The sequence below is a fragment of the Ictidomys tridecemlineatus genome, chromosome 5, assembly GCF_052094955.1.
Source record: "Ictidomys tridecemlineatus isolate mIctTri1 chromosome 5, mIctTri1.hap1, whole genome shotgun sequence".
Taxonomy (NCBI): domain Eukaryota; kingdom Metazoa; phylum Chordata; class Mammalia; order Rodentia; family Sciuridae; genus Ictidomys; species Ictidomys tridecemlineatus.
This window is the reverse complement of record NC_135481.1, coordinates 90,467,403-90,608,273: the sequence shown is the minus strand read 5'-3', so window position 1 is coordinate 90,608,273 and position 140,871 is coordinate 90,467,403. Positions and strand designations below refer to the sequence as shown.

At 43.0% G+C, this 140,871-nt stretch overlaps 8 protein-coding genes and 1 non-coding gene across 25 annotated transcripts in view; 3 read left to right on the top strand and 6 right to left on the bottom strand.

Moving 5' to 3' along the window:
- The window catches only part of Rem2 (RRAD and GEM like GTPase 2), a 12,161-nt gene extending 3,516 nt beyond the window's left edge, over positions 1–8,645 (top strand). Inside the window, exons 1-7 of one of the 3 annotated variants that reach the window (XR_013439089.1) lie at positions 1–971; positions 2,220–2,561; positions 2,796–2,869; positions 3,761–3,968; positions 4,447–5,046; positions 5,943–6,114; positions 8,432–8,645. The exon at positions 1–971 is cut by the window's left edge and continues 3,516 nt beyond it. Coding sequence is in view for 1 of the 3 variants with exons in the window: in XM_005338787.5 (XP_005338844.1) it covers positions 869–971; positions 2,220–2,561; positions 2,796–2,869; positions 3,761–3,968; positions 4,447–4,742 (1,023 nt within the window). In the remaining 2 variants the exon portion in view is untranslated. Of the gene's footprint in view, positions 972–2,219; positions 2,562–2,795; positions 2,870–3,760; positions 3,969–4,446; positions 5,506–5,942; positions 6,115–8,431 lie in introns of those variants that run through there. The other 2 variants (XR_013439090.1, XM_005338787.5) reach the window with 2 other exon arrangements.
- Positions 8,646–15,359: 6,714 nt separating this feature from the next.
- Rbm23 (RNA binding motif protein 23) lies at positions 15,360–28,268 on the bottom strand. Of its 4 annotated transcripts, XM_013364518.4 has the most exons (14): positions 28,073–28,267; positions 22,586–22,661; positions 21,911–22,023; positions 21,376–21,423; positions 20,948–21,121; positions 20,475–20,528; positions 20,207–20,324; positions 19,962–20,114; positions 19,743–19,880; positions 18,422–18,487; positions 16,740–16,935; positions 16,541–16,657; positions 16,360–16,444; positions 15,360–16,275 (listed from the first exon to the last, which is right to left on the bottom strand). In XM_013364518.4, exons 2-14 carry the CDS (start codon positions 22,649–22,651, stop codon positions 16,272–16,274), a joined length of 1,332 nt encoding a protein of 443 aa, XP_013219972.1. In that variant the 5' UTR covers positions 22,652–22,661; positions 28,073–28,267; the 3' UTR covers positions 15,360–16,271. The 4 variants fall into 4 exon arrangements, with proteins under 4 accessions (XP_013219972.1, XP_013219976.1, XP_021591269.1 ...); XM_013364522.4 differs by lacking the exon at positions 20,948–21,121 and having other exon boundaries at positions 28,073–28,268; XM_021735594.3 differs by lacking the exons at positions 22,586–22,661; positions 28,073–28,267 and adding an exon at positions 21,584–21,728 and having other exon boundaries at positions 21,911–22,579.
- A 1,493-nt stretch (positions 28,269–29,761) lies between these two features.
- Prmt5 (protein arginine methyltransferase 5) lies at positions 29,762–38,148 on the bottom strand. Of its 3 annotated transcripts, none has more exons than XM_040274180.2 (17): positions 38,044–38,148; positions 37,228–37,346; positions 36,843–36,928; positions 36,527–36,661; positions 35,534–35,646; positions 35,340–35,389; positions 34,976–35,139; positions 34,373–34,534; positions 34,124–34,201; positions 33,973–34,031; positions 33,768–33,890; positions 33,507–33,682; positions 32,372–32,481; positions 32,059–32,152; positions 31,767–31,883; positions 31,505–31,569; positions 29,762–30,317 (listed from the first exon to the last, which is right to left on the bottom strand). In XM_040274180.2, exons 2-17 carry the CDS (start codon positions 37,328–37,330, stop codon positions 30,165–30,167), a joined length of 1,788 nt encoding a protein of 595 aa, XP_040130114.1. In that variant the 5' UTR covers positions 37,331–37,346; positions 38,044–38,148; the 3' UTR covers positions 29,762–30,164. The 3 variants fall into 3 exon arrangements, with proteins under 3 accessions (XP_040130114.1, XP_005338839.2, XP_021591268.1); XM_005338782.5 differs by having other exon boundaries at positions 37,949–38,104; XM_021735593.3 differs by lacking the exon at positions 37,228–37,346 and having other exon boundaries at positions 37,949–38,074.
- Positions 38,149–38,413: 265 nt separating this feature from the next.
- On the top strand, positions 38,414–38,486 carry Trnar-acg (transfer RNA arginine (anticodon ACG)). Its single transcript has one exon. It is a non-coding gene; the product is annotated as a tRNA-Arg (tRNA).
- A 1,133-nt stretch (positions 38,487–39,619) lies between these two features.
- On the bottom strand, positions 39,620–65,853 carry Haus4 (HAUS augmin like complex subunit 4). Of its 5 annotated transcripts, none has more exons than XM_021735592.3 (10): positions 65,461–65,836; positions 63,793–63,869; positions 60,876–61,018; positions 60,656–60,787; positions 59,927–60,061; positions 57,819–57,915; positions 56,974–57,119; positions 56,706–56,836; positions 56,280–56,348; positions 39,620–40,301 (listed from the first exon to the last, which is right to left on the bottom strand). In XM_021735592.3, the coding sequence occupies exons 2-10, from the start codon at positions 63,845–63,847 to the stop codon at positions 40,289–40,291; spliced, it is 921 nt and encodes a 306-aa protein (XP_021591267.2). In that variant the 5' UTR covers positions 63,848–63,869; positions 65,461–65,836; the 3' UTR covers positions 39,620–40,288. The 5 variants fall into 5 exon arrangements, with proteins under 5 accessions (XP_021591267.2, XP_077906472.1, XP_021591266.2 ...); XM_078050346.1 differs by lacking the exon at positions 39,620–40,301 and adding an exon at positions 55,658–56,136 and having other exon boundaries at positions 65,723–65,853; XM_021735591.3 differs by lacking the exon at positions 39,620–40,301 and adding an exon at positions 55,658–56,136 and having other exon boundaries at positions 65,642–65,835.
- Positions 65,854–76,084: 10,231 nt separating this feature from the next.
- Positions 76,085–86,353, bottom strand: Ajuba (ajuba LIM protein). The gene is made up of 8 exons (XM_005338780.5): positions 84,923–86,353; positions 82,069–82,170; positions 80,224–80,291; positions 80,044–80,106; positions 78,866–78,996; positions 78,731–78,782; positions 77,948–78,016; positions 76,085–77,490 (listed from the first exon to the last, which is right to left on the bottom strand). The coding sequence occupies exons 1-8, from the start codon at positions 85,956–85,958 to the stop codon at positions 77,365–77,367; spliced, it is 1,647 nt and encodes a 548-aa protein (XP_005338837.1). The 5' UTR covers positions 85,959–86,353; the 3' UTR covers positions 76,085–77,364.
- A 3,515-nt stretch (positions 86,354–89,868) lies between these two features.
- Positions 89,869–113,648, bottom strand: C5H14orf93 (chromosome 5 C14orf93 homolog). Of its 6 annotated transcripts, none has more exons than XM_078050342.1 (7): positions 113,347–113,648; positions 100,290–101,110; positions 97,654–97,974; positions 92,471–92,532; positions 92,146–92,249; positions 91,195–91,307; positions 89,869–90,919 (listed from the first exon to the last, which is right to left on the bottom strand). In XM_078050342.1, exons 2-7 carry the CDS (start codon positions 100,887–100,889, stop codon positions 90,500–90,502), a joined length of 1,620 nt encoding a protein of 539 aa, XP_077906468.1. In that variant the 5' UTR covers positions 100,890–101,110; positions 113,347–113,648; the 3' UTR covers positions 89,869–90,499. The 6 variants fall into 6 exon arrangements, with proteins under 6 accessions (XP_077906468.1, XP_013219908.1, XP_021591265.1 ...); XM_013364454.4 differs by having other exon boundaries at positions 100,290–101,322; positions 113,432–113,648; XM_021735590.3 differs by having other exon boundaries at positions 113,432–113,648.
- Positions 113,649–124,266: 10,618 nt separating this feature from the next.
- Psmb5 (proteasome 20S subunit beta 5) lies at positions 124,267–132,487 on the bottom strand. Its single transcript, XM_005338777.3, has 3 exons — positions 132,243–132,487; positions 131,298–131,604; positions 124,267–124,772 (listed from the first exon to the last, which is right to left on the bottom strand). The coding sequence occupies exons 1-3, from the start codon at positions 132,438–132,440 to the stop codon at positions 124,486–124,488; spliced, it is 792 nt and encodes a 263-aa protein (XP_005338834.4). The 5' UTR covers positions 132,441–132,487; the 3' UTR covers positions 124,267–124,485.
- Positions 132,488–134,458: 1,971 nt separating this feature from the next.
- On the top strand, positions 134,459–137,905 carry Psmb11 (proteasome subunit beta 11). Its single transcript, XM_005338776.4, has one exon. The coding sequence runs from the start codon at positions 136,831–136,833 to the stop codon at positions 137,710–137,712; it is 882 nt and encodes a 293-aa protein (XP_005338833.2). The 5' UTR covers positions 134,459–136,830; the 3' UTR covers positions 137,713–137,905.
- Positions 137,906–140,871: the final 2,966 nt, after the last annotated feature.

Genomic DNA, 140,871 nt, shown 5'->3' with positions numbered 1-140,871 from the left:
AAGGGACAGTAAGGAGCTGCCTACATAGGTAGACACCATTCATTCTGGTATATTTTTTTACCTGCTCTGATTAACACTGGCTGGGTGGGCCTGAGCCTCTACAATGGTTTGCACCTACCTGAAACTAGTGGCAAAAAAAAAAGAAGAAGAAGAAGCAGCAGAAGCAGCAGCTGCTGCCCAAACAAAGCAGCTTTTCTTACAGATCCCCCATCTGCCTAAGGCCACACTTGGAAATGGGTACTTTTATGGCTCTCAGCCCAGAAGAGACAGGGTGGAAGAGGAGACAGTGGTGGGGTGGATGGTCCACTGCCCCTGCATCTCTTTTGGTATATTTTTCTTTTGTCTTTCAGATCAGCTTATTGTCTTTTTGCCTCTCATCCTTCTTTTCAACCACTGAGCACCCATTCTGGGGCTACATACTGGGATAGGGGGCTGGAAACAGACACAAATAATACACAGTTTTCATTCTGACACCTGGAGAAAAAGACCTTTTCTACCCTGGGAATCTGCCTCCTGCCATTCTCAGCTCTCTTGCCCACGGGACCTGCCCCCACCCCACCTCTCTGAATCTCCATCTCATCCGCGCCTCTGACTTTGTTCTTTCACGCCTTAACCAGGCTCATGGTGAGTGTGCTCCCAGAGGGAAGTGACACAAAGAAAAGGGAGGGGGGCAGAAGGAGGGAATCCCGCTGACATCACTGCTCATTAGCATATGTGACCTCATCAGAGGGCGGGACAATTTCCCCAGGTGTCTAGGGGGAGGACTTGTGTGTGGGGGGTGGTATTTAAAGGGAAAAGCTGACAGTGCTGCTGAGTGAGGGAGCGGGTGCTGCAAGCTGCTGGGCTGCACTTGCACGCACACACGCGCATGTACACGGACCCTGATACCGACATGGACATGGATACAGAAAACACAGCACTTTGTCCCTCCGACAGCTGCCAGGCCTCCCCATCAGGGACACCTACACCAGGTGAGGGCTAACGTAGCAGGTGCCGGCTGCAAACACGGGGGTGGGAGCTGAAGCTTTGGTGGTCAGAACTAGAGGTTTAATCAGCAAGAGGGGAAAGACAAGTCAGGAAGTAATGAAGACCCTTGTTCATAAAGGGCTGGGCTAGGGTGGAGGAGGAGAAAAGCTGCCCAAATGCCCCCTCCCCCATCACTCCCAGGGCTTTGGGGTTTTGCTTGAGAAAGCAATATGTGGTGCTCAGGTCAGCCTCATTCCCTATAGTCTGGGACAGACTGGAGGCAAGGGTGAAAGGGAAGGGGAAGCCCACAAGCCTGGGAATCACGGGCAGGGGGCTACCATGGGGACCTGTTGTAAGGGTTTCTTCTGGCTCCTAAAGGACCTGGCTGTCAGCCAAGTATTGATCCTGGGCTATTTCCAGCCTTTCTCCATCCCCCTTTGTTATGTCTGTTGTTCCTCCTCCAGTTACCCTGACCCATGCATTGTCACCCTCCCTCTCACTCATACTCTCTCTCTCCCCACCTCTACCTCTCCATGAACGCAATATTCTCTCCCACTCACAGGGACAACCAGGGATGCAGGATTCTCGCACACAGCCATGCACTGGGGGATGCTCACCTACAGGGCACGGGAAGAAGCAGCGTGGGCACACACACACACATCCACAGAGACCACACAAGGAAGAAGTCTCACACACACGTCCACAACCCAAACACACATCATCTCACAGAGCCCTTGAAACAGACTCCCTACAAAGTTTTTGACTCTGCTTATATCTACTCCCCAGAATCTTCAGCAGCTTCAGTTTCTCATACCTTCTGCCCTCCTCAGTGTGGGCATTACCAGTGCAAGAAGAAGTAGGATTACCAGTAGGAGGCAGGCCCCTTGATGGAAGGATGGACAGCCTCCTCCAGCCCCCCTGGGCCAGAGGTCAAGTCTGGGAGTATGCCTATGTCAGTTTGAAGTGTGAGTGGGTATGTGACCTGCACACAGGTACCTCTCCTGTATGGGGTAATTCTGAGCAGATGTAGCTAGGACTACAATGGGGAAGTCATCATGTCACATCCTTGAAGGCTTACCAGTCCAAGCTTCTAGGAGACTTTAGTGTAAAAGGTTGAGCCAAAGATTCTGTTGTTTAGGGTCATGGTCATCAACTGGGTGTGGCTGGCCTCCAAAGCTGAAGCAGCTTGGGTTAGCTCTCTGCAGATGTCTGGACATATACCATTCATGGCTTCCTTTTCTTTGCCCATCCAGAAACAGATGCCACACTTCTGAAGAAACCAGAGAAACTGTTGGCAGGGTTGGACCAGAGTGGGCTACCCCCTGTCCCTGGGGTCCCCAGACGAAGAGGCAGTATGCCTGTGCCCTACAAGCACCAGCTATGTAGGGCACAGGCTGTAGATGAACTTGACTGGCCGCCTCAGGCCTCATCTTCTGGTTCCTCTGACTCCTTGGGCTCAGGAGAGGCAGCCCCTGCCCAAAAGGATGGCATCTTCAAGGTCATGCTAGTAGGGGAGAGTGGAGTAGGCAAAAGCACCCTTGCAGGCACTTTCGGTGGTCTCCAGGGAGACAGTGCTCATGAGCCGGAGAATGCAGGTATTTGGGAGAGCACGTGGTGGTGGAGGGGACCCTGGGGCCCTATTGAGGGATGAAGTGCTCATGGCATAAGCAGCCCCTGGAGAATTAAACCTAAGAGAAACTTCTCCGGTGCTTTCTGTGGCAGACTCCCTGGCAGGGGTTCCCTGCTGCTGGGATATGAGGTGTTTATGGTTACCAGTTTTCACAAGTGTTGGGGAACCTCCTAATGGGTTTTATTCTATTTCCCAACAGAGGACACCTATGAGAGACGAATCATGGTGGATAAGGAGGAAGTAACTTTAGTTGTTTATGACATCTGGGAACAGGTGAGGATTAAGATGTGGCTGAACACAGGTGAAGTTGGGAGAAAACTGAGGAAGGGCAGTCTGGCTGAAGGCTGGTGGGACTACAGACCCTGGCGTAAATGTGTACAATTCATTTGTACTATCTCAGACAACAAGATCCACACCAATGTGTAATGTATACCAGGCCCCTGGCCATAAGAGCTACTACTCTTCCAGGATCTTCTGAGGAAAGTTAGGCAATGGCACACCTGTAATTCCAAGGACTCAGGAGGCTGAGACAGGAGGATTGTGTTTAAATCCACCTTCAGCAAAAGCAAGGTGCTAAGCAACTCAGTGAGACCCTGTCTCTAAATAAAATATACAAAAAGGCTGGGCTTGTGGCTCAGTGGTTAAGTGTCCCTAGGTTAAAAAAAAAAAAAAGAACATTAAATTTAGGATCTGAATTTGACAAACTGCAGCTTCAAGCCAGGCTAGACGACCCAGAAGTTGATTCCATCCATAAATTTTCCAGCCTAAAAGAGTCTGATGTGACAGGACAAGTGCTCAGAGTGCTGGAGTATCAAAAAGGAAAAAAAGGCGGGGGGAAGGGGGTACTCAATGTTTGAACATAAGGTTATTACATAGAAATGAGAGGCCAAATTACATACATTTAAATAGCATTTGTTTCTGCATCAAGAGCTTAACATAAGAATGTAGAATGGCTACCCTGGTCTAGGATCCTCCAATTTCCCCTAAATGGGGGTCACATTACTAACCTCAAACACACTCTGGGAAGGATGTCATTAACTAACTCAGCTGTCCTAAGCAGGTGGTTTCTCACACAGTGGGATTCCTCATCTTTGAGATGTAGGTGCTCGACTGGGTCAACTCTGTCTTCAGCCCTAACTTTCTACCAATCTCTGACGTCTCCAGGGAGATGCTGGGGGGTGGCTGCGGGACCACTGCCTTCAGACGGGGGACGCCTTTCTCATCGTCTTCTCAGTCACGGATAGACGAAGCTTCTCCAAAGTTCCAGAGACCTTACTTCGGCTCCGAGCTGGGAGGCCCCATCACGACCTACCTGTCATCCTGGTTGGAAACAAGAGTGACCTGGCCCGCTCCCGGGAGGTATCCCTGGAGGGTGTGTATTCTGAACCAATTCCATACTTGCCATTTTAGGGGACCGCTCTAGCTTCTGTATCACCTCTTCTCCCTGAGGCCTTTTTTTTTTTTTAAGTTGTAGGTGGACACAATATCTTTATTATTTTTATGTGATGCTGAGGATCGAACCCAGTGCCTCATACGTGCGAGCGCAGGCGCAGCCCTCCCGGAGGCCTTTCTAAAACCTTCACAGGCCCACGAATTCACCAGCAGTTAGCTCCAGGTTAAGGACAGAGTCCCAATATTCCTCTTCTAGGGCTCTAAGAATCCCTTCTGCTCTTCAATCGCCTTAGCCTCTCCAAGGCCCCTCGGCCCCTCCCTCGCACCTCCACGGTCCTACCCTAGGATCCCAGCCTAGTTTTCGAGTTGTGTTGCAATTCATAGTCCCAAACCCTTTCCACTGCAAACTGTGGGCCCAGGGCGGCCCAGCGGGTGCCTAAGCCGACTCCTTCCCACAGAGGGGCGCCACCTGGCCGGAACGCTGAGCTGCAAGCACATCGAGACGTCGGCAGCGCTTCACCATAACACGCGGGAGCTCTTCGAGGGCGCCGTACGCCAGATCCGGCTGCGGAGGGGCCGCGGTCGCACTGGAGGCCAGCGGCACGAGTCGGGCAGCCCTGAAGGCCCCGCGCCATCTGCGCGCCGCGAGAGCCTCACCAAGAAGGCCAAGCGCTTCCTGGCCAACCTAGTGCCACGCAACGCTAAGTTCTTCAAGCAGCGGTCCAGGTCATGTCACGACCTTTCTGTGCTCTGAGCCAAGGTCTCCACAGCCGCTGCGGTCGCAACGGCCACGGCGCCCTCCGCTCGCCCCCTCGTCCCGCCCCCGTCCGGCTTCCTAAGTGGAAGCCGTCTAGGAAACCAAAAATTCCCAGGATCCCCTGGTGTGACCACGGGGGAGGGGCCGGTGGGCGTCATCTCCACCCAGCTCCAGGTACCGTGCGTTCGCGGGGCAGTTCGCCTTCTAGCGCCGGACGCAGACCTCGAGCCGAAGGACTCTCCCGCAACGGCCGCGGGCGGGGCTTGTTTGGGAGGGTCAAGAAAGATAACAGTCCTGCAAGGTATTTTGCTTTTATTAAGTCGCGCGTGGCCACCTCTTCTGTAGAGATTCTAGACAAGAGAACTGAAAAAGTGTTTTGTAGACTCCTAGACGGAGTTGACCTCCTTTGTATGCTGAACATGCTTCACCTTTAAGAGTCTTAAAGACTGGAAGAGGCCCTTTTCTAGAGACTTCCGAAAAAATGTTCTGGCTTTTATCTGCCATACTGGTGCACATTGCCCTTAAGAAGTTCTTAAAGGCAAGGGCCTGGAAGTGCTATTCTGGATAGTTGATTGGGTGATTTACCATTGCCACCGAGGCACTTCACCTTTAAGATTCTTAAAGTGTGGACAGATTTTCTTCTGCCTTCAGATCCCAGAATGAAGAGCCGAGCTGTGGCAACCCCTTTGGCCAGCCTGGCCGAGGCGGCACTAGAAAAAGGCCACCCTTTCCCTTTTCAATAAAGGAATTTTGTATTGCATCCGTTTACCTTGCTTTTTGTTCTTGGAGCCTCCAGGGAAGGGATGAATGTGGATGGAAACTGCTGTTACGGACAAAAATCAAGGAATTGCAGCCCGTAATCCCAGCCCCCAGGAGGCTGAGACAGGAGGACCACAATTTCGAGGGGAGCGTCTGAAATTTAGCAAGGCCCTAAGCAACTTGGGAGATCCTGTCTCAAAGAATAAAAAGGGCTGGGAATGTATCTTAGTACTCAAGAGAAGCAAGGGAGACTCTGGAACTAACTTGGACCATTTCAAGAGGCGAAGAGCCCTTGCAGATAATTGGGTCCACTTTATTTGTAGATGAGGCCTAGAGAGAAACAGGTACCTGCTAAAAGTAATCTAGTAACTTAGTGACACAGTGACCAAGTCTCCACACTCTGGGCCCCCATCTCTTTATCCCACCCTTTACTTGTAGGAAGCTGGCTGGAAGCTATGATCAGCTACCAGAGATACTGAGCTTTTGCTTGGACTTGTTCAAGATGGGGTCCACATCCACGAGTAACACTCATCAGCTGGGGCATGGTGGGGTCTTCCAGAATCTCTCCTGGCAGAGCCCCACATTCTCAGCTGTCACCTGCATAGCCTGTGTGAGTACTGAAGCTGTCACTGCCTCCTCTGGGGACACCCACGCCTGCTGCTGCCTGAGCCATGAGTTTGAACAAAAGGAGCAGAGGCAGCAGCTCTCCTCACCCCTAGAATATAATAAATACAGCTACCTGAGTACCTGAGAGCCTGGCCTCCACCCCAAGTGCAGCCTCCTAGAACTTGGTGAAAAGTGTGATGAGATGTATTTTGGGTCCTTGCAAGCTGAGGAGCCAAGGAGGACCAGTGCAGAATGATTGGTTATGAGATGATAATATGAATAATGGCACTGTCCTTAGAGAAATAAGACATATATATAAGTCTACAACCTATTTTTATAGTGGAAGAAACAGAGTGTAAGTAACTTGCCTGAGAGCTCCCAGTAAGTAATAGAGCTGGGATTCCACTGTCTGCTTAATACTTAATGGTGATTTTATCCAGCTTGGCATGAAACTCCTTTTCCAGTAAGGATGCATGGAAGAGGTGGAAGTATCACAGAAGAGATTCAGGAACATAATGGGTAGGACCATGTTCAGTGGCTGTGATAAAAGGGTCAGAGAAATGACATGTCTATGAGTGTAGTAAAGCAAACTCTAAACCCTGGGGACCATGAAAAGACACAGTTCAAATTCTAAAACAGAGGAAAACACATGGGGCCAATAAGCAACCAGATGGTTGTACAGTTGGGTTGAAACCTCAGGGACATGAAGAGGAGGGGTATAAAAGAATATGAAAAAGGTTTTGAGCCTCACAACAAAGGACCTTAAATGTCAGGCAAATGCATTCCTACCCAACTCTAGAGGCAGTGAGATCACTAGAGGTCTTTGTGAATAGAAATGACATGATCAGGATGGTCTCCCAAGCTGGAAGAGTTGTGCATGGATTGGAGCAGCAAGGCCTGTGCAGCTGAGATTCAGGGCCAGTAATACATTGGAGAGTAATAAAGGACCTTCCCAATGGGGATGGCATTAGAAAAGAAAGGAGGCATGGGTTTGATAGAACTTATTAGACTTGGCAACAGTATGGATGAGTATAGGGGCTGGGGATGTGGATGAGCATAAAGAGAGGGACAAGCTGCAGGTGGGAGGGGATATAGAAAAGAACTACGAGTTGAGAGCAGAGAGTTAGGGATAGGTTGAGTGAGTTCCATATTGGAGACACAGAGTTTGAGATGTTAGAACATCCATATGGAGAATTTCAGACACTCCCTGAACAGCAGTCTGAAATTCAGAACAATTTGGGTCAAGTGACAGATATGAGAATAATCATCATAAAAATGGAAGTGGAAGAGCCAGAAGAAAGGATGAAATACAGGGCTCGCTTTGTTGTATGTATGACCTTTGAAGTCACACAGGAGCCCATGCTTGGCTGTTGTCCTAAAATTATTTGAACAAGAAGCCCTGTGTTTCATTTTGCATGAAACAAGTTATACTAAGGAGATACTAAAGGTGAGAGTATGGTATGAGCCTTAGCCCCAGACCAGAGATGATTCTTGTAAAATGGTACAGACAATCTAATATTTTGTGTAGTCATGCATTTGTCTGAGAACAGAGTTCATGAATTTCATCAGATACACAAAAGTGTCTTGAGACCCAACAAATTACAAACTATGGATTATACTGATTGCCCCTCGGAAGGGGGACTGGGTGAGTAGAAAACAGGTGGCAGGTGGGAGTTTACTATTCTTCATAGGAGGGTTGGGGTTGTAACTCAATAGTAGTGTGCTTACCTAGCATTCTTAAGGTCCTGGGTTCAATCCTCAACACCACTACAAAAAAAAAAAGACATATTCATTTCATTCCCTTTTTCTACATTTTCAATTTTCAACTATGGCATTTAATTTATTTATTTATTTATTTATTTATTTATTTTTATGCGGTGCTGAGGATCGAATCCAGTGCCTTACACATGCAAGGCAAGTGCTTTACCACTGAGCTACAGCCCCAGCCCAACTATGGCATTTATTACCTGTTCTAAAACCAAATAAAGTATCTCCTGGGGATAGATAAGGAGAGGAAGCATCTGTGAAAGAGGTAGAGGAGGAACTCAGGCTGAGTATATTGTGGCTACTGTAGAAGTGGGGCAGGCAACAGAGGGGCAGGTTTCTAACAGAGTATCCCCAATGGTTAAATGAGTCAAGGTAGGAGGATGAAGAACAAGAAAGGCCCATTGCTTTTCATGTGGCAGAAGCTTAAAACGTGTATATCATCTGTTGAAGATGACAGCAGGATCTACCCCATGAGGGGAGCCACACACCATAAACTTCTCTCCCTCCAACTCAGCCCATCCCATCAGCCTGACCCATCTGTGTGTTCCCTCCAGACGCCTACAGGGAAGAGCTCAGAACAGACTGAAGCTGAAGCAGGGCTCCTGCTAGACTTGGGAGAAATAGGGTCTCCTTTGAGAGCCAAGTCACTTCTTGCCCTCCCTCTGATCAAGGAAAAGTACAGCCATTGATCTGGGCTGGGATGAGAGTTCAGCAAAAGAGCCCTGGGTCCTGAGCTGCCTGTGCCTGGTAAGGTTCCCTCTGCTCCTCTTAACCACTGTAACTGTCTAAAGGTCTATGTTCCCTTAGCATCCCCTACTATTCCAGCTCCTCTTTGCCCACAAAACCTCCTCATTCCCTAGAGCATAGACTGTTCTCTCCTGAGGGGCCAAAGGAGTGGGCCCTTCTAGTTATTCCTTTAGGTCCTATTACATCTAACCCTCTTTAGAGAGACTGGAGCAGGGGCTCCCCTCTTCCAAAAGGGTGCCAGATCATGGATGGAAGTCCTCACATCTTTTTATTAATTTAACAGGTTGGTGGCTTTTTTTGGGGGGGGGGCGGTTGGCGGGATGGTCCTGGGGATTTAACTCGAGTGCTTTACTACAGAGCAACATCCTCAGCCTTTTTCACTTTTATTTTGAGTCAGGGTCTCACTCAGTTGCTTAGCGCCTAGCAGTTGCTGAAGCTGGCTTCAAACATGCAATCCTCCTGTCTCAGCCTTCTGGATCACTGAGATTACAGGTGTGTGCCTCTATACTCGGCTCCCAATCTTAACAGTTTTTTAAAAATATTTTTTAGTTGTAGATAGACACAATATCTTTATTTTTTTATATGGTGCTGAGGATCAAACCCAGTGCCTCACACGTGCGAGGCAGGTGCTCTACCACTGAGCCATAGCCCCAGCCTCCCATCTTAACAGTTTTGATCTATGCCAATATAAGTAAATTTTCCTGAACACATTATCTTTTATCCACAAATACTTGAAGTTGTTTCCCCCAACTTCTAAACATAAACAACATACCAAACACTCTCCTGGGAACCGGAGGTAGACAAATCCATTTATGACATTATCTTTGCCCCTTAAATAGCTTACAGTTAAGCTGGGGAAATGGACAGGGTGGTGACGATGCTAAAACAGCAATCAATTAGACCCCATTCTAACTAACTGTAGGCTACCATCAGGTGCTCCAGGAATTCTGAATGGAAGGAAAAATACACATGGGAGACTTGTATCTTAGGATCTGGGCCTTGAAGGACATGGAGGCTATAGATAAATGGGGGAAAGTAGGGAAAACATTCCTTGCAGTGAAAATACATGAGTAAATGCATGGAAGAGAAATGGTGGGCAGCCCAATACATACATAATGAGGAAAAGACCCTCCCTGTAATATAAGGTAGTACAATTTGGGTGAATGGTGGAACAAAGTTGTCTAGGGACCCCAAAACCAGACAAAAGCATTCTGCTTTTTCTCATCTTGACTTTGATGGTTTTATGACATCCTCAAGATGCCTTTTCATCTATCTGAATAATGATGAAAAGCTTCCACAGCTTGGCCTTATAAACTCAAGCTATGGATGTGAATTCAGTGGAGACTTGCATTCAGGATATTTCTTAGATGGGGCCAACTTATGGGAATTAAGTCACTTTAAGTCTCTTTCCTTTTCTGAACCTCAGCTATGCTATCCCAACTACAAAATAAAGATAATGAAGTACCTGTCTTGTAGGATATTTGTGAGAATAAAGGGCAAAGATCTTTGTCAAGTGATATAGTGATGAACAGTGGAAGCAATGTCTTTTGCAACCTATGTTCTGGCCCCGTATTTAGACACTCAAGCACTTTAGTAAAGTTATAGTTCAGCACCAGTCTGCAGATACGATTGCTAAGTAGTGGTCCACAAGGTCCAACAGACCTCCCATGAGACTCACAGGTAACCCATTAACAGAGGTGGTCATTTGGAGGACTGGGAGGAAGATTGGCAACTGAAGCCGCAATGAGAATATTGTTCTACATAATTTCCATTGTGTTGTTCAAATTCTAACTTTTCTTTAAGCAGAGGACCTATACTTATTTAAAACATTTATTCAGAAAGGAAATTACCAGGGTAGGGCTAGAGAAGGAAGACCAACAAAGACAGGTGCTAGAATTCTTAAGATGTTAGGCAGGCCCTAAACAATGGGCTGTAACACAGATTGCTCTGGGATTTTTCCTCCCTGCCCAAAGAAAAGGGCAGTAAGTACTTTGAAGTTACCTGGTGAGGCTCACCTTGAATTTTCTAAACCATCTTGTTATAATCTGACTATATGGGTGGATCCTCAAGGATGCAGGGAGATTGGGCTTGTTGGGATTCATTTTCCTGAAAATTAGGCTGGTTGAATTTTGACACAGGAACTTGTGAGCCTGGGAATGTAACTCAGGAAAGATTGATTCATTTACATCATTGCCCCATCCTTGCTTCTCCCCCTGTAAGCCTTGAGAATTCTCTAAAATTGGGGAAGAGAATGAGGTCAGGCAGGAAGTCAAGTGAGTTGGCACCCAGAGAAATGGTAATAATGACGACATCAAAAAGCTAACAGTTCTAAGCTCTTCGTACTTAGCATCTCATTTAATCTCCACAACATTCCTGAGATAGGTACTGTTTTCATTTTCTTTTTATAGATGAAGAATATGAGCTAGATAAGTTCCCAAGCTTATTCAGCTAGTTTGTGACAAGAAAAGGGAGCTGAACCCCATAGGTGGCTTGAGTGACCATTCTGCTACAGAGTGAAAATACCCTAGCTTGCTTTCAGCTAGAGTTAAAAGGAGGCAGCTAATTCTCAGCAACCCTCATTCTAAACAAGTAGGTCTCCTGATACATAAAAACTGACTGAAGCTCTTATCCTTTCTGGAACATTGGCAATAGTATGGCAAGTCTCTAATTTCCAAGGTCATTGTTTTCCCTCTGTACAACCCAGTGCTGACTGGCTCCTTTCCAGTCTTCAGGCACCTCATCCATCTACCCATTGCTCTCAAAAATAACTGCCTAATGGCTCTCCAGTAACTTCAGCCAACTCTTAAGGGCTCTTGAGAACAGATCATCTGGAGCAGCTAACAGAACTCGTCCAACTTTCTAAAGTGGTCTTTGATCAGATCTTTCCTTGCTTTTACCTTCCTACATGATTTAAGTTGGTTGGTCTGCTTCACTTCACATTCAGAGTTCTTTCAACCAGGAGCAAATCTTGATAATGCATACTAGTTTTGGATATAGAGTGCAAAGTTGGGAGGAAAGAGAAATATCTGAGACTAGAAGATTCCGTCTCTCAAACCAAAATTCCTCTCCTTTATCCAGCTCATGACTATTGCCTTCACCTGGTTGCCATGGAAACATCAGTTGCTAGTGGATGGTATGCAGCACTTCAGACAAAAAGTATCACAGGCTACCATGGTAACACCAAAAAGAGTAGATCTGCATCCTCTCTCCTAGAGGAGTAAGAAAGGAATAGATGAAGCTGCTGGGGAAAGCAGGCTAGAAGGGACAAACTTTGGAAAGCCTGGATCTGACTTTGATAGAGAGGGAATTAATTCAACAGACAATTTAATATGTGCAAGGCAAATCAATAATGAAAGACTTGTATGGTGGCTTCATCATGCTATAACTATCTAGTAAAAGAGTTTGCAAGGAACTGTAAATAAAGGCAGAATGAGACCCACAAATAGGACAAGGAATAACGAAAAGGGAGATCAGATCCAACTAAGGAAGTTTCAGGGTCCTACAGGATAGGATTTTGACCAGAAATGGAGAAGAAAGAAACAAGATGAGCAAAGACACAAAGGAAGAAAAATTCAGGGTCAGGCTGGGTTATAGGTCAGTGGTAGAGGGCCTGCCTAACATGCCTGAGGCCCTGAATTTGGACCCCAGGAAAATAAAAAATAAATATTCCAGCATCCCCCCAAGATCATAGGTACAGAAAGAGGAAAAATGATACTTGCCCACTGACTCCAAGACTTGGCTTCTTCCATAGTAACGCTGAACAGTGGGGTAAAGTTAAGGAGGAGGGTCAAGAGACCTAAAGCCACGCCACTTGGATTGGAAACTTGAACTTGCCAAGTGTGAGATTGTGCGGCAAGTTACTTAATCTCTTTGGGTATTAGTTTCCTTGTTTACAAAGTAGACAATAAAACAACTAACCCTAGGTAGTTATTGTGAGGATTAAATGATTTAGTAGATATAACCTATTAGTATCATGCCTGACCCACAACAAATCCTGCATAAATGTTAACAATTATATAACACATTCTACTTTATTTTCAGAGCCACAAGAGACTTTTTCATTGTCCAAGTATTACTCCCTGATTCTCACCAGACCTTCTCCACAGGAAAGAGGGACTGTGGTATAATTTCTTTCAGGTGTTTAACTCACTTCCCTTCATTGTTTAAGTGACAAAAACAAAGGTTCACAAGTCAAGCCCCCTGAAAGCCAGAAATGGTAGCTCACATCTAAGGGCTGTTGGACCCAAGAATCTAGAATGACAAGAACCCAAGTTTAAAGAATACGGAGGAAATGGTATTGCCTTACAGAAGACAGAATCACAGGCTATATAAACTAAAAATCAGGTGAAAATTTCATTTATAATTGGCACTGGTAGAAGCCAGACATGGTGGTGCACTTCTGTAATCCTGACTATGTGGGAGGCTAAGGCAGGAGGATCACAAGTTTGATGCTAGCCTAGCCAACTCAGCAAGGCCCTGGTAAAACTTTTTTTTTTTTTTTTTGTACTGGAGATTGAACCCAGGGGTGTTTAACCACTAAGCCACATCCCCAGCCCTTGTTTGAGACAGGGTCTCACTTTGGGCCTTTGTTGCTTTGGGCCTCGCTAAGTTCAAAGACTGGCTTTAAACTTGCAGTTTTCTTGTCTCAGCCTCTCAAGTCACTGGGATTACAGGCATGCACCACTGTACCTGGCTCAAAATTTAAAAATTTTAAAAGGGCAGAGATGTAGCTTAGTTTTAGAGCACTTGCCTAGTAAAAGTATGAAGCCCTGGGTTCAATCCCTGGTTCTGCAAAAAAAAAAAAAAAAAAAAAAAGTGAGAACTAGGGAGAAATTCTACCTTTGCTGATAAAGGATCTGGGTCATAGTTTTACCTCTCTACCCACTCATGCTCAGGTGGGAGAGTAGGAGGGAGATTTCTTTTACATTAGGCTGGGCACAAGGCTGTTCACTGTCCCCCTCTCTCCCCTCTATAACTACCCCCTATAGAGGGATGAGTTAACAAGATGATACTGAGTCATACATAATGACACCAGCTATCATCCATGAAATGCCATCACCTTACATAGTGTAAAACTAGAGCAGTTGTCTTAGATATTTCCTTGTTTCCACCACTGTCTTCCTCTTAGCAAGAGACTATATGAATAACTAAGAACAGGGAACAAGGAGAAATTGAGGTACAAGGACCAAAGTAGCTAGGATGAGAACATAAGTAAACCAAGCAGAAGTGGAGGCTCATCTGAGAAGACGGGCAGGGAGGCAAGGCTTGTGGGCCTAATATTCTGGAGGAGTCTAAGCAAGCACAAGGAGACCCAGTTCACAGCATCAGGATGAGTAACAATAATGGCCCACATTGCACTTCTCAAGATGCATTAGCAGCTAAATCAATACATATAGGGGGACTGGGCCATAGCCAGCAGTTCCTACCTAAAAATAGTGCATCTTCCTTCCCTTCCTCCAGGTCAATAGAGTAAACCAGGATAGGACCGGGAAGGAGTGAGGCAGTAGCAAAGAACAGGGGCAGGTGAGACTGCTGACCAGCAAGAATCAGGAACTAGTCCACAGTCCCACTGGCCACCTGACAAGCAAGCCTCCAGTGCTTAGTGATTTAGTATAGAAAGCAACCTGAGAGTCTAACATCTCTACAAAACATTATCCCACTTAGAAAGAAGTCTGAGAACTGACAAATTAAAACCTATCTGCAATTATCCATATTTTTAGCATAATAAAGTCTTAACATTCTGTTGCCATAGAGATCAGTAAAGAATGAAGGAACCCCACAGAGCCCTGCCCATGAATTCAGGCCTTCTCCTTTGGTTGGTTCCTAGGTAGTAAGCTAGCTAGGTTCTTTCCCACCCTTTGTTTTACAGAGCAGGCAGGGGAAGGTGTAACTCCCCTTAGGCAGGGCTATTCCTGAAATACTCTGCTCTTTGGAAATTCACCAGTCCCAAGCCTGTTCTCAGGCAAAGCTATATGAAAAGCAAGGATTCAGAGAACTGGCCAAAAAAATAATTGTTGAAGTCAGGTCAGGGAAGCCCTGATATAATATAAGGTCCAGATCCTTTTAGATAGTGGATTGGGATACAGAAGGTGAAAGGTAGGCACAAAACCTACAGGGTAAAACTGTGAGCTTAAGAGACTTTTTTGGTATTTAAGCTCAAGTTCACAAAACACCTCAAAGAAAGGTATAGAATGTGCTACTGTCACACTGCCATCTGGTGGAAAGACAAGCTTTGTCCTTAGGCACAGACAGGAGTCAAAAGTCTATTCAGAGGGCAGACAGGTATGAAGACACTTGAGGTGATAAAGCCCTGCAAGGTGGTGCACGCCTGTAATCCCAGTGACTTGGGAGACTGACGCAGGAGTTTCAGAAGTTCAAGGCCAGCCTCCACAACTTAGTGAGACCCTGTCTCAAAAAAAAGAAAGGGCGGGGGATGTGACTCAGTGGTAAAATAAACCCTTGATTCAATACCTAGTACCTGCCCCCACCACATAAAAAGATGACAATAGATGGAGACCATGGCTAAGAATGGAAGGTAGATACAGATGGGGAATTCCACCAGATGTGAGCCTTCTATTTTTTTCCATAAAGGTCAAATACAATAAAGAAAAGGCACTGGTATTATAAAAGTTTTATATATCTCCCTGGAACCATCATGGTTTTGGCTCCGAAGTTTAACATCAGAACAACACACTAACTGAGACCGCATGGACAGCAGCAGCCACAACAGGGAGATTGGCTTTTATATAAAGTTTATATGTATATATATATAATTTTTTCTTTTATATGTACATAGACACAAGGATATAAAATCAAGTGAGAAGGGCTCACCCATACTCAGGTAGGGGATGGGAGTGGCTTTAACCACCAGGGTTGAAACATCAGTAGAGGCACATAGGAAGTGGTGGAAAATAGCAGCCTCCCCTCCATCCTCACACCCTAGGCCAAAGGGAGGACTTGAGAAGAAGGACAAGTGTACAAAGGAAGATGGAAAGGTATCCTACCTTTTACTTAAACTCCTGAAAGCCCCTGAGGCTTCAATCCCAATTGCCTGGCAGGATAGATCACTACTGTGCCTCCCAATAAGATGCTGAGCCTACAGTAGTAGTTCTGGCTTCAAGCTATAATTAAGCTGAGGCCTGAGCCAGGTGTCATAATGTACATGTCCATATCCATGCTATCTGCCAGGGTCCTTAAAGCAAAAGTCCAGCACCTTCAAAGTGCACCCCGTAACTCCAATGTCCTCTATATTCAGAGATCCTGTGATAGTTCATAGGGTAAAAATATAGGAAGAGAGGTTAGGTCCTATAGTTAATACCCTATGGCCTTCCCAATGGAGGAAGAATCACTAAGAGGTAATGGGAAAGGGAAAGAAGGTGGTCTTGGGAAAAGATACACAAAGACAAAAGTGTTCAATGCAGGTGTAGATTGTTCTCTTCAACTGGGGGCTTTGCTCAGCAGAGTCCATTCCCAGTGGGGCATGGGCAGGAGCTCTTCTTGTTGTCTTAAGAGTGGCCCCAAGTTCCTCCAGAATCAATGTCCATGCCTCAGGATGGCTTGGTCCACAAATGGAAGACAGGGCAGTAGAAGGAGAAGAGAGTGGCAGGACCCAGACGGTACAGAGAGGTAGTGTGCTGTGCCACTGATTTACCTGTGACAAGGAAAAGAGGTAAATGAGAAGCCCAAAGAAAAGAGAATAACCAAACAATAAAATGAGCTAAGCCTTGAGACTCACATGGTTTGGGGGGTAAAGAGGCTGGAAAGCTGGAAGCACTGGGATGCAATTGCCTGGGAGGCAAGGTTCAAAGCCGGACTCAGAGCTAAAACAAAGACATGTAGAGTGATTTGAGTGAGCAAAAAGCATTCCTTTCTTCCAAGCACCACCCCTTCATTCCCTTTTCTAAGCCTATGTCTACCAGTCAGAGCTGCTGGGTTCAGGGCCCCCAAAGGAACTGCTCCATTCAGTTGTAAGGCAGCAGCTTGGGCAGCAGCAGCAGCAGCAGCAGCTGTGGTTGGCAGCTGGATTCCAGAGCCTAAAAGAACAAGAGGTGGGATTAAGTACCAATCCTTGATCTAAAATTCATCCCTGTGTTCTCCACCCAGCAGATATTCTACCTTCTGCCAGTTTGGCCACAAGCTGCAAACGTCCACCTGCTGATCCCAGATCCAGCTCCTGGTCCCCATCAGGAAAAGTGATGTCTGTGCCACCATCCAGCCGCTCAGTCACTTGGCCAACCCTCATAGGTCGACCAGCAAGTTCAAAACCATTCAACTGTTCCAGGGCCCGCCGGGCACACTCAGAGTCAGAGAACTACAAGAAACCCAGGCTGTGTCAGTCACCTCCTGGTCAGACATATTCTCAAAGCCCCACTTAACATTTCCTGGTCCCGCTATCACAGGAAAGTTACATATTCACTATAGTACAAAATTTTCTTTCCCAGGGAATGTAACCTAAGACCCCCACTGCCTCAAAATGATCATCTGAAAAAGACTGAGTGGCAACCACTTTTCAATATTCCAGCTCCATTAAGATATCTACCAATGCAAAAAGTATATCACCTGTAAGGAATCTAGCCTGACAGGCTGTTTTACAAATGGGCATATAAAATGGAAGTAAAATCTTCTCAGTTTTTCATTCATCCCTCAGGCTTAGTAAGTTTTAGTTCTCAATCAAGTACTAGGAATCCGGGACTCCAGAGCCCAGACTCTGGGACTCCAGAGCCCAAGCTTAGGAAGAAACACACTGTGGTATTGAGAGCAGACAGTATCCTCATCCCTACCTAGTGCTGGCAATTAAATGATGGGCAGACAATCTCTGCTCTTTAGTCCTTTTTTATCAGCTGCACCCGCAGTACCCAGTTTGAAGATTCCCGGTTGGCTGTTGGTATGTCAAGGCTGTTGACCAAAAGGCAGCAACAGAAGCCTTTCCATGTGTGAGTCACACAGAATTAGAAATGGTTACTTGCCACTAAGGAATCATCAACACCACAGCTGGCTTTGTTTACTCTGGTAATCCTTGCTGTAGGGCCTGGCATGTGGTACTGACAGTTCCTAGGTGGTAGTGTAGGTGGCTTGCTTTTACTGGATACTTCTAAGGTGAGCAATTCCCACGACAGAACACAACCTACTGCTCTCTGCCCTGTAAGCAACTGTGAGGGCATACACTGTCTGGATTAAGCCCAGAAAATATCAGTTTCTATCCAATTTTGTGGCTGGCAGCCAGTTCTCAAACTGGAGTCACAAGGGGCTAGAAGAACCAGTTATAGGAAGTAGAAACAATTTTGTTGGGAGAGTCAGGAAAAGGCTGCCCATTACTAGGGTAGCCTCACTATTCTTCCTATGGTGTTGTTCCTATAGTGGTGTTGTTCTCAATGGAGAAACTGCTTCAAATGAGGTAGTGCCAGGGGGAAGTATTAACTTCCTATTCCCATCCTTATCATGAGAATGCACTGATTCTATAAATCTTTTAACACCCATGCCTAACCTCCCTCATGCCCCCAACCTTTTAGCTGCAGCCTGGAAACATTACTATTACCCAAAGAGCAAGATGCGGCACCAGGGAAGCTGGCTGAAATTTCTGGACACCCCCATACCAAGGCCACTGACACAGTGTAGGAGCAAAGCCAAGATCTCAAGCAATTCACTCATCTCAAGGGGCAGAAGGCTAGTCCAAGCTTCAGGCACCAGGATTTATGGGTCACTTAGTTCCTAAAGGAGGAGGATGAAGCTAAGCTGCAAAATCAGACAAGTGGAAAAACCCAAAGAAAAATTTAAAAACTAGAAGACAAGAGACTCACCGTAATAAAACCGTAACCTTTAGAACGGCCTGTATCTGAGTCTTTCATCAGGATAATATTGTCAATCTGCAGAGGAACAGGAAGGAATTATTTTTTTTTTTTTTTTTTTTTTTTTTAAAGAGAGAGTGAGAGAGAGAGGGGGACAGAGAGAGAGAGAGAGAGAGAGAGAGAGAGAGAGAGAGAGAGAGAGAATTAACATTTATTTATTTTTTCTTAGTTCTTGGCGGACACAACATCTTTGTTGGTATGTGGTGCTACTGAGGATCGAACCCAGGCCGCACGCATGCTAGGCGAGCGCGCTACCGCTTGAGCCACATCCCCAGCCCGGAATTATTAATTCTATTTTCAGTAGCCCACAATCTTTCATCTCTCTTACCCAATTTATTCTAAATACCTCTCTCTACCTCCAGATAACAAATTATATCTTCCCAAATCACCTCCTTTTTTTTTAGTCGTCAATAAACCTTTATTTTATTTATAAGCAATGCTGAGATCAAACCCAGTGCCTTACATATGCTAGACAAGTGCTCTCCCACTGAGCTACAACCCCAGCCCCCCAAACCTTCTTTTAAAAAGAGACAAAGGCAGGGTGTGATGGTGTGCACCTGTAATCCCAGTGACTTGGGAGGCTGAGGCAGGAGGATTGTGAGTTCAAGGGCAGCCTCAGCAACTTAGTCCCTCAGTCACTTAGCAAGAACCTATCTCAAAAAACTTAAAAAGGGTTGAGGGGCTGAGGCTGTGGCTCAGTGGTAGAGCATTTGCCTAGCATGTGTGAGGCACTGGGTTTGATTCTCAGCACCACATATAAATAAATGAATAAAATAAAGGTCCACCAATACCTAAAAAATAAATAAATAAATAGGGTTGAGAATACAGACCAGCAGTAAAGTGCCCCTGGGTTCAAACCCCAGTATCAAAAAGACAAAGGCCATCTTTTTCAAAAACACTTAACTAATCTTACTTAATCTGGATCCTCTTATTTGATTTTATTGTGCCTGACTTGGTTTTCTACTGATCACCATGATTAGAGATGGAACCTAACTTTCATGCCATGGACCATTTGCCAAGGACATATGCAATGAGTTAATCATAATTAGAAGAACAGTACACACACCTACTCCACATTTTTCTCCTTCTTTCTTTTTTTTTGGTTGTAGATGGACACAATATCTTTATTTCATTTATTTATTTTATTTTTATGTAGTGCCAAGGATCGAACCCAGGGCCTCGCACATGGGAAGCGAGCACTCTACCACTGAGCCAAAACTCCAGCCCCATCCACATTTTTCAATCCCCTTCACAAGTTTTCCTTTCTACTCACCTTGCCAAAAGGCTCAAAGATGCCCCGGAGCATGTCCTCAGTGATATTGAAGTGCAGGGAGCCCACATAGAGGCGCATTGGTCCACCAGTACCCTTCTGCAGATTGTTGGCCATGGCTGCCAATCGGTTTTTCTCAGCCTAAAAAAGCAGAAATACATGATGGGTTATGTTCCACTTTCCTACCCACCTTTTATTATGTCACCTTCTTAACCTGCTCACCTGTGAGGCCTGTACAATGATAGGTACTCCCAGAAGTCGTTGCCCAGTCAGCCCAATGGCCAGTGGCACAGACTGCATTTCACAGAATTCCACATACGCAATGCCTTTAGAACGACGTGAGTTCCGATCTGAGATGATACGCACATCACGAACCTATCCCAGGACACAAAGAAAATCCTGTTGAGAATGAAAGTAGATAGATAGAAGATAAATTACTCAGAGGAACACTGAGTTGGGAAGGTTACCTTGCCAACAGCAGAAAAAAAGTCCTCCAGGTCTCGAGGCCGGATACGGGCAGCTAATTGCATACAGAAAACTGTGCGGGCATCACGCTCCTCAGGGCTCAGATTATCAATTGGCTGCCTAAAACATAAAACATGTTTAGACTGCTCCTCTCAATCCTTGGTTACTATTCTCCAGTTAACCCTCAAGTAAAACACATTCCTATAGTTTGGCTCTACCAACATTTTATTCATATTTCACAATCCCTAAAAGTGCTCATTATTAACCTACCTGACCGGGCTCTTCTCTTTGAAATGAGGGCTCTTACTGTGTCCATACCTACGTCTAGAAACAGAGAAAAACAAAATTAAAACTTTATTCAATGCTGGGTCTTTCATTATGAGAAAACCAGATTCCAGCACCTCATCTCATATATGAACTATTAAGATAGGCTGAGCATACCTAATCTGAAAATTGAAGATTGCAGTCAAAACATAGGCATACTAAAATGCATTAAAGTTACCACCAATCCCATAGTATCTCATTATGTATATGTAAATATTACAAAATTGAAAACAATCCAGGATCCAAAATACTGATGGTATCAAGCATTTCACCTAGGTGTACTCAACCTGTACCATCCCTCCAGTAACTGTGCAACCTGCCTATCATAGTGGGTGATAAGCACCCTCAGGCAGGATCCACAGTGCACTTGTGTAGCCAGAGTAAGACAGAAGGGTGACATTGTTTAGAAATGGTGATACCCAGTGGGAAGTGGAGGACTCCTATAGCGCACACGATCTTCACGTCGCCGGTCTCTACTTCGCGACTCACTATTATGTCGCCGATCCCAGCTACGGCTGCGGCTGCGGTGATGACGCTGCCGATCTCGACTTCGACTACGACTGTTTCTCCGTCTATGCCGGTCTCGGCTACGACTACAGATAAAAATAACCTCTTCTGAACTTTAACCTATAGCCTTCCATGCTATCTTCCCATTTTAACAATTCCCCAAATCTGGGCTGGGGTTGTGGTTCAGTGGCAGAGCACTTGCCTAGCATCTGTGAGGCACTGGGTTTGATTCTCAGCACCACATATAAGTAAATGAATAAGGTCCATCAACATGTTTAAAAAAAAAAAAAAAAAAAAAAACACCAATTCCCCAAACCCAACAGTTCCCAAAATTACAGACCTGCACTTTCTATCCCTGCTTCTACTATGACTCCGACTCCTCTTCTTCCTGTGAAAGAGCAGAAATTCTTACTACTGAGAAAGTTTTATTATCTTTCCCAAGGAAAAAGAATGAGAGTAAGGACAGAGTGAAACAGAAAGCACCAAAAGACCAAAGCCCAGAAAATGATCTGGCAGTAGTTCACAGTAACTGCACAACACCAACTTACACAGAGCCCTGAATGCTGTCAGTCATCTGAAGTGGCCAATTTCCCCCCAAAGCCAAGCAAAAGCTGGTGTTTCCAAATCAGGGGTCCTCTTGCTATTTTATTCAAATGAAATATATCGATGCTAGGACTGATCCACAAATCTACACTGTAAAGTGAAGACTAGAAGATCATTAAACCAACTCACCAATGTTCCCATGACCCAGTGGAGCCATTACTAAATGTCAGCAGTCTTAAGAGCCACCGCCTCCCTATTCTGGCTGTTTCTCCAATGGATGCCGTTGTTTCCCTTCCCCAAGTTGCCAACCCGTTTCTTCACCCCACACTCACTTGCTTGTCTCCCCAGTGGTGGTGCTCACACTGGTACCACTGCCACTGTTGCCGGTGTTGCTGGTGGTATTGCTAGGACTGTCCTTTTTAACCTCTTTCCTTTGCTGCTCATCCTGAGGAGTTCGCCAGGAAAATATCACAAGGTACAAGGTGGCAGACACACAGATTCCATTGGGCAAAAAGAACAAAGGTGGACAAGGAAGAAATCAAAAGCTCTCAATTATCTAGCCAGTTTTGGAGCACCTGGATCTCCTAACAAGGGGAATAATAGAGGAAGCGAGGAAACTACCAAAAAGGAAGAGATCAGAATGACAGGCTTTGATGTCAAATGTCAGCTACCTAACATCTGTTTCACTGACATTATGTCCCAGGAGAGTGAGAAACTGGCGCTGGTCTGAGGTTCACTGACTTTCTACTGTCACTGAGAGTTACCAGCAAAGCACATGATACCACCACCACATTATGTGCCCACCCCTGGCTTTCAGGGTCCTCTCTAAAAGAATGGTCCTTGAGTACAGGTCCCCAGCAAAGATTACGAAAGACTATGCCTTTTAAGAATAGTCACTGAGCATAATAAACAAGCAGGGAAAGAAGATTCACAAAATGTTTCAACTGATGATCCACAACTGCTCTTTCTTATTAACCCAATTCCAGGAGTGAGGTGGGGAATATTACCTCCTCTTTTTTATAGGGAGCTTCCAGCATGGCCTCAATCACTATATCAAAGTCATCAGATGCCATCGTGTCAGATCTGAGGAGAAGATATTAAAACATAAAAATCTGATTTATATTTTTCCTTCCCTTCTAGCACCACATTCCTTTCCCTCCAAGAAACAGACTTCAGGCATACAGTTTTTTTTTTTTTCTTAAAAATTTAAAAGGATCTTACCAGCTATTGTTTATTCTACATTTATTTTTACATCCTACCGATCTATACTAGTTATGCTTTGTGGCTTAGAAACAGTCAAGGGTCTACCACTATGTTAAGGAAAATAAGTCAAATTCAGAAGGCTAAAGGTCATATATTTTCTCTCATACTGGGGAAAAAGGAAAAGAAAGGTAGGGGCAGATCTCTTGAAAATCAAAAGGAGATCTGTAGAGGAAAGGGACCGATGTTTGTATGAACACGTAACAAATCCTACCAGTATGTACCACTAAATATAGGGGAAAAAGAAATGGTCATGGGTCTAGAAGGAAACTGACTACCCAGGTAGAGACAAAATACAATATAACTCTTATTCTGTGAAGAGAAAACACTGTCAAATGTTTGTTTCATTTTGGAGGTACTGGGGACTGAACCCCAGGGTATTCTACTACTGAGCTATATCCCAAGTCCTATTTTATTTTATTTAAGACAGGGTCTCACTAAATTGTCCAATCTAGCACTGAACTTATTATCCTTCTGCCTCAGCATCCCAAGCAGCTGGGATTCCAGGCATGTACCACCGCACCTAGCTGAAAATATTGGTACTCAAACTTACTATTCACTTTACAAGGGACATTAGGCTTCCATTTTACTGTTCAAAATTCCCACCTGGCTAACTGGCTTAAATTTATAATGTAAAAAGACACTAATAGGGGCTGTGGCTGTGGCTCAGTGGCAGAGCACTTGCCTAGCACGTGTGAGGCACTGGGTTCAATCCTTAGCACCACATAAAAATAAAGGCATGCTATCCATCTACAACTATAAAAAGTTTTTTAAAAGATACTAATAAACTTAAATCATAAAAATAGGCACACATTTCCAATAAAAAAGTAAAGGCGTAAGACCAAAAATCAGAAGCAAAACCAGAATGATGCAAATTTGCCTTAAGCTCTTCCGCACATGACCCAAACATCAATAATTAGGGCCTCATCACTAAGCATTTTCAGTGCAACATAAACGAGAGTTTAGGCAATTCAGAAATATATTATGATTAAGTCAAGCACAATAGCCCACATCTATAACGTCAGTGACTAGGGAGGCTGAGGCAGAAGGATCGGCAAGTTCAAGGCAAACCTCAGCAACTCAGGCCCTAAACAATACTTTGGCTCAAAATAAAAAATTAAAAAATAGATGAGGATATAGCTCAGTGGTAAAGCATCATTGGGTCCAATCCTTAGTACCCACCCCAAAATACATATATGTGTAAACGTGTGTGTGTGTATTTTTCTTTTCTTTTTTTTTTTTTTTTTTTTAGTTAAAATCGGCTTAACCAATTCCACTTTGAAGCCTTTCTGTCTGGAAGACATGGAAAAAGTGCTCACATCCCTCAAGCTTTCACATCTAGCATCTGTCTTCACTCTGGTTGTTTATCAGAGGTCTTTCAAATCAGAAAAGCAAAGATACCAAACAACATTAATATTAAAAATTATTGCTTTGGAATTATTGGATGAATCTACATGGATGAATCTCAAAATAATGATACTGAGTAAAAGAAATCAGACCAAAACACTGAATAATTCCATTTATATAAAATTCTAGAAAATTCAGACAAATCTGAAAGCAGATCAGTGGTTGAATAGGTATAGGAGCAGGCGAAGAAGGGCTGGGAGGAAAAGATTTTAAGAGGGCATAAGAAAACGTTTGGGAGTAATGTTTTATGGGTGTTTACACATAATAAGACCCAACCAACTACACATTAATGTCTATACTTTTACTGTATACTAATTGCTTATACATCAATGATAATGTAAAAAGAAAACTAACCTGAGGAATTTCTATCAAAATCACTTTCCATATCCACAAAAGCTTTCTCTTCCTTAAAGCAGGTAATGTACAATCCAACAGTGCTATTTTGATTGCCCTCAAAGCCCATACCCTATATTGATGCTTTAGTATGTGTAATGATTATACCTACCTACTTCATATGAATTGTGATTTCTAGGCACTGTTTTAAGTGTATTATAGAGATAAGAATCTTAGAAGAAGATGAAAGAGGATGAAAATCAAACCAAAATCAAATAGGTGTCTAAAACCCAGTGAATTAAACTCTCATAACAGCATCTAATATTTATTTAGCAATCAAAGGTAATATATGCTGCAGATAATATCTGACCCATTCACAGATTTTTTTTTAAATGAGATTTTTTTTCAACTGTATAAAGTCAAATAGCTCAAATAAAGGGGTTACTTCTTGATTACAGAGGTCTTCTGATTCCAAATCTAACAATTATATCAGGTTACCTCTTTCGTTTGGTTTAAACTTAAAAGAAATAAAAAACAAAACAACATACTAAAATATTTAGTTTTAAATATAGATCACTGAACATAAATGTTCTGATAGGTTTATCAAAACAGTCCATTTGTCACACCTTCACAGCTTCTATATCTGTGGCTATACAGTATATGTTTCAAAATATCACAAACCACACTAATGACAACATGTATTATCTGGCCCATTGTGGAAAAATGGGTCTAAAAATAAATTTTCAACCTTAAAATCATTTTTGAGTTACTTTGCCTGCCAAATCTACAAATTTTTTTAATATTTATTTTTAATTGTAGTTGGATACAATACCTTTATTTTACTTATTTATTTTTATTTGGTGCTGAGGATCAAACCCAGGGCCCCCCATGTGCTACGCGAGCACTATATCACTGAGCCACAACCCTAGCCCCAAATCTACACAAATTTTCTAAGTGTTAAAAACTCTTCTTGGGCTGGGGATCTGGCTCAACTGGTAGCGCGCTTGCCTGGAGTGCGTGCGGCCCAGGTTCGATCCTCAGCACCACATACCAACAAAGATGTTGTGTCTGCCAAGAACTAAAAAATAAATATTAAAAATAAAATTCTCTCCTCTCTCTCTCTCAAAAAAAAAAAAAAAAAACCAAAACTCTTTACAATCGCTTTTTCCTCTCTAAATTAAATGCTTCTAATTTCAAGAACTGCTATCATTGAGTGGAATCAGAGAGCACAGGTAACAAAACATATACAAAAACTTTCAGTTAGGGGGCTGGATGTAATACAATGTGCTTAGAATTTTAGCATGCTGGAGGCCCTGGTTCAATCCCCAGCACCAAAAGAAAAACAAAAACAACAAAAACCCCAGAAACTTTCACCAAAGTTGATAATCCTCTCCAAATGAACTCTATGTATGAAATTTTCACCCTGAAACACATCTAAATACGGACATATTGTCATGTGCCATGTAATGTTGTTTCTGTCAATGGACCATATATAAGACATGGACCATAAGATTATGCTGTTTAATAACAGTAGGGGCTGGGGTTGTGGCTTAGTGGTAGAGTACTTGCCTAGCATGTGTGGGGTACTCGGTTCAATTCTCAGTACCACATAAAATAAAGGTCCCTTGACAACTAAAAATTTTTTTTTTTTTAAAGAGAGAGTGAGAGAGGAGAGAGAGAGAATTTTTTATTTATTTATTTATTTATTTATTTTTATTTTTTAGTTCTCGACAGACACAACATCTTTGTTGGTATGTGGTGCTGAGGATTGAACCCGGGCCGCATGCATGCCAGGCGAGCGCGCTACCGCTTGAGCCACATCCCCAGCCCACTAAAAATATTCTTTTAAAAAATAACATAGTAGGGCTGGGGATGTGGCTCAAGCGGTAGCACGCTCGCCTGGCATGCGTGCGACCCGGGTTCAATCCTCAGCACCACATACCAACAAAGATGTTGTGTCTGCCAAGAACTAAAAAATAAATATTAAAAATTCTCTCTCTCTCTCTCACTCTCTCTTTAAAAAAAAAAAAATAACATAGTAGCCCTCCTAGTTTGTGAAACTACACTCTGATATTTTAAATGGGAGGAAATTGCCTAATAACACATTTCTCAGAACATACTCCATTGTTAGGCAATGTATGACTGTAGAACACGTTAATGTGAAACTGGCAGTCTCTCTGGGTTGTGTCTTTTTAGATGTCCTAAAAGCAACAAGGTGCCAAATATACATTTTTAGATTGGTATTTTTCGAATTCTATATCCCAGTTTATGGGTCAAGGTGCACTCAATCCCATCCATATATACACACCAGTGTATGCTTCCATCTCTGATCAAAAAACTACATCAGAAGCCTACAACCACTGCTGTGCTTGAACTTTGCAAACACCACTGTTGAAGGGGCAGAGAAGAACCACTATTCAGGAAAAATACACCAAATCCTGGAGTCACTGGACTGATGGAAGCACCATTTCCTGGATTAAATCACTGAGGCGGCATAAACAACTCCAAAACGAAAGGCAGATTAATTAATACCAAGAATTAGAAAGACAAAAAGGACTACCCTCCCCATGTTGTGCAACGATCCAAAATTGCTCTTTTAAAAATGGCCCTATAGGGCTGGGGCTGGGTTCAGCGGTAGAGCGCTTGCCTGGCATGTGCGAGGCCCTGGGTTCGAGCCTCAACACCACAAAAAAAAACAAAGGTATTGTGTCCAACTACAACTAAAAAATTTTTAAAAATAAAAAATGGTCCTGTAAGGGCTGGGGTTGTAGCTCAGTGGTAGAGCACTTGCCTAGCATGTGTGAAGCGCTGGGTTCCATCCTCAGCACCACATAAAAATAAATAAAAAATAATAAAGGTATTGTGTCCATCTGCAACAAAAAATAAAATAAAATAAAATGGTCCTATAAGTAACTTGTACCATCGTTGCAAACGCCAGCGTCCCAGTGCTCCAACCTCATGAAGCCTCACCATAAGCCTAGGGAATGTGTGTAGTCGAAAGTTAAAAGCTCACAGAGGCCAACACATTAAACATAAATTTTCAAGGAACTGGGAATTGAGAAAGAAATCTCAATCCCCTTATCTCTCTGAGTGGTGGCACCAGGCACCAACGGTAGAAAGATTATATGGGTCTTCTCAGACTACGGAGGGTCAAAGCTCCCTCCCCAGAATGAGCGACCTTAAGTGCCACGGCAGCGAGGTCCGGAAAAGCGACGTCACTGGCATCCTTCAAGCCGCATCTTTACCGGTATAAGTTATAACCATGAGGTGCCGATATCTAAAGTCACGCCAGTGGGCTACATTTAGATAGTGAACGTTTCCAGAACAAAATAAACAAAAAGTTGAGTTTTCTGTTTTTGTTTTTTTTTAATTTTAAGTTTGCCTGATTTGCTCATGACGCCATTTTCTGCCTGTGACGTCAGGGGGAGGCGCCACACAGCAACGTCACACATAGGTGACGTAGCGGCGCGGGACACAGTTTCGGGGTTTCTCACCAGTTCCGGGTCCCCGCAGGGGGGTCCCGGTTCTCTCCGTTCCTTTAGGTGTGTGTGGGGCGCGAAGCTCAGCTATATCCTACGGTCTCAGCTAAAAAAGCAGCACAGCAGTCAGACCTGCTCCTCTTCCCGCAAAATGGCGGCACCTCAGCTATCTTCCAGAACCTTCCGCAATCTGCGCATGCGCCGGAAAGAGGCGCTGGACCTCTCTCTCTGGTTTCGCGGCAACAGTCCAAAGTGAAGGTTTTCATTGGCTAAAACTCTTAAGTACGGGTGGAGCGAAACGTAAATGTCTCTTAGCAACCATCAAGTTACCACTGATTGGCCAGCTTCTGAGAGACTCAAGGAAAGTGAAATCCCCTTTGGTAGTTGCCTTCACTCTCTCATTGGCTAAGTGACTTGCGGAAGGTGGGGAAACAGGTCCAGAACAAGAGGGAAGGGCCCACCTGTCCCATTCTGGGTACTAGCACAGACTGGGCCAAAGCGGCGGGCGGAGCCAACGAGGAGGGACGGAGGGTGGAAGGATGTCCTTGGCAGTCTCTACTGATTTGCCGGTGTGCGAGTGTCTGTCCTCCCAGAGACTGTTTTGTGGAGAGTAATTGTGCTGTTTTCTCATGGGGGATGTGGGCCTGCACACCCCCTTTTTACCCAACACCTTCTGACTCGGGTACTTGGGACCTGTGAAACGTAGTCGTGCGAGATTTGTCTGCCATGTTCTGCATAGTCCCACACATTCAATTCAAATCATTGCTGCCCCCCCACACACACACACCTCTCACCGCAAGGTAAGTTTGAGACTGTTTCTCAATATATCCTTGGATTCAGTAGTATTTTGCCCTCTGACCAGGAATAACTGAGCCTACTCACACTTTCCAAGGGCTTCGACACACTGGCTGCCTAACAGCTGGTACAATCAGCTGGTTATATTGTGGAGTCAGAGGACCTGATTTCTGATTCAACCCCTTTCAAATCCAGGTACGCTTTACCACTTAGATACATCCTCAGCTCTTTGAGCCAGTCTCTCTTAAATTGCTGAGGCTGGCTCTCAGCTTGGGATTCTCCTGCCTCAACCTCCAGGTCGCTGTGATTACAGGCAGGTGCCAATAAGCTTGGCTAGATTTGATTTGGATATTTAATGTCATTGCATTTATTCTTTCTTCTTCAAAATGGAAAAAAATGGACTAACGATCTCAGGTCTTCAAACTGATTTTATTAAAAAAAAAAAAAGTTATCTTCTTGCTGAAGATTCCTAGAGCTAGGCTTTCAGTGTCTCTTCTCTCAAGAGGTAACAAAAGGAGCTGGCAATGCAGTATCTCAGGAAGGCAGAAGGGCTATATAGCTCCATGTTTTCCCAAGGTGGTGAACTATGCCTCCTCCCCAGAGAAAAACCTAACCCCAGGTCTTAGTGGCAAGAACTCCCTGTATCTAGTCAGAAAGGACTTTATGTAGGAGTCCAAATGTAACCACTTAGCATTTGAGGGTTTTGTTATTTCTTGTGGTGCCAGGGATGGAACTCAGGGCTTCATGTACTCTAGACAAATGCTCCACTGAGCTCCACCCACAGCTCTCACTCAGTTTCTTTAGTGGAGAATAAAGCTAGACCCCTTTGGATCTTAGGATAATGGGACAAATCTGATTATGCCTGCATCTAAGTGAGGTATGGGAAAACAGAGGCTGGGGGCAGGAGGGTAGAGCAGGAAAGGGCCATAACTTCACTTTATTTGTACTTCCTCTTACACAAAACCATCAAAACAGGAATAGAGAAGGCAGGGAAGAGCTGAAAATTTGTCAAATCCACATGTTCTCAGGGCTATTCCACGAAGCTCTTGAAGCTGAATGCTTGTTGATGTAACTTCAGATCCAGCACTACTAATTTCACACACCCTGGTCTGACGTCTTCACAGATTGGTGACTTGGGCTCTGCAATTTTTAATCCCTTGCCCACCTTGATATAAAGTAGGTAAACAAATGGAAATGCTCCTCTGATGGACAAAGAATTCGTAGATGTACTGCACCCACAGATGTACGGCACCTTCTGTGCTATAGGAGAACCCAAAGCTGCTTCCAAGGCTCTAGACTCTTGCACATAGGGCTAGAGGCCAATAGTATATGAGCGACCTGTGGGGTTGTGAATAGCAGAACAGACTGGTGCTGTCACAGCCCACTCATACCACACCTTCTTGGAATTGCTGCATCTCCAGAAACGCACACAGATGGTCTGGCCTTCACGCACCGTAATGGGCTGCTGTAAGAAGAAAGAAAAGAAGGTTCAGGGTAGAGCTAATGAATTTTAAGTGGCAATGTATCAGGGTAGGTGTGGTAAATGACACAGGAAGCCATTCCAATCCTCATAAAACTTATTTGAAATCTATCAGAATACAGAACAATTGAACATTGAATAAACAATTACCGGTGGAGATATTGAATAAATAAATGAGTGGATGAGTGCTGTAAATGTGTACAGGGTGCCAGAAAGCATCTATGAAAGAATGCTACTGGACACAGTGGTATACAATGTACACCTGTAAGGCTCAGAAGGCTGAGACAGGATAGCAAGTTCAAGGCCAGCCTGGGCAATTTAGTGAGACTCTGTCTAAAAATAAAAAGGGAAGGGGACATAGCTCAGCAATAGAGTGCCCCTGGGTTCAATCCCCAGTACTTAAAAAAAAAAAAAAAGGTGGGGGGTGGTGATAACCTAGGAGGCCAGGGAGTTTTATCTGACACTAGAAATATTCAAGTAGATTTGAAAGATGGGTGAAAAGATGAGCAAGGCAAAGAAAAGAGATGTGAAAACCTGAGGCAGGAAAGAAGAAATATTAGAGAAATAAACAAAAAAAGGTACATAGGGCTGAGACAGTGGGAGCCAGGGAACAGTAGCTGAAAAGGTAGCCAAAAACTAAATCATACCAACTCTTACAAGCAGTTTCAGATTCTGACCTTTATCCTATAGGGCATGAAAAGGCATTTAAGTGTTTTAAACAGGAGAACAATAAAATCAGATTTGAGTTTTTAAAACATGACTCTTGCTTTAAGGTAGAGAATAAAAGAGAAGCCAGAGTAGATGCAGGAAGGCCAGGTTGAAGGGTACTGCAGATAACCCTACGAGGACCTACGAGGACCAGAACAGCACAACATAGGTCATAGCAAATATCATCCTGAGAAAAGGAAAGAAGCAAACACCAATGGCAGAAATTACTCCTTAACCTAGTCTCCCCCCTCCCCCAATGCCTCCCAGGACAGGGAATTAAACCCAACGAACTCTACCACTGAGTTAATATCCCCAGCCTCCCAGCCTCTTCTTTTTTTTTTTTTGTTTAAAGATGGTTTCACTAAGATGCTAAGACTGTCTTGAACTTGCAGTCCTCCAGCCTCAACACCCCGAGTTACTAGGATTACAGGTATGCCCTACAAAGTTTTAACAGCAATTCCTACCTTAATGGGGAATAGGATGGGAAACCATGAGAACATCCCAGGAGAGTGAGTCTCTGGACGAATACCTGTACCAACAAAATAAAACAATTGATATGTGCGTGACTATGCCTTTTGCTGAAGTTGAAAAGTGTTTCTTCTATGATCATGGAAACAAGTAATCAAAGATTTCCACTGACTCTGGGGCTTACCATGAATCTAAATGAGACATGTACACAAACTCCCCAGACAGCACACCCTAATACCCTAGTCCCCAGACACTCACTCAGAGTGATGTCCTGATAAAGCACAGTCTCAAAGTAGCCTGCAAACCCATGTAGCACAGTGTTCACTTCCACAGGAAACTCCAAGGTACAGTAACGGTTGTTGTCAATCATAGGATCTGATAGGAAAGATTATGGGGGTGATGAGGAATCAGAAGTCCTGGAAAACTTGGACTAAAGCATAAGACCCAAAAGGGAAACCTAGATAGGGCAGACTTAAGAGAGCAAGTGGAGAAAGCAGGAGGGTGGGTGAGTTACTCCAGCTCTAGTCAGGACAACCATGCAGGAACCTACCTCTGTTGGGATGGCTGAAGGTGAAACAGGGCTGGGGCGCAGAGAGCTGGTGAAAGTTGTGCAGCCGTACCACATAAGGCATCTCAAACTGGGCCTGTCCCAAGTGAGAGAGAGAAAGCAAGAGCTGGAGAAGACAAGAGATACCTACTTCCCTGGGGAAAAAGGCTAAAGACCCAGGGACACAGAAAAAGATAAGTTTTACTTCAACCACTTTCCTCCATCCTCAACTTCTCTTTCATCACTTCATCTTCTCCATTGGAAGAAAACAGTACTAAAGAGTATCACTTCCTTCCAGAAGAGAATAGTTTTTTACCTCGGGGTCACGGTCCTTTTCCCGACAGGCTCGGACTTCATTGTACAGCTTGGAGGAGGAGATGGGAGCCAAAAAAGAGGTGTACTCCCCAGGGATGCTCACACCATCATCTGCACAGCAGGAAGGTCAAAGTAGGTAAATGGTATGTATCTACACTAATCAAAGGTTCAAACTTCCCACATCAAAACTCATAGAAGGGTGCCATCGCCAGGAAGACAGCTTGATATTGTTACATTCACAGACTGGCCTATTCCTAACTTCTCTTTTTTTTTTGAAAATAGATTTTTTTTTTTGAGAGAGAGAGAGAGAGAAGAGAGAATTTTAATATTTATTTTTAGTTTTTGGTGGACACAACATCTTTGTTTGTATGTGGTGCTGAGGATCGAACCCGGGCCGCACACATGCCAGGTGAGCACGATACCGCTTGAGCCACATCCTCAGCCCTCCTAACTTCTCATCATGAAGGATTCTATTTCTAGGTTAATTCATAGAGTCACAGATTAAAATTGAAGAAACCCAAGATAGTCATGCATTAATAACAAGTTCTGAGATGTACTACTGGGTGATTTCTGTGTGAATGTGATAGAGCGTACTTACACAAACTAAGATGGCTATGAAATCACTAGGTGTCATAATCTTATGAGACTACCTCATCTATGCAATTCTTGTTGATGGAAACATTATGTGATACATGACTATATTCTTAGGTTGTGGTTGTGAACTTCTGGGGGGTCACAAAGTTCCACAAAAATTCCTGATGATGGACTGAGGTAGAATGCTTGTCTCACATGCACGAGGACTTGGATTCAATCCCCAGCACCACAAAAACAACAACAACAACAAAAATTCCTGATGAAATCAAGCCCAATGTACATATTATACCATATCTCAAGGGAGTCCATTGATCTCAGGTAAAGAATCTCTACTCTATAGTCTACTACTCTTATTTTACAAATCTCTCAGAAAGATGACTTTATTTGCTAAGAGCACATAGGCAGTGAGTAGTAGCTTACTCATATGGATCAAATCATGATTTGATCCAAGTCCAACCCACCTCCCCCTAAATTCTGCAATGTTCTCCAGGTTGCTGCCCCACCCACCATCAAACACCTCATACAACCCAATTTGGAGGCACCTTTCAGAAAGTGCTGTGCTCCATCCAGGCACTCAGGTGACAGTTCATTGTCAGCAAAGGAACCCAGAAGCTCACTGACAATGATGTCTGCTTTCTCTGGAGCCACCCATTCCCGCATGTCTGATGAGACTACTGTCACTTGGCTTCCCCATTCTTCAAACTGCCAGTTCTCTAGCCTGAAAGAGATGATGCCGGTGATGATAGTTCTTACGGAAACCTGCCAACAGGAACAAACTTCCCAGCAAGCAGGATGCTACTCACGTCACCACAGCATTTGGGTTCTTCTCCACAGCGTACAACTTTATCCGCCGGTCAGCCTGCTTGGCTGCCCGAAGGGAAGCATTCACCAGGGGACCCCGGCCTGCTCCCAGCACCATTAGAACCCTAAGAAAGGAGAAGAGTCAAGCAGATTTGGCATATAGAGAAAAGGCGCGAAAGTACCTGGAACTGCAGGGAGAACACTCACTGGACATTGGTATCCTTCTCCTCTTCCGGTACTCGGTCTAGCAGACATTTATAGATGGCCTGGGAGAAGAAGAGAAGACCTCATGGCTATAATCCCATCCTCACCGAGGTCATCCAGGCCCTGTGCTTTCCAACCTGGGCCCACACTGTACCTGCTGGTACTGGGAGTATTTGATAGGATCCTTTTCAAATACTTCATATGTCTGAGATTCTAGATTATCCATTAGTGGCTGACAAATGAGAGGAAAAAGACATAGTAAGTTAGCCAGTTTCTGGCAAGTTGATGCACCCAAACATCAAAAACTTCCTACTGTCTCATGAGTTTTAGTAGGATTTGGAGGTATCTAGTATTAAGATATTTTCTACCCCACCACCTGCCTGTCAATGCATCCCAAACCCACCTGGAGTGGGGACTGCAGATAGTCTTCATAGCCCTTGGCAAAGAGTTCATAGGCATTGGGTGGAGGGCGGTTCTGGCTTAAGTATTCCAAGTACTGGAGGTAAGAGCAAAACTCCTTCTCTGAGTGGTGGTTGGTGCCTGTGATGATGAACTGCACCTCCAACTATGAGAGAAGTCAGATCATTAGATACAGCCATGAAACCAAGATTCTGGGATATTGTGGTTTATGGCCAAAGAGCCCTATTATGAAATAAGGACAGACCTACAGTTCTCAAATATCTGCCCTACTACCAACAAAAGAAGCAAAATCATCAATAAAATTACAAAGCCATTTTAAAGTATATTAAGTATCATACTGGCTCAAAGGACCACATGGATCCTTGCTGTGTAACTTCCTAAATGAAAATTTCTGCAAAGTTCTCATGAGGTCTTGCTCCTTTTGAAAAGTTTCTGGGGTTCTTACTGACATTTGTCCTTTTTTTTTCTTAACTGAAATTATTCTCCAGAAACCAGAGAAGAAAATAGCCCCATAGGGGTTGGGGGAGAGGGAAAGCAGCTTACATATATAGTCAAGCTAGACCACCTCTAGAACTGTTTCACCCACCTTGAGGAGCCGGAATATCAACCTCTGGTGCACCTTAGAAAGAACAGGAAATCCCTTCTTGTTGGTCAGGAAAATGCTAGTAGGGAGAATGGCTGCTTTTATGGGCTCCCCAAGCCAACGATCAATCACATGATTAGAGGGCAGGTCAGCCCCAATTTCAAGAGCTACACAAGGGAAGAAAGAGACCTATCAACCACTGCCAGTCAAAAGCCTTTCCTTGCTCCTTTGCACAGGATTTGTTTCCTTTTCACAAGTACAAGGCAGATTGAGGCACAGGGAAAGTAATCAAAATGCTCAGTATACATGATAATGTTGACTTTTATTCTCAGGAGGTCATTCCATCCCAGGACCTTTATGGACTTACCTACTGCAATCCTCTTGCTATAGTCACATAAAGTCCGGAAGTTGTGCCACCTGTCCAGAGTCAAATACAGAAAAATACTATCAAATGCATATGGCCTACCGATCACCATAGCTCAAGGAGAACTCTTATTAGTTTCACGCTGTACTTCCCCTCATCCTGTACTTTGCCCTGATACAGCAGCAAAGGAGACATACCACATCCAAGTCTTCTCCTCTCCACTGTACTCTTCTGTGTGTGTAGTTGGTGCATTCTCAATTATATCATCTCTCAGGTCCTCTGGTGCCACTAAGGGTACCCGCATCCAGAACTGCACATGAACAAGTAGCCTTTTAGAACTTTGTTTTGAATTAATCCTGTCCAGAAAGCTTCCCCCAGTTAAAAAGATTCAGATTGCAAATTAATCCCCTTGTAAGCCTTTTCCAATTTATGATTATGTCTGTATCTTGTACATATATTAAAATATTTAGTTGTAGATGGACACAATATCTTTATTTTTGGTTAGTTTTTTTTTTTAATTTGGTGCTGGGGATCAAACCCAATGCCTTTGTGCATGCTAGGCAAGCACTCTACCTCTGTGCCACAACTCCAGCCTGTATCTTGTACATATTCTTTTTTTTTTTTTTAATATTTTTTAGCTGTTGACTTTTATTTATTTATTTTATATGTGGTGCTGAGAATCTAATCCAGTGCCTCACACTTGCTAGGCAAGTGCGCTACCACTGAGCCACAGCCCCCACATCCTTTTTTTTTAAAGAGAGAGAATTTTAATATTTATTTTTTAGTTATTGGCGGACACAACATCTTTGTTTGTATGTGGTGCTGAGGATCGAACCCGGGCTGCACGCATGCCAGGCGAGTGCGCTACAGCTTGAGCCACATCCCCAGCCCGCCCCCACATTCTTATATGTACAAAAATCTGCCTTGTCTTTTATTTATGGAAATGATTAACTATAGGCTTCTATATTATTTTAAGGACTGGAGATCAAATCTAGGGCCTTGCAAATGCTAGGTAAGCAGCTGACCACTAAGCTACACCCCCTGCCCTATATATTCTTTGATAGGGGTTAGGGAGAGCAACTGACATTTCAAATCTGCCCAGTACACCACTGAACAGCTGGGCACTGGAAGGTACTTAGTACAGCCTGACTGGCATGATATGCAGCAGGAAAAGAGCCCCACAGCCATACCATGGAGGAATGGTGGCCAGTGTGGATGTGGTTGGTCAAAACTCTGGCCAGGTTTGTATTATCTTCCTGATTAAGGGGCAGCAGGAAAGCTGGAAGACCCAGATATGCCCCAAAATTCAGCTCCTGTAACATAGCCTAGAATGGAGATCAAGAGTAAAAGGTTAAGAGATAACAACCAAATAGTTTTTATTGTACTGTATCTGTTGATTTACCTTGATATGCCAGGCTATGGGGTGTGGGATTACTCTTCCTTCCCAGCTTCGTGAGAGACCTACTAATCTTTAGAAAGATTCTGTGGAGAGTTCAAAAGTCTTACCGCCTCGGAGTTCCTGCGGATCTTCTCCACTTTGGAGTCTGGATGAATCCATGGGGAAAGCTTTCCCACAATTAGCGTATTCCAGTCTGCACTCCCCCATCCAAGAAAGACAAAGACTGAATAAGGTTCAGCACTTTTTCAATTTCTAGTTCTTAGCAGAAAACAGAGTAGAGATGAGAGACTTTTGCTATCATAGATATGGGATAGCCTGATGCAGAATAGGGAACTAAGGCTTTTAGCAAGCAGACAAGGAGAAAACAAGAGTTCTCTATATCCCAGGACTAACCAATATATCCAAGTCAGAAAAGGAAGAGTCTGAGGGCCCTGATAAAGCATAAATCGTCACTGCCTCTAATAATTAAAGGACACAGGGGATGGTCCCTACCCCTTCCTGACAGCAGTAGGTCTGATCGTGTCTGGGGGCCAGGCCGATTCTTAGCAGGTTCCTGAGTGAACTCCCTCTTGAAACGCGGGTGGAAGACAGGCATGCAGAGGAAATCAAACCTACAACCACGACAGACCCAGAATCATCATGTAATGTGAGCAGAAGTGCCCAGAGATCCAAGTAACTGGGTTTAGACTATCATGCTTTTGCATAGCCTTTGCAGCGGCCATCATTCACCCCTCTGGGTTGCTGAGTTCAGCCCACCTTGGGGCTGCATTGTGCCTCAACTTTTCCAGAAACACAAGGAAAAGATGAATAAGAAGAAAAGATGGAAATCTACGCAAAGCAGCATTCTTTCTTTCCTGATGTCACTGGCCTTCCAGGACTATCACATTCAGATTTGCCCCAGTACTGGCCATGCCTCCCCACTCAAGATTAACCTCTTCTCTCCCTTACCCCCTAACACTTCCTCCCACTCCCAAACAATAATCTCAACCTCCCTAGATTAACTGTGCGCCCTTTTTGAGTTTCCCCAACAACTCCCCCGACTTTTGGATTCAGTGACCCTCCACCCCATAAGTTTCTTTCCTCGCGTTCCTGGGGTAGAGGATTCTCCCCTCATGTAGTAATGGTTTCTCACGCCCTCATCCCCGATAGAGTCTGCCTTCCTCAGTCCCCGAGTTCGGACCCCGCATTCCACTCGCGGAGGTCCGGCCCTCACCCCTGCTTGGCCACAGCCCCCAATGTGTCAGCTATTTCGGGGACGCAATCCAGGTCCCTCCCGCTGGACACGCGGCTCCCACCAGCACCACCGACCGCCATCGCCGCCATCTTTTCCCTCGCGCTGTCCACGCCGGGATTCCTTGATACTAGTAGCCAATCACAAAGCGGAAAAAGGACCCCAGGAGGCGGGACGAGTCGCCTTAACAACCAGAGCGTCGTCCACGGCTCCCGAGCAGGAGGCGGAGGGGTTGGGGGACGGCTCCTCCCGCCAATCCGCGGGCTGCACAGTGACGTGCGGTGTGGCTCCCGTAGATCCACCAATCTCAGCTTCTCGTCGGTGACGAGCTCCAGTCTCCCAGAATGCCTCATCTATCCGTAGAACCCCACTATGAGACTACACGTCCCATGAAACCCTGCAGTGTAAGCTTGAAGTGTCATCACTGAGCCTAGCGCGATTGTCTCGGGGCCAGTGGCGCAATGGATAACGCGTCTGACTACGGATCAGAAGATTCCAGGTTCGACTCCTGGCTGGCTCGTTGGGACTGGTACTCCTTTATTGCAACACTTTGCACCCATTCTTTCTCTTTTACCGTTCCTTCATTATCTTCTTGCACTCTGATTTTCATGTCTCAAATTGGTGAGCTCTTCCTAGCACTTCTTTCAAAGGTGTTTCTTGTATCATTACTTAAGTCCATCTGAACACAGAAAACGCGTTTAGTGGCTGGAACAATTAAATTAGAATTGCCCCTTTAATGTGCTTCTTTTTAAAACAGACTGCGGTAAATTAGCCACTAATTCCTAGTGATTCTCTGTCTCGAACAGAAGATGTAAATAAATACCTAAACACACAACACACGCGCACGCATACACACACACACACTTACACTTCAAGATAAAGAAAGGGAATCCATGGCAAAGGATTACAGTGCACAGGATTTGTGGAACTACTCGGATTTTTTTCCATATGAATAGCTGCTAGAGACACAGAAAAGGAGGAAAAGAATGAAGCTAGGAAAGACCTAGGGAGGATAATGGAGCACCTCAAGGCAGGGAGCCTCACAGGTGTTGAGGGCCCGTAGTGGGGGTTGCAGAGGAGAATACGTGCTAGAGTCCCTACACAGGAATTGCTGATAGAATTCAGGGGATGGCTAGCGGGGAGCCCAGAGAAAGAAGTCAGGGGGATGCCCAGGTTTCTGCACAGTAACACAGGCGAGAAACTAGAGTAATGTTTTAGGGAGAATCAGGGTTTGGGTTTGGATATGCTGAATTGAACGTCCAGGGGGCGCTGTGTAATACAGAGTTGCATGAACAGTGATCCGAATCAGACAAGATTTGGAAGTCTCCAGAGGAAAAGCAGTTTGAAGCCATAAGAGTGGATGATCATCGTGGCCCCGGAGGCGGGGGTGGACAGAGCCCTGTGAAACACAGAAAGGGTGTGGAAAGGATATACTTTGAGGATATTTATGTAAGTGCCCCAAGAGGATGAAAGTTAGAAAACCAAATAACTAAATGTACTACAAAGGGGTTGGAGGTGCTTTTGTCCCATTTTAAAATTATTATTATATTGTTGTTACCATATCTTTTTCTGCTCCGGGATTCCATGAAGGATACTATGTCACATTTAGTTGTCATGTCTCCTTAGGCTTCTATTGGCTTTGACAATTTCTCAGCTGTCCCTTGTTTTTGATGATTGATAGTTCTGATGAGTACTGGTGAGGTATATTGTAAGATGCCCCTCTTTCGTAGTTTATTTTATGTTTTTCTCATGATTAGACTAGGGTTGTCTGTTTTTAGGAAGGAAGATCAGAGAGGTAAAATGCCATTTTCGTTACATCATATCAAGAGTACTTGGATAGTAATCACCATGATTTATGACTGTTGATGTTAACTTTTATCACCTGGCAAAAGTAGAGTTTGTCAGCTTTCTCCACTGCAAAGTGGTTCTCTCCTTCCCACTTGCCTAACCCCAACTTTCCATACTGTAGTCTTTGGAAGGAAGTTACTATGTATGTCCCGTATCTAAGGAAAGGGGAGTTATGGTCCTCTCCTTTAGGGTGGAGTGTCTACAGAATATATTTGGAATTCTTTCCTGAAGGTCTTTCCAGTAGGTAGTTGCCCACAGGAAGTGGATGAGTGCTCTATGGACATGTTAACAAGTCAAAAGGAGTTGATGAGGAGGCTTGATGCTTGTTTGCTGCAGTTTTGCCCAACCCAATTCTACATTCATAGAAGACTTATTACATGTTGTTTCTTCTTCAGATGCTAATTATCTGGGTTATGGACCATCTGTGCCTCTGGCAGCTCACTTCTGATGTCAAACTGGTGGTTCTGTTGGTTGTTAGTACCCATTCCTGTGAGAGGAAAAGAAGGAAATCTATGAAACAGTTATGTCAGTTTTTCTACCAGTTAAAATAATTTTCAAAAGGCTTTGTCTAAAAAAAGAAAGAAAGAAAGAGCCAGGCTGGGGCTGTAGCTCAGTGGCCTAAAGCACATGTGAGGCATTGGGTTCAATCCTCAGCATTACAAAAAAATAAACAAAATAAAGGCATTCTGCCCATGTACAAAAAAAAAGCTTAAAATGTTTAACTGACAAAGTAAGTTTACATGGGCTGAATTTCATTTGTCTGTGTTGACCTTGTTTTTTCATTCAAAATGACCTCAGCCATGTGGCAAGCATCATGCTAAATAGTTCACAGTAATTCCAAACCACATTACTCCCATTCTTTGCTACAGAGCTTTCATAGGCTATTTAAAAAAAAAAAAAAAAAAAAAAAAAAAAAAAAAAGTATGTAAGTGTGGGTTTGCCTATCTGAGCTGTAGAGAAGCAAGAAGGGAAAGACTGAAAAAGAAACAGAATCTCTTTTAGGACTTGGCTGCATGTACTAGGCTTTAAGTCAAAGTTGGTGACATTGATCTTATGCTCTGCTTCCGTCTGCTCTGCCCTCCACACTGAACTCTGAAGCATGTGAATTACTGTTGTAGATAGAATGTAGGCCTTTGCTGGGATGAAGATTCACACAGAGGGCAAATGCTTTGGTTACTTTTTCCAGTAGGAGCCAATGACCAACAGGCCAGAGAGCATTAGAGATTTTTTTGGAAGGGAAGGAGTACTTTCTCAGATAATTCTCCCACCAAGCCCGCCAGTATTCCTTGCCTTCACACCCAGTTCTATCTGATCCCCATTTTTTGGTCTTTGTGTAAACACCCCCAATCCATTGTAAAGCCTCTTTTCATCTTTTGTTGTGCTCACCTTCTCCCTCAGTACTTGCCTCTCCACCAGACCCACCTCTGTTCACCTAGCTCACCTCAGTGCCTGTCCAGCCCGCCACACTCTTCAACAACACAATAACAGCAGGTTTGACCCTCCTACTGCTCCAAATTGCTTCTTCACAATCAAAGCTGTCCTCTAGCTACAAAGTGGCAGAGTTACTGAGGCAAAATAATCTGTGCCAATTTGCATTTTCTTCCTTGTCATCTCTATTATATGGTATTTATCTGTCAAAATGAATAGAAAAAGCAGGCACTGTTCTGAACATAGAAAAAGATGGAAAACTACTCAATTTATTTATGAAACCAGAACATTCCTAATATCAAAACCTATCAGAATAGCACCCCAAAAAAGCTATTGGCCAGTCTCACTTATGGATATAAAGTAAAAATCCTAAAATATTTAGAATTAATACAAAATTTAACAGTGTATTAACATAATAATTATATAACACGACCAATTAGGATTTATCCCAGGACTTAACACAGGTTAGGTGTAAAGAAATTTATATAATGGGTCAAAAATAAACAAGGCAAGTAGTGGTGGTGGTGCACATCTGTAATCCAAGCTACTCAGGAGGCTGAAGAGGTAGGAAGATTATGAGTTTGAGGGCAGCCTTACCAACTTAGTGAGACTCTATTTCAAATAAAAAATAAAAAGAGTTTGGGAATGTAATTCAATGATAGTGTGTCCTTTAATCACCAGTACTACCAAAATAAAAAAATTGATCCTTTTTAATAGCCAAAGAATAAAGCATATTAAGTCAGTTTTATTTTCTAAAAACATTCTTTTAAAAAATATATTCTTTAGTTGCCAATGGACTTTTTACTTTATTTCTTTATTTATATGTGGTGTTAAGGATCAAACCCAGGGCCTCACACATGCCAGGCAATCGCTCTACTACTAAGCCACAACCCCAGTCCTATAAACATTCTCAATCGCTCTACTACTAAGCCACAACCCCAGTCCTATAAACATTCTTAGTAGTCTGAATATTTGAATATTCTTCATATATACATATATATCTATATAAACTCAACAACTCAGGTAAAGATGAAATAAGAATGTCTAGTCTCATAACTAAATAATCTTAGTATTCTGAAAGGTTCAATACAATGAAACTGGAAATAGAAAAAAGAAGTTATAAATTTTGGAATGGGAGAAGTAAATTTATCATTGTTTGCAGATGATATGATTGAATGCATAGAAAATCTGTGAGAATCGATTTTTAAGTGATGAGAATAATACAATGCAGAGAAGTCAGGTGATGCAGACAAATGTGAATCTGTAGCCTTCTTATATACCAAGAAACACTTAGAAGACATAATTAATAAAAACATCCAGACTGGGAATGTAGCTCAGTGGTAAAGCATTTGCCCAGCATGTGTAAGCCCCCGGGTTTGATCCCCAGTAATGTAAAATAAATAAATGAAAAGATCCCAGTAACATCTTAGCTAGGGGTATTGCCTGTGGAGTGGATGAGTTTAAAGCCTTGTTCATCCATGTACTAACCAAGTGAATGTAGCCTCTGGCTTCACTTTCCTCATTCATAAAATAGGAATGTAAATAGTAATTCTTATCTCAAAAAAGTTGTTATAAAGATGAAATTATTAATATAGTGAAGTTTTTAGACTCTACTCTGCACATGGTAAACTTTCAATATACGTTAGCTATTGTTACTAGGATTTTCCCTATCCGCAATGATAAAAGTAACATCAAGATGAAATACTTAGTTGTAACTTTCTGAAAAAAATATTAGGAACCTATATAAGCAAAATTACAAAATTTTGCTGAAAGATATAATAGAAGTCTGAAAAACTGGAGAAATAAACCTTATTCTTAGAAAAAAAATGAATCCTATAAAGTTGTCAGTGCTTACTGAAATAATTTCTCACTTTTACAACATTCAATCATGATTTTAATGGAATCTTTTGTTACTTGATAAAAATAATTTTACTGTTCATCTGCAATAAAATCAGACAAGAAAAGCAAAGAAAACTCAAAAAGAGAGAGGGAAATCTCAAATTTTTAGCTCTTTTACCTCAAACACTGTGAAACAAATAATATACAAACAAATAAACAGTTACTGTAGTTGGTAAAAAATAGAATAAAAGAGCCAAATCAATAGCCCAGAAATAGGCTGGTTATATGTATGATTAAATATATGAATTTAATTTGTGATAATAATAACAGCAAACATTAATTAACCTATTATTTTGTGTCAAATTATGTGAAAAACACTTTATATTCACAAGAACCCTGGCAGATAAAAAGTGCTTTTTTTCTATGGATGCAGGAACTAGAGCCTGGAGAATCTTTGATCTTTTTTTCTTTTCTTTAATATTTTTTAGTTGTCAATGGACCTTTATTTTATGTATTTATATGCGGTGCTAAGAACCAAACCCAGTGCCTTGCTCATGCTAGGCAACTGCTCTACCACTGAGCCACAACCCCAGCCCCAGAACCTTTGATCTTAACATTAAAACATCCTCACGGGGCACAGTGGCACACACCTGTAATCCCAGAGCTCAGGAGGATGAGACAGAAGGTTTGCAAGTTCAAAGCCAGCCTCAGCAACTTAATGAGGCCCTAAGCAACTCAGTGAGACCCTGTTTCTAAATAAATACAAAAAAGGGCTGGGGTGTGGCTCAGTAGTAGAGCACTCCTGAGTTCAATCCCCAGTACCCCCCCCAAAATAAAAAATAACATCTATAAATTCCTTTCTAGGATGCTACCATAGACAACCTTCATAAACTAGGACAAAGATTAAGAGAAATCTTTTTTTTTTCTAAGAGAGAATTTTTAATATTTATTTTTTAGTTCTCGGCGGACACAACATCATTGTTGGTATGTGGTGCTGAGGATCGAACCCCGGGCGGCACGCATGGCAGGTGAGCGCACTATTGCTTGAGCCACATACCCAGCCCTGGACACAACATCTTTATTTTATTTTTATGTGATGTTAAGGATTGAACCCAGCGCCCCACGCATGCGAGGTGAGCACACTTTTATTCTTTTTTAAAGCATTAAAAAAAGAATAAAATCATGGCACTTGCAGGTAAATGGAGTTGGAGAATATTATATTAAGCGAAGTAAGCCAGTCACAAAAAAACCAAAGGCCGAATGTTTTCTCTGATAAGTGGATGCTTACCTCTATAGTGGGAGGCATGGAAGGAATGGAGGAACTCTGGATAGGACAAAGGGGAGAGAGGGCAAGAGAGGGGTCATGAGGGTAGGAAAACTGGTGGAATAAGATGGACATCATTACCCTGGTACATGTATGATGACACAATGGTGTGGCTCTACTTTGTGTATAAAACCAAAGAAATGAAAAATTGTGCTCCATTTGTGTACCATGAATCGAAATGCATTCTGCTGTCAGGTATAACTAATTAGAACAAATAAATAAATAATTTTTTCAGAAATCAATGTTGTCAAAGAAAATTTAATTATATAGAGAAATGCTCACAATATATCATTAAATCGGTGGTTCACACCTGTAATCCCAGTGACTTAGGAAACTGAAGCAGGAAGATTATAAGTTCAAGGCCAACCTCAACAACTTAGTGAGGGCCTGTCTCAAAAAAAAAAAAAAATTAAAAAAGACGGGGGATGTAGCTCAGTGTAAAACGCACCTAGGTTCAATTCCGTAGTGCACACACAAACACACAGAAAGCCATTAAATGGCAAAGATTACAAATTGTACATACAGAATTACCTCAACTATGGAAAAAATCATCTTTTCTCTCAATTTTCAATATTGAGCATGATAAAATATTACAGACAGCATTTTAAAGTATGTATTACACTTATGCTCTCTTTTTTGATAGTACTAGGCATGAAACCCAGAGCCTCATACATGCTATGCAAATGCGCTCTACCACTGAACTACATCCCAAGTCCTTTTTTTTTGTTGTTTTTCTTTTTTAGTCAAGTTCTTTTTAAAATTTGCTTTTGAGTCAAGGTCTCTCTACTCACTAAGTTGCCCAGGCTGACTTCGAACTTGGGATTTTCCTGCATGAGTGGGTGAGTGGCTAGAATTATAGGCATGCACTATTGTGCTGTTTCTTTCTAGTTTACATCCCTTCTTTCAAAGGTCTATCCAATGCCATTCTCTGTAGGCTTCTGTAGCTGTCCAAGCTTCAGCAGTTACTCTCATATCATAGCAATAATGTGGTAGTCCTCCTAGCCTATGGTAGTCCTCCAGATTAATATTTATTAAGCTCTACTCATGCAAGAACTTTATTTATTTATTTTAAAGAGAGAGAATTATATATATATATATATATATATATATATATATATATATATTTTTTTTTTTTTTTTTTTAGTTATTGGCGGACACAACATCTTTGTTTGTATGTGGTGCTGAGGATCGAACCCAGGCCACATGCATGCCAGGCGAGCACGCTACCACTTGAGCCACATCCCCAGTCCCAAGAACTTTAAACATATTATCTCAATCCTCAAGATTAAATTGTGAAGTAGGAATTATAAATATACTCATTTTGTAGACAAGAAAACTGAAGTGTGTCTTGAACAAATTAATGCTTCAATTAAATGGAAGAGCCATAATAAGAAATCTGGTTCTTCTGATTCTCAGAGAATTTATTTTTCTTTTATGATAGCATTTGCCATTGTGGTCCAAGGTTCAAAATGTGCATTAATACCTCCTATGTGAATATATGAGGCAAGATTCTCTTTATTTGCTTCTGCCTAAGCTGCATATCTCCACAAAGAGAAGCAGATATGAGAATCTAGCTTCTTCTATTAAGGCAGATACCAAAGAGATTTCCTAAAATATGAAACAATTCCACTCTCTTCTCTCTGTCTTTTGGAAAATTGTTTTTATTAAAATGTATTATTTATATTAGCATGCAATGGACTCTTTTTAAGAGAGAGGGAGACAGAGAATTTTTTAATATTTATTTTTTAGTTTTTGGTGGACAAAACATCTTTATTTTATTTTTATGTGGTGCTGAGGATCAAACCCAGCACCCTGTGCATGTCAGGCGAGCGCACTACCACTTGAGCAACATCCCCAGCCCCAACATGCAATGGACTTTTAAAAACAAATGAATTTTTTTTTTTGTACCAGGGATTGAACTCACAGGAACTGACCACCAAGCCAAATTACCAGCCCTATTTTGTATTTTATTTAGAGACAGGGTCTCACCAAGTTGCTTAGTATTTCACTGTTGCTGAGATTGACTTTGAACACACAATCCTCCTGTCTCAGCCTCCCGAGCTGCTGGGATTATAGGCATGCGCCACTGCACCCTGCTAATGAATAAATATTTTAAGTATTCTAGCTTTAATTTTTAATGTAGGAAATATCTATAGATAAAACTTATAAAAACAAAAGCTCTTGGGAGGCTGGGGCTCAGAGGTAGCACACATGCCCAGCAGGTATGAGGCATTGGGTTCTATTCTCAGTACCACATATAAATAAAATAAATAAAGGGCTATCAACAACTAAAAAAAAAAAAAAAAGCTCTTTTTTTTTAACTGATAAAATTTTTTATTTCACTTTTGAGTTTTTACACTTTTCCTGATTATTCTGTGTAAGGTGAAACTAGAACTGTTTAAAAGACACACAAATCTAGTACATCAATAACGGGGGATTTTTGTTTTTTGCTATACTATTTTCACAACCACAGGTGTGCTTGCTAGGCAATATAACCATCACAGAAGCAAACATTAGGCAGAATACTGGTAAGGAAAACAAAGCAGAGAGTACCAGATATACAGACAGCTTGGTTCCACATTCACTACTGCATTTTCAAGTGCCAAGTATTAACTGCACATTTTTGTTCAGCTAGAAAGAAAATGATTTTATTTTTAGTTTTTTTTTCTTTGGTTTGTTTTAAATCAGTGCATGAATTTTTCTTTTCTCATTTCAGCAGATGGACAAACAGATGAACTCTACAGCTGTATGGAATGTTAAGGGTAAGGGGTGATACTGTGAGACTGATAGGCTTGGCTATTCTAGATTCTCTCCTTTGCAGTGCCCATGCAACTTCCAGGCATTATAGGGTCTTGTGTAGGCATGTCTGATAACTGAGCTGGATGGAGATCTGGTGATAGGCACTAACGAGCATTATCAGGGTTGGTTGTAATAAAGGGAAAAATCATTAAAAAATACTTTTTTGATTCAGATTGTGATATGACTGAAGAGCAACAATTGTGCTGAGAACTGGAGGAAGACAGGGATATAGTGTGAGAAGCTCTTCTCAACTCTGAAGCAAGCTTTACTCACCAAAATGCTCACCACTGTCTTGTGCCCCCTGCCCACACGGCATATAAAGTAAACAAAAGATACAGATTTCCAAAGGACTCTTTAGAATCCTAAAAAATCATTAGGAGAGTAAAGCAGTCCTGAGACCAAAAACAATTGAGAACATCTGCTTTACAACCACCTGCCTCCAACTTCCAATATTTTAGATAGGTCAAATGTGCTTCTTAACATAGTGATGGCTATTCAAGTTTGCCTGGTAAGTGCCCTAAAGAAGTTGTAACAAAGTGTTTGTGGGGACTTAAACAGTAGTGAGAACTCTTCTAACTGGAATGATAATGGCAAAGCAGAATTTGAGATGGGTCTCAAAGGTGATAGGGTTTTATGAGAAGAGTTCCCTCTAGAAACAAGCACAGGAAAGCATGAAGTGGTAAATGGGCCCATCACAGATTTTAGTGTGCTAGTGGGGTGGGTCCATCAGGGATTTTAGTGTGCAAGCAGGGTGGAAGATTGGAAAACGGGACTACACCTTGAAGGCTTGAATCCATAGCTAAACCGTGTGAACTGTTTGGTATGTAATGGGGAGATCTGAAGTATGGTTTTTAAGGGGTTTTTGTTGTTTTGGATACTGGCAATTGAACCCAGAGGTATTTTATCACTGAGCTACATCCTAGCCCTTTTTAAAATTTGAGACAGGACCTAAATTGCTGAGGTTGGTTTCAAACTTGGGATCCTCCTGCTTCAGCCTCCCAAGTTGCTGGAATTACAAGTGTGCATTATTGTGCCTGACTGACCTGAGTATTTTGATCAGAGAAATGACAAAATGAAGTTAAAATTATAAAATATTTATGAAAAGAAAACCAAAGTCATCATGAAAGTTGAGGTGGCAGTGAGAAGCATATTAGGTGGGAAGAGAGGCAGTCAGGACAATTTGCAGGGACTCAAAATGAGGACCCGAGTAGGTTGGGGCAGTGGAGGGGAAAGATGGCCATTGGCTGTGCTAGCTCATCTCTTAGAGATGTAGGTCTAGGACACTGGCGAAGTCTTCTGCTTCAGGGACTGGCCACACTTTGTCAGCTCAATGCTTCCATTTGTTAGCAGGCTCTATGTAACTTCAAGTCCCCGGTATTTCACTAGAGACCAGTATTTAGGTTGCACTGTCAATGTACATGGAAGGATGGTGCTTTCCAGTGGTATAGGGGTATTCATCTGATTTATGGAGCCATCCTTCCATCCCTCAGGAAACCCGGAAGGCCAAATCCATACATATGATGTTGCTTTGAGGGTGTATGTTTGGATCCAAGCATCAGAGGGTCTTTAGGGCTGCAGATTCTGGAGCCAGACTTCCTGGGTTCATGCCAGAGCTTTTCAATTTATCATCTTTGTGTCTTTCAACACCTTACTTAGTTTTCCCTATTGTAATGGAAGACAGTAATGCTATTTAATTTCAAAAGTTTACTAATATAATTAAATGACCTACTACATGCAGAATGCTTAAGAAATCATATCCGATATCTAATAAAGTTTCAAACCCATCCCTCAGTGCTGGGAATCAAACTCAGGGCTTCACATTTGCTAGGTAAATGCTCTACCATTGAGCTATATTCCCAGCCCTTTTTGTTTTATTTGAAACAGGGTCTTGCTAAGTTGACTAGGCTGACCTTTACCTTCAAGTCCTCTTGCCTCAGCCTCCCAAGTAGCTAGGCTTACAGGCATGTGCCACCACACCAGGCTTCAAAATTCTTGTTTTATGGAGAGGAATTGCAACCATGGATTTTTCCTGTCCCCAGTGTAACCATTCTCTCTGGTGACCTAACTCAGATCCCTCGTTCAGTGTCCATTTCAAACAAGTTAGAGCTAGATAAAAACTGAAATACTGGGGCTAGGGATGTGGCTCAAGTGGTAGCGCACTCGCCTGGCATGCGTGCGGCCCAGGTTCTATCCTCAGCACCACATACAAACAAAGATGTTGTGCCCTCGGAAAACTAAAAAATAAATATTAAAATTCTCTCTCTCTCTCTCTCTCTCAAAAAAAAAAAAAAAACTGAAGTACTGGTTTGATAGTGAACTTAATATGTTGACTTGGCCAGTTTATTACAGTGCCCAGATTGTATAGATTAATCGCTTGACATGATTGCTGCCATCTTGAAGTTTAACTGCCATGATTGTCCCTGAGTGCTTCTAGTCTGTTTTTCCTGTATAGTTTCCCAGAAAACTATAAATAGACAAAGCCATTAGAGTGGTATGTGGAGCTTTATAATCAGACCCTGGCTCCAGGAATGTGCCTGACTGATATTAGCTTAAGATAAACTAGGTACATTCCAGCTGGGATGAAATCGCTTTTGTCCTAACCCATACATACACCCCTTTTTCTCACCCAAATGGCAGGGATCCAATTAGCCTTGTTGCCACCCGGGACCCTGATTTAATTAGGAAGTCCCCCCCCCATAAATTGCACTCTGCTATCCTTGATCTAACTTGATCTATCTGTCCCTCCAGTTTCACAGCACCTTGAAGATAGTCCTCTGACACTACGACTGGATTGTTCTAGAACACAGATATTTCATCAAACATTTATCTATATGTTGCAGTGAAGGTGTACTATAGATGAAGTTAACACCTGCAATCAGTTGACTTTAGTAAAAGAGATTACCCTTGATAATGTGGGTGGGTTTCATCCAATCAGTTAAGGCCTTTTAGGGGGTACAAGGGGTAATAGCAATTGAATCTAGGGGTACTTTACTAGTGAGCTATACCCCCCAATCCTTTTTATTATTTTTTTAGATGGGGCCTCGCTAAGTTGCTGAGAGTAGCCTCGAATTTGTGATCCTTTTGCCTCAGCCTCCAGAGTCACTGGGATTATAGGCATATGCCACTGCACCCAGGCAGTTAAGGCCTTTTAAGAACAAACTGAGTGTTCCTGAAGAAGAAATTCTGCCTCAAGAATGCAGCATCACTTCTGCCTGTCTCTAGCCTGCCAGCCTGTCCTACAGATTTCAGACTTTCCAGCCCTCACAATCATGTGAGCCCAATCCATATCAAGTTCAATTTCTCCTGAGAACCTTGACCTTACTCTCTGGATAACCTTTTTCTAAACCCTAAGTAGTTTATTTGATTTTGGTTACATGTTCTTTCTTCAGCCAGGCTTTGTACATTTAGGTCTTTCTATACTTCAACTGCATTTTCCTGATACCAGACTTTAGCACTTAAGCAGGACCTTAGCCATTCAAATACAAACCATCTTTTAGGGTAAACTATTTCTTTTTTAAAAAATAGTTTTAGTTGTAGATGGACACAATACCTTTATTTTGTTTATTTAGTTTTATGTAGTGCTGGGGATCGAACCCAAGGCCTCACATGCTATGGAAGCACTCTACCACTGAGCTACAACCCCAGCCCGCTTAGGGTAAACTATTTCTACAATTGCTAATCCAGTCCATTATGTGTTGACTCCTTTACCTCCACTATTTCAAAGTATAAGGAAACCTATTGGTTTCTTGAACAAACTTAGTCTAAATCCTTCAAAATGGGTAACAAGAAGAAAGCCTTCCTGTATGAGGAGCAGCACAGCATGGCTGGACCCCAGGAATTCCGCTCTTCTTTGGAGATGTCCAGATTGGCCTCTAGGGGGCGCTGAGTTCCCAATATATCGTGGCAGGGTCATTTCTCAGCGTACCTCCACAATGAGCCTTCCTTGAGTACACAAGCAGATTTTGTTTGTCCAAGAAGCCCAGAGTTTCCTCATCCAGAGCAATCCTACTCCAAGTTCTATAGGTGATTTCCTTCACTCTCATCCAAGGGAAAGATCAAGACTTATCAGATGTGGTAAGAGGAAAGTGAAGGGTATGACTTTGAAAGAGTACAGAGGCAGGACCTGTAATAAGTGTATGTATACACATTTATATATTTTTAAAATATATATATATATCTATATATACTCAACAAAGCATATTTGCAATTGGCAATCTGGAAACAATCTAAATATCTATCATGAAGAGAATGGTTAAATTATGATGCAACCATACTCTGATGATCATATTCACTACTATCTGGCACTATACATACCAAATCACTCTGGTTACTCTGAGGAGGTAGGCTGGGCTGGGGTAATGGGATGTGTGCTGGGGGTAGTGAGTGTGAGCATGTGTGGTCCAATGTTTTTCTATCATATATACTTCTATTTTTTCTTTCTTTCAAGGCATATGTTTTTGTTTTTAAGCTGATAAAGATTTTTTAATAATAGTTGGTGCAGAATTGTTGCAGAAAAATGTTTCATTTTCTTGAAGATATTAAAAATAGGCTGGGCACGTTAGCACATGCCTGTAATCCCAGTGGCTTGGGAGGCTGAGACAGGAGGATTGAAAGTTCAAAACCAGCCTCAGCAATGGCGAGGTGCTAAGCAACACGGTGAGATCCTGTCCCTAAATAAAATAAAAAATAGGACTAGGGATGTGGCTCAGTGGTAGAGTGTCCCTGAGTTCAATCTCCAGTACCAAAACCAAAACAAAATAAAAATATATTAAAAATAGCTCACTGTCCATCTCCATGCTGTTTTAGGGAGACAGAGTGGGAATCACTGCCTTGTAAACCATTTTGTTTTCTCAGCCAGCTAGAAATCTAAACACGCTTAAACCCCAGCTCTCATGTCTCTATTGAAACTATAAAAGATCTTACTTAAATTTCTGTCACATTAACACTTTAAATGAAATTTTTACAGGTGGGGTGGCGCATGCCTGTAATCCCAGCAACTTGGTTCAAGGCCAGCCTCAGCAAGTTCAAGGCCAAACTGGGCAATTTAGCAAGACCTTGTTTCAAAATAAAAAATATAAAGGGCTGGTGATATAACTCAGTGGTAAAGTATCCCTGGGTTCAATCCCCAGTGAAAGGAAGGAAGGAAGGAAGGAAGGAAGGAAGGAAGGAAGGAAGGAAGGAAGGTCTTTCTTTGGTACATAATTTACCAATTCCTAATTCTGTGCCTTTTCACACACCACTCCTTCCTCTTTGTCTTTGTTGCTTTTTCCAAAATTCCATCCCATACTTGCTTCTATAAAGCTTGAACCAAATCTGCTTTCCATACCAAGGTTCTACCTTATAATTCCCAATTCGCTTCTCTTGGTTCACAACACATTTAGCTCTACTTCCTATTACTTTGTATTCTTGGACTGTTTTTGTGTGTCTGCTATTGTCTATAGGTTATAAAATTGAAGACAAGGCCCATTTCTTTATTATTGTTGTTGTTGTTGCTGTTGTTATTGTCATTATTATTATTATTCCAAATGCCAAAACCTAGTTTGCTTCAGGACAAGCACCTAATTAAATGAATGTCATAATAAATATCAGGAAGATCTATTTTGAATTTTAATATTTATTTTTTTAGTTTTCGGTGGACACAACATCTTTGTTTGTATGTGGTGCTGAGGATCGAACCTGGGCCGCACGAATGCCAGGTGAGCACGCTACCGCTTGAGCCACATCCTCAGCCCAGGAAGATCTATTTTGAGATTTTCAAATTTCATTTCTAGATGCTACAACCAAGATAAAACATACCTTTATAAATTAAAGAGATCACATTAGTAGTAATCTGGCAATTACCACCTAACCAAGCAATCAAACTCAGCATAATTAATAGTGACATATTCTGGCCTGATGTGGCTTCAGTGATGTGAAGTATGTAATAGCATCTGTTAAGTACTTTTTGCAAAGATCTTTTATCCAAATCTAATCAAGCCTAAAGACCTAACTCTAATTTTTAGGAAATACAGGCTTATATCTCTGTCCCATACAAAAAAATATTTTTTTCATAGTACTGGGGATTGAACTCAAGGACATTCTACCAATGAATCACATCCCCAAACCTTTCTACTTTTTTCTTTTGGGGAGTGTATTGTGTGTGTGTGTGTGTGTGTGTGTGTGTGTGTGTGTGTGTGTGTGTGTGTCATTGATAGGCCTTTATTTTGTTCATTTATTTATATGCAGTGCTAAGAATCAAACTCAGTATCTCACACATGCTAGCATGCTAGGCAAGCACTCTACCACTGAGCCACTACCCCAGACCCTATTTTGTTTTGTTTTTGAATCAGAGTCTTGTTAAGTTACTTAGGCTGTCCTTGAACTTGTGATCCTCCTGCCTCCTCCTCCTGAGTAACTGGGATTATATATGTGCATCACCATGCCCAGCTGTCTAATAGAACTTTCTGCAATGATGTAAATGTCCTATATCTTCACTGTCAATAAAGTACCAACCAACCTACTAGAAATTTAATTTTATTTCATTTTAATTAAATTATTTTTATTATCATCATCATTATATGTGTGTTACTAGGGAGTCAAACCAAGGACTCATGCATGCCAGGCAAGCACTCTACCACTAAACCACATCCCCAGCCCAACTCCAAGCCATTTTTAAAATTTCTTATATTTTGAAATAGGTTCTCACCATATGACCCAGCTATACCACTCCTCAGTATTTATCCTAAAAAAATTATAAAGTTGGGCTGGGGATATAGCTCAGTCGGTAAAGTGTTTGCCTCGCATGCACAAGACCATGGGTTCAATCCCCAGCACCACATACACACACAAAAAAGAAATCCTACTGCAAGGTTGTATCTCATACCAATAAAATCAGAATGTCTAAAGGCTGGGAATGTGGCTCAGTGGTTGACTGCCCCTGAGTTCAATCCCCAGTACCAAAAAAAAAAAAAAAAAAAGAGGTACACTGTCAGTTGGGTGTAGTATAATCCCAACAACCTGGAAGGCTGAGGTGAAAGGATCACAAGTTCAAGGCCAGCCTGGGCAAGTAATGAGACCCTGTCTCAAAATCAGAAAGGTTGGGATGTAGCTTGGTGATAAAAGTACCACTGGTTTTAATCCTCTTGCAAAAATAAAAGGGGCTGGGGCTGTGGCTCAGAGGTAAAGCACTCACCTAGCATGCATGAGGCACTGGGTTCGATCCTCAGCACCACATAAATATAAAATAAAGATATTCTGTCCACCTATAACTAAAAAATAAACATTAAAAAAAAAGTACACGGGTAGCCAGACACAGTAGTACACACCTGTAATCCCAGTGACACAGGAGGCTGAGGCAGGAGGACTGCAAGTTCAAGGCCAGCCTTAGCAACTTAGTGAGATTTTGTCTCAACATAAAAAGAAATCAAAAAGGCTGGGGAGGTAGCTCAGTGGTAGTGCTTCCCTGAGTTCAATTCTCAGTACCAAAAAGAAAGGGTTCACTGGTACTCATCCTTCTATTCTTTCAATTTTTCTATAGTTTCAAAAACTTCCCCCCAAAAAAGTTGGGGGGGACATTATAAAATTAAGCAATATTGACTCTTAAGTTTTTTTCATTATCTATTTGTTCATTTTTTGTGGGGATCAAAATTTGTGTATAAAAAAAATAGTGGTAAACACCATTTAGAGAAATATATAATTGACTTCAAGACCTTAATTTTTCCCACACTAATGCAGACCATCATTTCACCTCAATAGAAGAATGCCTGAACCAGTCTCCCCCAAAACTGGTGGGGAAGCTGAGTAGGTTCTTTAATTCAGAAGGTTAGAGGCCTTTTGCTTTTGTTCCCATTCCCTAATTTCAATGCCAGTCAAACCCATCTACCTTGCTGTAAGGTAGAACTTGGTTCCTCAGGGTAATCTCTTTCCACCCCTGCTTTTGGAGAGACATATGGCCCTCAAATCACAACCAGAAAGAACCAGGAGCACAAGTGTGTCCTTATATAACTGAGTTGAATGCCTGATTGCTTTATAGCAACTTCCCTACCGTTAGCCACAGTGACAGAATAGTTTCCTATCTACCTCAGCACCTAGCACTCCTCTGAAGATTATTGTTCATCAAGAGCAAGCCCAGATTTAATACACTTCTGCTTACTCAGAATGTAGCCTCTAAGACTCAATGAGGGCAGGCTGGCACTTCTACCTCCTATTTGTATAAGCATTATAGATCTGGCTCTATTTGGATTCCCTCAGTTCTTCCTCCTTATCCACACAGTCTTTTTTTTTTTAAATTGGTTTCTTGATTATTTATGATAATTAAGAATTTATTTTATTTTTTTATTTGTGGTACTGGTGTCTGAACCCTGGGCCTTGTGCATGTTAGGCAAGCACTCTACCAACTGAGCCATATCCCCAGCCCTCCACACAGACTTTGATGTTCTTTTTCCATCTTTACTCAGGGAAAATGACTAAAATCCTAAGATATAACATCATCATTTTATTCATGAAATAATCAAACACAACACAGGACTGACACTGACAAACAGCTATGCATAAAATTATATAAATCTGCTTGCTACATTTTCCAAAAAAGACCCAGTCATTGTAAACAAGGGAAATAAATCAGGAGGGTGCCTAAAGGACTGCAGTGTTTTCAGCAAGTGCCCCCCACCCCCTTATAGTGAAGGAAGCCCCAGGTGGAAGTGGTCCCTTCAGCAGAAACAGGAGGCAGCAGTGGTGTGCGTAAATCATGCTTCCTGGCTCTGCAGACACTCAGTGGTAGGCCTTGTTGAATTCCTGGAGGGCCCAGCGCTTGTTCTCAGTTGCCTGCTTGAGCTGGGTGTACTCCTTTACCAGCATATCAAACTCCTCCCCAAGGACCTCATAGGTATTCAGAACCTGTCGAGATTTCTCCATGTCCTGCTCTTGTAGGCGAATGGCTCCCTCTAAACGGTCCCTAAGAGCCCGGGCAAAGAAGGTTCAATATAAGGATGCTTGTCCTCAGAAAGTAGACAAGAAAAGAAACATGCTAAAATGAACAAGTCAGGAGGGAGTGGGAACAAGCTGTGGATAACTATACAGATTCCTGGGAGTTCTCACCTAATGAGACGATGAACTTCCACTTTCTCAGCAGTGTAAGTGTCAGACAAAATCTTTAGCTCCTCCATCCTGACAGAGGAAAGAAAGAAATGTCATGTGGAAGATCCTTGACAGGATCAGAGTTAAGAATGAACACAGTGCCTACCCACAGTCAAGATGCAGACTAAACAATGATGGGATAAACAAGGTTACTCTGAATCCTTGAGCAACTGATCTTACAGTAAAGCACCTATTTCATAAGTCTGTAAAATAAAAGACTCAAGAATATTAAAAAGCTTTTGGGTACTCCAAAGGCTAATGCTGCTGTGCAGAATTTATTGGATATCCACAAATGTTAAGGCATGATAAAAAAAAGAGATAAGGATGAGAGATGGAGGGGTGAGGTATAAGACAGTATCCCTTAGATCCACAAGACTCACAGCTTACCTCAGCTTAAGGATCATGGCACTGCACTTGATTTCCAGGTACTGGGCATTGATGCGGTCTAGCTCAGACTGAGTCTTCAGTCGGTGCTCTTGAAGAAGCCTCTGCAGCAAAGCAAGGCAGCGGAGAAGTACCTGATCCCCCAAGAGTAAGCAGAAGAGGTGTAAGAACAGAGAGTAGAAAGGAGGGCAAATCAAAACCTTGACTTGCCTAAATGTGCTGTGGGGTCAGAGTAAAGGAAAGTGGAGACTGTCACATTGCCTCCACACACCTGAGAGTAGGTGGCACTCTTTTTCTCCAACAGTACCAGCTGCTCTTTCTGCTGGTTCTTAGCATCCTGGCACTGCTGCTTCTCACCCACTAGGACCTCTGCCAGTTTCCATACCTTTGCTGCCTTCAGGGTTTCACTGTCAGCATCTGGGCAAAGAGATAAAGAGCTGGTGAAATTCTAATTGCTACTGTCTTCTGTAAGGCTTTATTCGATGTCCCTGTACTACATCTAGCTCTGAAGCCTGACTTCCCAGGTTTTCTTCTGATGCCTGGTTCTCACAGTCAGGTTCTCTTCACTCTTACTTTGGATTCCTGGTGTGTGTGTGTGTGTGTGTGTGTGTGTGTGTGTGTGTGTGTGTGTGTTTGTGTGTAACTAGGGACTGATCCCAGGGATGCTCTACCACTGAGCTACATCCCCAGCCCTTTATATTTTTTGAGACAGGGTCTCACTAAGTTGCCTCGGCTGGCTTCAAATTTGCAATCCTTCAGACTCGACCACCCAAATCTCTGGGTTACAGGTGTGTACCACAGTTTTACACTGGCCCTGAATTCTTAAGCCACAGAGCGGGGCGGGGGGGAAGATAAGAGAACACCTATAGGCCTGACCTTTCCTCCCTTTGCCTTTGTGATCCTCCTGAGGAGAGAACTCATCTCTTCCTGCAGCAGGAGAACACTTCCACTTGTCACCTTGCTAAATCAAAGGAGTCCTTACAAAAACATTTATTTTTATTCCACCAGAAACAAACACATAGGTATCTCTGATACTTCAAATACATTATTCTCAAAAAACAGTAGACCATGAACCCTGAAGGCCAGTTGTGAGCAGAACAGAGGACCGGCACTCACCTGAGTTGGGGTCATGGTAGCAGAGTAGAGTGAAACATTTCCTCTTGAGCTGTTCCTCCACTTCCAGCTGGAGACGAGCTTTCATCTGCACAAAATCCTATAACCACCAAAGCAAAAGGTGGTACAAACACACTGTTAGAGCTAGGGAAATATCACCAATGAATATGTGATGATACAACCTTAATATTAACCACAGAAAACATGTCAAGAGCCATCAGAGAAGTGGGGTGTGGCGCAGCACACCTGTAATCCCAGCTACTTAGGATGTAGAACAATCACAAATTTAAGTTCATCCATTGCAAATTAACAAGATCCTGTATCAAAATTTTAAAAAAATTTTTTTTAAAGAGACATCAGGGAGACTCATTTTTAGTTTATCAAATCAGCAAAAGGAGGGACTGGGTTGTAGCTCAGTGGTGGAGAACTTGTCTAACATACACAAGGCCCTAGATTTAATCCCCAGCATCATAAAAAAAAGAAACAAGTAAAAATACCGTCAAGATCCAATGTTGGGGGTCTAGGGATATAGCATGCGCTCGCCTGGCATGCGTGAGGCACTGGGTTCAATCCTCAGCACCTCATAAAAATATAATAAAGATAGTGTGTCCACCTAAAACTAATATATATATATGATCCCATTGTGAAAATATGGGAACTAGGAATACTAGAAACACCTTTCTGAAGAATAGTGTGGGGGCTGGGGATGTGGCTCAAGCGGTAGCGCGCTCGCCTGGCATGCGTGTGGCCCGGGTTCGATCCTCAGCACCGCATACCAACAAAGATGTTGTGTCCGCCGAGAACTAAAAAATAAAGATTAAAAATTCTCTCTCTCTCTCTCTCTCTCTCTCTCCTCTCACTCTCTCTTTAAAAAAAAAAAAAAAGAATAGTGTGGCAGTATGTACCAATGTGTTCTGTGTATGTATGTATGTGCTGATCTAGTGATACCACTTTTAGCACAAATGTTAGAGAAATAAAATATATACAAAGGCAAAGACACATGAACTAGCATGTTCATCTCACCATAGTTTCTAACAGCAAAAATATGGAAATAACCTTAATACCCATCAATAAGGTCAAACAAATTATGGTATATCCATATAATGGAGTCCTAGCAGTGATTTAAACTAATGGTATAAGAACATATGGGGTTGGGGATACAGCTCAGTTAGTATAGTGCTTGCCTTGCATGCACAAGGCCCTGGGTTCAATCCCCAGCACCACAAAAAAAAAGAACATATGGGCTGGGGTTGTGGCTCAGTAGCAGAGCACTTGCCTTGCACATGTGAGGTACTGGGTTTGATCCTCAGCACCATGTAAAAATAAATAAACAAAATAAAAATATTGTGCCTATCTATAACTAAAAAACAAACAAACATAGCACTAGGGTTGGGATTATGGCTCAGTGGTAGAGCACTCGCCTGGCATGTGTAAGGCACTGGGTTCAATCTTCAGCACCACATAAAAATAAATAAATAAAATAAAGGTAAAAGTATTATATTCATCTACAACTAAAAAAAAATCCTTTTTAAAAAAAAGAACATAGCACTATGTGCCTAGACACTATGCTAAGAGTGCTATCGCAGGTATCATCCTATTTATTTATTTATTTATTTGATGATGACAGTTGAATTCAGGGGTGTTCAACCATTGAGCCACATCCCCAACCTTTTATTATTTTTTATTTTGAGGCAGGTTCTCACTAAAGGAGGATCACTAAGTTACTGAGGCTGGCTTTGAACTTGCGATCCTCCTGCCTCAGTCTCCCAAGCCTCTGGGATTACAGGCATGAGCCACCACATCCTGCTCATTCTATTTCTTGATTTGAAAAAAAAATCCACAATGTATTACACCAAAACAGATTACACTATCTATGTATGCATAGAAGGTATAATATTATTTATATCAAGCTTTTATAATAATAGTATGTTTCAGATGTAATATTCCATCTTTTATTTGCTTCTATGTAATGTTTTTCTTATTCTTTGAGTTTGCCCACCATAGATATGTATCATTTTGGCAAAAACAATTAAGCTTAACAAAAAAACCTAAAGATATGGGGAAAAATAAAACACTTTGCTTCTTTGTTCCCAGTATTCTTTACTCCAAACCTCTGACGGTGGCATGAGCTCCAGAAGGTCTGCCTTCTCCAGCCCTAGCAATGGAGGTATCTCCTTCTCCTGGCTAGGACCTAAGAGGTGTGTCAGTTCAGTCACAAGGAGCCGCTGTTCAAGGGTCTCATGAAACTGAGAAAGAGAGAATAGAAAGCAAAAAGAGGTGACTATAAAACATCTCCTACTCCATCTGTTCTATCCTCATGAACCAGTTCTCATACTTTCAGAGTTCTCTTCAGCTGTCATCCCCTTCAGCTGCGAATGCCTTCTGTCAATCCATTTCAAAACCTTGATAACACACTCTTTTCCTCAATAACTACAATCCATTTTTGTTTTTCTTTTCTTTTGTTTAAGGCAGAGACAGAGGTATTTTTAGAAAGTGGATACACATTCAAGGAAGAATGTGAGCTATCTCAAGAGTGACAACCCATTTTGTTTTTATTTTGTTTTTATTTTTTATTTTTTTGAATTTTAATATTTTTTTTTAGTTATCGGCAGACACAACATCTTTGTTTTGTATGTGGTTCTGAGGATCGAACCTGGGCCGCATGCATGCCAGGCGAACGCGCCACCGCTTGAGCCACATCCCCAGCCTCCCATTTTGTTTTTAATAACCCATTCCTCAAAGCTCTTCTTTGCCCTAGATCACATCATCAAAGCAAGCCACATTTGGCCTGGTCATTTCTATAGTTGGTAACACACCTTACCTCATCTCTTTGGCCTCACCTTTTTGTCCTCAGATGTTAAATTTGTGTCTTGTGTCTTCACATAGTAGTCCACAAGCAGCTCTTGAATGACTCTCTGTAAAATCTCAGACCTCAACCATGTTGTCTTATGCAGTCGAATTTCCTTCCATGCCTAGAAAACCAAAAATATCCCAGATAGAAACCTCTCTCTTGAAAGAACTTTCCCTTCCTCCAGTCATCCCTTCTCTCAGGGCCCTTACCTGAGCCTGCTCTTTTGCCAGGAGGAGACTTAAGCCACTCTCATCCATATGCTGTGAGAGACTCAGCAGCAGCTTACTGAAATAGGGGTTCTGTAACAGGTCCTCTTCCCTCAGGTTACAAGGAGGAAACTGCTTGCTACACACTTAAGACACAGGGACAAAAAAAAAGGAAAAAGGTAAGGATGCTTAGTTTATATAACTGAACATAATACTCACTTCCAAAACACCTGGGTTTTTGGTTAGAAAAGTTTCTAAATCTCATGGATTTAAAAGGAAAAACTAACAAATTAGAAACTAGAAATAATACTCAAAGTAATATTTATTTTATATCCAAAGATGTAAAATGAAACTCATTTCTTTCTTTTTCTTTTTTTTTTTTTGTGGTACTAGGGAATGAACCCAGGGGCATTTTACTCCTGAGCTACACCCCTAGCCCTTATTTTTTATTTTGAGACAGGATATCTTATCACTAAGTTGTTGAGGCTGTCCTTGAACTTCACATCCTTTTGCTTCAGGTTCCTGAGTCACTGGGATCACAGGCATAAGCCACTATGCCTGTGGATAAAACTCATTTCAAAGGGAAATGAGTACCCAATAAAGTTAAGGACTTAGATAATGGAAATGTGCGGGCTAGGGATATAGCTCAGTGGTAGAGTACATGCTTAGTATGCATGAGGCCAAGTTTGATCTCCAGATCCCAAACACACAAAAAGAAAGGCAGGAAGAGAGGGAAGAAAATGGAAATGCAGTTGGTAAAGATGGGACAAAAAGAATCAACAAGCTGGCATGGTGGCACAAGCCTGTAATCCCAGCAGCTCAGGAGGATCACAAGTTCTAGGCCAGCCTCAGCAACTTGGTGAAACTCTGTCTCAAAAAATAAAGAAGATTGGGCTGGGGATATAATTCAGTTGGTAGAGTGCTTGCCTTGCATGCACAAGGCCCTGGGTTCAATCCCCATCACCACAAAAATAATAACATATCAACAGTAAAAGACATTTTAGGGGCTGAGCTACAGCTCAGTGGCAGAACATGTGTCTAGAATGTGTGAGGTACTGGGTTCAATCCTTAGCACCACATAAAAATAATAAAATAAAAGCATTCTATCATCTACAACTACAAACAAACAAACAAAAAACCTTAAAAAACACAATACATTTTAATAGGGATCACTCAGTACCCTAAATTCATTCAGAATTACTAGAGTTCTTGAACAAAATAGAAAAACATACATTTTAAAATTCCAACTTGACTGTGATTTCTAGTCATATAAGCAAGCCTAAGAAAAGATATACCTATAGAGTATGTAAAAAAAATTAACAAATTCTAATTATTTTAAGTAGAACTGAGGAATAATGCATGTAGACACAGAAGAGCACAAGCATGAGAAAAAATGAAGGAAATTAGGATTCTCTAGTTATTCCATATAATTAGAGCTTTTTTTCCATCTCTTTTCTGGGTGCTCTCTGCTGGAATCTTCTACATCTACTTACCAAACACTAAAATTTTCATTCTTTGGAACATCATACCTAAGGTTCTTTTAGAGAATAATAAGTTTGAATCTCAATATCTCTTTCCCTTCTTCCTCTTCCCCTCTCTCCCTCTTCCCCATCCCTTCACCCTCTAAAATATTGAAGGATTCAATATGGAAATCGTAAAAATATAGGAAATTCAAGTTCTTGGAGAATTTAAGAAATACAAGGATTCAAGATATGGAAAGAACTCAAGATACAGAAGGAGCTGAGACTTTCTGTGTGTGATGGGGACACTAGGGATTGAACCCAGGGGTGCTTTATGTAAAAAAAAAAAAAAAAGCTACATCCCCATCCCTTTTTATTTTTTTATTTAAGGCAGTATCTCATCAATTTTCTCAGGGCCTCACTGAATTGCTGAGGCTGGCTTTGAACTTGCAATCCTCCTGCTTCAGCCTCCTGAGTCACTGGGATTACAAGCATGTGTCATTGCACCCAGCAGGAGCTGAGACTTTGAAGAATAAGATGTGAGAAAATTCGCTGGGAGTGGGGCTGGGGTTGTGACTCTGTGGTAGAGTGTTCACCTAGGATGATTGAGGCACTGGGTTCAATCCTCAGTACCACATAAATATAAAATAAAGACATTGTACCAACCTAAAAAAATATATATTAAGAAAAAAATTTGTTGGGAGTGGTGGCACACGCCTGTAATCCCAGTGGCTCGGGAAGCTGAGGCAGGAGGATCATGAGTTCAAAAGTCAGCCTCAGCAATTTAGCTAGGCCCTAAGCAACTCAATGAGACCCTGTCTCTAAATAAAATATAAAAAAGGGCTAAGGATGTGGCTCAGTGGTTAAGTGTCCCTGGGTTTAATCTCCAGTACTAAAAAAAAAAAAAAAAAAAAAAAAAAGATATAAGAAAATTCAAGATACAGATAAGAAGGAAGCCTTCAAAGAATTAGCTAGCCACCCTTATCTTTAAAATATGCTTGCTACTGCACAAGCAGATAGTACACCAACACTTAACAGGAGTTAGGGTAATCTGTTTCCATTAAGAGACTGTTCAAGATTTCTCATGTATCCTAGTTTTCCCAGAAGCTTAGACTTTTGTAATAGAAAACAAACTGATAAGACATTACAAATCCTTTTTATTAGCCGGCAAAGTAGTGCTCGCCTGTAATCCCAGCAACTCAGGAGGCTGAGGCAGGAGGATCTCCAGTTCAAAGCCAGCCTCAGCAGATTAGCAAGGTATTTAGCAACTCAGCAAGACCTCATCTCTAAATAAAATATTAAAAAGGGCTGGGGATGTGGCTCAGTGGTTAAGCTCCCCTGGGTTCAATCCCTGATACCAAAAAAAAAAAAAAAAAAATTCTCTTTATTAAAGAAGGCAAGAACCTGAATAAGACCTCTCTGGGTAAGTCAGCAAACCTTTTGCAAATATCTCCCCTTACCTTGTTGAAGTATTTCCATCCCTTGTCCAGGGGAACAGAAATCTCCAGATGCCATTTAATTTTCTTGGGATTCTTATCTGTGTGGAACCAAATGAAAGAAAACAAAAGATGAATAAATAGCTGGCTGCTCCAGATTAAACTACCTTGGCATTGAGTTTCTTTTATCCACAAGCTGGGAAGGAACCTCAGGGATGCTACTTACAGAGAGGGGCTATATCACAAATCCAGGATTCCAAGCTCTTACACAGTTTCATGGACAAACTTACAAATGCCAAAATGTTTGGCATTCCAAGCACATAAATGTCTCCACTTGTTCCAAGCTTTCTAAAAAGGAGGAGCTTGTTTCTAAAAAAGAAACTTTCCAATTCACCAAGGTCTAATCAGGAGGATCCCCCACCAGCACCATTATTATGTTGAAGTTAAAACTGAGCTACTGCTTTCCAGTTATGAGTGAACTGGGGAAAGAGGAGAAAACAATCAAAAGTCTTTTTTTTTCCCCACAAATAACTCAGCTACCAAATTTCACAATAATTGGATGTTTGTGTGTGTGTGTGTGTGTGTGTGTCCATTCATTGAAGAATAGTTGGTAGTTTTTGATCATTAAATTCTAGAATCATCCTTCAAGAATGACAGATCATTCCACAGTTGCACAACAACTGGTTTTCACATAACAGCATTAGTAAAGAGCACCTGGAGGAAAGAGCATGACAGGAAGACTGACAGGTCAGTGCAGACAGAGTGAGGCAAAGGTGTAGTTAATGCAGCGAGACTGGGTCCTGAGCTCCAGCTGTTTTGCCAGAATAATGGAACACACTGAAATGAATGACCTTAGAGGGGCAGTAAAGATGAGCACTGTTTGGACTCAGAAGACAAAATTCTTCCCTTGACATTATTTTCCATGTTATATTTTTGCTCCACCCTCTACTCTTGGTGAGGTATCAAACTCCAAAGGGCAGCTGAGTCTCCCAAAGCAAAACAGACATTGAAGGTCATTATGATTTAACACTTCATGTTCACAGAACATTTGGTTTACTCGCACCTTTTATGAGTAACATCAAAGTAACTACTCATTTGTTTTGTAACATGGTCTACTGGGGGCAGCAGCTAAGAAGGCTTCTAGAATGCTAGTACTTAAATCTACAGCTCCACTGTTGCTTCTGTGTGAATTTAAGGGAAATGCTTTTTTTTAATGCCAAACTTTTTTTCCACCTGCAAAACTGTGATAACGACTCCTGCCTTGGATGAGACATTAAGAATTAATAACACCATCGACTTGTCAACAAAACCCACTATTTAGTTAAGCTCAGTATTTTTAACAATTCGGTTTATTGTTGATCTAAGCCAGCAAATAAAAAGTTTTGCAGGCAAATTTCCCACATGGAAATGAGGACCAATCCAAATTTCAATAAGTCAGCTGTTCCCTCCCTAGAGGTTTTTTTAATGGGTATTTTTCTTTACCCTTTTAAAATGTTACAGGGCGTGAACGGTGGCGGCAATCAGGCTCGATTCTCCACCCTCTGCACTTAGACGTGTTAAAACGCTGCTACAGGGACCCAAGCATTTAAATGTTCTGACTCAGGCGTCTTTTAAATTCTTAGAGCTGTCTTTACACGCTGCACTGAACGTTAAATTGATTTTACAGGTATTTTCACAAGATGTGACCCTTACAAGGCCCAAGATGAATCAAAATGCAGTACGGGCTCTCCGGCGCCGACTCTCCTTCTGTCTGGGCGGCCAAGGGTTCCCAAGGGCGAGGGCGGCCTCCGCGGCCGGAGACCGAGGGCTGGCCGGATTGACCCTCCAAGCGCTCCTCTCCCGCAGCGCAGCCCGCCACCCCTCGAAAGCAAACCTGCACACTCTGGGGAAGCTGTAGCTCCCGAGGCAGTGCCGAGGGGGGTTGGGCGGGCTGGCGGACCGCGTCGACACCCACCCAGCGGGGCTCCGGAACTTCTCACTCGGGCCCCGCGCAGAACCGGGGGGAAGCCAGGTCCGGGAGGACCGCGCGGGAAGGCCGGGTCAAAGGCAGGAGCCCAAAGTGCACGAGAGGCCGCAGTGAGGGGGGCGGGGCCAACTCAAGGCGGGAACGACAGATCCCGCCCCTCTCCTGGCGCGCGCCCTTGGTCCCTAACGGCCGCGAACCCGGGTTGTGGAACTGTCTGCGAAAGAGCGGTCGTTTTGTGCCTTCTTGGTACCTTTCCCAGTTTACGGACAAATGTTGGGGAAATGGTATTCATAACTCACATTATTGAGGGCCTACGATGAGTCAGGCTAGCGCTATGTCACACGTTTACTTCCCTTGCTTCATTTAGTTCTTGCAGCTTCCTACGGGGAAGTTACCATCATACCCTTTCTACAGAGGGGAAAACTAAGGCACGGAGAGGTTAAAGTCAAGGTAGCAGTCCAGAAACCTAAACCTGCCACAATGGTCTGCTGAACCTTCCTAGACCTGCCTCCATCCCGCATCCTGCGAGTGGGTAGCCCCGCCTGGGCTTGGCTCACCTCTTGCCTGGCACAGCTCTCTGCACTTTGGGTCTGCTCTCCTTGCTCAGGCTTCTTTGCCCTCTGCTTTATCTCTCATTCTTCATTTACTTCTGTCTTAAACCCAGCCCCCACTCCCACCTGCACCCTTTTTGCAAAGTTGACTGGAATCTAATCTAGTTAGGAGATGAATTATAAAAAATAAAATAATGGGCTGGGAGTGTAGATCAGTGGTGAAGTACTTGCCCAGGGTGAGGCCCCAGGTTCAATCTCCAGCACTAGAGAAAAAAAGAGAAAAAAAAAAAAAAAAGTGTGTGTGTGTGTGTGTGTGTGTGTGTGTGTGTGTGTGTGTAAACCACACCAGGGTTATCAACTATTGCATTAGAGAAGAAGCTGGGGGACCTCTCGGGCAAGGTGTGCTGAGAAATGGAATGTTTCACCTTTTCCTATAGTACCAGCTAGAAAATTCTACCAGTATACATAATGGAGGAATGATGTGGTCCAGTGCAGAAATTTCATATCCTTGGTCAGCTTCTCAGCTGCCTCCTTTGATGTTTAATACTTGAGTGCTGTCATTTTCCAAAGCTTTTAAAAATCATTTATGCTTCTTCAATTCTGTAGTGCAGCATCATTAAATATCAGGCATAATGTCCCTAACAAACAGCACTTGGAACAAAATAGCAAGCATGCTTTGGTGACTGATCAGAAACCTACTGAAATTTCATCTCCCAAATTTGTCGAGTTCTCAAATATGGACTACAAAGCTTTGGCTAAGTAGCTCTGAAGTACTTGGGGAATGAGGAGGCGAAGCATGCAGAAGCCTTGTCTTCAGGTGGCAGGACGCAGAAGACAGTGGTGGGAAACTGAATTGGATCAGACCTTTCTCTCAATTGTCTGTTCCCTGTCTCTCTCTAACAAGCTGTGTGACCTTGGGCTTCAGGTTTCCTTATCTGTCAAAAGGAGGAAATAACATATTTCTAGCTTCTCCTTCTCATAAGTGTTGATGTAATGATCAAATGAGATAATGGCTAGAAAGTGCATTGGAAAGACTACAAAAGTGAGATGTTTTAAATTGACACTTATTAAGCACTTATTATTAAGTGCCTTGGCAGAGACAAAATATATATATATATATATATATATATATATATATATATGACTTAGTCTCTGGTCTGAAGAAGTTCATAGTCTTGTTGAGAAGATGCACATGAAAAGAAAATAATACAAGGAAGCAAATAGGTGTCAAAAGAGCAGTTTAGATTATAAATACTAGAGAAACTTGAAGAGAATACAGAATTTTTTTCTGCAGAAACAGATAGGAAAGATTGTGAAATAAATCTTATTTTCGCTAGGTCTGAAAGGAGAGAAAAAATTTGGATCATTTAGAACGGAAGAAACATACCAGCAAATGAAGGCAGAGACAAGAAGTATAAACTGCACTTCAGGTCCAAGAGGAGATAGAACCAGCATGAGGGATTTTATTGGCCAGCATAAGACTAAAGTTGAGGCTTATAGACCATCCTGGCAGTTAAAAATGCAGCGAAGTACTGTGAAAAAAAATCTTACAGTCAGACACCATCTTGTGTCCTTGAGCAAGAAAGAATTATGAGAGAGGCCCTAGAATTTTCTCTCTCTTCCCCACTTTTCTTTCTGTCTTTCTCCTTCCTATTTTCCAGAACATATTTTTAAGCTTTCTTGAGGTTTTTTGGCATACGATATTTAAAGTGTACAATTAAATAAATTTTGCTATAATTATACGCCAGTGAACCCATCACTACTCAAGATAATGAACATATTCATCGCCCCCTTAAAGTTTCTTTGTGCTGGATGTGGTGGTACATGCCTGTAATCCCAGCAACTGGTTGAAGCTGAGGCAAGAGGATTGCAATTCGAGGCCAGGGTTGACAACTTAAGAGACCCTTTGCAACTTAGCAAGAACCTATCTCAAAATAAAAAATAAAAATGATTGGGAATGTAACTTAACGGTAAAGCACCCATAGTTTCAATCCCTGGTAACAAAACAAAAAAAAAATAAAATAAAAATAAAAGTTTATTTATGTCCCTCTGCAATTCCTCCCCAGCTTTTCTACCTTTGGTCAACCCCTGATTTGCTCCCTGCCATTTTAAATTAGTTTGTACTTTCTAGATTTTTATAAATAAATACTCCTTTTTGTTGGCTTGTTTTTTTTTTCATTCAGCATAATTACTTTTGAGATTCATACATGTTACTAGTATCAATAATCCATTTTTTAAAGTTCATGTCTTTTTTGTTGTTGAGAGGTAATATGAAATCTCCTTTAAAATCTTGATTTGTTTGGGTTTGTATTCAAGGAGGCACTTCCTCTATCACCCCAAGTTATCAATCTCAGGACATATAGAATAAGAGACATTTATTTGTTGAAAGAATAAATTTATTTGTTGAAATAATGAATTTTTAAACACTCCCCTCCCCCAGTTCTAATACCTTAAATGGTTTTGTTTCTTCTGTGGAATGCTTGGCCTTTATAGGTCAATCTCCTCATCAGTGTTGTTCATCTCAGCTTCTGGTATGCCATATGCAAAATATAATCATTCAGCTTCTTAAGTGCTCTTTAATGCTGTGGCCGAGACATGCTCAAGTATGCTTTTTTTTTTTTTTTTTTTTTGGAGTACTGGAATGCTATACCACTGAGCTATATTCTGGCCCTTTTGATCTTTTTGTTTTGAGACAGAGTCTAACTAAATTGATGAGGCTGGCTTTGAACTTGCTATCTTCCTACCATAGATATGTTCTTAACTTGATGATAAACGTAAATGGGAGTCTGAGAAAAAGTTCACTTAATTTTTTCAGACTTGAACAGTTCTTTGTTGTATTGTTTAAAATTACAAAGAAGAGCCTGGAATTCCAGATACTAAGGAGGCTGAGGCAGGAGAATTGCAATTTTGAGACAAGTTTGCCAGACTCTCTCAAAACAAAAACTAAAAAGGGGCTGAGGATGTGGCTCAGCGGTAAAGTACTTTCCCAAATATAGAGGCCCTGGTTCAATCCCCAGCACTGAAAAATAAACAAACAACAACAACAAAAACTAAAAAGGACTGGGATACAGCTTAGTGGTAGAGAACCCCAGTACTGAAAACATAAAATAAAATTACCAAGAAGAATGAAAATTTACAAGGATATTGAAGGCACTCTGTCTCCCACTCCAGGCAGGCAACAAAATAGTGCTCAAGAGAGTGATTCCAGGTGAGTATTTAGTATTCTATTTATTATACTAATGGGAACCTTCAAGTAAAAATATATTTTCACACTAAAAACTATGGGTTTAAAACAACTGGTTGCAAATCTAGGACATTTAAATAATCTTTGAAACTTGGAATCACACGTAACTGATCATTTAGGAAAACTTGGGTGAGGCCTGTACAGTGGTACAGGCCTGTAATCCCAGTAATTTGGGAGGCTGAGGCAAGAGGATTGCAAGTTCAAAGCCAGCCTCATCAATTTAGTGAGTCCCTGTCTCAAAATATAAAGGGTTGGGGGTGGGGGCTGGGTATATAGCTTAGTTGGCAGAATGCTTGCCTCCCATGCACAAGGCTCTGGGTTCAATCCCCAGCACCACCAAAAAATAAAGAAAGAAAAAATAAAAAGGGCTGAGGATGTAGCTCAGTGGTAAAGCATCTCTGGGTTCAGTCCTCTCTTACTATACCACTTTGAAAGTATTTGAATATATTTTGATATTATAGACTGAGAAACTAGTTTCAGGAAGAAAAAAATTTTACTTGCAGTCAAAAGATTTCAGAATTATTTTCAAGAGTGGAAAATGAAGGTATTCAGAGTGACAACGATTGATGACTAAGCCAGAAAATTTCATGCCCATTGTTAAGTACATGATTTGAGAAGAAAACAAGAAGATAAAATATGTAATCAACCTATGGCATCAAAGGAAAATTTCAGAACAAATGTTCATAATGTGCCATTTTTGCAATTGCTTAACGCTTCAAAGAAGATTTCAAACCCTGCCCTTTGTGTTTTCAAGGGTTGCCTATCTGGTCACAGAAACTTGTTATATAAACTGGTTTTACTTTGAGAACCTAAAGAGAACTAGCATATAAACTAGGCCTGATAAAAAAATTTAGATATTAAAAAAAAATGAGAAATTTGACTCAAAAATGGGACAGACTGAAACAGTAACAGTTTTTACCAAAGGAATATGAGAGGAATCAGAGAGGAAGACTAGTGTATCATTTTGAAAAGCTAGACAGGAAACACGTGTGCAGTTCTTATTATAACAATTGGGTATGCTGGTATAATTTGAAAGCGTGTGCCAAGCTGATAAAAGTATTTCCCTGGACTTTAAACTGATGGTAACACTGTCTTACATTGAATTGCATATGGAGGAGATTTTCTCCTTTAAAAATCTTATTAGAACCAGTGGGAGAAACAGACTATCCAAAGGGCATTTAGAGTTTTATGCCTGGGAAGAACTTAACATTGTGAATTTCAAAAATGTCTTCTATGGTTAAGACTTATGGTTAAAAAAAAAAAAGCAAAACTTTGAAGAAGTTGGCAGTTTAGTATACTTTCTATATTCTATTTACCAAAGATAAATTTTTCTCATCTAATTTACAATATGCAACCAGAGTAGCTAAGGAGATTATTACATCTGGGTTTCCCATGACTGGTTTGCCTTATTTATTTATTTTTATTTATTTTTTATTTTTTGAGAGAGAGAATTTTAATATCTATTTATTTATTTATTTATTTTGGCCGACACAACATCTTTGTTTGTATGTGGTGCTGAGGATGGAACCCGGGCCGCACGCATGCCAGGCGAGTACGATACCACTTGAGCCACATCCCCAGCCCTAGTTTGCCTTATTTAAAAAAAAAAAAAAGGAAGGCACAGATCATTCTGGAATTGATGTTTTTTTTTTTTTCCTGAGTAGCATTTCAAAACTAATATATTGGTTTTTTTTAATGATTAACAATTGAAGACTGTATATATAGGGAGCTCATCAGAATCATCCAAATCAGGAGTTACTGTCCTTAACATCTACAGGAGCCAGGCAGGTATACAATATGTGAAGGACAGACTAAGTAAACTAAGGGAATACATCAAATAAAGAAGTACCCATCAGGACTGGTGTGCCCATCAGGGCTAGGATGTAGCTCAGTGGCAGAGTGCTAGCCTAGTATGTGCCATGGCCCTGGGTCCCACCCCGATTATCATAGACCACCCCCACCCCATTCACACAAAGAAATGAGGAATGCATGCTGGGTATTAAAGAATTAAAATAAAACTCTTTTTAAAAAAAAAGATCATCCATCATTCAATTCCAGTGGACATCTAGACCTGATGTCTAGTGATGTGTGTGGTCACTCTATAGAGTGGCAACACCAAAGCCATTGCTGCCATGTGGTAATGGAAGCCTAGGGTGACATATCTTCTGATTATTCAAAAAACTTTAGAGATGCAGTTCTTCACAAATAATAATCAAAATTTTATATGAAATCTCCCGAATTGTAAATGTTGGCAACATTTTATTTGTAATAGCTTATTTTTATTATAGAGGCAATACACATGTATTGCATACAAATAGAAAATGTAGGGTAACAAAAAACATATTCTCATCACTCATATCACTGATAACATCTTAGTGAAAATCCTTTTAGATTTTTTCTTCACAAATAAATAGACATTTTATTTTATTTTTTGGTACTGGGTATTGAACTCAGGGGCACTCAACCACTGAGACACATTCCCAGTCCTATTTTGTATTTTATTTAGAGACAGGGTCTCACTGAGTTGCTTAGAACCTTGCCTTTGCTGAGGCTGGCTTTGAACTCCCGATCCTCCTGTCTCAGCCTCCTGAGCCACTGGGATTACAGGCATGCACCACTGTGCCCAGGTAGACATTTTAAAAACAAAATGTGATTATCCTATAAATATGGATTTGGAACCTGCTTGTTAATTATTTCTATCTATTTATTTATTTATTTATTTTTAGTTTTAGGTGGACACACTATCCCCATTTTACATTTATGTGGTGCTGAGAATCCAACCCAGTGCCCATGCATGCTAGGCAAATACTCTACCACTGAGCCACAACCCCAGCCCCTTGTTAATGATTTTGATTGTTCTAGCTCAGTAAATCTTCACCTAATCTAATCCCCTGTCCATATTTCAATGTTTCTAATTGACTCCAAAATATCTTCTATAGTAATTTATTTATACCAGTAGGGAATCCAAAACTGTGCATTGAATTGTTAAGCCCCTTAAGTCTTTCAGCAGTTTCAACTTTTTTTTTTTTTTTTTCTGTATTAGGGATTGAACTCAGCACCTTGCACATGCTAGGCAAGCACTATACCTCTAAGCTCCATTCCATCCCTTTTTTCAAATTTTGAGTCAGGGTCTTGCTAAATTGCTCAGATTGCTTTCGAACTGACAACCCTCCTGCCTCAGCATCCTGAATAGCTGGTATTCCAGACATGTACCACCAGGCCTAGCCTCACCTATTTTTTTAAAAACACTAATAATTTTTGCCAGAATCAATAATTCTATTGGAGTTCACAAAATGCTTTCCCCCCCCCTCCAATTCTCTCTTTTCTTCTGCACTTATTAGCTGGCATTTTCTTCTTATCAACTAGGGTTTAATATGAAAAAAAAAATAGGGCTAGGGCTGTAGCTCAGTGGTAGAGCACTTGCCTAGCACGTGTGAGGCACTGGGTTCAATTCTCAGCACCACATAAAAGTAAATAAAGGTCCACTAACAAATAATACAATATTAAAAAGAAAATAGACAGGGCTGGGGGTGTAAGCTCAGTGGCAGAGTGTGTTAGCATGCACAAAGGCCCTGAGTCCAATATCCAGCACCAAGAATAACAGCAACAATTCTTCCAGTGGCCTAAACTCAATGCATTTGGGGGCAGAATTTAGCCTGATTGCTGTCACCTTCTGATCTACAGACAAAGCCAGACAAAGTCTCACTCATCAATGCTCTGTACCCTGCGGCATTAGGTCTTTTATTTGTAACAATCAATTACTTTGCATTTGTTGACATGTTGCTTGTAATCTTCTCAAGTCATTTTATGTGTGTGTCTCCCTGGCTAGACTGTGACCTCCTCAAGGGCAGGGACTGTCTTGCAATATATTTCCCGTGCTTTTCCTAAAGTCCTATTAAAGGTACTTTGGCTAGTTAGTCCTAATTAACGAAAAAGCACTGGTAAGAACCCAAAGTTTTCAATATTGTTGCTTGTGTTTCTTGTCTTTCCTGAATTCTCTGTCATAATGAAGTGTGAATCTCATTTACAATGATAAATAAAGCTTTTCTGCTCACTTGTGGAGTCCCTGTGATGGAACATAGGAAGAGAGGGAAACAGTTCTTTATTAGTCTTCAAAAGTTATAGTCTTCATTCAGCTGTGACCTTGGGTAAATCACATCACTCAGTTTCTATTTCTTCTTTAATAAAATGAGGTAACTGGATTATCTTCTAAAATCAACCTCTCTTGGTTCTAACTTTCTAAGCCTAATTAGTACCTTTCAGTAGTTATTCCTCCTGACCTGTCCCTCCCTGCTTGTATGGCACCCTGGTTCCCTTCATTTGGGTCAGCACTATCCTTTCCAAGTAAGAATGGAGGTGAAACAACACCTGCAGTAAACAGAATTTGCCTCTGATGGTTGTTCTCCTATCACAGTTAGCCTGATCTCATCTATAAGTCCCAGTAACAACTTGCTTTTGTTTTCAAGGTCAAGCCTTAGTCCTTTACAATTGGGGCCAAATGCACAGTTCCAAGGTCCTCAATAAGATTGGCACAGCAGAGGCCCAGTCTGCAAAGTAGAAAAGATCAGAGAGGACTGAGATTGGCTAGACCTTTGTGGAGCCTTATCATAAGAGCTCTGAATGACCCCAGCCAGCTCTAGGGTATTTATTGGTGTTTCCAAAACGAAAAACTAAAAAGATGTTTTAGCTTACCTGTTTTTTTTTCCCCCAATCTTTTATTTCAGTACTTTTGCTCTTCTTTTTGTTTATAGGTACACTGAGGGCCTTATCCAACTGGCTTTATGTGCTTAGATATAGCTTTCTCTACCTCCTCCCAGACTGAGGAATCCCCAATCTAATTTATAAATGGAATCTTGGCATTTCCCTAGCCTCAAGAGCCCCAGGTGGTGGAGGGCAGGACAGTCAGGTCTCTAAGGACTTAAGCAGAGAGAGAACCTCCTCAGCCTAGTTCTTGATAATCCACATTTGGGCCAATGGCAACTAGAGGTGTCCAGAGCAAAGTGTTTAACTCTGCTGTCAGACCCTTTCTTCACCTCAGAACTAGTGGCTGCTGATGAAAATTGGGTGGCGGGCTGGGGATGTGGCTCAAGCGGTAGCGCGCTTGCCTGGCATGTGTGCGGCCCGGATTCCGTTCTCAGCACCACATACAAACAAAGATGTTATGTCTGCCAAAAACTAAAAAATAAATATTAAAATTCTCTCTCTCTCTCTCTTTAAAAAAAAGAAAGAAAATTAAAAAAAGAAAAAAGAAAATTGGGTGGCAAGTTGGCCAAACAGTGTCTACTTTCACACTACCTCATGAATTTTTCACTATCAACTGTAAATATTAAATAGAAAAATTAAAGAGGAACAGTCTCCCAGCAAACAGGAAAAATGGAGGCTCCAAGGTGGGATGCAGGACACACATGGGGAGCCCACCATTGATGATGTGGGGCAGCTGGGGTTATTCTATCACAGCCTGCTCTTCTAAGGTGTTATGTCTTCCTTGGGAAGAAGGGAATAGTAGCCTATTGGCAAGAAGTGTCTTAGGGAGTCCCAGGGCTGGGACAGATCAGCACAGACCTAGAAGGAAAAGATCCAGTTAGATTAGGAACAGAGGGAGGCCAAAATCACAACAAGAAACAAAAGGTCAGATGACAGAGCAGTTAAGATCCCCAGAGTAAAAAAAAAAAAAACTGAAGGGACAGATGTAAAGCTACACAAGTTTTTGGTTTTCCCAGGCCTACAGAACAAGTAGTCTAGTTTTAGAAAATTTATCTCTAAGAAGTACATTTCACCCACTAGTACCCTGTTGAATGAACCTGACCTCTCCCCCTCTCACTCAGAGGCCCCTTTTATGGAATTCCCAGGATGACTGGACATCATCTTGGAATAATCTCCGAGTGTGGAATGTCTGTCCTGAGGAGTCAGCATTTTCAGTTTGAGACTAAGTGATAGAGGTTAAGAAAATGGATCTGGCTAAGAATATAGCTCAGTTGGTAGAGTGCTTGCTTCACATGCACAAGGCCCTGTGTTCAATCCCCAGCACCACAAAAGAGAAAAAAAAAAAAAAAGATCAATTCATCTACAATTAGCCTAAAATGAATATGTATCAAATCTGCAGCATTTTGAAAGACTTAGCAGATTTACCCTTTTTACTTATTATTGCTATTGTCTGTATGACCTTTAATTGTTAGTAAATGGAGTATGTCTCATGCCTATTCATTTGCTTATGATACATTGGCATTTTAACAGCAGTAATACAGAAGTCAGACCAAAGCATCAAAGTCCTACTGAACTCCATTCCTTTTTTTTTTTTGGCACTGGGGATTGAACCCAGGGGGTGCTTAACCACTGAGCAACATCCCCAGCCCTTTTTATTTTTTGAGACAGGGTCTTGCTAAGTTCCTTAGGACCTCAGTTGCTGAGGCCGACCTTGAATTTGGGATCCTCCTGCCTTCCAAGCTGCTGTGATTACAAGTTTGCACCACTGAGCCCAGCTCCATTACATTTTTCAAGGCATCTAACTATAAAGAAATACTGGACTACGAAACACAAAAAGGGATACACAAAATGTTTGTGTCAATTGTATTTATTGCTAGAAACTTTAAACTTTTTTTTAAAAAAAGTGTTTGAAATGTAGATAATATAGCAAAAGACATCCAAGAAATCTCATTTACAAAGTGCTGCAAAATTGATAATTTTATGTTGCTGTTAACTCAGGAGTACTCTTGGATGAACAGATGTAAGTCCTTGAAATACTCAAAGCATGACAAAGAAGAATAGAACATCTAAAAGAATATACAAACACCCAAAAGGGAACTGAGCTTTTGGCAAATTGGTCATTAAATGAACTGAACTTTAAGCATAAATTTTAAGAGCTCTAGCTTTAGGTGAATTCAAGTTTCAGCCAAACTGACTAGAATCAACGTGTTTTGCTCCCTCCTGCTCCCCGCAACCTGAGTTTTGGGGTTGCAGTGTACATAATTTGAGATCCCTCTGAGAGATGGCAGGTCTGGAGCTACTGCTAGAGAACCAAGTATAAGAATGACCTGAGAAGAAGGGAATAACTGTGAGTGTATGCAGGCAAGCACACACACATGTATGAATGTACCCATGTGCACATATACTGGGCTATAGGGCTCAGTGCACCTAAACCTGGGAGTGTGTAGGGAGAGGGACCAGCCTGAAGCTTCCTAGACATCCCGCCCAATAAGCTACACACAGAGAGACCTGCTCATTACCTCCCCAACTAAGCAGAAGAGCAACCAAGTACAGGCCCACATGAGTCCCTGAGAAACAGGCAATACCGGCAGCAGGGCCACCAGGAGTTGGTCCCCATTCCCAGCAGAGGGATGAGGAGCTTTCCTGGTTCTTAGAAAGAAAAAGGCTAAGAAATAACTTGTTAATAAAGTCCAGGATTTCCATCTCTTCATCCAGATATAGAGATAGGAGACTGTGACCCAAATCTGATGCCATGTGTGGGTCACAAAAAATGAGGCATTCCCACGATGTCCTCTCCTCCCATAATCCAGAACATTGCTTGACTTATGCACGAACATACACTGGAGATACACATCATAATCAGACGTCCAGAAAGCATGGAACCCGTCTGAGCATATGCAATAGATCAGGATGCACATGTGGGAAGACCAGTCATCCCCACCCTGGCAATCAGAATATTCTTACTCCACATCCATTTGGAATGTTATGTTCTTTGGGTCCCTGGCCCTTGAGGCCCTCCCCAGAGGACTATTCTGCCAGGATTGCAATGTATCCTTGCCTCAGCCTCGGAAGGGCCCCACTGGCCAGAGAAATTTGTCAATGATGGCGATGGCAACAGTGGTGACTGCGGCTCAGACATAGTTGGTAGGGGGCTGTCGGGCATTGAGTCGCTGCATGTGACAGCCGTGGCAGAGCAAGTGCCCATCTAGAGGGAAACAGCAGCAGCCTTCCTCGTCGCTCAGCTGCATCCGGCAGTCCTGGGGAAGAAAGAACCTAGTTCACCTTTGCCCAGGAACCCTGGACACTGAGGACATCTAAGAGTCTGCCCCGCTCAACACTAGACTCCTAAAGACTGGAAGTAAGGGTTGGGATTAGTGGGTGGGGCTTGCCAGTGGGAAGGTGGAAGAGAAACCTTAGAAATACCTCATCTGGACACCAGGTGTCGCTGCAGCTGCAGAAATAATGAGACAAGCCCCCATTTCCAGCAGTTAGCAGGAGTTCCCTAGTCTTAAAAAAAAGTCTTGAATCTAGGGAAGCCAGATTCAGAAAGACTTAAATACTAGGAATAGAGAGAGTGACTGGAGGACGAGCAAAAGACTAGAGATAAGTCAGGACACCTTCCTGGTTTTCTCCGAAAGAATCATACCTGTTCTAGTACTTAACTCATCCCCTCCCTCCCAATTCCATTTTTCTGCCCTGGATCCCAACACTCACCTCACAGTGGTAGCACTCAAAGTGATAATCACGGTCCATGGATATCACCCTCACAATGTCCTCACAGCCCTGAAAAATGCAGACCCCCATGGAGATGAGAACAGCATGGCACCCCCAACTTCCCTCCCTCTGCACAGGACTCCTCCTGCACCGATAGGAAGATGGACCAAGGCCACCAGAGTCTCTCTACAATCAAAAAATCATAGGTAGCTTTGAGATGCTTTGGCAAATCCTCGGAGCACTTCCCCTCCCCCTCTTTGATGCTTCCTCCATGCTCCTATGTGAAGAGAGGGGGTAAGCGGCACAGAATATAAATAAAGTAGGCCAAACTGAGGGCAAAGAGGGCACAGAATATAAATAAAGCAGGCCAAACTGAGGGCAAAGAGGACCAATAGGGTCTAATTCCTCAAGGGCCTTTGGCTTCCCTCCCTAAGCATACCTACAACTTAAATCATCTCTGGTTCCATGCTACCAGCCTTGAAGATTCTTTCACCTTTTTCCAGCCCCTACTTTGGGATTCGATGACCTCAACCTCACTGAAAGCTCTCCTCTGTTGGGATTGGGATGGAAGATATGGAATCTGAGCCCCTTGAGGCTATCGGACAGTCCAGGCCCGGATGTTAGGGTCAGGGTGGTGACCCCAAGAGCAAAGTCACACGGGAATCTTCCTAGAGTGCATTCCTCAGCACCACCATTTCCCAAGGGAACCAAGGCCACATATCCTTACCCTCTCTTAGAGGCAGCAGCACTGGCTACCTTGCAGAAGAACCCAGACATACTGACCTCTGAAGGGAGGATGGGTTGACCGCAGGCTGCACACTTAGGGGCATAATTTCTAAAAGAAAAAACCTAGTGATGAGCTGAGATTGAAGAATCCCTGGACCCAGTTCCACATGACACCCCCAGGGTTGGACTTACTTGTGGTAGTCAGTGACACAGTACACCTGGTTGGAGAAGTCCACTGTGAAGGGGACGCCATCTAGGCACTTGTTGCAAACAATGCATCGGAAGCAGCCTGGGTGATAGGACTTCCCCATTGCCTGAAGGATCTGGCTCATGGGGTGGAAGAATTAGTTAGTTTCCTTCCAGCCCCAGCTCTCTAGCTACCCTTTATGTTCCTTACTGCTCCCACTAACCTTGTCCAACCCCTTCCTGTAAGCTTACATGTAATTTGAGGGGACCAAGGAGTCTTAAATATAGAAGCCCTGAAAAAAGTAGTAGAGACCAACTGGGTCATTACAGTTCAAACCTGGCTACAATATTAGGATCACCTAGGGAGCTTTTAAAAAATTACCAATGCAGCCAGGTCACAGCAGAGCTTACCAGTAGTAATCCCAGCAACTTGGGAGGCTAAGGCAGAAGGACTCGAAAGTTCGAGACCAGCCTCAACAACTTAAAGAGATGCTCAGCAATTTAGCAAGACCCTGTCTCAAATTAAAAAGTAAAAAGGACTAAGAATGTAGATCAATAATTTAAAAACAAAACAAAAAAACAAATAAACACCAATGAGTGGGTTCTAATTCAATCTTCTATCACAATTCACAATTCTGGTGAGGGGACTCCACATTAAATAATATATTATATATATATTTTTATTCTTCCCATGTTATCTGCTAGGCTGCCAGGGTTAGATTCATTGATCTGAGCCAAACCCTTCTTTTTATAGAAAAGAAAACTGAGTTTCAACTGATTCAACCAGTATAAGAATAGGGATTAAGACCCAGGATATAGTGTTGGGGTTGTAGCTCAGTGGTAGAATGTGCGCCTAGCACTGGGTTCGATCCTCAGCACCACATAAAAATAAATAAATAGAATAAAGGTATTGTGTCCATCTACAACTAAAAATAAAAAAATAATAATAAAAAAATAAAAAGACCCAGGACACCACACTTCTAGCTCAGGCTGGAGGGCCTGGTTGTGCCTGCAGAATCAGGGAGGGGTCAGGTCACAGAAGCCTAGGATGGGACTCCATCTCAGGGGCATAGGGAAGGCACTATAAACAATTGCTCTGGGGAGGAATGGCAAGAATGTGATTCATCTGGTGAAGGGTTTCTTTCCTGCAGTTTCACAGGCTCAGCAGAAGACACATCCCCTACCTTCTCCAAAATCAAGTGACCACAGACACAGCACTTCTCAGCTGCTTCCTGAAACCCTGAAAACTAGAGAAAAGACAGTTGGATGTTACCAGCTGAAAATGATGGGTGTAACCCTGGTGGGTTGCTAATAAGGGAGTTCCAGTGAGAGCCAATTCCACATCCAGGGGACCACTCACTCACCAGATAATCTTCCTCACAGTACACAGAGCCGTTGACACTGTAGAAAGCCTTGCAGCGCAAAGTTCTCCCTAGAACCAACGGAGAGGAGCTTGAACCTATCCCACAGCCCAGGCACAAGGCCCACTCTGGTATTCTTGCTACCCAGTGATGCACTGTACAGGCATAGTGTGATTAAACTGCCCATTAGTGCTTTTCCTTCCCACACCCCTCCAATTTGCTTTGACTGCATTCCAACCAACTTCTCTCCTCACTCCTTTGGCTCCTGCATCCTCAACAGTTTTCTACCATCCTCCCCCAAATGAATGCTTTCCCCTCCAGTGCCCAGTACATAGAGAGCCACCTGGGAGAACAAAGCCAACTGCATGCTGGAATACATAGAAAGGATCTCTGAGCTAGGTGCTATACAATGTGCATGGAAAAAAAAAAAATCACATTGTTGAGGCTGGAGTTATGGCTCAATGGTAGAGCACTTGCCTAGCATGTGTGAGGCACTGGGTATGAGCCTTAGCACTACATGAAAATAAATAAAATAAGATATTGTGTCCAACTACAACTAAAAATATTAAAAAAAAAAAAATCAAATTGTCACAGCCTTTCAACCTAGGAGTATCTTTGCCTCAGCACAGACATCCTGTGCTCAAAGACCTGTCTAGCTCCTTGAGAAAGACTATGGAAGTCAGGACATACTGGAGTTACTGCAGGAACAAAGTGGTTTGTTGGGATCAAAATGGGTACCCTTGCCTGATGTACTGGTCTGTTTCCTCAAACTTGGAGGGACCCAGAATCTTCAGGGTCAAAGGCAGCCCAAGACTTTTTGCAAGCAGACAAGGCAGGACCATTTCCCATCTGACCAACTACCCAGAAACTGCTCTGTGGTGTCTCAATTGTCAGGGATGAGGGAGGAGTGAGAACTAGTGGAGAATAGTCAATTTTCCTATCTTTCGCCTTCTTCCCATCAAAATTTCCACTTCCAGCTGTCTGGTAGTTTAGAAGACCTGACTTAGAAATTCATGACATAGGGGAGGAAAGAGAAGGAAAGACAGACATATCCAGAAGAGGCCCTATAAAAAAGACAGACAGAGGAGCCTAAAAAGAACCAGGCAGAAGCTGGGGGAATGAGAGAAAAGCTGAGTGCTGGAGTCAGACAGGCAGAGATAGGAGATTAAAGGTTTAGCAAAAGAATCAGAATGGGTAAGCAGTGGGGAAGGGGTAATGAGAGGTGAGGGAGGGCGGGGTAGGGGGAGTTAAGGCTGCTGGGAGCACCCCCCCACAGAGGGCCTCCTGAGCTAACAGCAGCAGCGGGCATTCCTGGAGCGTGATGTCATCAGCTTGGCATGGCCTGGTGGCCTGCACTCTAGCGAGGTGGCTGAACTCTGACCAGCCAAGAGAAAACCCCCTCTCCGCCCCCCACAGCTCCCTACTCCCCCAGCCCATACCCCACCCTTCCCACATTCCAGTCTTTCACTGTCGCCCCAGGCAACTTGCTGCCCAAGACCAAACCCCACCAAGGAGAGACTGGAGGGCTGGGCGGGAGTCCAGGCTGGGCAAGCAGGGAGGCACAAGAAAGAGGGAGGATAGGAGAGGAAAGAGGCTGAACAGGGGCAGGGAGGATGGACTCCAAAAAGCAGACCCAGCATGGGGGAAGGAAAGCCAGGTAGAGCTGAGGGGGTAAGCAAGAGAAGGTGGGGCAGCTGTGGGCCTCCAGATACATGGTAGGGACCCAAGTCCCCACCAAGGTCTTGGAGCAAATGAAGAGGCACAAGCTCTTCCCTGGTTCCCCCCAGCACTTGTAAGCATGGATGTGGGGAGAGGTAGGGGGAGTACTTGAGTGAGAGCCACACTCACCACAGGAGCAGCAGACAAAGCACTGGGTGTGATAGAGACTGTCCAGGGCCTGGCAGGCATTGCTCTGCCCATAGATGCCTTTGTTGCATTTGATACAGGTGCCTGAGGGGAGAGAAGAGGTTGTTAGCATCACTTCCACCCTCACCAAACCCCAGTTCAAATCCAGGAATCCCCCAAGCTTTCCTTAGTGCTTTTTCCTGATGTGTCAGAGGAAACAGGCTCTCTTTACTGGGCTCCCTCCTGAGGAGAAGAGCAAGAAATGGGATGTAGCAAGGTCTTTGGAGGGGTAATTCCATTCTTGTTTACTTGATTTTCTGAGCATCTATTTTGTGCCTAGTACAGTACCTAATTCTGAAGAATGTCAAAGATAAGGTCCTTGGCCTTCAGATGTTTAGTTTCTGTTAAGCAGAAAACACTAAACAGGCAAGTCTGGGACAAATGGTCAGAGATGCACAGGGGCCCAGCAGAAGACATGAAAAAAAAAACTTCCTACAGAAAGGAAGTTAGGCCCAGGAGGCCTCTCCAGAACTTCAGTTTTCCCATCTATAAAACAAGCTGCTATTGAGGTATGGAATGATTTCTCTCTGATGCACATTTTCAAGAACAGAGAGTAGAACCTCGCTCAGCAGAGGGCCTTGTGAGCATAACTCCTGTGCGGAGGTGGCTGCTGAGAATGCAGGTTGTGTTCTAGGGACCAGGTTTGCACAGGAAGGGGAAACTGGCAGAATCCCCAGTGCCTCCCTGCCATCTATCACACAAGAGCAAGAAACAGAGCTGAGCTGCAGTTCCCCCAACATCCCCTACTAAGATACATGCACCTGGTCTGGCACCCGCCTTTCCTGGGTGTGTTCTTTCTTCCCTCCACTCCCCAATTCCAGGCCCATGAGTGAGGGCTAGGGCCTGTCTTTGGGGAGCAGATCCCAACGGGCCCGCCCCACCTTTCTCCCTGGGCACACTGCCACACTCCCTGCCTGTTGGGGCCCATCCCAGTCTTTGCCCAGGGGCTTGGGAGCCTGTGCAGCAGCTGCAGCAACTGATGGGCCCAGGCCTGTCCTGCTCCCACCCTCTGGCAGCTGGGCAAGGCTGAAGCCAAGGAAGAGGGCCCCTATTAGGGGCAGCAGTAAGAGGGTACAATCAGACTAGGACTGAAGCTGGTAGGGGGCTCTGTCAGGGAAGACAACCTGATGTCCAGGGATAAGAGACCTCCACCTCCAAATTAAAAATGTGTCCTCCTCATGGAAGAGGAGATCTGCCTAAGATTGCCATACCAGGGGTCTTGTCAGAGGTATTCTTTAGGGAAGCTTTAGATACTAGGGAAAGACAGGAGGAAACTGCACAGGCATGTCTAACTTACCTCCTCTCACCCAACATATCCACACCTAAAATCATCCTGCTATTTTATTGCACTTTCTCTGAGTTCCTTTCTTCATTTTGACTCAGATGGTTTAGCCAAAGAGACTTATTTCCCAGATACCTCTCCTAGGCCTCAAAAGGAAACTGCTAAATGGGCCCTGTCACTTAGTCTCCTTTGATCAAAATAATTTAGCATCACCTGCTCTAGGCCTTCCTTTCCCATGGTGGGAGAAATGAATGGGCTAGGGGTTGAACTATGCAGGGCCTTCCATCCTGCACCTCTGAGCTTCCTCTCCAACTATCTCTCTCTGGCAGCAGTTCCTCTCCCTATTCACATTTCTAGCCAAGGACTTCTACAGCCTGGAATGGAGGGCAGGGATGTGGATGGTGAGAGAGCAGGGGAGAAGATACTTGGAAAACTGAAGAGGCCCACAGTTCTGGGGACTGAGCCCTCCTCTACACCATCAGATTATATGATGAAGTAGTTTGTGGGGGATAGACTAAAAAACTGTCTAAAATCCCACTTTACCCTCTAGCTGAAACATGTAATCAATCAATACTTCTTCAACAAGTATTGTGGGTGAAGGAGGCCACCACCAGGTTTCTCTTAACAGCAGCAGGAAGAAGGGGCTACTTTCAGCCTGAATTCTGAGCACTTAAGGCCAGAACTCCAGGCCAGATTATTTTTGGCAGTCACACAGGGTCGATATCCATCCAGGGTGATAGTTGTCCAGTGGTCAGGACTTTTGCCCTCACTTCCAGAAGATGAGGAAACAGGCTGGTACCACCTGATCTCTGCTTCAATGCCCATGCGCACCTCGTCAGGCCTGGGGATGAGCAGCACCTGGGTCCCTGTTTTCCGTTCCAGGGAGCTCCATCCTTCCTCCTCGGCTCCATTTCCCAGACAGCGGCCACGGTTCCTCGTGTTCTAGGAAGCCTTCCCCCCCACACACGCCCAGATCCTGGGCGCAGGAGCGCACCCCACCCCTCGGCTACGGTGGGCCCCGCCCGCGGGCACCTGGAGCGCTCGGGCAGGAGTCGGCACGCAAACTGCCCGCCCTCCCCGCCCCCCCACCCGCGCATTCCCCGAATTCCTGCGGGCGGAGCCAGGGCCGGGGTGGGGGCGCGGCACGCTGAAGCCTGTAGGGGCACCACCGGGAAAGGGGAAGTCGGGGGGTTGGGGGATGCTCTCACTGCTTCACTAGGTCCCCTCCTTACAAGGCCTCCAACAGCGAAAACCTAAGGTTCTCTAATGCGTGAGAAACTGGGACTCACGAGATAATCAGGGGGTTTGAATTTAGCCCGGTCCATTTGCAACCCAGTGGGAAGGGGAGAGCATTCTGAGGTCCGCCCCCATCCATCCCTCTGGCCTCTTTTTTTCTGGTCCAGCGTCTCCTCCTTGGACCCCAGGATACAGGCAATTTGGGCCGTCGGGGCACTGGAGAGCCAAATGCTGAGACGGATCCCTCTCAGTCCCTAGCCACTTCACTCTCTCACTTACCGAAGTAGTCCTCTCTGGCCTCTGGCTCTCGCATCCGGGCCCGGGCAGCCTCCGGAACGAATGGACCCTGCGTCTCCTCGAGACCCGATGGTTCAATCCCCGAGGGTTCCCCGCGGGCGCCGGCTTCTCGCCCACCGGTGCCTACCGTCAGGCGCAGCAACGCAGTTAGCTCGTCCTGGTATCGAGCGCCCGCGGCGCAGTCCCCGTAGCCAGTCACCGAGTGTCGTCCGGGTTGAGTCCCACGTCTCTCCAAAGGCCCCGCGGCTCCCACTCCGGCCCCGGCTAAAGCTCCGGGGCTGCCCAGAGCCGGGGGATATGAATGGCGGCTTTCCTGGCAGCCGAACCCCCGCGGGCCAGCCCCGCACAGTCGGTCCAGGGCGGCATGGAGCTCCGGGTAGGCAGACGGGACCCCTCCGGCGGAATAGCCGACCAGAGCCCCGCTCAGGGGTGGGCCAAACAGGCACGGCCCTGCGGGCAGAGGGCTCCCGTGGCGTTGGTCGTAGCCCATGCTGATGCCACTGGTACGATTACTGCAGGGCCGGCTACCTCCGGCTCCTCCAGCTCCCGCCCCGTCCAGCAGCAGGCTGCCGCGGGGACTGGACGGCTTACTCGCGTCGCTGGCTGAGCTACTGGCGAAACTGGAGCGGGGACTCAGGGCCGGAGCCGTGGTCTCCAACCGGAAATCTGGGGGTAACGACTGAGGTAGAGGCAAGGCCCGGGTGGGCGGCGGTCCCCCGGGAAAGGAACCTTCGTAGCGCTGCGCCTCAAAGGAGCCGCGCGGGTTCCGCTCAGCGTCCTGGGGGCCTTGCTCCCGGGCTGGCTCCAATGTCTCATCTCCGGGTCCCCCAGTAGCTCCTCGGGGCCCTGATTTCCTAGGTCCCCCCAGCCCACTCAGGCGTCCCTTGCCCGGCCCGGGGGTCCCATCAGACCCAGACCGGCTAGCTTCACCCTTTCTGCGGCCGAACTTGGCGCTGCCGGAGTCCGAGAGTCTTAGCTTCTCTAGCAGGCGACTGGCTTTCTCCCCTAACCGCTCCATACCCTCGGGCCTGGGGCCTCCAGCCCCCTCCCCACCTGGCACCCTGCAGGGTCTCGGCGGCCGCTTCTCTTTCCCTGCAGCCGGACTCCAGTTCCCCAGGGGCACAGGATAGGCACAAGGGCTTAGCGGACGGCCCGGGTTCCCGGCGCTGGGAATCCCACAGCATCCCCCAGAGGGAGGGACTGCGTCCTCCCGAGCATCTGGGGTTAAGCCGGGATAGAAGGGTCTGCAGCCACGGCTGTCCCGTCCGCAGGTCTACCAGTTCACGCGTCCACTCGCCCCGCAACCAGACTGTTCTGGGCCCCCGCCCCCCTAGCTCTCACACTCGGCACAAATCGAACTTCTCTCCCAAACTTTTGTCTGCTCGGCCGGATCTACTTTCCTGGAAGGGCGGAGCGCTGTGTGTACAAGAGCAATGGGGTGTCTGCGCAGGGATCTCTGGTGCGTAGCGAGGGGGGGGGGTCACCAAGACTAAGTGACCTGCACGTGGAGATTCGACAGGACTCGAGGAGGAGGGCAAGGGGCAGTTTGGGCTGCTGTGACCCCATCACTTTAGAATTGAAACAGGAAAAAATGTAAGGGAAGAGAGAATGGGGACTCTTTATTTGCATTTGGAATGCGCGGAGGGGCACTTTGGAATGTCATGCGTTTGGCAAGGGGTGATGGAGGCATGTTGTGCGCAAACACCGTGACTTTGTTCCTAGTGTGGGTACTGCAGGAGACTTGGAGAGAGACTGTACAGAAGTGGTAAGATAGGGAGGAGCCCAAAGTTGAAGACAGGAAGAAAGAAAAAAGGTAAAGAGGTTTAGAGACCTGTAGGTAAAGATAGCCCTGAAAGGCAAGGATTCCCAAAAGAATAGGTGTAACAGGTAGCGAAAGGGAGAGCCAAGGGGAATCTGGGAGGTTCAGAGACCAAGGGATGTGTAGACAAAAGAAAGGACAAGTTGGTCTTGAGAACTTAAGAGACAGATAAACTGCAATAAAAGACACAACTTTCTGGACTCACAGTTCTGTGGCGGTAGAGAAGGAGAGTGGAAGATTTATGTGTTTGTAGAAGCAATGAAAAGGAGTAAGAAAAAAAGTTGGGGACTGATCCCCACTTTATGAAGGAAGGAAGGAGATTAAAGCAGTGAGGAAAAGGTTTGGAACTCATTGCTACCTGAAGGGTAGGAGAGATGGAAGGACAGATAGACACCCCCTGGTGTTGGGAAGTGAGATTTTTAGCAAATATTTCAGGTAAGATTGGGTGGATCCAAGGCCTGAACATATCCCCCATCCCCACCCCCTGATGCCAGCCAACTTTCCCCTTTAGTTTTGGTTGTCACAGAATGTTGATGACAAAGAGGAAGTATGAACTTATGAGAGGAAAAGAAATGCCGTTTAGAGGAAGTAGCAAGTAAAAGGAATGGGGGCGGGGGGGGGGGGGGGGAGGAAAAGAGGCTGATACTGGCCATACTGGAAGAACCAAGAATAAAGAAAAGGAGGGCCGGGGGGTGTACAGTGCCTGCCTAGCAGCATATGCTGCTAGGTCCTGGGTTGGATTCCCAGCACAGTAAAAAAAAGAAGAAGAAGAAACCCTGGCTACAGCTAAAGAGCCCAATGATTTTGTCCAGACTAGCACATCAGGGACATGGGGTAGAGGGAGTAGAATGGAGAAGGCTAATGACTCCTTTGTATTTAGCTATTAAATGAGTATGAAATTACATGCAAACAAATTATGCACATTATTTTCATCTCAACATTTTGAACACCTTTTATAATTTTAGTGAAGCCTTGGGGAATGGGGAAGAAAAGGTTAATGTTTTTGGGAAATGCATTTGGCACAAACTATTTGATGTCTTTGCTCAAGTTGCATTGTCTACCAGACCTCATCTCTCCAGAGAATCAGCTTGTTTCCCTGGTCAAGCCTATAGCTTTCTCTGACCCTTAGGACAGCTAACTGTCAAACTGGAAGCTGGGAGGACTGAAAGCACTGGTAACAGAGGGAGCTATCAGATTACATTTGGAACCTGTTGTAAAAACATCTTCAGAATTAACCATAATTTTGCATGCACAAGGCGGCCCTGGGTTCAATCCCCAGCACCACAAAAAAAAACAAAAAACAAAAAACAAAAAAACCATAATGCTCTCCCTCCTCCTTTTCTGACTCCACATGAGGAAGGAAAACCCAGATTTTTCCTTCCAGGTTACTTACATTTGATCTTTTGGAGTGAGGATGAGAGAGTAAATCTTGTGAAAAGTTCTCTGAGGAAGCCATTGAAAAGGCCCACCTTTGGGTGGTGGCAACAATGGTCATAGTTAAAACAAACAGCTTGTGTTTTCAGGGGACAACAGAAAGCAGAGAAGAGTGAAGGGAAAGTAGGGTACCTGATAGGACATGCTCCAATAGTGCTTATGACCTCAGGGTAGCCATTCCACAGTCTGAACTGGAACTGGGAGCTCCAGAGGCCCTCTTTATCCCCAAGACTTTAATTACAAATCTGAATCTCTAGCCCAGACTTTCTTAGACTTAAAAACTCAAAATGAAAAAAAAAAACAAAAAACTCAAATGACTACTAGCATTTCCACTTGGGTATCTCAGAGATACCCAACACCCTAAATTGAGCTCATTTTTCCTGCTTCCTGCAACTGGCTCCTCCAGCACCATTGGCCACTTAGTTGCTTACACCAGGCACCTAAGCATCAACCCTATATTCTCTTAACTTCAAATCCTAGAGTCCTATGAGATCTGCTTCCTAAATATCTTTCAAGTCTGCTCTCACCTGATCACTAGTATATAGTGTCTGTCTTGTCTCTCTTAAACCAAAGCAAGAGTGCCCAGACAAGTCTGTCTTCCTCCAATCAATCTTACACCCTTAGGTCAAGTGATTTTTTTTTTCTTTTTTTGTGTGTGAGTGGTGCTGGGGATCGAACCCAGGGCCTTGTGCATGTAAGGCAAGCACTCTATCAACTGAACTATATCCCCAGCACCTCAAGAGATTCTTACAATACATAAAACTGATCATCTCATTTTTCTTCTTAGAAACTTTCAATGAATCCTTACTGTGCTTGAACTAATGTATATATTCTTTTTTCTCTTCCTCCTTTGTACACGTGTGCATGTGTGTATTTTACTAGGAATAGAACCCAGTGGTGTTCTACCACCCAGCTACATTCCCAGCCCTTGTTGTTGTTGTTGTTATTATTATTATTATTATTGAGATAGGATCTCCCCAAGTTACCCAGGCTGGCCTCAAACTTGTGATCCTCCTCCCTCGGTTTCCTGAGTAGTTGGGGATTACAGGAGTGTACCATCATACCCAGCTAATGTCTTTCTTCTTTAGGGTATTTTACAAGGTCTCTCTGACTCTTCAGACTCTTTGCAATTTTCCCTCCTCAAACTGATCTGCAGTAAAAGTACTCTCTTTTGCTTCTGGGCTTTTGTAGATGCTGTCTCCTGTTTGGAATACTCTCCATGCCTCTTCCCTTCTGGTTAACTCCTCACATCTTTCAGGTATCAGTTTATACATCACTGCCTCTGAGAAGCCTTTCCTGACTTCAAGAGTAGGGTAGCTACCCCAGCTACATGCTGCCATTTCACTCTGCATTCCTCCATGCTCTCCCTTATTACAGCTCATTTCATTGCCTACTCAATTTCCTCACTTCCTGACTAAAAATAAAACCTGATCATCTAGAACCTTATCAGCAGTATATCTGTAATACATAGTACCTGACACCTACTAAGCAATCAATATTTGTTGTTAAGATTGAGTGAATGGATATAAGGCCATTTTACTTCTCAGTGCTTTCAACAAAAAAGCATGTGTGTGCACACACCTACATCTTCTCTGAAGTACAGCTTGGTTGACAGTATGAAAAATAACTATGTGTATTCTGTTTGGTCATAAAGTGGGAGAAAAGCTGACAGTGAGACATTGGAACTCTTTCAACTTTAATTTCCTCATCTGTAAGATGGGGATAATAAAATCTTCCTTATATAATTCAATAAGCAATAGTTATTTTATCTAGATTCCAGTCCCCAAACAATGATGGAGTCCAACTTCTTTAGCTCATAAGAATCAAGCCCATGACTGAAACTTCCCACCAGGTGGCAGTATTACCCTGGACTGGTCCGTTCTGCTTCCTCTGCAGAACTGGACCAGCAGTCATGGGGAAGCAAAAGGTACAACCAGGGCTGCTTTCCCTGAGCCTTGGGGGAAAATGACTCAGAGATAAAGACATGTGTCAAGAAGGGTTGGTGTTTCTTAGACCCATCCTCCTTTTCTCATGCCATGCTCCTCCGTGGCACTGTTTATGCTTAGGAATAAGCATTTTCTGGCTTGCCATTCACAGTGAGGGTGTTTTTCCCCTTCTAGATAAGTCTTTCACCTGACCAGAGAGAGCTTCTGGCTTCCACTTCCAGCACAGACTATGTTAAGAAGTGAGTCAAACTTTCTTTCTCAGACTGCAGAGGGTTTTTCATTATTCTGGGAAGCTCCACAGCCACCCATTTATGGGACAGGGAGTGTGGCAGAAGCCAGAATTATTCTTGGTTATAGACTTCACTCATCCTTTTCCACCTTGATTTCGATGAATGAGTTCAAGTCAGGACAGCAGGTTTTGTGGGGTTGGTCAAACGATGGAGAGATGGGTCCATTCTCGTTTCCTCCCTCTTCTTCCTCATCTTGGAAATTAGGATTGTAAAGTTCTGGTGGAAGGAGCTGGGCTTCAGCAGAAGGCAGTCTGTCTGAGGGAGGCCCATATACACGGTTGGCCTTGGTGCCATGCTTAGAGTTAGCATCCAGGTGATAGCAGAGCTCTGTGAGGCGCTGGGCCCGGAAACGAGGAGAGCGGGCCACCCAGACACCTGGCTCATTAAGACTGTCCTCCTCATCAGACATCAGCTCTTCTGTCACATCTTTCCACAGGTTTTGGTCCTCAGGTCCAAAATGCCTCATGATGCTGGATCGGTTGGCAAAAAGCTAAGAGAGGAGCACACAACAGACATCAGGAAGAGAAACAGACTATGGATTAGGTTTGGGGAAAGGGTTTAGGTAGAAGGCAGTGTAAAGTCTGTGCCTAGGGGAACCCAGTTTTCTGGTCAGATCTTAGAATTGGCTCACCCTCTTTTCTCCTCCATCAGCCTATGTTCCTGGCTCTGAACCCCATTCTTAGACACCATGTCTGCTGGATCTTCTCCCTGGCACTTCTTAGGATTTAGAGTTTAACATCTTGAAAGGAAGGCCTAGAGACTTACCCGGTATCGGCGACTTCGAAGTTTCTTCTCCTCTTTTTCCTTCAGACCTTTAAAGGGGTTCAGGGAGTTGCGATACTCACGCCTCTTGGTGAGGAAGTAAGCCACACAGGCTCCTGAAGGAGGGAAGGAAAGCAAGAAGTAGGGTCCTTCAGAGGTGGTCCCCAGCCCTTTTTTCTGCCCTACACTAGAAGTTTGGAATCACTATTTAGATGATAGGCTTCCTTGACATACCCACCAGCATCTATTTAGTTCTCTTTGGTTTAATACCCTTTGCCCACCTCCATCTCCAACACCGACTCCTCCCAAATCATCTCCTGCTGCAAAAAGACAACTCCAGTTGCTTTCCTACCTCCTCCTCCACTAAACTGATACCTATTGTCACTGTGTCGATAGCAAAGTTCAAGTACTTTTTTAGTGGAAGCTTTCATAATACTTCAGCCTTAGTTACAAATATTAGAAAAGAGCAAGGCCAAGCCTAGCTTCTGACCTCAGATTAGGGCCCTACATAAACATAATGCATGATGGTCTTTAGCCCTTTCCTTTTATTTTTTTTTTTTTCGTTTAGACTGAATAGGGGGGAAAAAGTTGATTTGAGGTAACCCTGTGAATACATGTAGGTGAAAAGAATAGTGAAAAAAAAATATTTACAAATACTCCATTTTCAACAACACATAAATCTTCCCATTATGCCTCTTTTCCTCTGGGCAAGAATCAGGGAGTAGGGCTGGGGTTGTGGCTCAAGCAGTAGCGTGCTCCCCTGGCATGCGTGTGGCCCCGGTTTGATCCTCAGCACCACATACAAACAAAGATGTTGTGTCCGCCGAAAACTAAATAAAATATTAAAATTCTCTCTCTCTTAAAAAAAAAAGAGAGAAAATTAAAAAAAAAAAGAATCAGGGAGTAAGACAGAGGGAAGAAAGGATGGATGGGAGAAAACTCAGTTTTCCTCACCTTTCAGTTCTTTATCAGTATAATTGTGGGGACTGGTGACCAGCTCCTGCTTGAGCTTTTCCAGAAGGAACTTCACTACTGAAATATTCCAAGAGGACTTGATGCTGCCACAGAGAATAGAATGAATGAAGCAGTAGGTTTTTTAAGAGCCAGACAGAGACACCCAGCACTAATCAACTTTGTGGTAAATTCCTCCTCAGCCTAAGACAGGATACAGGGGCAATGGTAAGATAAGGCCCCAGCCTCATTGTTGGATTGTAGCCACTCCCTCTACTTCCCTCTCCTTAGCAAAGTACCTTGTGATCTTTTTCCTCAAGTACCATACCTTTCAGACCCATTGAATCTCTTGTCATTGGTGATGTGGTTATGCACATTGTGGACCAATTTCTAAGGGGGAAAAAAAAAAAAAAAACAGAATAAATCCAGGAGTGGATATTATGAAAACCCTCTTCTGGTCCCTAAGGTAAAAGACATTATTCCTAGGGGATTCTCTGCCTGAATCCTTTCCAAAGCCTAGATACTTTTTTTTTTAAGTGTGTGTGTGTGTGTGTGTGGTGCTGGGGATCAAATAATCCAGGTCCTTGTGCATGTGAGACAAGCACTACCAACTGAGCAACATCCCCAGCCCTAGGTATCATTTTTGTAAAAGGTGAAAGAGTTATATGATCTGAAGAGAAACTAGAGTATAGGTAACATTTTTGTATATGACCTTTCTTAGACAGAGTCTGTATCTTCTCTTCCGTCCCTCCGTCCCTCCCTCCCTCCCTTCCTTCTTTCCTTCCTTCCTTCTTCCCTCCCTCCCTTCATTCCTTCTACTCTCTTTATCTCTATCTCTATCTCTGTCTCTCTTTCTGTACTGCATTTGGAAACCAGGGCACTTTAATAGTGAGCCACTTTCCCAACATCCCCAGTTCTTGTTATTTTTTATTTTGCAACAGGGTCTCCCTAAATTGCTGAGGCTGGCCTCATACTTGGGATACCCCTGCCTCAGCTTTCTGAGTCACTGGGATTGTAAATGTGCCAAGTGAGCATTTCTAATGTCCCTCACTTTTTTTTTTCTTTTTCATTTATTTTGTGTCAAGACTCCAGGGCCTGTTCTGTCTTCAGCTTCAGAGTAATGTGATCACTAGAGCAGCTGGTGTCAAACAATTCATGAAATACCCCTAATAACAAGAAAGAGAGCAAATTTATACCAAAACTACTGTAAGTGAGCATTTCTTAAAGTCCCGTACTCTTGCAAATTTTTATTTCTTTCTTTCAGTGCTGGGGATCAAACTCAGGGCCTTGTGTACACTAGGCAAACACTTTACCACTGAGCTGCATCCTTAACCCATCTCTTCCATATTTAAAACATTCTTCAAAATATATTTGCATTTATTTGAATATAAAAATATCTTCTGGGGCTGGGGTTGTGGCTCAGTGGTACAATGCTCGCCTAGTGCGAGGCCCTGGGTTCGATCCTCAGCACCACATAAAAATAAATAAATAAAATAAAGGTATTGTGTCCAACTACAACTAAAATATAAATATTTTTTAAGGGCTGGGGATGTGGCTCAAGTGGTAGTGTGCTCGCCTGGCCCGGGTTCGATCCTCAGCACCACATACAAATAAAGATGTTGTGTCCGCCGAAAACTAAAAAAAAAAGTCCTCTAAAATCTTTTTTTTTAATTTATTTTTTTAGTTATAACTGGGCACAACATCTTTATTTTATTTATTTGTTTTTTTATGTGGTGCTGAGGATCGAACCCAGGGCCTTAAACATGCTAGAAGAGCGCTTTACCACTGAGCCACAATCCCAGCCCTGTCCTCTGAAATCTTCTAGTAAAATTGATGACCCAAGATAATGTCCCAGCTTTGGCCATGGCTTTATATATCCCTTTGCATATTATCACAAGTCCCAGGGGCACACACAACCTGGTCTGATAAACAAACCTAAAATCACAAAAATGTGAATTGGAAAGCACCTTGGAGACTGTAAGCAACCTCCCTTTCATGTTATTAAGTTGTCTGTTTTTCAGTTTTGCTCAAAACACATCTAATGATGCATTTTCCATTTTGAGTCAGCTGATCCTATTATTAAACACGTTTAATTGTTAAAAAGTTTTGCCTTACATGCACCAAAAGTTTGAACCCAGTTTGCCTGTACTTCAGGTATTTGAAGATGGCTTTCATGGACTCCTTAAGTCGTCTTCTTTTTTTCATTTGATACCAGAGAGTGAACTCAGGGGTGCTTACCCATCAAGTCAGATCCCCAGCCCTTTTTATGTTTTATTTGGAGACAGGGTCTCCCTAAGTTGCTTAGGGCTTCATTAAATTGCTGAGACTTGCTTTGAACTTGTGATACTCCTGCCTCAGCCTTCCAAGCCACTGGGATTACAGGCATGCGCCACCACACCGGCCTTAAGTCTTCTTTTGTCTGACCTGACACCTCTCAATTCCTTTAGGCATTTCCCATAGTTTTTAGACATATTCATCAGAAATAGGAGGCTCTCTGATTTACCAATGTCTTCTCTTGCAAAGTGGTACCTTGACAGGCTGGGGTGTAGCTCAGTGGTAGAGTGCTTATCTAGCATGTGTGAAGCCCTGAGTCCAATCTCTAGTTCACACACACACACACACACACACACAAAGCAAAATGGCATCTAGGACCAAATCTAACTTGGCTAAGATGTGGTCAGAGGGAACATTACTTCCCAACTCTATACTACTAGGAATAAAACTCAAGGTGGCATTATCTTTCCTAGCAATCCCATACCTTCTCATAATATCACAATTGGTGCTTTGAACTTTTTTTTTTTTTGTACCAAGGATTGAACCTAGGGCACTTTACCAATTGAGCTACATTCCTAGCCATTTTTATTTTATCATTATATTAACTTATATTAATTATATTTAATTTAATTTATTTTATATATATATACACACACACATACTCATATGAGACATGTGTATATGTTTTTGTTTCTTTATTTTTTTTGCCATGCTAGGGATTGAATCCAAGGACACTCTACCCCTAAGCTATAACCCCAACCCCCTTTTTTTTTTTTTTTAAAGAGAGAGTGAGAGAGAGAGAGAGAATTTTTAATATTTATTTTTTAGTTCTTGGCGGACACAACATCTTTGTTGGTATGTGGTGCTGGGGATCGAACCCGGGTTGCACGCATGCCAGGCGAGCACGCTACCGCTTGAGCCACATCCCCAGCCCCCCAACCCTTTTTTTATTATTAATTTTGAAACAGGATCTTGCTAAGTTTTCCAGTCTGGCCTTGAATTTGTAATCCTCCTGCCTCAGCCTCCCAAGTAGCTGGAGTTACAGGTGTATACCAAAGCACTCAGTGCTAGCTTCATATTTGATATTGTTGTTTACCTCTTAGAAGTCTAAACTTAAGGCTGGGGATATAGCTTAATTGTGGCTTTAATCCCCAGCACCACAAAAAAAAAAAAAAAAAAAAAAAAAAAGAAGAAGAAGAAGAAGAAGTCCAAACTTAAAGACACACAAAGGAAGGTGAATGCTTCAGGAAGAATTTGGGAAAGTTTCCAAAAAAACAAGGAAAAAAGGGATTTATATAGCTTCTAACTCAAGTGGCTTGGAAGAGATCAGGTGATAAAACTCAAACCAGGCTTAAAGTGGAAAGAGAGAATACTCTAGACAATAAATGTTAAGACTGTAGAGGCTGCTGGCTCACCTATCTCCTCAGTGAGCTAAAAATAAATGTTTCTCAAGGGTAGCGGGAATCTCCAGCATTCCAAAGAATTAAGGGTTCTGGTTTGCTCCTTTTGGTTCACAAGATAGCTAGCAGATTGGAGAGATGGCTCTTTGATTCCTTCCTAGCGCTAAAGGTTGGAATAGTCAAGATCTATGCTATCCCTCCCTTTCCAAACCCACATTCCAACACAAAAACACTTTAAACTTTTTTTCTGTGACAGGCAGCAATATTCCCTGACCGGACCTCTAGATCCTTTTCAAGAGCTATAAGAGAGAGCATGATGAGCAAGCACTGTCCTGTCACTAGGTCCCCAGATCCACTGATATCTCCAAAGGGAAGAAAGAAGCCAGGTCTCAACACTATACCTCTCTCTGGAGACAACAGGCAGAAATGGAATAGAAGCGATAGAAAAATCTTGATTTTTATACAAATTATAGTTATCACACATTTATTTATGATTTAAACAATATGAAGTTTTGGGAAACCTCTTGAAATGAGTTTTGAGATGCATGCCTCCATTTATCTTACTGATAGCAGGAGTAGCCCTCTTTGACCACAAACCCATGACGGAAACTTGCTCCTGTTCTTAAGTGAAATGTTCTTGAACACAACTAAAGTTCAAAGTCACAGTTAAAAACAAGTTGGCATTGATTATGAATGGTATATTTCAGGGGGAACAAAGAATCTCTGATATAAAAGCAAATCAAATGAAAGGAAGAGTAAAAATGGGATATCTGAGGGGAAAAAAGGAAAGAAAGACAGAAGCAATATAAATAAAAGGTGTTTAAATGGTGATTATTATTTTCAACCTTTACTAAGACATAACAAGAATGGGCCATCTATTGTGATGGGATTTAGGCTGATTTGAGTGATGGCATCCAGTCCCAACCAGGACATTCCAGTCACTTTATGTCAGCCATTATGCAGAGAATGTTCAATAGGAACATTATATGGCTAAAGAACATCCCTATAGTTATTAGAAAGTTTTGGGACAGAGTTGATCCAAAACACTGTGGTCACCCTAGAAGATGATTTTCCAACCTTCACACAACTGCCAACTGTTAGGGGGCTGGGTGTGCACTGTAGCAAGTTCAGCAGAATACCGGTTCTCTACCTGCTATATGTCAGTAGCTTTCTCCCTTCCTTCCACCCACCTACCAGAGATAATGACAAGAAATGTTTCCAGTAGGTTCCAGATGTCCCCTGGGAGGAAGATTATCCCAGGCTGAGAATTACTGCCCTAGAAGACCTTTAGGTTTGGATCATTTGCCAAGATGGGGGCTCCCAACTGCACAGGGTGTTCCTAAGGGCTCCCAGCTATTCCAAGAAGATTTTAAGCAGATGTAATTCAATCTAGTTCCTTCTCTGTCAAGAGCTCTTGGAATGACTAGATTCTCCAAATCTATATAACTGAGCTGAGTGTATAGTGGCCCTCAGCATATTTGGGGTCTGGGACTACCTTGGGACTGCCTGGCTTCTTCACCCACAGGGCCCCTTACTATTTACCCTGTGCATGGGCTAAATTGCCATACTGTGGGGATGAATCTGCTCAATCCCTTAAAGATATTCCTATCAGGATTACGAGAACACTGGAAGATTCCACTCTATTTAGAAAATCCTAAAAACTCGAATGTTAGCAGAGACACTGCCTAATCCCTAGGGCTCTCTCCTTGTCCCTCCTGCTCCAGTAGGACTCAGGACACCATATTTTTGTTATGGGAGGCTTACAATCAACCCACCCTCACTCTTCACTTCTCTCTCCAGACTGAAGAAAAAAATGATAGAAATTGAGCTCACTTACAGAGAGTACCAGATCCCGCTTTCGCCTGGAGTTCTTCTGCCCACTCCCTCTGGTCCTGCATGGGGAAGCAGTGATCCCTAGAGAGTGCCTCAACTCCCCAGTGCTCCCGGAACCTGACTCTTCCAAGGCACTGTCCAACGCAGCAGCAGCACTGAGCATGTCCTCAGGGCGGGGTGGTGGCAGCTTGGTTCCATTTTCTGGCACTGACTCTGAAGATGCCCGCTGGATAGCCAGCTGTGTGGCTGGTGAAAGCTGTTTGGCATAAGCTGGGACCAGCACACGCTGTACTGTACCCTCAGAGGCCACATAATCATCCACCAGCTAAAGACATAAAAAAGAATAATCTATTAACCTGCCAGACATAGGGGAACCTGGTCAACTATCATTCTTTGTCTGAGAACAGTGAATAGAGAATGGAAAGAAGTGGGGGAATCTTTAATGTCAATGGCTTATTTCTCTGGGACTCCTATGGGAGTGCTGGGCAAATAATTCTTGCATATACAGGGCCCCTTGTGTGGGGTTGTTACCATAGGGCTACTTACAAGGCCAAGGCATGTTTCTGATGCTTATTTGTGAGCATCATTTATGGTTTGCTCTTGAGTATAAGAAATGTAGCTTCGTAAGTATTGTGTCTAAAAGGGATTGGGAAGGCAGTAACGACAAGAAAGGGAAACCAAGCAGGAAACGAAGCAAGAAAATTAAATAGTAATAACAACAAAGAGGAAAAATAAGAGGAAAACAGAGAGCAAAGCAGAAGATTCTAGAGAGGAACCCCTAGAGAGGCCGTGTGGACAGCACCCCTTACCTACCCTCTGTTCCCTTTCAGGGGCCAGTCTGTGCCCTCACCTTGATCCTGGCCTGGCCATAAACTGTCGAAGCCCTGACATCCAGCTGACTGCCTGTGCCCTCATTCAAGGACATGCAGGGCAGGGAAAGGAAAGAGGCAGAGAGGGAGGAGAAAAGGAGGGGGATTTCTGCAGCCAAGAAAACAAAACAGTGAAAGTGGTGGTGGGGAACCACACACACACACACACACACACACACACACACACACACACATACACACACAGAGAGAAAGAAGTGGGGAGGCGGCTGAGATTTATAGACCTGTGAGCTGCTTTCTGCGCTGTGAAATCTAATTCCATCCTGTCGGCTTGGAAGCTTTCCCTGCCTGAATGAACCCATGATTCAGGACACCTCCTAGTCTGGTACCCTCTTGCCTCTTGCCTTCTGGTTCCTTCTCCCTGAGGCACAAACCACTGAAAGTCCTGACCAAGCACAGTGACTATCACCACAGGGCTGTGCCTTCAGGAGAGCAATGGCCAGTTGTGGTGTCAGCCTAGAGAGGGGGAGGGGAGCTTATACACTCACTCCTCAGATCCAGCAGATGGGCTGGGAGTTTCCTCCCTCTTGTCCACCCTGTGTGAGCCTTGTCAAGAAGGGAGAAGGAAAAGAGTGAAAGCAGACAGAGGATAAGGCAGAGAGCTGACAGACCTTCACCGGCCCTCAAGTGGCAATACATCTGTTATTTTCTGTCTCTATGATCTCTATGGTTGCTCTATCTCCTTTTCATACTTCCATGTGTGACATTCTGCAGTTCTTACTCTACTCATCCAGCATTTTTCCTGCTCATATGGCCCCTGAGCAGCAAAGAAACTGAAATAGCACAATGTACTTCGATGTCTTTTCCTGCTCACAAAATATGTTCTCCATCTGCCTCCTTCTTAGCTTCCCTTTCTCTCTACATGCCTTCTCTGACTATTCAATCTCAATCATCCTTTCCTTTTGGCATTTTATTTCCTTTCCTCTAATTCCCTGTCCCTTACTGCAGTCTTCCCCCAACATAAATGTTCCCCTTTCCACATAGACTCAACTTTCTTCTCCAGGACTAATGGTGCACACCTGTAATCCTGGCAACAAGAGGCTGAGGCAGGCGAATAGCAAGTTCAAGGTCAGCTTCAGTAACTTAGCGAGGCCAAGCAACTTAGTGAAACACGATCTCAAAATCAAAAAATTAAAAGTGCTAGGGATGTGGCTCAGTGGCAAAGCCTCCACTGGGTTCAATCCCCAGTCACAAAAAAACAAAAAAAAAGTTTATTCCTTCCTCAAACCCTTAATTTCCACTTGCCTCTTTCCTTCCCTGTACTTGTCTTCTATTTTCCTTATCTTCATCCTCTCCCTTTTGCTTTCTCCTTCTCTCTCTCCTTCCTTTTTCTCCCCTATGTCCCTCTCCTTTCCACATTCCTCTGTCTCTATACTGAACTCCTCTTGGCAAGCAGAGGGCCCGTGATAAAATATGAATGAGCCGCCTGTGCATGGCAGCAGGCATTCTCGCCAGGAGAGGCAGAGCCCTGCAGCAGCAAAGACAGCTGTGGAGGAGAAGGTGCCATGCAGAGCTATTGAGAGGGAGGGGAGAGCACCCCAGCACCACACACACAGAAAATGACCTCCTGCCAAAGAGGCTGATGGTTTAGGAAGAAACCAGGAGTGCTGAAGGCAGAGAAATTTGATGCTATTCTGTATTATCACAGATATAAACAAAGAAAGATTTAAAAATGGAAAGAGAAGGAAGAAAAGAGAGAGGAAAAAGGCCACAAAAGTTCAGAAAAGCAACCTTGCCCTGCTGCCATACTCACCGGATTGAGCAGAGGGGTCCCCTCACCCCCGGCCAGAGCACATCCTGGGAGCCTCATGTCTCTCTGAGAGGCTGGGAAGCCCAATGGCCCAGGTCCCACTGCCGAGGCTGACCCCAGCTGCCACAGCTCCTCAATTGCCACCTGCACACCACTGCCCACACTGTCACACTCCTCCTCCACGACAGACAGAGTCTTGCAGTTTTCCCTGGGACTCTCCTTGAGGGGCCCAGGCTCCTCTGTTGGGGGACTGTGGACCCGGCTCTCTCCGTCTTCATCAGGGGTGCACACCTTCCCTTGTCTCAGTTCACCCACTTCCTCCTGGAGCCGTTTTAACAACTCATTGTTGGCCCGGGCCAGACCCAGAGCAGCCTCAGCCAGGCCCACTGCCTTATCCACCCGCTGGTAGATAATATGCAAGAGCTGCTCAGAGCTCTGGACAGCCAGGCCATGTCCAGTCACTGTGATGGGGGTGCTGGCAGGAGGGTTCCCACCCTGTGAGCCTGCGCTGCCTCCACTATTCTCACTTTTACAGGCACAGCAGCAGCATCGGGCCTCGCTGCCACTGGGAGGGGAGAAGAGAATGGTGGCACTGAAGGACATGGCTGATAGGCACAGTAACAACGGTGCTCACTCGCTGGGCCTCTCCCAAAGGTGCTCTGGTGAACTGGACTTTATGAGGTTGAAGCACTGGCCTCTGTGGATTCACTTTTCTTTCTCATGGAGGGTGGTCAGAGGAGTCAGAACTCCAGGTTGTGGGTTCTGTGAAGGAGGAGTAGGTAAGCCGTGAAGGAGCACACAGTCCATGGCTGCCTCTCATGGGCCTGCAGAGGAGAGACAGATACCTTCTTCTACTGGCAAATCCTATGCTCTCCTAACACAACACACTGGGTGTCACAGTCACCCCTTACTGAAAGAATAAAGCCAACAGGGGCCTTCCTGATCAACATGGTTTCATTCTTCCTATACTCAAGCATGGAACTCCCTACCACTGCAACCTGAGTAACAGAGGGAACTCCAAAGGACCCACCGGCATCTGGAAAGATTAGAAGATTAAGGAAGAAAATGAAGATTTGTCCCCTCCTCCTCCCTATCTCATTCCCCCTCCCCATACTAGTGATTGAACCTAGGGTGCTCTTCCACTGAGCTCCATCCCCAGAACTTTTTATTATTTTTTTTATTTTGAGACAGTCTTCTAAGTTGTCCAGGTTGGCCTTGAACTTGCAATCCTCCTGCCTTAGCCTCCTAAGTCACCAGAATTATAGGTATGCACCACCAGGCCCAGCTCTACCTTACTATCTTTACTATTTTATTGCTTTAACATAGTCCTTTAAGGAGTCCAGAACACTTCACGTAGTTATCTTATCTGCAAGACAGTGCTAAGAAACACATATTACCCCAAATCCAGAAAAGAGACATGCAAAGAAGTTATGTCTTTTTCAAGGTCAAAGGAAGACAGCAGAATCCAGTTATTGCTATTTTCAATCTAGTGTTCTAGGTTTTTTTTTTTTTAAACTGATACCATTTTTTGTTGACATAAAGAATCCTTATTCTACCCACCTCTCTATAATTTTCATACACATGCATTCAGAAAAACAATAATACATCGATCACTGCAGCCCTCAACATGCAACCTTTCACCATTATATCATTAATATTTGGGGGGTGGGGGGTATGGAAAGAAGTGAAAAGCTGGATCAAGAAATTGGGCTGGGGTAGCCCAGGGCTGTACAACTCCCTTGCTCTTAGAGTTGTATACCTGGGCCTCTAGCCCCTGCAAAGATTAGCTGCCTTGAATCTACCAGCCAGTAGCCCTTGGAAATAGCTCTGGGTTGCCCTCACTGCCACTTCTCAGACTCTTCAAGGGAGGAGCAGATTCTCAAAAGGAATATCTAAATAGCTAAGTGTTACCCATTTTTCTCACATGATCAGTCGCTATAAAAGGAAAAATGAGAATACCAGTGATAAACCAAACTGCCTCTCTTTTGAATTACTGTACTTAAACAACTAAACTACTTCAGGAGAAAAAAATGGGTCGTGGTGGGAGTTTGATTTGTACCACTGAGAATACTCCAAGGAACTTAAATAAATATTGTCATTTTCTAAATGATACTTGATTACAGAAAAAAAAGAATCCTCTGCCTGAAGTAAGTGACAAAATCTTAAGTGTGTTTACATTTCTTCAAGTGATACACTTATATCTTATTTTGTGAATTATATCATAACATCACAATTAAAAGGAAAGGAGGAGGTTAAGAGAATTTTCCATATATTGAGGTTTTAGGTTTGTTTGTTTCCAAATCAGCAATCTCATTTCAGAAACAAGCAATATCAGTACCTCTGAGGTACTAAAGCATAAATCTGACAATGCATTTAATTATATTTGGTTATTAAAAAATAGTCTTTAATTTGCTCTTTTTACCCTTTTTATTGAAGAAATAGCTTTTTTTATGGCAGATATTCACTTCTTACAAGAACTTAAATCCATTTACAGCTTTCCTGTCATTAGAGCCACCAGAAGGCATGGCTAAACCTGAAACTAAAGGTTAAACCAAATTTAAAGGTTAAAGGAAAGCACTAAGCGATTCTATGTCAATTTATGGATGAATCATTTATGTATACTTTTCCTTCCTAAATAAAGGCCTACACTGTTCCTGCAGATTTGTTTTTTTGGTTTTGTTTTCAAACCAATATGATGCAAAGAATATTATTATTATTATTATTATTATTATTATTTTGGTACTAGGGATTGAAACTAAGGGTACTCTACAACTGAGTTATATCCCCAATCCTTTTTATTTTATATTGAGACAGGGTCTCACTAAGTTGCTGAGGCTGGCCTCGAACTTGTGATTCTCCTACCTCAACCTCCCCAGTTGCTGGGATTATAGGGTTTAATATTTTTTTAATATTTTTTTGTACTTTTTTTTCCCCCCAGTGCTGGGGATCAAACCCAGGCCTTGTTCATGCTAGGCAAACATACTACCACTGAGTCACATGCCCAGTACCAAATAGTTTAATTTTTTTTTTTTTCTTCCTGTACTGGGAGTTGAATCTAGTTACATTCTACCACTGAGCAACATCACCAATCTTTTTTTTATTTTTTACTTTGATACTGGGCCTTGTAGGGCTGGGCATGTAGCTCAGTGGTAGAGCACTTGTCTGCATGCCCAAGGCCCCGGGTTCAATCTCCAAGAGCACTAAATTGAGGGAGGGGAGGGGAGGGGAAGGAAGAGGAGGAGAAGGCTTCACTAAATTGCCTAAACTGGCTCTAAACTTGAGATCCACCTTCCTGACTCAGTCTCCAGAGTAGCTGGGATTAAAAATATGTGCCACCGTACCTGGCTAAGTGTTGTGTAAGCCTCAAGACCTCCCTCTTCTAGGGGCTGGGATATAGCTCAGTTGATAGAGTGCTTGCCTTGCCCTGGGTTCAATCCCTAGCACCAAAAAAAAAAAAAAAAAAGACCTCCCTCATCTATCAAATGGCCTTCTTTGGCCATCTTTCTGAAACAGTACTGAACTGGAAGTTTAAAAAAAAAAAAAAAGGAGTTCTCCTCTGATTACACCACTTATGAGTCATGTGAATCTGTACAAATTATTTCACTTTTTTTTTTTAGATGTGTAGACCTTTATTTTATTTATTTACTTATATGTGGTGCTGAGAATCGAACCCAGTGCCTCACACATGCTAGACAAGTGCTCTACCACTGAGCCACAGCCTCAGCCCCAAATCATTTCACTTTTTAAAAAAAATTTTTTAGTTGTAGTTGGATACAATACCTTTATCTTATTCATTCATTCATTCAATCATTTATTTATTTATTTATTTTTATGTGGTGCTGAGGATCTAACACACCGCCTCACACATGCTAGGCAAGTGCCTTACAGCTGAGCCACAACCCTAAACCAAATCATTTCACTTTTTAAGTCCCAGTTTTCTCGTATCTGCCTGCTTTCTGTGTTTTTGTGAAGATTGCATATAACATATATGCAAGGTACCAACAGTTACTGACATATGGTCAGTGTTCCACAAAGGAATGAATCTACAACCTTTTTGTGACCCAACCATGGACATCCATCCTGATTCCCTTTTAATAAAATTTAATGACTTGAGGGGCTGGGGATGTGGCTCAAGCGGTAGCTCGCTTGTCTGGCATGCTTGTGGCCCAGGTTCGATCCTCAGCATACCAACAAAGATGTTGTGACCGCCGAAAACTAAAAAATAAACATTAAAAAAATTCTCTCTGTCTCTTTCTCTCTCTCTTTAAAAAAAATTTAAAAATAAAATTTAATGACTTGAAATAAAATTTGAGGAAATTTGACTTAAATTTATTCATTTATTTAGATGCTGGGGATTGAACCCAGGACCTCTCACATGCTAAACAAGCAGTCTCCCACCAAGTTACACCCCTAGCCTGACCATAAATTTAACACCAATTTCTAATAAATAAGTTCAAGGATAAGAATGCATCTATAGATATGAAACCTATAATGCAACTTAGAAAGGTAACTGAGGAAACAGAATTTACAATTTACTTACTATTATGACCTAGACTTAGACTAAAGAGAATACTTAACTCAGCTAGTTTTGTTTGTTTGCAGTACTGGGGACGGAAGCCAGAGCCTCCTGCACGCCAGTTATTTATCACTGAGCTACATCACTATTCCTTTTTCAAAAAGTTGATTTAAGACAGTGTCTTGCTAAATTGCCTGGGCTGTGTTTGAACTAGTGATCCTCCCGCCTCAGCTTTCAGAGTAGCTGGGATTACAGGTATGCACCAACAACTCTACTGGCTAAAAGTATTTTCCTATTGTCAGTTCACTTTGTTTCTCAATTTCTTTTCTGCTTCTTACTTGGTGTATTATCATACTATGTCCATTTTAAAATATGTTACATTAAGGGCAAAAAATAGGAGTTTTCTTGAATTAATCTATCTACATTAAAAAAAAACTGGTATAGTGCACTGTAGCACAATGCATATTCAAATGACTTTTGGTTTCCATGGACACTATTGTGGACAATTTTCCTGCTTCCTGATATAGTCTCCCGTCTAACATCTAAGATATAGAAAGAAATTGGGGTCATCAAATAATAAAGGAGTATTTCATATCACATTTACAAAGCAGATAACTTGAATGTGGGAATACATGATTACAAACAAATCAAAATAGTAATTTCATTAGCTGCATACCTCTCAATTAGAAAAAATGAACAAGTACAAAGAAAAAAAAGAGATGTTTCTAAAAATTCTCTACAAGTAATGCCATGCCACAGGGTGATTAGCCAAAATGGATTGCCACCTATTAAATACTCAAATGAAGGGAGAACAAGGGTTGTTTCATGGGAATGTCTAAAGAATGTGGAATGTTCTAAACATGAACTATCTAGAGAACAAAGCAAAATACACACAAGTTCCTAGAAACATGGAATAGACAGAAAGCTGAGAAGTTGATTCAAAATAATAAACCAACAGAGTAAAATCAGGAGGAAGAGTTTGTATGTGTGTTTGGGGTGGTGTGTGGGGGGGTTGTTACCAGGGACTGAACCCAGAGTGCTCTACCACTGAGCCTCACCCTTTTTATTTATTTTGAAACAAGTTGGTTAGGCGGGCCTTGAATTTGCAATCCTCTTGCCTCAGTTATCCCAGCTGCTGGGATTACAGATGTGTACCACTGTATCTGGTTGGAGAAAGAATTCTTTCTTTCTTCTTTTTTTTTAAACAGAGAGAGAATTTTTTTTTAATATTCAGTTCTTGGTGGACACAACATCTTTGTTTGTATGTGGTACTGAGGATCGAATCCGGGCCACATGCATGCTAGGCGACTACTGCTTGAGCCAGATCCCCACAGCCCGAGAAAGAATTCTTATAGAAGCAAAACCTCCTACTGAGTCAGGTATAGTGGCACACATCTGTAATCCCAGCTAGTTCAGGGACTGAAGAAGAAGGATTGCAAGTTTAAGGCCAATCTGGGCAATTTAGAGAGACTCTTGTCTCAAAATAAAATAAAGAAAGGACTGGGGGTATAGCTCAGTGCTAGCCTAGCAAGTGTGAGGTCTTGGGTTCAACTCCAGTAAAACACACACACACACACCCACACACAAAAACACACAGCTTTTCTCAGCTGGTGGGCCATATGAAAACAAGTGGCAAGCTGTATTTTGCCAGTCCCTGGAACTGTTAGAGATTAGAGGATTACTGGTCACATCTAATGAGAATGAGGACCATGGATGGAAGGTTTGACACCCTGGGGGAAGAACTGGTATTTCCTTACTTAATAAAGATGGGGGATAAAAATAGTGGTCAAAGACAGCTTCAAATGTAAGCCTGGGGCTGGGGATATGGCTCAAGTAGTAGTGCGCTTGCTTGGCATGTGTGAGGCACTGGGTTCCATCCTCAGCACCACATAAAAATAAAATAAAGATATTGTGTCCACCTAAAGCTAATATAAAAAAAAAAAAAAAAAAAAAAAGATTGTAAGCCTGCCAGGCACAGTGGTACATGCCTGTAAACCCAAAATCTTCGGAGGCTGAGACAGGATGATTGTGAGTTCAAAGCCAGCCTCAGCAATTTATCGAGACCCTAAATAATGAATAGTGAGTTCAATTGCCCATATCAAAAAAATTAAAAATTAAAAAAACATAGGCCAGGGCTGGGGATATAGTTCAGTTGGTAGAGTGCTTGGCTTGCATGCACAAGGCCCTGGGTTCGATCCCCAGTGGCAAAAAAATAAATTAAAAAAAAAAAAAAAAAGATTGTAAGCCTGAGTGCCACATACAGGATGGCACTATGGACAGAATAACAAAAATAAGGCAGTTGAGGACTGGGGCTGTGGTTTAGTGGTAGAGCGCTCGCGTAGCACATTCGAGGCCCTGGGTTCGATCCTCAGCACCACATAAGAATAAATAAATAAAATAAAGAAATAAGGCAGTTGAGGTGAGGCACCATTATGTTAGAAAAGATGAGTATTTAACATGCTACATTTCAACTGATGGCAACATCTTTCAGCATAATGTCCTGAAAACAACAAACTAGAACTGAAAAATAAAAATGAGAGGAAGGTCTGAGACAGATATTTAACATGCAAATTTCAAATAATGGCAACATCTTGTTTTTCCATGGACAACACTTCATAATATCAAAATTCAAATTGATAATGGAACTTTAACACAGACACTACTGTATTTTTTTGTTTGTCTGGTACTGAGTATTGAACCCTAGGATGCTTTGCCACTGAACTACATTCCCGGCTCTTTTTATATTTTATTTTGAGACAGGGTCTCACTAAGTTGTTTAGGGCCTCACTAAATTGCTGAAGCTGGCCTTGAATTTGTGATCCTTCTGCCTCAGCCTTATGAGCCACTGGGATTACAGGCAGGAGGCACTGGGATTATAGGCATGAACACTATGCCCACATCTACTGCATTATCTGTTAAAATTTGTTAAATTCATCATTTCTAACATTCTAACCTAATGTAACTACTTTTTTTCTATAATAGCCCATTTAACCCTGCCAACATTATTTACACATACCTTATTCTGATTATCTTTATTTTATTCTAAAAATATATAAACTTTTTTTTTTTTTTTTTGTCCTGTGCTAGGGATATAATCCAGGGCTTCAAGCATGTTGGGTAAATGCTTTAACACTGAGTTCTACCCGCTAATCCTCAAAACATATATCTATTTAATTTACCAATACATGAAGCAATCCATGGAATGTCTGGCAAAGCAATGGTTAATACTGATAAATTATGTCTATATCAATTATTAAATATTAATATCATCAAATTTTGCCATTTCAGACTACTAGATAATTTATTTCATTTCATTTAGAGATGGGGTCTTGCTATGCTGCCCAAGCTGGCCTTGGAATTCCTGGGTTCAAGGGATCCTCTTGCTCCAGGCACAGTACACCTGAGGCTGGAGCATGCCTATAATCCCAGCAGTTTGGGAGGCAGAGGCAGGAGGATCTCAAGTTCACACCAGCCTCAGCAGCTTGGTAGGCTGAGGCAGGAGGATCTCAAATTCAAAGCCAGCCTCAGCAATTTAGCGAGGCCCTAAGCAACTTAGTCCGACTCTGACTCTAAAATATTAGAAGGGCTGGGGATATGGCTCAATGGTTAAGTGCCCCTAGGTTCAATCCCTGGAAACAAAACCAAAACCAAAACAACAAAAAATGGGATCCTCCTGCTTCAACCTCACACATATGGCAGCCCAAGGCCTTGGAAAGCAATCTCCCATTGAGATATACTCCTCACTCAATAATTTATTTCAAAACCAAGGGTTCCATGGGTGTGGTGGCACACACCTATAATCCTCGCAATTTGGCAGGCTGAAGCAAGACGATTGCAAATTTGAGGCCAGCTTCAGTAATTTATAGAGACCCTAAGCAACTTAGTGACACCCTGTCTCAAAATACAAATAAAAAAATAAAAAGGGATGGGGGATGTAGATCAGTGGTAATGTACCCCTGGGTTCAACCCCAGCATGTATGAATGTATATCTGTATATATTAATCAATCAATCGATTGATCAATCAATAAATGGCTGAGGATAACTTGGTGGTAAAGTTCCCCTGGTTCAATTCCCAGTACACAAAAATTTTTTACAAAACAAAATAAAGTTAAAGGTCACATTTTTGTTAAAGAAAGTAAAGATAGCCAGGAATGGTGGTGTACCCTAAAGTCCCAGCAATTTGGGAGGCTGAGGGCTGGGGATATAGATCAATTAGTACAGTGCTTACCTTGCATGCACAAGGCCCTGGGTTCAATCCTCACAACAACAACAAAAAAAAAAAAAAATGGGAGGCTGTTTGCAGAAGAATCACAAATTTGAAGCCAGCCTGAATAACTTTGTGAGATCCTCAGCAATTTAGCAAGACTCAAAATAAAAAATAAAAAGAGCTAGGGATGTAGCTCAGGGGTTAAGTACCTTTGGATACTTAAAAAAAGAGAGAGAAAGAAAATAAACTAAGACCACCATAAAGCAATACACATTCGTTTTGTAAAATGCTATCAACTTTTAGAATTGGATGTTAAGAAAAAGATCGTCAATCTTGAGTTGCCAACACAAAACCCCAGTTGTCAAACCGAGGTTTGCATAAAATGTATGTATTTGGGGTTGATTTCAGTATTGGTCTAATTCATACATGTGAAATGAGCCTATAAAATGTATTTATCAATATACTTCACAAATATTTAGATAAAAAAGAAAGAAAACTCATCTCCTTTAGAGATAGTTTAGTGTGAAACTGTCCATAATCTTAAGTATCTCTTTCCTCTCTAGTCACATGTATTTTTGTTAGGACTAAATATATCAAAATCTTGGCAGTTCCCTGGCTTGCTTTCTCTCCATCTGAGTTGAATTTTCTGCATGATTGAGTTCACCTCCAAACTATGAAAAACAAAAGTTTTCTCACTATTTAATAGAATGTGTGTGATATGGTATCCCTCAAATGATATATGTTCTTATAATGGGCCTTTGATTCACTCAGGGTCAGGCAAGAAATGGACTTTCTTAAATGTGATTACTGAAAGCACAGCAATTCATATCATAATCTTCATTTTGAGAAATAAAAAAGGAAAATGGCCACTTAAAGCTCCTGGTCTGCTGGTCAGCCCTGCTCCTCCACTTCAAGGTGGAAAATGGCTCACCTGTTAGAAGATTCTCTCAAAACCTATTCGTATCAGAAATGAGCTCTTTATCACACAAGAGCAGGTAAGCAGATACAACAGGATACAATTTTCCTACGTTTTAAAAGAGTGACCTGTCTAATGAGGTGCGAAAAAATCTAAGACCTCATTATTAAGTGTAAAAAAAGAATTGTAGACCCAGAGGGCAGAACAGTATCTTAAACAAAATAATTCCAAATAATCCAAAAATTACGTTTACTAATATAGCAGGGAAAGAGGTTTAAACCCAGCACAGCAAAGTCCTCTTTTACATTTGGTGGTAAGATTAAAAATTCAGGTTTTCATATAAATGTGTATGATGTAAAAGACTTTTACTGCATTTCTGAAATGGGAACCTAGCTCTTAGAAATTCTATCGTGTGCCCATCAAGCCCTCAGTAAATGTTAGTTGATTAAATATTAGTCAAAGGTGACAAAGTGGGCACAAGGGACAGCAGAACCACCCCGACGAGACAGTGTGATTCAGTTACAGACAGGGTGAGCGCGGTGACGGTGGGAGCAGAAATTCGACCCTACTCGCTAGGCTGCAGGGGACCCGCCACTGTCCCCTGGCAATCCGGGGTAAAGGGTCATTCAGGGACCCACGGCGGAGAGCTCCGTGCCCGTAGGGAGGTCGGGGACTTCGCTGGGTCAACTACTTTGGTAGTCACCAAAGCTCTGAGGACTTGGGCTAGGGGATGCACTCGCCGCAAGAATACAGACGGGGTGCCACATAAGCGGGCCTACGGGTGACCCAACGCGTGTGTCCCGCGTTACCGCATTCGCTGACTCAGCAAGGCCGCGGCGTGCGCGGAATGCCGAGAAGTCAACAGCGCCCGCCCGTGTACCTGGCCAGCGCGCGCACGCGGCGAGGAACCGCCCACTTGTCTTCTGGTTCCCAGTGATTGGCGGAGGGAAGACGGGGGTGTAGGGCCAAGAACGCCATTGGCGGCAATTCCCAGTCACTCCACAAGCTAGGGAGGGGAGGGGGCCTCATCAGGGAGGAACGCGACTGCGAAGCATTTTCAAGGCCGTCAGACGCCATCTTTAGCTCCTTTTTTTTTTTTTTTTTTTTGTTTACTTATTTCTGTCCTCCGCTGCTCACAAAGCTGTGTACACGATTATAAGTACAGTGGCCACAAATCAGTTTTATATGCTTGGTGGTGGCTGGTTTTAGTTACTGAAGGCCTTGGTTACAGATTTTTCTAGATAACGCTTGCAAAGTGGCAGTTCTTATTAGTTAAAAGAAGTTTTAATCTCTAGGGGACCCTAGGATTCCCAAGCAGAATCAACTGAGTTTAGCTTTACTTTGCCTTGGTAAGAAAGCCAAGCCAACGAAATATTCGCAGAAAGGATTCTCCCCTTAGAAACTCATAGTGAGGACATTGAATATGAACGAGCCTCCTCCGTTCCAAGATGTAGACACTGAATACCTAGGAAGTGGCTGTGTACCACTCTCCCTTTTCTGGGAAGCTAAATCATGTACATGATAATGGGCAGTGATGTGGGAGACTTAAGGTAAAACCCCATTAACAATCCTATCACTGCTATGATCACAAAGGTCACCAGAGTCAGGTTAGACTTATAAAAAAAAAAAAATCCAGGTCTAGGCTTGTGGAATGATCCACATTAGAGCCAGTATTTATTAAGAAATGATCTGACTTACAGTTTTTGTGAATAAAAATATACTTGGTACAGGAAAAAACAACAACAACAACAACAAAAAACAAAGAGAGCTCATCAGGGTCATTTTCATTATAATAAATTCAAGACCTTGGCAAGTTAAGTTTATTGCAGTTGTCACTTAAGTGTCTTAAAAGTCGTTTGAAATCGAGTAGGACACTAGCTGAGGAATGGATAGGTATGATTATCATCATACAGAGGTTCTGAACCCTGTAGTGGATCCTTCTATCTCCTGGTTGCTGCTAGTGACATTCCAGTTTCTCCCTGATCACCCATATACTTCCTATGCTTTCAATCCAGTATACAAATATAAATTTGTTGTAGGTATTTTCTGTATGACTTCTTCCTAATAAGGGAGACTGGTCCTATAAGAATGAAGTGACCATACATATACTCCTATAGCAAGGATGCTCTGCTCTGAGACTGTTGTCTTCTCATTTTTCTGAGTCTCTTAGGGAGAGAGATTTTAATTCCAAAAGTGCAACATTATAACCAAAAATGCATTTCTTGTTTCTTCTATCACTTGTTTTTGCTTCCTTTTGGCCCCAGAATTGGACTTGCCTGGATTTTTTTTTCTGATACTTTGCCAGCTGTGGAGCTTTTCAAACAAATCCCAACCAATAAACGACCATTTTGTCAAGAAGCCAAGAGAGAATTTCCCTTCTGAACACACCAACCAAACCACACATAAAGGCCAAAATATACACAGCTGTACATTTAAGAACGTGAGACAATAAAAAGCAAAACCACTTAGGCAAAACAGTCACTAAAGGTAGCTTTGAACAACTGATTCAATAAATTGCCTCCCCTCATTTGCCACATGAACTATATATTTCCTGGTAATTATTTTTCACTAATCTGATCCTTTGAAACAGGAGCAGAAAAATACAGTAGATGCACATAGAATGAAAGTGCCTAAGTATGATAAGCATAGGGTTTCTTCTAAGCTCTAGTTTGCACATGAAATCCTGTTTTGATCATATTTGGGAATACAACAGGAAAAAAAATTCACATCCTAGGGTTTACGTGGAACACATAAAATCAGAATCACTTTTGAAAATCTGATATGGCACATATACACATATTGTACATATACACAAAGAATAAACCCCAAGATAATTTTTTACAAAATTATGCTTTAAGAAACACACACACACATACACACACACACACACACTCACAGAGAAATGTCCTTGTGAAATTGTGTGTGCAAGACACACGGTAAGAAGGTATTTCCCCTCTCTCCAGGGAAATGAGTATCCCAATTATAATATCCCAATATTTTTAACCTATTGGACTCAGACAATTGCCACATCTAAGCCACCTGGTTTTGGTTCTGGGGAAGGTGTGTAAAACGCACGCTAAAAGGCTTTTGTGAGGGAGCCTCAAATCTCTGCTTCCTTCGATGTTGCCCGTGGCAGAAATTTACATTATCCCTACAGCCCGCTGTAAAAAAGAAATCTGTACTTCCCAAGCGCTAAATTTTAAAATCCCTTAACCACAAAAATTTACCAGTTCTTAAAATGTGATAGCAAAAAGAAGAAAAAAAAAACTCAATAAATTTGGCTAGAAACAGTTGCACACGGCCATCCTGTTCTCAACTTCTTGGTATATTTAAAACCTTGACCAGGAAAAAGAAAGAGGAAGAGAGAGAGAAAAAGAAATGGGGGAAAGAGCAAATTCCTCTTAGCAACAGTTTCCTCACCCCAACACTGCTACAGATCTCTATTTTTAAAAATTTTGAAAACACACACAAGATTAAGGAGGAAAAAAAAATGGAAAAAGGATACCCGAAGGTCGTATGGCTCTTTGTATTCGTGTGTGTGCAAAAAGGAGGACTCGCGGAGCCCAAGCCGGCAAGCCCCGCCCCTCCCCGGACGCCCGCCCGGATTGGCCGCCGGCGACTGAAGGGCGCCCCGCCCGCGAGCACACGCGCCGCGCCCGAGGCATCGGCCCCGGGGGCCCACGCCCGCCGCGCGACCCGCGACCCCTGCAGCCCGATCCCACAGCTTGGAGGCTCCTCCCGCTCTCCCCGCCTCCTCCCGCTTCCTTTCACTTTCTCACCGGCCTTTCACCCTTTCCCATCTCTTTTTCCCAGTGAAACAAGGCCCAGTCACCAACATTAACAGTCCAGTGAAAGAGCTCTTTTTGACACTTGGCCAAACTTGGTAAACCTACTTGTTAGCAGCATCGTTCTAACCTGGGATTAACATCAGGCCCTAGCTCCTGGATTCCAGGTGGAATGTCTCTGGGTCATGCCTATTGCTTAACACCCTCACCTTTCCATGTACATTCCCATGTTGTGACAACGTTCCGGTTAAAGAAATAAGTCTTTGGGTGTTATATTTTCACAGCCTGAGCCCCCAGTTTTTCCTATTTGGCAAAGACCATATTCTCAAGAAACTAAAATGGCATCCCTTTACTTCTCGCAAAAGACCAGTTACTTATACCTAGATAATGATGATTATCTGGGGATTATTGAAACTAGGAGTGCTGTATTATTCAGCCACATTGTCAATCCTTTTTATTTTTTTCTGTTGAGACAACTTCACTAAATTTCCCAGGCTGACCTCAAATTTGCAGTCTTCCTGCCTCAACCTCCCGAGTCACTGGGATTACAGGGGTGCACCATCAGGTCAAGCTTCACCTAGAATTTTACTTTATTTATTTACTGGGGATTAAACCCAGGGGAGCTCTAACATTGAGCTACATTCAGCCCTTTTTATTTTGAGAGACGGTATCACTAAATTGTTCAGGCTAGCCTCAAACTTGCAATCCTCCTCCCTTAGACGCTGGGATTACAGGTGTGTGCCACCGTGCCTGTTAAGGAAGGACTGTTGTAAATTAAAGAACAATGAAGAAATATGGAAAGTAAATGCAAAGTGTGAAATGAGTCAAAAAAGTTATAATAGTCATTACTAGCATAATTCAGGGTAATCAAATATGGCTTAGATATTAGATAATTTGATTGTATCAATATTAAACAGAAGATTATTGGCATTACCAATTTAAAAGAAACTGAACTGAATTTATTCCAAGCCAGTTTATCCAGCACCTCCCCACACACATTTTAGCACTGGCCATCAGTTAGGCCATATGCTTGCCTTCATTATTTTTTTTTCCCTTAGTTTGTTCAAGCTAGGCAAGAGCTTTGTCTTTTATCTGAAAATGAGGTACTAACTAGCATTTATGGGTTTTTGTTTTGTTTTTTTTTGGTGCTGGGGATTGAACCCAGGGTTTCACACATGCCAGGCAGTTTTTATGTTCTTAGTGTTATAGACTTTCTGTGTTTTTGTTTTCATTGTCCTGGGAATTATATGAAAGGTCTCATGCATGCTAAGCAAGCAAGCACTCCAGCACTGAGCTATGTCCCCAGCCCTGTATTTCTTTGTATATGTTTTCCACTTAATCATTTTAAATTTTTATTTATGTAGCTATGCTGGGGATCAAACCTAGGGCCTTGTGCATGCTATAGGCAAGTGCTCTACCACTGAACTACATCCCCAGCCCTTTATATTTTATTTTCAGACAGGGTTTTGCTAAATTAACTACCTAGCCTTGAACTTGCAATCCTCCTGCCTCAGCCTCCTGAGTAGCTGGGATTACAGGTGTGTGTCACCACGCCTGGATATTTTCTTGGCCATGGGGCTGGGGACATACTTGCCTCACATGCACAAAGCCCTAGGTTCAATCCCCAGCACCAAAAAAAAAAAAAAAAAAAAAACTGGCCTTAAGATCACCAGGAACTATTAACTTTTTGTTTTTTTCTAGGGATTGAACCCAGGGCCTTGTGTATGCAAGGCAAGCATTCTACCAACTGAGCTATACCCCCAACCCAATTATTAACTTTTGATACAAATACACTTGGACTTCTCACATTCTCTCTTTCTTATTGGTACTGGGGATTGGACCCAAGGGTACTTTACCACTAAGTTACATACTGTTTTTTATTTGTTTGTTTGTTGTTTTGTTTTGAGACAGGGTTTCCCTAAATTGTCAGGCTGACCTTGAATTTATCTTCCTGCTTCAAACTTCTAAATCCCTGGAATTACAGGCATGTACCACCATGCCCGCTTGGAATCTCATATTCTCAATGTGCAGATGATACATTCTCAAAACTGTTAGGGTAAAGGGAAAACAGAAATGTTATTATTTTAATGAACAACTGTAGAGCATTTACTTGGTGCCAGGCACTCTGTATTTCATTTAATCAATTTTTTTTTCAGTTTTCAGTGCACACACATCTTTTTTTTTTATTGGTTGTTCAAAACATTACAAATCTCATGATATATCATCTTTTATACATTTGACTCAATTGGGATATGAACTCCCATTTTTACCCCAAATACAACTTGCAGTATCACATCGGTTACACACTCACGTTTTTACATAATGGCATATTAGTGACTGTTGTATTCTGCTACCTTTCCTATCCCCTACTATCCCCCCTCCCCTCCCCTCCCATCTTCCCTCTCTACCTCCTCTGCTGTTGTTCAATTCTCTCCCTTGTTTCCCCCCCTTTCCCCTCACAACCTCTTATATGTAATTTTGTGTAACATTGAGGGTCTCCTATCATTTCCATATGCTTCCCCTTCTCTCTCCCTTTCTCTCCCCCCACTCGTCTCTGTTTAGTGTTAATCTTTTCCTCATGCTCTTCCTCCCTGTTCTGTTCTTAGTTGCTCTCTTTATATCAAAGAAGACATTTGGCATTTGTTTTTTAAGGATTGGCTAGCTTCACTTAGCATAATCTGCTCTAATGCCATCCATTTCCCTGCAAATTCTATGATTTTGTCATTTTTTAGTGCTGCGTAATACTCCATTGTGTATAGATGCCACATTTTTTTTTATCCATTCATCTATTGAAGGGCATCTAGGTTGGTTCCACAGTCTAGCTATTGTGAATTGTGCCGCTATGATCATTGATGTGGCAGTATCCCTATAGTACGCTCTTTTAAGATCCTCAGGGAATAGTCCAAGAAGGGCGATAGCTGGGTCAAATGGTGGATCCATTCCCAACTTTCCCAGGAATCTCCATACTGCTTTCCAAATTGGCCTCACCAATTTGCAGTCCCACCAGCAGTGTACAAGTGTACCCTTTTCCCCACATCCTCGCCAACACTTATTGTTGTTTGACTTCATAATGGCTGCCAATCTTACTGGAGTGAGATGGTATCTTAGGGTGGTTTTGATTTGCATTTATCTGACTGTTAGAGATGGTGAGCATTTTTTCATGTACTTGTTGATTGATTGTATGTCCTCCTCTGTGAAGGAACACACATCTTTAATTTATTTGGTGCTGAGGATCGAACCCAGCGCCCCACACATGCCAGGAGAGCACGTTACCGCTTGAGCCACATCCCCAGCCCTGCTATTGGGTATTAAACCCGGTGTGCTATATCACTGAGCTATACCCAGCCCTTTTTATTTCTTTATTTTGAGACAGGGCCTTGCTAAGTTGCTGAGGCTGGGCCTTCAACTTGTAATCCTCCTACATTAGCCTCCTAAGTCGCTGCAATTATAAATGTGCTCTACCCCACTCATCCTCATTTAATCAATTCTTTGAGATCTATTACACTTCTCTACTGCTGAAGAAAAAAAAAAACAACTAAGAATCTGAAGGGGGTTGTTAAGTTACCTCAAGGTCACTGAGTTCATTAACTCAAGTGATGGCCAGTGATGGCCAGTGATGGAGTCAGAACTTGAATCCAGGTGAGTTGACTGCAGAACCTGAGCTCTTGGCTATTCATTAGTCTCTGCTTAAATTGAAATCCACTCTATCTTGATGTTAACCTTTTCACTGTGTTGTTCTAAGTCCATGAAAGACAGAGCCTTTACTCTGATGATCAATGGAATTTTCATATCCCCCTATAGTCTCCTGGGATATATTTTTATATTTTTTATTTGTTCTTTTAAATCTGGGATATATTTTAAATTATGAGTCTGTTTCTATAAAGGTCTGAGTTAAGTTGGAAGAGTCATTTATTTTTAAGCTTCTTTCCCCCTCTATGATTATGGGGGAATCTTTCTAAAGAAAGTCTAAGTAAAGCACTTTGTGCTAAAGCAATGAGAATAGGAAGAAAATGCGTCTGTTTCACCTGAAAATTTACAATTTTCAACTCTAAAAAAAAATTGAGATTTCAAATGTTAGACCTTACATATGACTTGTTGGTAGAGGAGAAGCTGCTTGCTTATTTGGCTTTGAATCCAGCAGATCTTTTATTGTAAGCTGTTTTTATTCTTGAGATCCCAAAGGGGCCTCTGAATAGTGAAACATAACTTGCCCTAGAGTGAGGCCAGAAAGCTGTTTCTGACTGCCATTCATTAACTCACCTGAGAGCATTTTAAAACAGTGCAAGGAAATTCTAGAACCAGCTGAGAATGTGTCCTCAGAGTGGGCAGATTCAATTTTTAAGGAAAAATATTCTGAATTTGACTGATTATTAAGTACAAAAGAAATTGTATAAACAGCTGGGAAGTGTTTTCTTTTCTTTTGGTACCAGAGAGATTGAACCCAGAGGCAACAACTCCAAGCCACATTCCCAGCCCTTTTTAATATTTTATTCAGAGATAGGGGCTTGCTTGCTAAGTTGTTTAGGTCCTCACTAAGTTTATGAGGCTGGCTTTGAACTCACACTCCTCCTGCCTCAGCCTCTGTGCTGCTGGGATTACAGGCATGTGCCCAGCTGGGATCACTAAAAAAATAAAAGCCAAAGCCAGGCAGTGGCACACACCTGTAATCCAGTGATTTAAGAAGCTGAGGCAGGAGGATCACAAGTTCAAGGTCAGCCTGGGCAACTTAGTAAAACCCTGTCTCAAACAATAAAAAGATTTGGGGATGTAGCTCAGTAGTAGTGTTCTTGGGTTCAATCTCCAGTAACACACACACACACACACACACACACACACACACACACACTCCCACACACCAAGAGCTACCATATTTTCAAAAGCATCCCCTCTACCTTGGTCCCTTATGGACTACACACACTTCTGCTTGGACTCACTTGTTTCCCTTTTTACCTAAAGCCCACGCTATTACTCAGTCTTCCTACCTTTATGGCTCCCCCTTCCATCTTGAACCACCTTTGGCCCTGACCTGTGGGCCTGTATAGAAATAAGGAGAGAAACCCTTTAGTTAACCTAAAAATAAAATGTTCAAAGGCACCAAATATTTGATCCTGCTTCATTTACCCTTTTGCCTTATGAGAGAGCTTTCTATTTTTCTGTCTTTGACCTGGCTGGGTTGTGAAGGGAGTCATGAGAGAGCTCAAACCTTCTTTCCAACCTTGCATAAGTGGTATAGACATGAAGGGATCCTTGTGGGATGTAAGTGACTGTGACAGCACAGGGGCAACACATAGAGAGGCACGTGTTCATTATGTATGGCTGGAAAAATTATCTGTCTCCAGGGGGACATGTTTCACTGTGCATTAGCTTCCAGACGCTTCCTTCTCCTACATCTCTGCCAACTCTGTGGCTGTCCTTCTCAGTCTCCTTTCCCACTCCCTGTCTCTCCACCCCATAGTCCAGTTCTGCCTGTCACTGTCTCCATCCATCTTTCTCAGCCATGTGCATGACTCCTCTGCACTTTGTTCAATCTCATGCTTGCTGTCTGGGAGCTGCTTTTCTGTGGCTGTCTCATTTGTCTGTTGTTCTCTCTAGCTCCCTTTCTCCCATTCCATGTGTGTTTTCTTCTGTTATAACAGCTATCTGGGTACCCTGCAGCTAGTGACAACCTTTTCTTGTTATGTTAAAGCTCATAAGCAGCACTTGGTTTATTGATTGATTGGTTTTTATTTAAATTCTGCAAAAGAAAGAAAAGGTTCTGTTTATTCTATTTTTTTGGACCCAGGGCTTCACATATAAGCATGTGCTCTCTGAGCTATACCTCCAGCCCCAAAAAGGTATTTTTATAAAGCTAGAAAACAGAGTGGAAATGTGACATCAGGCAAAGGGAGGAGCAGCCTGAAGAGAAGAGGTGAGTAGGGGGCATGAGAAGAGGTTGAACCTATGGTATCTTATTTCCTCTCAAATAAATCAGGTCAGCTATTTGTGGCTGGTGACAACTTAATCTGGACTATGAAGGGTTAAGTGCCAAGTTAGTCTTGCACCTAACTCAGAGAAAGAAGCTTCTGGGAGAAATGAGTTAAATAAGTCCAAGAAGCTGATGTGGATAGAATTTTTTCTGCCTGACCCGCTAACAACTGCGAAGGGGACATTTCAGGAATGGTTTTTATTAAAATGCTTTGGTGGGGCATAGCCCCTGGAAGCTAGACTGGGCTCTGAGGCCAGGCCTGCAGAGCACAGAGGGATGAGGACAGTTGACTGACTGAGGAAGAGGAGGGGCACCCTGGGTCACAGGAGATGGCAGCATCTGCTGATGAGGGCAGTTCTGATTGCTATTTGCTCTCCTCTTGCTTGCTATAATTAAAGCTTTCCCAATATGATTCTGTTTTCCTGAGGAAACTAGAATTTACAAAAATAAGCAAGAAACTAACACAAAACAGCAGAGATGTATATTTCTATGTATGTATTGTATGTATGTGTGTGTGTGTGTGTGTGTGTGTGTGTGTGTGTGTGTGTATTTAATCATACAGCAGTTGTGTCTTGAGGTCATTGCTGCTCATCAGTTTCAAAGTACCTAATCTTCCATGATAGCCCTGGCAGGAGGGGCTCTTCTGACAAAACAAGCAAAATAAAGAAAATAAAAAAAAAAACTAAATGTATTCAGCAAATTAGATAAGGCTAAGCAGATCCTCCACTAGTCCCAGCATCCTCCTCACTCCTGACACAAGGGAAATGCTCCCCTCAGAATTTCCCTCCACTTTTTTTTTTTCACTCTACCTTACTGTTTTCATTCCACCTGGATTCCTTCCTCTAACAGACCACATAGAATTCATGAACCAGAATAAATCAGTTGTTTTATTTCCCTTCAAAGGATGTGAACTTCCACTTCCCAAATTGCTTTGACAGTTTTCTCATTTGCTAGCTGAGGACGATATCAAGAGACATTGACCTTCTGGTTTTGCCTAAAGAGGGAACACTCAGTAACTATTATGCTTTAGCCTTTGATTTGCTTTAACTGTCCCTTCCTTTATCCTTCATGTCCTTACCTACCTTTTCACCTTCTTCATGAACATTATGCTCACCCCATAGTTCACTGCTACTCCCCACAGCCCTCCTTTGCTGGTGTGGAAATGCTGAAAAGCATATCTACCTGCCTTCAACCTCAGTGTTCCCTACTAGCAGGAGAACATATGGGTCCTCGAGGAGTGTTCACTGATTTTAATCTGATTAGTCCCATCATCTACCCTAAGGAGCCAGATTTGGGTGTTACTGAACTATCTGTGGAGGGAGGAGAAATTGTCAGACATCACTTAAAGAGCCCTGTTCCTTGGACGCTTGGGAACTGCCAGAGAAATTAATCTTCCAGCTATTTAAGGCAATTTCTTTTCCATCATCCTTTGTCAAGATGACTGTACTGGGAAATGAATCTGAGGGGAGTCCCTGAACTGGTACACTCTACTCAATGGCATCTCTCCAATGCTATGCAGCATTCATCATCCTCATACAAGCAGAGACATATAACATTGCTGCAAAGCCAACTCCCCACTGGTACCCGGCAGCAAGAAATCACACATGCACAAGGTGGATACCACTGGCCTAGAGACTGGCCTTTCCTCATCTCTATTTTCTTTCCAGAAAACCTATTGATCTCTTTCATTAAATTTGTTTTTTGCCCCAGATCCAGGAAGGCAGAGGAACAGGATATGCCAGCACAGAATATAAGACTATAGGTTAGACATTTTCTCTCCTGAACATGACTCAGGGGTGCAGAGTAGACATTTAGATTAAATAGATCACTGCCAAAGCAAGGTGTGAGACAGACACAGGGGTAGGGGTTGTGCTGTCTCAAAATTATCTTTTCTCCAAACTGAACTTTCTGTTCATAGACTGAGACTAGGGAGTCTTATGTTCTCTGGGGTCATGAGAGGAAATTCCAACCTTCAACTCTGTTCTCAAGAATGTTTTCCAGGGTAATACTTTTCAAATTGTGTTCTCTGGGGCTCCAAGAAGTACCAGGGAGTTATATGTATGGGAGGGGGAGGAGACAAAGGGGTGTCGTAGAATGGATGGTAGGGAAAGCTCAATGGTGGAGGGACTGGACCCCAGCTCTATTCCAACCTGAATTGATTTCTTTCTGTTGTTGAGATTTCTTTTTTTCTTTCTTGTGGTACTAAGGATTGAATCCAGGGGTGCTCTACCACTGAGTTATGTTCCCAGGTCCCCTCCTATATTTACATTTAATTTTGAAACTGGGTCTCCCTTGCCCAGTTTGGCTCAAACTTGTGATCATTCTGCTCCATTAGTTTGTGTATGTGTGTATATATATATATTTAGTACTGTGGGTGAAACCCAGGGCCTTGCACATGCTAGGCAAGTGTTATACTAATAAGCTACAGCCCAGTCCTTTTTATTTTGAGACAGGATTTTACTAAGTTGCCCAGGCTGGCCTCAAATTTACAATCCTCCTGTTTCAGCCTCCCAAGTATGAGTTCATTTTTTTTTTTAATGCTCTTTTTTTTTAAAAAAAAAAAAAGTTTTATTTTATTTTTTTAAAGATAGAGAATTTTTTAAAATTTATTTTATTTTTTTAGTTTTCAGCAGACACAACATCTTTGTTTGTATGTGGTGCTGAGGATTGAACCCAGGCCGCACGCATGCCAGGCAAGCGTGCTACCGCTTGAGCCACATCCCCAGCCCTTAATGCTCTTTTTTAAAGATCTACATACTGGGCTGGGGATGTGGCTCAGTGGCAGAGTACTTGCCTCACATATGTGAGGCACTGGGTTTGAACCTCAGCACCACATAAAAATAAATAAACAAAATAAAGATATTGTGTCCATTTATAACTAAAAAAAAGTATTTAAAAATCTGCATACCACTGTTGCAAATGAGAGGAAGATGATTACCTGTGCTTCTCATACACCTATTTGCTGGTGATATACACAGGAGGGAGATATGTGATATAACTCCTGTTTCTTTTTCTTTTTTAGAGAGAGAGAGAGAGAGAGAGAGAGAGAGAGAGAGAGAGAGAGAAATAGAATTTTTTAATATTTATTTTTTAGTTCTCAGCGGACACAACATCTTTGTTTGTATGTGGTTCTGAGGATTGAACCCCGGCCGCATGCATGCCAGGCGAGCGTGCTACCGCTTGAGCCACATCCCCAGCCCATATAACTCCTGTTTTTCAACTATAGAATATATTTGGGTCCACACTAGTAGCTCTCTAACTCTAGGGGCTCCTCAGACACTTTTCAGCAAAATGAATCTCCTAAGGCACAAGAGTCATTTGTTTTCCAAACTCCCTTCTGCGATCTTACTAATTCCCAATTTCCCTGCATTTGACAAATGCAATTAACAAGCCTCGATCAGTTCCTGGCCGACAGCCCTCATCAATCAATACAAAAATGCACAAGGCTGAGAAGGAGGAAAGGTTGCCACAATACAGGGGAGACCTTACCCTTCTATTTCTATGAATGACCCCTCCCACCCTCTCAAAACATGACACTGTATTGCCCCCTCACCAAACATTTTCTTCCTTCTGGCTTAACTATATAAAAGGTGGTTTTGCCTGTGTCCTTCTCTCATTCTTTTTTTTTTTTTTTTTTTGAGAGAATGAGAGAGGGAGAGAGAGAAAGAGAGAATTTTAATATTTATTTTTTAGTTATTGGCGGATACAACATCTTTGTTTGTATGTGGTGCTGAGAATCGAACCTGGGCCGCACGCATGCCAGGCGAGCGTGCTACCACTTGAGCCACATCCCCAGCCCCTCTCTTTCTTTAAAGGTTTCTCCTGCCAACCTCCTCTATCTTCCCTAGGTCTTGTCCTTAACAGAAGGTCTTGCCATCTGTTGCCACCATAGTTTGGGAACCCCCTCAGTGCTGGGTGTGATAAATCAGTAGTCTCTGTGCTCAGCAGGGCCTCTTCCCACCCACAAGTACCAATGCCAATTTTGTGCTGCTTCCTGCCCAAGAGACTATAAGCCCACCCTCTCTCCCTCTGCTGTGTGCCCACGTGCATGCAGAAACACACACACCAAAAGGACAATGATCCCCAAACCTGTGGTCACTATTGCTTTCACTTTTGCTTCTTGGTCTTCCTGCCCCTCGCCCTGGTGAAAAGAGGTATCATTTATTTCTCTTTGCCCTCTTCCTCAAGGTCTAAGCCTTCCCTTCCCAGTGGTTTTAAGATTCCAAATTTACCCTCCTCACCCTCTGTGCTGCATGTACTATCAAGTTCCCCTCCCCCACCACAGGGTGAGAGCTTTTTCCTCTGCAGCCCTGCCTAGTACAGCCCTGTGCATCTTTCCACCTCATCAACTTTTCATCTCTTTGCAAACCGAATTGGGAAGTCTCTCCCTCCTCCCTGCCTCTCTCCTTCTCCTTTGTTATTAGCTTCATGAGTGGGGACATTAATGTATTCACCAGACAATGTCTTCACACCACTGTTTCCTGTAATTACAGTCCCTTCCCTCCCACTGTCCTGGCTTATTTGACTGTAAAGTGCTTGGAGGAGGGACAGCATGGACAAAAGACACAAAAGACGCAACACAGCCTGAGGTTGAGTAGTGAGTAGTGTAATGTTAACATCCAAAAAAGTAAAACAAGTAGTCACCTCTGCTGCAGCTCATTAACATCTGCTAACACGTAGAGGTCAATGTTCCAGAGCTTCAAAAAAAGTACTGATACAACTGAGGACTCCTCCACCATAAGATAGGGTACTGTATCATTAACAATGACAGTCATCCCCAAAAATGTAAACAGCCACAACCACCCTCCTTCAGAGGGTAGATCCACTATACTTGTCATGTAGATCAGCTACATTGTCACTGGAGACGTGGATCCAACCATCCTCTCGAACATGGTAGAGGTTAACAGAACCTCCTGAGTAGGCATCTCTGTAGGTGGCTTGGTAGATGGCTCGACGGGCCAGATCATAAGCCTGCTCCACATCCAGGTCATATGAGTAGCCTCGATCCATGACCCCATAAGCATACACTGAGCCAGAACCTACAGAGAAGGTGGCCCCAGAGATCCGGTTCCCTTCACTGTCCACGTAGTAAAGGCCTGGAAAGGAAGATGAGATTAGCAGGGAAAAAAAAAAAAAAAAAAAAAGATCATCCCTTTGACACCTATTCCATCTTCTAAGCCAGGCACAGTGGTGCATGCCTTTGAGACTCAGAAGGCTAAGGCAGAAGAATCACCAAGTTTGAGGCCAGCCTCAGCAAGTAATTCACCTTCCATAGTAGAAGTTTTCTATCCTCTTAATACCCTGAGGAAATCAATGTAAATAAAAATAATAAAAAAAGACTTCTGTAAAATTTTTTTTTTCTTTTTTTTTCAGTACTGGGGGTTGAACCCAGGGATTCTTTACCAGTAAGCTACATCTGCAACACTTTTATACTCACACACACACTTTTTTTTTGCAGTGCTGGGGATGATTGATCTTGGGGCACTGCATATGCTAAACAAAAATACTCACCACTGAGTTACATCCCTGCCCCCTTTCTTCATATTAAAAAAGTTGTTTTTTTTTTTTTTTTTCCCTAGGATTGAACCCAGGGGAGCTCTGTCACTCTGCTACTCTCCCAAGTCCTTTTTATTTTTCATTTTGAGGCAGGGTCCCACTAAGTTGCTGAGATTGGCCTTGAACTTGTGATCCCTCTGCATCGGCCTCCTGAGATGCTGGGATTAGAGGCATGCACCAAAGCAGCTAGCTTCAAATTTAATATTAACACCTCAAGATTCTATAACATACCACCCATCTCACCACACATGATAGTAACTACTCTGCTTCTCCTCTTGGAACCTCCAAAAAGCAAGTAAGACTTTTAAGCACAGGGCTTTAGGTCCTGTGGGAGAGAATGTTTAAAACATAATCACAGCCCTTAAAGAATTTAGATTATTGGGCGATAAGACTTACACTGAAAGAGAATAAACCTTAGAGATTCTTTTTAAAAATATTTGCATGGGGCTGGGGTTGTGGCTCAGCAGTAGAGTACTCGCCTAGCACATGCAAGGCCCTGGTTCGATCCTCAGCACCACATAAAAATAAATAAATAAAAAGGTATTTTTATTTTGCCCAACTACAATTAAAAAAAAAAAAAATTTGCAGTACTGGGGACAGAACCTAAGGCCTTGCAATTGCTAGGCAAGCTACAACATCCAACCCTTTTTAATTTTGAGACAGCATCTTGCTAGGTTTCCCAGGCTGGCCTTGAACTTTTGATCCTCCTGCCTCCATCTCCTGAGTATATAGCATTACAGATTATGCCACTGCACCTGACTAGTCCATAATTCTTAGTCATGTGGCAAAGACCTGCACTGTCTAATATGGTAGCTATTAGCTACATGTGACTGTTGAGCAGTTGAAATGAAGCTAATACCACACACTAAAATAACATTTTGGATATATTGGGTTAAATAAAATGTATTATTAAAATGTTTTTATTTTTAAAATGTGGCTATGGGGCTGGGGATGTGGCTCAAGTGGTAGCGCACTCGCCTGGCATGCGTGCGGCCCAGGGTTCAATCCTCAGCACCACATACAAACAAAGATGTTGTGTCCGCCGAAAACTAAAAAATATTAAAAAATTTTCTCTCTCTTAAAAAAAAAAAAAAAATAGGGCTGGGGATATCACTCCATGGTCGAGTGCCCTGAGTTCAATCCCCCATACCTCAAAATCAAAGTAAATTATATTAATAAACAAAGATATTGTGTGTCCATCAATAACTACAAAAAATTTTTAAAAAAATGTGGCTATGTTTTATTTACATTTAATTGTAAATTATATAACTACACATTTTAATTATAATCTAAAATTAATGTATGGGGTTAGAGGTGTAGCTCAGTGATAGAGCCTAACATATTAAGGTTCCATCCCTGGCATCATAAAAATAGTATGGCTTGTTTTATTTCTATTGCTGGTATAGAACAGGTATTGGTTAGGCCAAGTGCCCGTGTTTTTTTATTTTGTTGTTTTGTTTTGTTTTGCAGGGTTGGGGATTAGACCCAGGGCCTTGCACATGCTAGGCAAGTGCTCTGCCTCTGAACTACACCCCCAGTCCCAATTGCCTATATTTGTATAAAAGGTTTTATTGGAACACAGCCACAGAAATTTATTTATATAAGTCTATGGCTGCTATACTATATCAACAAAGTAAACTAGATGCCTATTGCTTAAAAAACAGGGATATAAGGCTCAGTGGTAAGGCATTGCTTAGTACGTGTGTGAGCCACTGGGTTCAATCCTTGGCACCATATTAAAAAATAAAGATATTGTGTCCATCTACAAGTAAAAATTTTTAAAAAACATACACAAAAAATAGGGATATGTTCTGAAAAATTCATTGGTAAGGGGTATTTCATCTTAGTATGAACATCACTAGTGTAAACAAACTAAAATGACTATATCACTAGGTGATGTAATCTCATGGGACCACTATTGGATATGTGGTTGTCTCAGACCAAAACATCATTCTGTATCTATCTGACGATAGTTCATATTAATACCTTATAGCCTGCAAACCTAAACTATTTACTATTTGGCCCTTTATGAAAAAGTTAACCCAGGTGTCGCGGCACACGCCTGTAATCCCAGCAGCTTGGGAGGCTGAGGCAGGAGGATGGTGATTACAAAGTCAGCCTCAGCAACCTAGTGAGGCACTAAGCAACTCAGTGAGACCCTGTCTCTAAATAAAATATAAAAAAGGGCTTGGAGCTGGGCCTGTAGTGCACACTTGTAATCCCAGCAGCTCAGGAGACTGAGACAGAGGATCTCGAGTTCAAAGCCAGCCTCAGCAAAAGCAAGGCACTAAGCAACTTAGGGAGACCCTGTCTCTAAATAAAATACAAAACAGGACTGAGGATTTGGCTCAGCAGTCAAGTGCCCTTGAGTTCAATCCCTGGTACCAAAAAAAAAAAAGGGCGGGGGGGGGGGCTGGGGATGTGCCTTAGTGGTTAAGTGCCCCTCAGTTCAATCCTCAGTATCAAAAAAATAAATAAAATAAAAGCTGATTTCTTGTGCAATGAAAATTTAGACAGAGTTTTATCAAATTTGTATCAGGGCTAGGGTTGTAGCTCAGTGGTTAGTATGGGCTGAAGCCTGGGTTCAATTTCCAACACTGGGAAAAACTTTTTTTTTAAAATCAAATCTCAATTGTTCCCTGAATCTTCCAACTGGATGTCTTTTTTTTTAAGATTTTTTTTTAGTTGTAGATGGACTTAATATCTTTGTTTCATTTATTTATTTTTGTATGTGGTGTTGAAGGATTGAACTCAGTGCCTCACAAATGTGAGGCAAGCACTCAACTACGGAGTTACAACCCCAGCCCAAAGATGTCTTTGTCAACAAGTTCAGATTCAAACTTCTTGTCCTAAAACACATTCATTGATTCTCTATTACCTACCCAAATCCTCTCACTTGTGCCCCACAAACCACACTTTCTACTGTCTTCTCAAATTCTGCCAATGTTATCACTAATCTTTTCCCTATCTCAGGGGTTCTCAACTCTTCTCATGCATCAGAATCATCCAACAAAGATTTTTTAAAAGAATGCCTAGGACCGACCCCAGGAATCTTTTAACATTGGTGTGGGGAGGAGAATAACCATGGAGCTTATGTTTTAATTTCTTCAGGTGAGGGCTGGGGTTGTGGCTCAGTGGTAGAGTGCTCACCTAGCATGCACCAGGCACTGGGTTCAATACTCAGTACCACATAAATGTAAAATAAAGATATTGTGTCCATATAAAGCTAAAAAATAAATATTAAAAGAAAAATTCTTCAGGTGATTTTGATGTAAGCCAGGCTAAAAACACAGTTCAGATGATTTTGATATCTACCCCAAGCATTTCTCTAGCCTATCCTCAATCCCATTTCCATCATCTTGCCTCGAGATGGTTTGTCATTGATTCTAATTTACCTTTCCAGCTTTATGGGTCACTATTCCCTTTTATACACTTTAAACTGGACTCCCAGTTACTTCCCCCAAACCTCATTCTTTTTTCCTCCTTCCCTTCATTTGTTATGTTCCCCTTTTCTCATTTTCAAATCAAGAGCAACTGCCACCTATTCATGAAGTCTTCTCCAAATCCTTCCATCAGAAGTAATATTTTCTTACAAACTTCCCAGCATTTGGCTAAAGACTGATGAATAGAGATCATTTGGAAAGGCATTCATCTTGGCCTGGGGATGTAGCTCAGTAGTAGAGCACTTGCCTAACGTATATGAAGGACTTGAGTTCAACTGCAAGTACCAGAAAAAAAATACAAGTATGCATCTCATCCACTTTCAGTTTAGATAATTGGTGATTGTCAGTCTCTTGAAGCAAAGAAGGCTCACACTGAAGGGGATAGGTTGTCAGAAAGCCTTCTTTAAGCAGTACAATTTTGAGTAAGCTTTAATTTCCTGCCATTTCCATGCTAGCCAGGCTCTGCACTGTCTTACATTGTTTCCGCCACCTGGAACAAACCTAATAGCTAGAGGATCAAAGTAAAAAAAAAAAATCACATTCAAAATGGTTCCCTGGAACGCACAAGATGTATGGAACTGTTCTTTTCCACATTTCAAAGAGAAAGGTATCTTCATTCCCAGAGTAACAAATGGCGTTCTTTTTCACATCTGCTTACAATACCTATATTTTATTTATTCATTTTATGCGGTGCTGAGGATTGAACCCAGTGCCTCACACATGCCAGGCAAGTGCGCTACCACTGAGCAACAGCCCCAGCCCCTCACATCCACTTTTTAAAAAAAATATTTATTTTTTAGTTGTAGGTGGTCACAATATCTTTATTTCATTTTTATGTGGTGGTGAGGTTTTGAACCCAGTGCCTCACATGTGCTAGGCAAGCATTCTACTACTGAGCCACAACCCCAGTCCTCACATCCACTTTTTAATCTCCTCATTCATTCTCCTTTTGGTAATAAATTGATATTCCTTTTTTTTTGGGGGGGGGGTGACGGGAGGGTACTGGGGATTTAACTCAGGGGCACTTGACCACTAAGCCACATTCCTAGATCCCTAGCCCTATTTTGTATTTTATTAGAGACAGGGTCTCACTGAGTTGCTTAGTGCCTTGCTAAATCGCTGAGGCTGGCTTTGAACTTGCGATCCTCCTACCTCTGCCTCCTGAGCTGCTGGGATTACAAGCGTGTGCCACCGTGCCAGCATAAACTGATAATTCTTTATACCCCTTTTAATCCTTGCTCCAAAGCAAGTGAAATACTAGCAGGTATCCTATGGTTGTTCTATAGGATTACTAGGCATAAAGTAAAATAAGAAGGAAAGAATATTTTCAAGTTTACACTAGGGTTAATTACAAAGAAAGTGACAAGCTGTATTGAAACTTTAGTAAGGAACAAATCAAAATTAGCTGGACTAGGAATGTAGGTCAGTGGTAGGGTATCTGCCTAGCATGCACTAGACTCTTAAGTTTGGTTCCCAGTACTGCAAAATAAAACAAAAACAAAAAACAAAACAAGCTGAAGGATAAATGACATCAAACACAAGGTTGAACTTCCTGGCAAGGTTCTTATATACTGGAAAGGGTAAGGGATTTCTTTTCAATGACAACATAACAGGACCTCAATTGACTAGAGGGAGATTACAAGATCCAGCAAAGAAAGAAAGGAGATAGGCCTGAAAGGTTCCTTCCAAGCCAAAGACTCTAAAGGAAAAAGGGAAGAAAATGGCTAACCTTTGGGTGGCTCTGCTATCCAATACTGTAGCTGCTAACCAAATGTGGACACTGAGCACTTGAAATGGTACTACTGTCACATATTGAAATATATTTTATGTATTTTTGCCCTTTTTTTGGTGCCAGGGATTGAACTCGGGGGCAGTGGACCACTAAGCCACATTCCCCAAACCTATTTTGTATTTTATTTAGAGACAGAGTCTCACCTCACTTTTGCTGAGGTTGGCTTTGAACTCGCAATCCTCCTGCCCTTAGTGTCCTGAGCCACTGGGATTACAGGCCTGTATCACCAAGCTTGGCTTATTTTAAGTACTTTGGGTCAAATGAATTGTTAAAACTGATTTCACTTTTTTTCTTTTTAAATATATCCATGAGAAAAATCTAAATTACATTTTGTTAGATAATGTCGACTAGAGTTTTTTTTTTAACTGTAGATGGAGACAATAACTTTATTTCATGTATTTATTTTTTATGTGGTGCTGAGGATTGTACCCAGCTCCTCACACATGCTAGGCTCAGCACCACATAAAAATAAAATAGATATTGTGTTCACCTAAAACTAAGAAATATAAAAAAAAAATTAAAGACAGAAGGAAAAATATGTGCCAGATATTGTACCAGTTGCTTTACACTTATTACCTCACTTAACCAATGTGACAGATGAAGAAATAGGCAGAGAAAATAAGCATCCTGCCTACAGTCAATGACACAGCAGGTCTAACTGCAGGCCGTTTCCAACACTATATTGCCTGCCTTGGACAAAAAGAAAGAAGGGCTAAGAACCTAATCATCACATTCTCAGCACTGCCTCAAAGTCCTTTCATTTATCTACCCATTTAATTCCCCTCTCCCTAGTGTCAGCTCAAGGATCACGTGATCGCAACTCAACTCACCAGGGCCTCTCTTATCCCAGCCACAGATCATGGTGCCCATGGACAGCCCCATGCCTTTGTACTGATACACCATGTTGGCAAGCAGCTTGGAAGCAGCGGCTACGGAGATGCGTTCCTTATTTCGAAGCTCATAGATTCGACACTGCCGAGCCAACAGACGTTCCCAGAAGCTGCAATCCGCTGCACCCCCAGCCATGGTTCCCAAAAGGTAGGGGTTGATCTCTATCACCTTCTTCACCGTCTGGGAGGCAATGTAGGCACCCGCTGTAGCCCGGGAGTCAGCGGCAACAATGACTCCATGTTGAAACTGTTAAGATAGTGGAAAGCATAAAACAGGCCACATCAGACCACACACACAAAAATCTCCCTGGTATTTCTTTTTGCACCAATGCAAATCCAGCACCTCTCTCTCTCTGTTCTTTTATACTTTTCAATACACTTCACAGAAATCCCTTGACATGGGTAAACCCATATCACACTCATAGATGAGGAAACGGGTTCAATGAGATAGAATGATCTGCCCCAAATCTAGAGCTAGTTATCGTAGAGCTGGAGCAGGGACTTCAATTGTTTGGATCCTGGTACAGTACTCCCTCGACTTCACAGTTTCTCCCTAATGCCACAAAGATTAGGTTACCCTCGCCTAGCCTTCCTCTGCCACGGTTCAGTGTCGGTGGCCTCCCCTTGCCCAGCGGGAGCTCCTACAATAGGAGCAACCTGAGGTCGCCTAGGAACCAACGCAATCTGCTCGGCCCCAGCGTCCCCTTCTCCGGCCAGAGTCAGGAGCGAGGTTTCCCCGGACAACGAAACAGCTAAACTTCTGGGGTAGGGACGACAGAAGCCCGAGCCTTCATTTGGGCTTGGTGGCCGGCTCTTGTCCGGCAGGGAGGCTCGGAAGGACGCGGGCGCTCGGGGCTCGGCCCAGCAGGGCGGCTCGATCCGCACCTTGAAGGCCAGAGTGGTGGTTCCATGAAGCATTTCAATTCGCGGCTCTTCTGGGACACCCCAGCCGGGCGCAGCTAGGCTCAGCCCATCACTGGAACTCCCTGGTCCTAGGTCCAGAAGATCTGCACGACCCCCAAGTCCGAAAAACCCGCGCCGATTCACCGGTAGCGGCCTCTCCAACACGCTGGCCAGCGCCATGTCTAATGAGGGCAAAAAAGAAAAAAAAAAAAAAAAAAGGGAAGAAAAACTTAACTGAGAACGCCTACCAAAGAACGGTCGTCACAGCTTCGCTTCCAATTAAATCTATTCCCAGAGAGGAGCCATTTTGACTCCTGGCAGCCCCGCCTCCAAAAACTAGAGCCAGACGTAAGGGATGATTTTTCACCGAGAGGCGGGAGATGGCTTCACAACCTTTGTACTCTAACAGGATGGGGCTGCCATCTTGACTTTGGTCATGAAAGCATTACTGGATCGGATCAACTTCAACTTCCTGGGAAGTGGCTGAAAACGTCCTTGTTACGTGAGGGAAGCAAGGACGGCCATCTTTAAGAAGGGCGTGACTGGTTGAAAATAGCTCTGGTCTCTCAGCAGTAAGTCATTCCCATCCAGCCCTGAGTCAGGACTGCACATCACAGTCCTACTTCTTCAGCACCCTGTTAATGAGACTAAGATTGCCATTTTGTTTCAGGGCACCCCCTAATACTGGGTAAAATAATTATCTATTCTGAGGGCATTTCCCTGTTGTATTAGTTAAACCACAATACATTGTGGTAAAAAGCACAACAGAATAAAAGTGCTATGCCTCTTGTTCTTTGATAGCGTTACTCGCTACATCACAACTGTTATTTAACAATAACCAATTTTTAGATTCAATATTCTCTTTACTTATACCTGGGCATGGAGATTTTAAGTAATGGATTGCCTAAAAGACAGATATAAAAATAAGGAAAAGCAAAAAAGGGCTCGGTGAATCCACAAACTAGATTATCATTTTAGCACCTGAGTAATTGAGTCAATAGTAATTTACTATCTCAGCTCCTGGAGGAGAGTTGAGACTCCATAAAGATGTACCAAGAGATTCTCTCAGTCAACTTACCAAGAGGAGGCTCTTTTTCAGGAATGCATTTCATCCTGTTTCCTCCCTTTACCCACCTTGATTTTTCAACTCTTGGGAACTATAATAAGTCAGGAAGTGGGCTTGTATGAAAAGTTTCCTTCTGCTTTATGGTTCCAAGAAATCAGTGTCTGGGCTTCCTTTTGGATTCTAGCAGCAACATCTTATCAAAATCTAAATTTTACTTTCCTCTGATGCCCAACTCAGCTCCTCCTTTCCTGAACAGACTCTGTATGTGCTGTATTATTAATGCTGAAATTGGACAACTCTTTCAGCGCTCAACCATCAGAATATAATTAAGCAGGAGATCTTTATCTGTCTCACACATGGATGGTGTGGAAAATGCAAAGTATTTCTGTTTATTGAGCACTTATTATTTTGCAATCACCTCTGCAATACAACTAGTCCTCCTTCTGATTTCTTTCACTCTCCACTAATACCATCTGTACCTCTCTTGAGACACTTTTGCATTTTACCTGGCTAGAAGTGTGCATTCAGTCACACACAGTGGCACATGCCTGTGATTCCAGCTGCTCAGGAGGCTGAGGCAGGAGGATCACAATTTCAAAGCCATCCTGGGCAAGTTAGTAAGACCCTGTCTCAAGATAAAAATTTATGAAAGGACTGAAGATGTAGCTCAATGATAGAGCACCCCTGTGTTCAATTCCTAGCACTGCTAAAGAAGTATGCATTTATCTCCTATGGATTGTGAGGTTTTTAAAGACTGGAATTTGTTCATTATTGATCTCTGTGCCCACTGTGTGCTCAATATACCTTTGCCAATTGAACACTTGAAAAAATGACAGTAATGTTTTTCCAGTCACAGGCTTGAAGCCCTGGCTTATCTTCAACAACTCCCATTCCTTTCCTTCACATTCAGTGAATTGTCAGGTCCTTTTGATCCTCCCTCTGCAAGGTTTCTCACATTCTTTTTCATTACACCTGATATTGGAGGCTGAGGATATAGCTTGGTTGGTAGAGTGCTTGCCTCCCATGTACAAGGCCCTGGGTTCAATTCCCAGTATCTCTCTCTCTCTCTCTCTCTCTCTCACACACACACACACAAAAAAAAAAAAAAAAAGCAAAAAAAAAACTGACATCACCTTGGCTTCTTTTTTTTTTTTTTTTTTTGAGAGAGAGAGAATTTTTAATATTTTATTTTTTAGTTTTCGGCGAACACAACATCTCTGTTTGTATGTGGTGCTGAGGATCGAACCCGGGCCACACGCACACCAGGTGAGCGTTCTACCGCTTGAGCCACATCCCCAGCCCTCACCTTGGCTTTTTATTTCCTCCCACTTGAATTACTGAAAAATTCTTCTGACTGATTTTCTGGGCCTAAACTCTCACTCTTTAATTCAATAGGCAACACATCATCTTGATCTTATTACTTACCTGCTTAGAAATGTCCTCCAGACCCAGGAGGTTGAGGCAGGAGGATTACAAGTAAAAGGCCAGCCTTAGTAATTTAGTGAGGTCCTAAGAAAATTAGTGAGACTCTGTCTCAAATAAAAAATAAAAAGGCTGGGGATGTAGCTCAGTAGTAAATTACCTCTAGGTTAAATGCCCAGTACCAAATAAATAAATAAATTTTATAGTCATATATTATAGCACAAGCCTGTAATCTCAGCTATTTGGGACATTGAGGAAAGAAAATAGAAATTCAAGGCCAGTCTAGGTAAATTAAAGAGACCCTGTCTCAAAATGAAATGTTAAAAAAAACATTGAGGACTGAGGTTGTGGCTTAGTGGTAGAGCGCTTGCCTAGCATGCGTGAGACACTGGGTTCGATCCTCAGCACCATATAAAAATAAAATAAAGGTATTCTGTCCAACTAAAACTAAATAAAAATAAATGTTAAAAAAAAAAAAACACTTTGGGAATGTAGCTCAGTGATAGAACCCTTGCTTAGTGTGTTTGAAGCCGTACGTTCAATCTCCAGTACTGGGGGGAGAAAAAAAAAGGTCCTATAAAGTTCATACCTTCAACATGGTAATGAAAGTCTCTGTAATCTGTTCCTGACCTACCTTAGATTACTTCTTTTCTCCAAGGTCACTACTTATGGAGGGACTCTACAAAGGAGAAGTACAAATGATAAGTGCTATAGTTCAGAGATAGGGAAGGAGGTCAGTATGGATTGGGGTGAGGTTGGGGGTCCAAGATGGCTTTGTAAAGGAGGTCTGGTTCCCACTGCTTCTCAAACAAACCCACAGCCTCTCCTCTTGGCCCATATCAGATAATGTTTCTATCTAGGGAGGTGGCTGTCTATCTTTAAAAAAGTCCAAGACTCAGTCTTTTTATTTTTTATTTTCTAGTTATAGGTGGGCACAATATCTTTATTTTCTTATTTTATTTTTATGTGATGCTGAGAATCGAACCCTGTGCCTCTCACATGCTAGGTGAGTGCTCTACCACTGAGCCACGATCTCAGCCCAGGAATGCCATTTTTAAAAAATTATTTATGTATTTATTTATTTGGTACCAGGGATTGAACCCAGGGGTGTTAACCACAGAGCCACATCACCATCACTTTTTATTTTTTATTTTAAGACAGGGTCTTGCTAAGTTGCTTAGGGCCTTGCTTAGTTGCTGAGGCTGGCTTTGAACCTGTGACCCTCCTGACTCAGCCTCCAGAGTCACTGGGGTTACAGGCATACTCCACCACACCTGGCAAAGAATGCCATTCTTGTGTATAGATAGAATGATATCTTCAGCCCCAAAATGGAGGAGAATGAGACCTCCAGGTTCTAGTTTCCCTTCACCCTCATTCCTCTGTAACCTGCCTTTCTGGAAAGTATTTGAGCCGTTTTCTCTTCTGCTTGCTTCAGCTCATTTATTTTTCTCCCATCTTGCCCATTAGTTGAAAGTATGAGCTAAGCCTTTGGGAGCTGAGAGTTCCCTGGTCTCATATCTCTGAAGAGAGTTCCCAACATCAAGGTCTCCTGCCTCAGTGGCTCCACAACATTTTATTCTGAGTCTCTCAGAGCACTGAGTTGTCTTATCCTCCTAGGCTGGGAATGCTCTCAGGCTAGTGACAGGCCTTTATTTGTCTTTGCATGCCCAATGTCCTACACAGGACCCAGCTTGGCTCTTTCCTCTTGTGTCTACTTTCCTTTGCAGTCACCCCAGCTCCTCTCCTCTAGGTAATTATAGGATGACAGACAGGAGACTCTGTGGGTGACTCTCAGATGCATCATGGGCAGCAGAAAGTGAAGGTCTGACTGATGGGCAGCACCCTCCCACTGTTGGAAACTCCACAGCCTCATACTATCTCCCCTCTGAGGAAGAGGAGGCTGTTCCACCAGCCAATCCCAAAGCCTGATTTGGGGTTGGGGAGAAATGAAGCGTCAGCTCACATGCGTTGCTCACCAATTCTGGCTGCAGCCCAGCTTCCCTGTAGCGTCCCTTTTTCCTTACTTGACCCCAGAACCCAAATTGCTGTCCTGCTCTTTCCAACCTTCACTCAGCTTCGAGGATGGCTCTACAGGATGTGTGTAAGTGGCAGTCCCCTGAAACCCAGGGACCATCCACTCACCTGCCTCAGGCTGGTGACTGGGCTGTACCTCGTGGCTGTGACCTGAAAACCTTCCTGCAGATGCATGGCCCCAGGCTAGCCCATGGCACTACCACCCTGGCCTTCCGCTTCCGACATGGAGTCATCGCTGCAGCCGACACACGTTCCTCCTGTGGCAGCTATGTGGCCTGTCCATCCTCTCTCAAGGTGATCCCTGTGCACCAGCACCTCCTGGGTACCACCTCTGGTACCTCCGCTGACTGCGCCACATGGTACCGAGTGCTACAGCGGGAGCTGCGGCTTCGGGAGCTGAGGGAGGGTCAGCTGCCCAGTGTGGCTAGTGCAGCCAAGCTCTTGTCAGTCATGATGTCCCGCTACCGGGGGCTGGATCTGTGTGTGGCCACTGCCCTGTGTGGTTGGGACCGCTCTGGCCCTGCCCTCTTCTATGTCTACAGCGATGGTACCCGCCTACAGGGGGACATATTCTCTGTGGGCTCCGGATCTCCCTATGCCTATGGTGTGCTAGACCGCAGCTACCATTATGACATGACCATCCAGGAAGCCTATGCCCTGGCCCGCTGCGCTGTGGCCCACGCCACCCACCGTGATGCCTACTCAGGAGGCTCAGTTGACCTTTTCCACGTGCGGGAAAGTGGATGGGAATACGTGTCACGCAATGATGCCTGTGTGCTGTACATGGAGCTGCAGAAGCTTCCAGAGCCAGAGCCAGAAGGGAAGACCAACCAGACCCACAGAGCTGGGGAATGTGGAAAAATCTCTTCAAGGCCAGGGGAGCTGTCACCAGAAGACTCCAGGATGCCAGCCAAAACTGAGACACTGTAAAAAGTAGCAGAACTTGGGGAACCCATGCTCAGGGTGGGTGGTAGGGGAGGCAGCAGCGGGGAGCTCTGCTGGGAGCAGCCTCTCCGCACTGGCTCCAACCCTTTTAGGTTGCCTGCTTCATTTGTTCCAAGTCTCCACCCTTTCTTCCTCCTGGAGTTATTAAAGGTGTCTAACATGTTCCTATTGACACCCAGTGGGCTGGTCCTGCTTCTTTCTTGGCTCCAAGCTAACTCTTGGCAAACTCTTCCTGCCTGCCTACTGCACACCAGCTGCCGTGCTAGGTGCTAGACCTTATTCTTTTCTTGCCATCCTTTTCTCTGTTTCCCCAGCCCATTCCCAGTCTCTATTCTCTCCTGCTTTGTCCTCTCTCTCAGTTCTAGAGTGTTTGTCTCTTTCTCTTGGTCTCTTTTTCACCCTGGTGAGGTAGGACAGCCAGCAGGAGAGCAGCTCCTGGGGCTGGTGCAGTGATGGACGCCCCTTGGTGGTGATGGGCTGTTTCAGCAGCCCTGCCCCAGCAGCCCTGTCCCCGGGCCTTGACTATAATAACTATGATGATTTCTCTTCTAAGTGCAGTTCTCATGGCAGCCTTTGAGGTGAAATGTTCCTCACTTATCAAAGGGGAGATCAGATTCACAGGGTTATGTGACTTGCCTGGGTTACGCAATAGGTGGCAGCAAGGGGGCTTAGATCCAGCCTCCTCAAGAGCCTGTGCTTTTTTTTCTTTTTGGTACTGGGGATTGAACCCAGGGGCAGATTAACCACTGAGCCACATCCCTAGCCCTTTTTAATATCTTATTAGAGACAGGGTCTCATTGAGTTGCTTAGGGCCTCACTAAGATGCTGAAGCTGGCTTTGAACTCACAATTCTCCTGTCTCAGCTTCCTGAGCTGCTGGGATTACAAGTGTTTGCCACCACGCCTGGCCCACAGCCTGTGATTTCTGCACAGCCTCCCCTCCCAGGACCTCTGCCGGCCTTTGCTCTCTTCCCTGCAGGCTTCTGGGGAGTGATATGGAAGGAGAGAGGTGCTGGGCCCATCCCCTGCCTGTGGCTGGGGATGAATGAACCCATAGGGTCTGGAGGGGTGAACTCAGGTAAGCTGCCCCCACGCATCTCATCTGGCCAAGACCTGGAGCTATCCCTCTGAGCCCACCCCTGCTCTCCACCCTCCTGGGCCTGTCATTGCCTCTGCCAGACTTCCTCCCCCTTTTCCCCCTTTCCAGAATCTCCTTTCTGATGCTCCCTCTGGAGAATGAAGGAGGTGGCTATGCCTGTCCTATCGTGTCTCTCATGACTTCCCTCCTACTATCCAGTGGGCCCTGACCTGGGTGACAGCTCCAGGAGGAACACTGCCCTTTCCCAGGCCAGGAGCGAAAGCAGGCTTGGCCTAGGGCATGGGGCCTAAAGGGAGGTGACTGAAACTTTCCTCCTACCCCACTCATAAAGCTTTCCAGCTGCTTTCTCTCCCTCCTGAACACACTGGTATGCCAGGCTAAGAATTCCTCCAAGCAGGCGCTGGCCAGACAGGAGGAAACCTCCAGACTTTGGGCCTGAGCAGGTGTCTGGTAGACAGGAAGGAAAGATCAAGGAGGCCCTGAAAGGAAAACCCTGGGGACAGGCAGGGAAGACTTGTGATAGGGAAGGGGGCCACAGAAAGTTGCCCAGTATAGGGGGATGTGCTTCAAGCCAGGGTCAAAGAATCTGGCCAGTGGTTTCCACAGCAACCTTCTTTACCCCTTGCCCACTCCCCAGCCTCGGAAGGAGGTATTGGGTGCTAGGAATGCTGTTGCAGACTGCACACAATCTGTACCCCTGGATTTTATTTTTATTTATTTATTTTTGTTTGCAGTACTAGGGATTGAACCCAGGGGTGCTCTACCACTAAGCTATGTCTCCACCCCTTTTTATTTTATTTTGGGACAGGATCTAAGTTGCCCGGGCTGACCTTAAATTTAAGATCCTCTTGCCTCAGCTTCCCAAGGACTGGGCTATAGGAATGTGCCACCACACTGGCTCCCCTGAGATCTTCTGTGCCCCTCTCGTTTCCAAACTGGACAAAGCAGACTGAACCCAGGAGAGCAGAACTGGAGGGGAGTCCCCTCTTCTTGCATCTCCTTCTCTTGTCTCTTCTTCCCTTTTTTCCCCTCCCTTCTTTTCCCACAGTCTTGTCCATCCTCATTCACTTTGACAGGTTTTGTCCTTCCAAAAAATGAAGTATTTAAGGCCAGACTTTAGCCCATAGGTCTTGCTGACAAGTCTGTTTCCCTGTGCCCTGTCAAAACTTAGAGGAAGCCAGGCAGGACCCATGCCTGTAATCCTAGTGAGTCAGGAGGCCAATACAGGAGGATCACTAGGTGGAAGCCAGACTCATCAATTTGGTGAGATCTGGCTAAAAAAGGAAAAAAAGAAAAAAAAGTTCTGGGGATGTGGCTCAGTGGTAAAGTACCCCTAGGACTGAATCCCAATATCTGATCCCCAATATCATGGGAAAAAATTAGAGGGAAAATTCCTCTAAGTGAATTTTGAGTTGGGGGAGGAACTCCGGAGGGCATGGGGAGAGCTGGACAGGCAAAGCCAACATCTCATTCCAATATCTCAATACTTGGGAATGGCCATAAGTCATTTCCTCTTTGCTCCAGTAATTCCTAAGTGTTTTTTTTTTTTTTTTTTTTTTTTTAGTGGTGCTGGGGATTGAACCTAGGACCTTGTACTTGCAAAGCAATCTCATTCAACCAACTGAGCATTCCACATCCCCAGTTCTTTTTTTTTTTCAATTAATCACCCCCAAGTTTTTTTTCTTTCTTTTTTAAAAATAATTTTTGTGTAAATTTTATCGAGGCACAAATAACATACAGTAAGATTTGCCAATTTTTTTGTGTATGTGTACATGGTGCTGGAGATTGAACCCAGGACCTGGTGCATGCGAGGCAAGCACTCTACCAACTGAGCTATATCCCCAGCCCCCCGCCCCAAGTTCCTTTTCTATTTGGTGCTGGGCATTGAACTCAGGGGTACTTAACCACTGAGCCATATCCCCAGTCCTATTTTGTATTTTATTTAGAGACAGGGTCTCACTGAATTGCTTAGTGCCTTGCAGTTGCTGAGGCTGGCTTTGAACTCGAGATCCTCCTGTCTCAGCCTCCCAAGCCACGGGGATTACA

Coding starts and splice junctions, on each gene's coding strand:
- Rbm23 (XM_005338785.4), bottom strand. CDS start 22,651: ATGGCATCTGATGACTTTGATATAGTGATTGAGGCCATGCTGGAAGCT. Junction 19,881..19,961: donor TCATTGTACAGGCCTCACAG/GTGAGCAGGTTA, acceptor CTGCTTTTTTAG/GCTGAGAAAAACCGATTGGC. Junction 16,658..16,739: donor TGTGGCCAAACTGGCAGAAG/GTAGAATATCTG, acceptor TTGTTCTTTTAG/GCTCTGGAATCCAGCTGCCA.
- Prmt5 (XM_005338782.5), bottom strand. CDS start 38,058: ATGGCGGCGATGGCGGTCGGTGGTGCTGGTGGGAGCCGCGTGTCCAGC. Junction 37,347..37,948: donor GGGGCTGTGGCCAAGCAGGG/GTGAGGGCCGGA, acceptor TCGTGGTTGTAG/GTTTGATTTCCTCTGCATGC. Junction 35,647..36,526: donor CTGGCCACCATTCCTCCATG/GTATGGCTGTGG, acceptor GTTCATGTGCAG/TTCTGGATGCGGGTACCCTT.
- Haus4 (XM_078050346.1), bottom strand. CDS start 63,847: ATGGCATCTGGAGATTTCTGTTCCCCTGGACAAGGGATGGAAATACTT. Junction 61,019..63,792: donor GATGGAAATACTTCAACAAG/GTAAGGGGAGAT, acceptor CTGTGTCTTAAG/TGTGTAGCAAGCAGTTTCCT. Junction 56,137..56,279: donor GAAGTTCATCGTCTCATTAG/GTGAGAACTCCC, acceptor CCGGGCTCTTAG/GGACCGTTTAGAGGGAGCCA.
- Ajuba (XM_005338780.5), bottom strand. CDS start 85,958: ATGGAGCGGTTAGGGGAGAAAGCCAGTCGCCTGCTAGAGAAGCTAAGA. Junction 82,171..84,922: donor GGCCAGAGAGGACTACTTCG/GTAAGTGAGAGA, acceptor CTCTCCCCTCAG/GCACCTGTATCAAATGCAAC. Junction 80,292..82,068: donor CTTTGTCTGCTGCTCCTGTG/GTGAGTGTGGCT, acceptor CGTTGGTTCTAG/GGAGAACTTTGCGCTGCAAG.
- C5H14orf93 (XM_078050342.1), bottom strand. CDS start 100,889: ATGTCCTTCAGTGCCACCATTCTCTTCTCCCCTCCCAGTGGCAGCGAG. Junction 92,533..97,653: donor AGCGGGATCTGGTACTCTCT/GTAAGTGAGCTC, acceptor TTTCCCCCTTAG/AAATTGGTCCACAATGTGCA. Junction 90,920..91,194: donor TTCGAAGTCGCCGATACCGG/GTAAGTCTCTAG, acceptor CTCCTCTCTTAG/CTTTTTGCCAACCGATCCAG.
- Psmb5 (XM_005338777.3), bottom strand. CDS start 132,440: ATGGCGCTGGCCAGCGTGTTGGAGAGGCCGCTACCGGTGAATCGGCGC. Junction 131,605..132,242: donor CCACCACTCTGGCCTTCAAG/GTGCGGATCGAG, acceptor CTATCTTAACAG/TTTCAACATGGAGTCATTGT. Junction 124,773..131,297: donor CTGGGATAAGAGAGGCCCTG/GTGAGTTGAGTT, acceptor CTTCCTTTCCAG/GCCTTTACTACGTGGACAGT.
- Psmb11 (XM_005338776.4), top strand. CDS start 136,831: ATGGCTCTACAGGATGTGTGTAAGTGGCAGTCCCCTGAAACCCAGGGA.